Source organism: Setaria viridis, chromosome 3 (genome assembly GCF_005286985.2).
Source record: "Setaria viridis chromosome 3, Setaria_viridis_v4.0, whole genome shotgun sequence".
Classification (NCBI taxonomy): Eukaryota; Viridiplantae; Streptophyta; class Magnoliopsida; order Poales; family Poaceae; genus Setaria; species Setaria viridis.
In genome coordinates this window covers 33,899,763-34,043,941 of record NC_048265.2, presented here as the reverse complement: position 1 = coordinate 34,043,941, position 144,179 = coordinate 33,899,763, and the positions used below count along the sequence as shown (strand labels likewise).

At 45.4% G+C, this 144,179-nt stretch overlaps 3 protein-coding genes, 1 long non-coding RNA gene and 2 pseudogenes across 4 annotated transcripts; 3 read left to right on the top strand and 3 right to left on the bottom strand.

The window, feature by feature from the left end:
- The first annotated feature begins 21,361 nt into the window (after nt 1-21,361).
- On the top strand, nt 21,362-22,352 carry LOC117847010 (uncharacterized). The gene is made up of 2 exons (XR_004638516.2): nt 21,362-21,748; nt 21,888-22,352. It is a non-coding gene; the product is annotated as an uncharacterized lncRNA (long non-coding RNA).
- A 4,171-nt stretch (nt 22,353-26,523) lies between these two features.
- LOC117849254 (putative F-box/FBD/LRR-repeat protein At5g22610) lies at nt 26,524-27,222 on the bottom strand. Its single transcript, XM_034730820.1, has one exon. The coding sequence runs from the start codon at nt 27,220-27,222 to the stop codon at nt 26,524-26,526; it is 699 nt and encodes a 232-aa protein (XP_034586711.1).
- A 20,801-nt stretch (nt 27,223-48,023) lies between these two features.
- Nucleotides 48,024-49,015, bottom strand: LOC140222118 (uncharacterized; annotated as a pseudogene).
- Nucleotides 49,016-75,131: 26,116 nt separating this feature from the next.
- Nucleotides 75,132-87,130, top strand: LOC117848436 (uncharacterized). Its single transcript, XM_034729844.2, has 5 exons — nt 75,132-75,772; nt 78,807-78,843; nt 78,929-79,165; nt 79,281-79,328; nt 86,316-87,130. Exons 1-5 carry the CDS (start codon nt 75,471-75,473, stop codon nt 86,793-86,795), a joined length of 1,104 nt encoding a protein of 367 aa, XP_034585735.1. The 5' UTR covers nt 75,132-75,470; the 3' UTR covers nt 86,796-87,130.
- A 6,536-nt stretch (nt 87,131-93,666) lies between these two features.
- Nucleotides 93,667-108,924, top strand: LOC117847576 (oxysterol-binding protein-related protein 1D). Its single transcript, XM_034728798.2, has 8 exons — nt 93,667-94,314; nt 94,744-95,100; nt 96,012-96,096; nt 104,691-105,142; nt 106,018-106,173; nt 106,377-106,685; nt 107,756-108,100; nt 108,538-108,924. The coding sequence occupies exons 1-8, from the start codon at nt 93,919-93,921 to the stop codon at nt 108,700-108,702; spliced, it is 2,265 nt and encodes a 754-aa protein (XP_034584689.1). The 5' UTR covers nt 93,667-93,918; the 3' UTR covers nt 108,703-108,924.
- Nucleotides 108,925-119,151: 10,227 nt separating this feature from the next.
- On the bottom strand, nt 119,152-129,163 carry LOC140222241 (protein FAR1-RELATED SEQUENCE 5-like; annotated as a pseudogene).
- Between the last annotated feature and the right edge of the window lie 15,016 nt (nt 129,164-144,179).

Genomic DNA, 144,179 nt, shown 5'->3' with positions numbered 1-144,179 from the left:
CACCATAGTCCCGGCCTCTTGCCGTACTGTGACCGCACTTGCACCCACATGATGGACCATGGGAACAACGTTCCAAGGATAGCAGGAATATAAGCCATGCCCCAGTTTAATCAGGTACTAGGCTTCCCTATCCCATATTAGGTATGAGATTAAGACTTTCAAACACTAGATTACGAACGCCAACACATTTCGACCTTCGTAAATTCATTACTAGACATACGGGCAAACCACCACATTGGAACAATTCCCGGTCCTGTCCGTCATCCTTATAGTTGTAGCATGAGTAGAAAAACAACTCCTATAACTTGCGAGTGACAGGAAATCACTCGACTTTTATCGAGTCCTATTTAACACAGCAACTACATGACTTCAACAACTAGTGTTCAGATCAAGGTACTAAGTTCATGCATCTAAGGTTTCAATCAACTCCTATAAACGTAAATGCACAATCATAAGCATCAACATATTGCATAATTTAAAACAGGGAAGCATGCACCAGGGCTTGCCTTTAGGTTCAGAAAAAGTTAGCGGGTCTTCGGGGTCTTGATCTAGCTTGGGCTCAACTTCCGTGCGATGTAGCTCTTCGGCGGGTTCCTCTTCTGGCATAGGGTGGAGCTCGTAGGTTCCGTCGGCAATATTAGCTTCTACACGACATGCATATGCAGAAAGTTCAAATTTTTCATGCTTTCGTATGAAGGATGTAAGACATGACTTATTGCTGAAATGATAGTTGTATTTCGACTAGATTCACCTAAACAAGGTTCTAAACTTTCATTATCTTCATAAAGTAAGGTGTGTTCTGGTTTAAAACTCAGGGTTGACTTTGATGGTGATTTTGTACATATATAAGATTTAACAACTTAGACTTCACAAGAAAGGTTGGGGTCGCTTTTAGGGTTGTTCAGGGTTCATTTGGAAAGTCATTTATTTCTGAATGTTTTTATGTACCTCTTCCAAAAATTACCCATTAAGTTTACTAGGACTTAACATTTCCTTGTTCATCTAAACCAACTCCTCATCCAAAATTTGTTTTCAAAACTAAACAGTAACATCTGACACTGAGAAATTTACAGCACCTCACTCATGTCATCAATGAGTTACTGTAAAAATTTGGGATCCATTGGATTAGTACAAAAAGAGTTAAAATTACTTTATTAACCAAGGGCACCATGTACTTAACCATTTTTATCTCAAAACCTACAATGACTCTGAGGGTGAAACTTTAACAGTGGGGTGAAGGTGTGTTGCAGAGATTTTGGTGAATTTTTCATGATTTTTAGTGAAGTTGTGTCTTTTTCTTTTGACCGAGGGTATCTATGTTAAATTCTGAGGGTATCTGTATTAAATTCCGGGGACATCTCTGTGTTAAATCTGAGGATCCCGGTACAGTTATTCCTTAAGTCTAAGGGTCATATCATAAGTTTTCCCCGATCCGACTCTTTTAACTCGAATGAAATCAACAGAAACTTGGAAATTACATCTTAAATCGAGGAAAAATTAGAAAAATGTGAAATCACTTTGGTTAGAATCCTCGTTCTGAGTAGAATCCAATAAAGTAGGTTTTGCACCTTTTCCTATAGTTTTGCTATAGTTTTGGGTTTAAATCCTTGCAAATACTATTGAAATCACCGTCTAAGTGTCTTACCCTTGCATTGCATCTCGTGTAGAGTTGAACGTCGCTGACGGCACGTACGAGCTGCGCACGGTGCCCAAAGAAGGAGCAGTAGCTGAGCTGCCACCTGCAGGAGTCGAGCCTGAGCACGCCAAGGACCAATTCGCTACCGCCCCGCTTGAAGGCAAGCCCCGGAGCATAAACCAGTTTTTCTAAACTTGTGCATGCCTTCTGTTGTTAATGTTTGTGCATTTACATTTACAGGAGTCATTTGAAAACTCAAGTTGCATGATCTTAGGTTCCTCTGTTATGAATACTAGTATGACAGGATCTCATGTAGCTGCTTTGCTTAATTAGGACTTGGTAAAAGTCGAGTGATTTCCTGTCACTCGCGAGTTACAGGAGTTGCTTGTTTTCCTTCTGCAACAACTATAAGGACGATGGATGGGGCAGGGTCTTGTTGATTATTTTGGTGGTCGGTGGATTGCCTCGTCTGTCTAAATAAATTTGACTAAGGTCGAGATGTGCTAGTGTTCATGATCAAATGTTTGAACAATACTAATCTCATACCTAGTATGGGATGGGGAAGCCTAGTACCTGATTGAACCGGCAAGTGGCTTATACCCCTCCTGTCCTTGGAACGTAGTTCCCATGGTGCATCATGTGGGTGCAAGTGCGGTCACAGTACGGTAGAGACCGGGACTATGGAGCATTGCATGCCAAAGGCGGTTTGGACCTGACACGCACCTGGGAATTCATGGGGACGGCCGACAAGTGAAGCGACATTTCGTGTGCGCGGATGTCGTGAGATTAGGTTCACCATGCATGGTTAAGAAATTCGAATCGATTTATCTGCCTCTCACAGCTTGAGATTACTTGATCACTATGCTACACTGAGTAAGAAGAGAACATGTTGATGATGCTAATGCTGATGTTTTCTATTAATTGTTTTCATAACCATGCTTGTTCAGTATGAGTTGCAAATGTAGAATGGTTAATGAACTAGAACTCATGGCTAAAATGTTGAAAGTAAGGATCCACCTCTAGTTGCTTTTGGCAAAACAACCCTCTGGCCAAACAGACTGCATGTCTAGGTGTTGGTGGATTAGAACCACCTGTCAGTTAAGTCTTGTTGAGCGTAGTCACTCAGCCTTGTTGTGGCTTATCTTTTCAGGGTTTATTTTGGAAGAAGGTACCGCTTGGCCCTTCCAGCTCCCTTCGGGATGGACGGTTGAGTGGGCTCCCTCCTCGAACGGCAAGGATGGAGGTTACTGATGTCGTGACCGGCTTCGTCACGGTGTCGGGTGTTGACATTTAGTTACCGTTGTTTATTTCCACTGCTGAACACTTTGCAAAACTTGTGTTGAATTTCGAACTCTTTTGTTGTAATAAACTTATGCACTGGTTAAAAGAATGGACTGTTGTAATCTCTGCAACCGCTCACTCTTGGGTGAGTCCGCTTCGTGATCCTGTAGCGTGGTTTCATCGGAAAGAATCCGACGGACAACCGAATTGATTTGATTAAGGTACATGATCGGATGTTAAGCGACTTAAGTGTGCTTTAGCCAAGTTAATTTGGGCGGTTCCGCCACAGCTGGTATCAGAGCCAGGCAAGCGTGACAGAGAAAGTAACAGACCCTAAAATGTTTTTCTAAAATAAAACTGGCAAGAAATTAGTTTGAAAATCTCGTACGATCATTAAGGATGAGCTTAGTACGAGAAGCCCTAGGGGATTTTGGAGTTATTTTAGGCGGCTAGTATTATTGGTTATTTAAGCTAACTTCCAGCACTTTTGGCCACGTGTATCATACATGAGCAAGTTCTGCATCGCGAATATGCGAAGAGTGGTAGCTTCTATTCAAGCAGAGCCTATCATGACGGTTGTTTCGCCCACATGTTTCATACATGCGCAAGGTTCTGTATGTTAATCATACGAAGGGGTATACGACTCTATTCCATAGAGTCTATATCAGGTTGTTCGCCCACGTCTATTATACGTGCGCATGATCCCGCATCACGAGAATGTGAAGGGGTGTATGGTTCTATTCCACAGAACTTACATCAGGTTGTTGCGTTGTCCATGCAGCGTTAAACGCATGGGTGTTGTTCCTATAGTGGATGGTAATGTTTGGGGACGCTTTTGTGAGTGCTGGCACAAAAGGTTCAGTTGTGTTGAGGTTTTTCTGCAGGTACTCTAACTGCGCTTGTGTTAAGATAAGAGTAGTGTCCGACTACCTACTATAGTGAGAGACGTATGTGTTGCCTTGCCACCGGCACTAACATCGTAAGTTCCAAAGCTTTTTGGATGATTTCTTTCAAGTTGTGAGGGCGTGTTCAGTTTGCATGCATCTTAACCTAAGAACACAAACTAAAAGATGAGAAGAATCAACCTTCCCCATGCCTAAACCATTCACATAATGCTCACAACTTGTCAGCCTTCCCCTCTTAAGCAATCTGGTTGTGGGTTTTGTTTCTCCTCGGTTGTTTATTACCTCCAGAAACTTTGTATACGAGAGTTGTGCCCAATCTCTTGGTTAAGCTATTGGTAAAATGTGAGGAGTCTTCCCTCAGTAAGTTGGGTGATACACCAACAGTTTACAGCCTCAATCGGTTTCAGTTTCTGGTTGAGTAATAGTTGAAGTTGTACCTTCCCGACCCTCCAACTAGTCTGCTGTTGGGAACCACTTCGAGCAAGCTTTCGGATTATGTGACTAATGGAAAGATGAATCTTGCAGATGGCGCACCGCACCCGTTCCGGATCTATTCCCAGTGGCAGCGAGCAGAGGCAGGTGCCTCCACCGCCTCCGCCTCCGCCCACTCTAGAGGCGATCTTGGTTGCTCAAACTGAGCTGCTGAGGCACATCGCCCATGGGTAGCAGCAACAACCCTAGGGAGGAAGAGCTCATCAGCAACCTCATGTTGCTCATTATGAGGACTTTCTAGGAACACAGCCTCCTCTGTTCCACAAGATGGAGGACCCGCTCGACGTCGATGCCTGGATTCGTGCCATCGAATCAAAGTTCTCCCTCCTCACTGCCCATTGCCCGGATGAGAACAAGGCTCGGTTCGCCGCACAACAACTGTTTGGTTCTGCCCTCCTATGGTGGGATCACTACCACGCCATGCAGCCGGCCGACCACGTATTCAGCTAGGAGAAGTTCAAGACGGCGTTCAGGGGCCATCATATCCCCGAGGGCCTCCTGGAGCGTAAGCTCAATGAATTCCTGGCTCTCACCCAAGGAGGTCGCGATGTCCTGCAGTATGCACAGACCTTCAACGACCTCTGTCATTACGGAGGATATCATACGGACTCGGATCAGAAGAAGAAGGACCAGTTTCGCAGAGGATTGAGCCTGGAGCTCAAAGAGAGGTTGAACCCGATAAAGGTGGATACGTACAATGAGCTGGTCAACTTGGCCATCTCACAAGAGGATTGCATGATGGCTCTGTCAACCGAGAGAAAGAGGAAGGCCCTGATGCCATTACCCGGTGCTTCTGCCCCCAAGTTCAGAAAGGTTCCTTCTGCAACGCCCCGCAGGCCACACCAGTCGGGAAGATGGGTTGCTCGTCCGCCACCATCGGCAGCACCTCATTTCCCGGGATTTTAGCAGCCGGCACCGTGGTCGACCCTACCACCGCCGTCCCACCCTGCCAATGGAAACCACTGCTTCACTGTGGTCTTACGGGACACTTCGCCAAGGACTGCCCCAGAAACAAAGATCAGCGCCCAAGTTAGACCAATGCGATGATCAACAAGGGGAAGAAGCCCAAGGTGCAGATTCGCCAGGGTCGGCTGAACTTCACCAACGCAGCAGAGCTTCCCGAAGGAGCACCAGTGATGACAGGTACCTTTCTTATCCACAATAACTCAGCTTTGATTTTGTTTGACTGAGGAGCATCACATAGTTTTATTAGAAGACAAACTAGTGACAAATACGGGTTGAAAGAATGTCAAACAAAAGGGTCTTTTAAGATATCTACCCTAGGTGGGAAAATCACATCAGATGAGATGGATGTCAATGTGCCTATTAAGCTAGGTAAAACCCTCTTTAAGGAAAATCTCATCATCCTTGGTCTAGAAGGGATTGATGTTATCTTGGGTATGGATTGGGCGACTAGACACCAAGTCATGCTAGACGTCCCAGCCCGAACTGTCCATATTAAATCACCTCACCAGGGCAACTCTATTGTCCAATTGCCTCACCAAGAATGTGTAAATTCTTGTGCGTATCCAGCAGTTGAGACACGGCTAGAGGACATCCCTGTAGTCTGTGAGTATCCCGATGTGTTTCCTGATGACTTGCCAGGCATGCCGCCCGACCAAGATGTGGAGTTTTTTATAGAGTTGATCCCCGGCACAGCCCCTATTTCCAAGAGACCTTATAGAATGCCACTGGCAGAGCTGGCTGAGTTAAAAACCCAATTGCAGGAGTTATTGGAGAAAGGTTTCATACGCCCAAGTACTTCACCTTGGGGTTGTCCAGCCTTGTTTGTGAAAAAGAAGGATGAGAGTCTACGAATTTGTGTGGATTACCGACCCCTCAATGCGGTGACTATCAAGAATAAGTATCCTCTTCCCCGCATTGATGTCCTGTTTGATCAGTTGGCTTGAGCTAAAGTGTTCTCAAAGATTGATCTTCGCTCCTGTTACCATCAAATCAAGATTCAACCATGTGATATTCCCAAAACCACCTTCTCCACACGATATGGACTCTATGAGTACCTGGTTATGTCCTTTGGGCTCACTAATGCACCCGCTTATTTCATGTATCTCATGAATTCAGTGTTCATGCCCGAGTTGGACAAGTTCATTGTGGTATTCATTGATGGTATCTTGGTATACTCGAAGAACAAAGAAGAACATGCCGAGCATCTTCATGTGGTTCTTCAACGTTTGAGGGATCATCAACTTTATGCCAAGTTCTCAAAGTGCGAGTTCTGGTTAAAGAGTGTTAAATTCTTGGGACACACGATCTCTCGGGATGGTATCACAGTCAACCCTAGCAAGGTACAAGAGGTCCTAGACTAGAAGCCACCCACTTCGGTCCATCAGATCCGAAGTTTTCTTGGTCTAGCAGGCTACTATCGCCGATTCATTCCGGATTTCTCAAAAATAGCAAAGTCTATGACTGAGTTGTTAAAGAAAGGAGCCAACTTCATATGGAGTGATAAATGTGAAGATGTCTTCCACACCCTGAGAAGACTCTTGACTTCTGCCCCTATCTTAGTGCAACCTGCCACTACTAAGCCATTCGACGTGTATTGTGACGCCTCTGGCACTGGACTTGGATGTGTTCTTATGCAGGACAACCGAGTCATTGCTTATGCCTCACGAGCGTTACGACCTCATGAACTGAACTACCCTACACATGATCTTGAGTTGGCAGCAGTGATTCATGCTCTAAAAATGTGGAGACACTATTTGATGGGCACTCACTGCAATATCTACACCGATCACAAGAGCCTCAAGTACATCTTCACTCAAGCAGACCTTAATATGCGCCAAAGAAGACGGTTAGAGCTAATCAAGGATTATGAATTGGAAGTGCATTATCACCCCGGCAAAGCCAACGTAGTAGCAGATGCCCTCAGCTGCAAGGTCCATTGCAATTGTTTGTCGGCAACTAACTTCACAAAAACCCTATGTCATGAGATGGAAAAACTTAGATTGGAAATTATTTCCCATGGCACCCTCAGCCATGTTTTCATTGAATCTACCTTGGAAGACCAAATTGGGCTGGCACAATTAGAAGAAGAGGAAATAAAGCTAATTAAGGGGAAAGTTGCACAGAAGGATGAGGGGTATAAACATTTTCGACAAGATGAAAATGGAATAGTGTACTATGAGAACCGACTTGTTGTCCCATCTAACCCCAATCTTAAGAAGCAAATCCTGGATGAAGCACATCTCTCCAAGTTCTCAATTCATCCTGGCAGCAATAAGATGTATCATGGCCTCCGTCAAACTTTTTGGTGGAGTGGAATGAAACCAGAAATTGCGCGCTATGTCTCGTAATGCGACACGTGTTAATGTGTCAAGGCAAGTCACTTGAAGTTAGCAGGTACCTTGCAACCGCTACCTATTCCATCTTGGAAATGGGAGGACATAAGCATGGATTTCATTGTGGGATTACCCGTTACCTCTCAGCGCCATGATTCTATTTGGGTGATAGTGGATCACCTCACTAAGATGGCACACTTCCTGCTCGTTCACACTACCTATACAGCTCGGAAATATGCAGAGTTGTATCTGGACCGTATTGTCTCCTTACATGGTGTTCCGAAGATGATCATCTCCGATCGAGGTGCTCAGTTTGTGGCACATTTTTGGGAAAAACTGCAAACGTCTCTTGGCACCAAGCTAATTCGTAGCTCCACTTACCACCCTCAGACCGATGGTCAAACAGAAAGAGTGAATCAAATCCTAGAAGATATGCTACGAGCTTGTGTCATGCATTATGACAAAAACTGGGATAAGTGTCTGCCGTTAGTAGAGTTTTCTTAAAATAACAGCTACCAGGCTAGCTTAAAGATGGCACCATTCGAGGCCTTGTATGGTCAAAGGTGTCGGACACCCTTAAATTGGTCACAAGTTGGGGAAAGACAAACTTATGGTCCGGATCTAGTAGTAGAAGCCGAAGAGCAGGTTAAGGTGATTCAAGCCAATCTTAAGGCAGCCCAATCTTGACAAAAGAGCTATTCTAATAGAAGAAGATGACCCCTAAAGTTTGATATTGGTGATCATGTATACCTCCGAGTCTCCCCTACTAAAGGTGTACAACAGTTTGGGTTAAAGGGGAAATTGGCTCACCATTACATTGGTCCTTATGAGATTGTGGAAATATGCGGACCCGTTGCTTACCGGATCTGACTCCCCGAGCAGCTCTCAACTATTCACGACGTCTTCCATATCTCTCAACTGAAGAAATGTGTCCGAGTCCCGACCGAAGTCTTGGAGCAGGAACAACTTGAAATCGAACCTAACTTATCCTATGCGGAGTATCCAGCCAAAGTCCTCGATCGTAAGGAGAGGTACACCCGACGACAAGTGGTGAAGATGTATAAAATTCAGTGGAATAACCACACTGAAGATGAAGTGACATGGGAAATAGAGGAATATTTGAATAAACACTTTCACGGTTTTCTTTCCAGCCAAGGAGGTAAGACACACAAACCACACTAGTTGTCCTTGCACTCGAATCTCGGGACGAGATTCTTTTTAAGGGGGGTAGGCTGTAACAACCTAGGTGATTAAACGGATTTTTAATCTCAAGATAAGTCACTAGTGCTTAAAGAAGAGCTTTGGCAACTTTCAGGCAAGTGAAAGTACCCTTTTGCCCATCGCAAGCTTAAAACACTGCCCAAAACCGTAACTCGAATTTTCACTTGGGAACTTAACAATCTGTCCAACTAAAAGTTGGAGAACCAAGTTCCCACAGAAACTTTGTAAATTGGACCTTGGTCCAATTCACCTCCGAAGCTTCCCAAAACTGCAGCTCAAGTCAGCCCAGAATCCTGAAAACCAGCCAAAACTGCCTCTTTTCTCTATTCCCTGAAATCGGCGTTCCCCCAAACCTTGAAGCGTTGAATCTTCAAATCCACCGTGTTTTTGAACTCGGTCTTTTTACAAAGTTGGACCTTGGTCTGTGTTCTACAACTCTTGTAAAGGAAGTCGACGTGGCGCGGTTTGAAAATTGGGAGATCTAGAGGTTTGAAGTTGGGCCCGGCAAAGGATCTCGAGGATCCGTCGACCAGACAGTGCCAGAGCGCGCGTGCGCCGCGCTCTAGAGCGTCGCCGCCGCGTGGCGTGTCCTCACCGGTGAACACCGCCTCGCCCAATCACCGGCTCCGAGAAGATAGATCAGCGCGCCTCTTCCCCAGTCGCGCGTAGTAACACCCTGCTGGCCCTCTGCCCCATCTCGTCTCGCCCGAGGCCTCACTGGCCATGCCAGGCGCACTGCCTGCGGTCCCGCCGCGCGCCCCAACACCTTCCGGCCCACCCGTCACACCCCGACCACACTGCACACGCACGCGCCCCGCACCGTTGCTGCCTCCGCCAACCACCGCACAAGCAGTGATAGCACCTCTCCCCTCTCCACGAACGCCACACCGCCGAAGCTCACCGGCGCATGCCTTCGCCCAGTAACCAGCGTGACGCGACCACACGTGCGTGCAGACCTAGCAGATCCATGTGCCCAGCAAACCCGCTTTGCCCCAGCCCCCAAATCCTTGCTGCCCAACTAGGGCAAGATTGTGTCCGAGCTCGCCAATGGAGGCGCCGACCAATCGCCGCCGCGACAGAGCACTTTCTTCTCCCTCAATCTTATCCTTTCCCCCGCTCGAGCTCGTTTCCTTCCTCTGAACACTTCCGCGCATCTATAAAAAGGTACCGAAGCCTCTTACCAGAGTTCCCTTCACCACCACCGCCTTTGCCGCACTACCTGCTCTATTTTTCTCCACCGCACTCACTGTCACACTTGGAGCTGCCACTCCGGCCAGCCCCGTGCCGTGACTCCTTCACCGTTAGCTTCGCCTTAGTAGCCTAGAGCTCGCTGACCTGCTCAAGGAGCCTCTGAGGCCCCTGTCTTGCTGGATCGCCGCCGCCAGTTTCTGCGACGCCGACCCAAGCCGCCACTGTTCCTCGTTCCGCCTCCACTTGTTCTTCCCGACCCCAAGACCTCGTCAGTGGGACCATGGTGAGCTGCCGACCCCTTTCCAGCTCTCCCCAACCCTGATTCATCCACAAAAGTGACCGGACCTTGTCTGCCCCTCCCGAGTGCTGTCCACCTCGCCCGAGTGCTGTTCGCCTCGCCCGAGGGTTCGGTTGTGTCGTTTTCTTTTGACCGAGGGTATCTGTGTTAAATTTCGAGGGTATCTTTGTTAAATTCCAAGGATATCTGTGTTAAATTCCGAGGGTATCTCTATGTTAAATCTGAGGATCCCGGTACAGTTATTCCTTAAGTCTAAGGGTCAAATCGTAAGTTTTCCCCGATCCGACTCTTTTAACTCGAATGAAATCAATAGAAACTTGGAAATTACATCTTAAATCGAGGAAAAATCAGAAAAATGTGAAATCACTTTGGTTGGAATCCTCATTCTGAGTAGAATCCAATAAAGTGGGTTTCGCACCTTTTCCTGTAGTTTTGCTACAGTTTTGGGTTTAAATCCTTGCAAATACTCTTGAAATCACCGCCTAAGTGTCTTACCCTTGCATTGCATGTCCTGTAGAGTTGAATGTCGCTGACAGCACGTACGAGCTACGCCCGGTGCCCGAAGAAGGAGCAGTAGCATAGCTACCACCTGCAGGAGTTGAGCCTGAGCACGCCGAGGACCAGTTCGCTACCGTCCCGCTTGAAAGCAAGCCTCGGAGCATAACCCAGTTTTTCTAAACTTGTGCATTTACATTTACCGGAGTCATTTGAAAACTCTAGTTGCATGATCTTAGGTTCCTCTATTATGAATACTAGTCTGACTGTATCTCGAGTAGCTGCTTTGCTTAATTAGGACTCGGTAAAAGTCGAGTGATTTCCTATCACTCGCAAGTTATAGCAGTTGCTTGTTTTCCTTCTGCAACAACTATAAGGACAATGGACGGGGCAGGGTCTTGTGAATTGTTTTGGTGGTCGGTAGATTGCCACGTCTATCTAAATAAATTTGACTAAGGTCGAGATGTGCTAGTGTCCGTGATCAAGTGTTTGAACAGTACTAATCTCATACCTAGTATGGGATGGGGAAGCCTAGTACCTGATTGAACCGGCAAGTGGCTTATACCCCTGCTGTCCTTGGAACATAGTTCCCATGGTGCATCATGTGGGTGCAAGTGCGGTTAAAGTACTGTAGAGACCGAGACTGTGGAGCATTGCATGCCAAAGGCGGTTTGGACCTGACACACGCCTGGGAATTGATGGGGACGGCCGACAAGTGAAGCAACCTTTCATGGTGCGCGGATGTCATGAGATTAGGTTCACCATGCATGGTTAAGAAATTCGAATCGATTCGTCTGCCTCTCATAGCTTGAGCTTACTTGATCACTATGCTACACTGAGTAAGAAGAGGACATGTTGATGATGCTAATGCTGATGTTTTCTATTAATTGTTTTCATAACCATGCTTGTTCGGTATGAGTTGCAAATGTAGAATGGTTAATGAACTAGAACTCATGGCTAAAATGTTGAAAGTAAGGATCCACCACTAGTCGCTTTTGGCAAAACAACCCTCTGGCCAAACAGCCTGCATGTCTAGGTGTTGGTGGATTAGAACCACCCGTCGATTAAGTCTTGTTGAGCGTAGTCGCTCAGCCTTGTTGTTGCTCATCTTTTCAAGTTTTGTTTTGGAAGAAGGTACCGCTTGGCCCTCCCAGCTCCCTTCGGGATGGACGGTTGAGTGGGCTCCCTCGGACGGCAATGATGGAGGTTACTGATGTCGTGACCGGCTTCGTCATGGTGTCGGGCGTCGACGTTTAGTTACCATTGTTTATTTCCGCTGCTGAACACTTTGCAAAACTTGTGTTGAATTTGGAACTCTTTTGCTGTAATAAACTTATGCACTTGTTAAAAGAATGGACTGTTGTAATCTCTGCAACCGCTCACTCTCGGGTGAGTCCGCTTCGCGATCCTGTAGCGTGGTTTCATCGGAAAGAATTCAACGGACGACCAAATTTACATGATTAAGGTACATGATCGCATGTTAAGCGACTTAAATGTGCTTTAGCCAAGTTAATTTGGGTGGTTCCGCCACAGTATGGTGATGAGTTTGTAGGCAGGGACATGTTGTTGCTTGGCAAACAACTGGCATCTTTGACATCTGCGGACTAGTTCTGCTACATCTGCCAGTGCAGTTGGCCAATAAAATCCTGCTTTGAAAGCTTTGCCTACTATTGTTCTTGAGGATGCGTGATTCCCGCAGATTCCTTTATGTATTTCCTCCAAGATGTCCTTCTTATCTTCGCGAGTGACGCACTTCATGAGTACTCCTGATGATGCTACTCTTCTGTAGAGTTCGTCTGCGACTAGAACGTAGCTTTTTCCTCATCGTGAGACTTTTTTGCTTGCGTCTTGTCGGAAGGTAGCTTGTGTTCTTTAATGTTAGTCGATAACTGGTAGGTGCTGGATATATTTTTTCAGTTATAGATGGCTTGCGAAGTTCTTGAACAAAGATGCCTGCTGGGACTTCCGTGCATGTTGAACCCATTTTGGATAAAACGTCGGCAGCAACGTTGTTGTCGCAGACCACATGGTGAAACTCGAGGCCTGAGAACTTGTTCTCTAGTTTGCAGACTTCCCGGCAATATGCGTCTATATTTTCCTTATTGCGGTCTCACTTGTCATTGACTTGATTGATGACTATTAATGAATCACCATAGACTAGTAATCTTTTCATGCCTAGTGAAATTGCTAGGCGAAGACCGTGTAGAAGTGCTTCATACTCGGCTTCGTTATTTGATGCTTCCCAAAAGATTTGAAGAACATACTTGAGTTGTTCGCCTTTTGGGGATATTAAGAGTACTCCCGCACCGACTCCTTCAAGCTTGAGAGATCCGTCGAAGTACATGACCCAGTGTTCAGGGCGTTCTACCAATGTAGGCAATTGGTTTTCCCTCCACTCAGCCATGAAGTCAACTAGAGCTTGGGACTTAATTGTTGTTCTGGGTTGAAATTTTAAGGACAATGCTCTGAGTTCTACTGCCCATTTTGAGATTCTTCCCGTGGCATCCCGATTATGGAGGATCTCGCCAAGCGGGAAATCCGTAATGACGGATATGCTGTGTTCTTGGAAGTAGTGTCACAATTTCCGCGAAGTGAGTAGTATGGCATAGAGTAGCTTCTGGACCGGCGGGTACCGTGTCTTGGAGTCCAAGAGTACTTCACTGATGAAGTATACTGGTCTCTAGACTTTGTAGGCATGGCCTGGTTCAGATCAACATGAGTAGTTCCAGCGATGTACAAGAGCAAGTCCTCATTTGGTGTTGGAGCTGTGAGGATCGGTGGCTTTGACAGGAAGTCAGCTGTAACCGAGCCTTGTCCACCTCCTGTATCCATTGAAACTTGTCTTGTCCTTTAAGTAATTTGAAGAAAGGTAGACCCCATTCTCCAAGTCTTGATATGAATCTGTTTAGGGCCGCCATGCAGCCTCTGAGCTTCTGCACATCTTTTATTCCAGATGGGGCTTGCATATTAGTAATGGCAGAGATTTTCTCAGGATTTGCTTCGATGCCCCGATGACTGATGATGAACCCGAGTAGTTTCCCTGATGGTACACCAAAAATGCATTTGGTAGGATTGAGTTTCCATCGGAATGCTTGCAAGCTTGTGAAAGTTTCTTCCAAGTCTGCGATCAGATCAACTAAATTTCTAGTTTTGACTACTACATCGTCCACATAGGCTTCTACGTTGTGGTGTAGTTGTTTCTCAAAGCACATTTGAATTGCACGTTGATACATTGCACCTGCGTTCTTCAACCCGAAGGACATTGTCTTGTAGCAGAATGCTCCGAAAGGGGTGATGAACGCGGTCTTGGCTTGATCTTCTTCCTTGAGTGCTATCTAGTGATATATCGAGTAACAATCAAGGAAGCAGAGTAGTGCACATCCGGCTGTGGAGTCGACTACTTGGTTGATTCTAGGAAGCCCAAAGAGATCTTTGGGGCAATCTTTGTTGAGATCTATGTAGTCGACATACATCCTCCACTCGTTGTTGTTCTTATTTTGAACTAAAACTGGGTTGGCTAGCCAATCAGGGTGAAAAACTTCCTTTATAAACTCTGCCACAAGTAATTTAGCTAGTAACTTTCTTAATTGCATCTCTTCTATCTTGAGCGAATCTTCGTAATCGTTGTCTTTTTGGAGTAGTTTTAGAATCAACGTTGAGTGAACGCTTGATCAGTTGCTTGGGCACACCAGGCATGTTGGCCGGTTTCCACGCGAAGATGTCTCAGTTTGCCCGAAGGAAACTGATGAGCGTGTATTCCTATTTGGGATCGAGCCTTGTTCTGATCAGGGCTATTTTGGATGAGTCGCAAATCTCAAGGTCAATGGTTTTGAAATCCTTGTCATTTGTTGGCTTGACTTTAGTAGCTCCCGACTTATTTTCTGGAATTTCGAGTTTTGCAGGGGTAAGCTTTTTTGATGTGGTGAACACTTGTTGCATGGAGTTGGGAACTTGAGTAGTCGCGGCTATCTCAATAGCTTCCGTGTCGCATTCATATGATCGTCACAGGTCTCCACGAAGAGATAGTTCTCCTTTCGGTCCACGCATTTTCAGTAGCAAGTACATGTAGTGTGGGATGGCCATGAACTTGACCAGGGATGGTCTTCCAAGGATGGCATGGTAAGAAGTCTCAAAGTCAGCCACCTCGAACTTGATGTACTATGTGCGGTAATGCTGTTTGGTACCAAAAGTGACAGGTAAGACAACTTGTCCTAGTAGGATAGTTGCGTTGCCTGGGACGATTCCATAAAAGGGGGAATCCATTGGCGTAAGCATTTCAGTGATGTCGAGGCCCATCTTGCTTCAAGTTTTGGCAAAAATGACGTTGAGTCCACTGCCACCATCAATGAGTACTTTGGTTAGTCTTGAGCCAGCGACAAGTGGATCTAGTACCAGAGGAAAATACCCTGGTTCTAAGAAGTTGGTCCATTGATCCTTTCTGCTCAAAGTAATGGGTACCTCAGACCATTTGAGGGGTGTGGGGGTGGCTGGTTCGATAGCCATGATTTCTCTGAGTACTAATTTGTTGGATCGCTTGGAGGTAGTGCCTGGAATTCTGTAGAAAATGACATTGACAGTCTTAGACGCTGTCTGGAACTTCTCTTCGCCATCTTCAGTTTCATCCATCTTGCCCTTACCCTTGTCCTTATTGTTGTTATTGTTATTGTTGTTGGCGGGAGGTTCTGGCAACTTTTGCATAACCCTGCGAAGGCTGTAGCAGTCGATTGTAGCGTGCTTTCTGTGTGGGTGCCATGGACATTGTTTCTTGAGTAGTTCATTGAATGAAGGGTCATCATTTCATTTGTTTGGTCCTTTCTTGCTTGAGTTTGACATTGCTGCAACGGTATTGTCTGATTTGCGCTTGCGATTCTAATTGTCCGAGTAGTTATTTCGGTGATTGCTGTTGCAGTTTCTATCATGTTCTTGGTTGTTACCTTGGTTATTGTTGTCACATCCGCGATTGTGGTGTGAGTCAAACCTTTCGCACTCCTTATCTTCTTCGTCTGCCCATGACCAAGCCATAATTTTGAGTTCTTTGACATCCGCTGAACGGCGTCTGCCAAAATCTTGGAACATACATCGGTTCCAGAGACCATTTTGAAAACATTCAATCACATCTGCTTCTGAGATGTCGACAATTATAGCCTTTTTGTCAAAAAAACAGCGTAGGTAGCTGTGTAGGGATTCATCCTTTTGCTGCTTAACCTAAGCCAAGTCAATTCTATTGCTAGGGCGCTGCATAGCTCCCGCGTAGTTGCTTGTAAAAGCTTTCTTTAGATCAGACTATGAGTCGATGGAATTAGGCTTCAAAGATTCGAGCCAAGTTAGTTGCGCTGGTTCCATGCATACAGGAAAATGGATAACTTTTGTATCATCGCTTCTGCCTACAGCTTGGACTGCTAATGCATAGCAGCGGAGCCACTGAACTGGATCTTGTTTGCCACCATACTTAGTAACGCCCATTGGTTTGAATTTCACATTCACGATGGCGATTGTTGATTATATCCAGAGCATCACAATTGTGATTTAATGTTTCTTGAAGATTGCTGATGTGCGAGGGTTCTGGATTTGCTCTGCGGTGACGTGGACCTTCCGTGGAGGCTGTACGACTACCCTCAGCTGCATCTCTGTTTCGTCTTGGAGCTTCGAGTACGCTCCTATGTTGTCTTGGTTCTTCATGTGGTTGGTTTGAGAGTCTTACATTGTCTCTGCTATCATCATGGAGATTCAGGTTGCGAGGCATGGATGGAATTGGTGTTTCCTTGTCGAGGAGTTTGTATGCGTGTTCTGCCAAGTATAACAGGAGATCGTTGTATTTGTTTGGAGGCATTGAACGGGCGATAAGGTCGATAGAAGCGATAGCGGCAAGTGGCGTATTATGTTCTCGTGTTTGAACTACTTTGAATGCTTTGTCGAGGTTCACAATGGGAACTCTTGCGGCTAGAAGTCGACGACGTTCCGCTCTCTAAGGGTTTCTTGCTCTTCTTTGAGTTCTCTGGCTGCTAGTTTTGCCCTCTGGGGTGTGAGTTGATAATTCATCTTGGGAGACATTCTTCAATTTGGCATTCTCGATGAGGAGTTCTTTGATGTCGATCGCTAGTTCCTGTTCCATCGTGTAACGCCCGTAAAATTTACTAACTCAAATCACCCGCTAAAAATTTGTTTCAAACTTTTCCGACCGTTGAGCTCCCGAAAAATCGTTTCCTCCTCGGCGACCCCGCCGTCCCGGCACCCAACGTCGACGGTCATCTTTTTTCGTTCCCCGCAAATTTTGCCACGTGCCCATCAAATCTGTCGCGCGCGCCCGACCGCTCCCCGCAATTTTCGCCGATTCTCCCTTTCTTTTCTCTCTTCTTTTCCCCCTTTTTTTTCTTTTTCTCCTTTTCCTTTCTCCTTGTTCCTTCTTCCTTCTTCTTTCTTCCTCCTTCTTCTCCTCCTTCCTTCCTCCTCCGCCTCCCCTTTTTCCTCCTGGCCACGCCTGGCCCGCGCGCGGCCCCACCAGCACTAGGGCGCCCCGCACGCCGCGCCCGACCGCTAGCGCCAGGCCGCGCCACGCGCGCCGCGTCGGCCCCGCGCCCTCCTGCCGCACGCCACCCTAGCGCTGCGCCCACCAACCCTTGACCGAGCGCCGTCCTCCGCTCGCCGGCGTGCCTCCCCACATCGGTCGACGTCCCTATACTCCTCGTCGACCGAGCCGGCCCCCACCACGCCATCCACGAGGAACTATGCTCCGGCACGCCACCGGCCGGGGATTCCGGCCACCATTAACGCCTCTCGTCGTCGCCCGCCCCCTCCCGCCACCTATAAAAGGGACAAGGCCCGGCCACCCCTCGCCACCATCTCGCCCTCGCCTCCCAGCTCGCCACCCCCTGCCCCGCCTCCCCTGCGCGCCGCCGCCAGGAGCTCCACCGCCGCCTCCTTTGCCACGCCCGGCGTCCCCTCCTCCACCACCACCCACCCACGGTGAGGACCAAAATGGGATCCCCTCACTCTCCTATACCTCCCCCACCACACGGCTCACCGCCGGCGAGGCCCGGCCAGCCCCCCTCACACACACTGGTTTCCTCCCTCCCCACCTCCTGTACCGGACCAAGCAAGAAGAATTTCCCTTCAATTTCGATCTAACCTGCTAGTTTCCCCTATTTGCAAACCGACCCTTCCACCTCTCTCAAAGAAGTCTCGCAAATATGCCCTTCCACCTTTTAGAAATAATTACAAATAGGTCCCTCGTTCTCGCAGTTTAGTCCTAAACCTTGATTTAAGCCCCTAACACTCCTTTAACTCGTCATTTCATGCGCCAAACTTCCTCCAATTGATCCCAAATTCGACCACGGCCTCCTCCCATATACTTCCGCCGAGGCATATCCAAATTTCATGAAAATACTCACTCCTTACATTTTCCATTCGCATTCTCTGTTCGTAGCTCAACGGGTAAAATTTTATTTCTCTTTATTTAGTGTGTGCTCGTTTGTGTGTGCCATAGATCGCGGAGTACCCGAGGAGGAGCGCGAGGAGGATTTTGACCGTGAGCCCGAGCCCGAGGACCAGTACCGCGAGAAGGAACTCCCGGAAGGCTTTGAGAACCGCAAGTCCAATCTCACCCTTTGATGCATATTTATCCTAGTTTTTCAAACACAACCTATTGGCCTATTTTATAAATTGCATATTATTTTACCGCTGAAACATGGTTGGATAGCCACCCCTTGATTGTTATGATTATTCCTTGTCTGTCCTATAATTATCTCTAAATATGACTTGCTCTGTTTGGATGATAATTACTGCTAGAATGCTTAGGACCTTGTTACTCAATTCAATCATGACCACAATGTGATTTGGTAAAGAATAAATGTGTGAGTGTTTTAAGAAGGGAAGTTGGGTTTTTCGGAAGTAAAGAAAAGAAAGGCTTAGATGAGATGGATGGGTGTTCATGTGTGAAATGCCATTATGTTGGGCTCGTACCTTGGTGGTTGAGCAAGGTTGGGAGATATCCATCTTGTCATGGTTAAGGACCGAGTTGATGTATCATCTTGCCTAACCCAACCTTCGTGCAACCACTCGACCATTGTATGTGGCAACGGCTTAGCATAAATCCCACTAGCTAAACTGTCAGTCTTCAGGTGAGCTGTTGAGCAACGAGAGCCCATGGAAAAGGAGTAAGATCTTTGTGACTTAGGTCCCGGTTAAGACCTCGTGGTAGGTCGTTAACCCCTTGGTCGCTTCTGTGTGGACTAGTTAGGTTTAGCTAAGGTGGTTAATGGCTTTGTTACGATCTGCACCGGCACTAAGGTGATCGTGCTGCGGTGCCCTACTTGTGGGAAAAGTGTACAACCTCTGCAGAGTTAAAACCTATCCGGGTAGCCGTGTCCACGGCATTGGACAAGTTACGGCTTGGTCACATAACTAGCACTTGGAAATGGATGGTTTTATGGCGTGTGTTACATTTTGGAAGTGTCCGGCAGTTGTGCCGTGAGCCATGGCGGACGGGGAGTCCGATAGCAATAAAATTAGGATCCTTTGTGTAGGATCAACCCTATTCAATGTTTCGGTTACTAAAGGAAATGCTTGCGAAAACTCTTTTAAAAATGAACCCTTACATGTGTTGAAAATCTAGCTTTATTGCAAATGAACCTTAACCTCATCCTTGTTATATCCTGTGCATACTCTTGCTTGTATCCCCCTCCGTGGATGGGGTTGGACTTATTGAGTACTTTTGTACTCACCCTTGTTTTGTTGCTTCAGAGGAAGACCCGGACTACGTCACCGAGGATTTCGAGTAGGAGGTCGCTTTCGCACCCAACGTTGCCTGTGGTGTTGGCCTTTGCAAGATGCTTTCGCTGACGCTTAGTTCCGATTGCAGCCCGGAGTCCGACTGGACTGCAACTTGGATTTGTATCATTGTTGGTTTAGTTCTTCTTTGGGTGTGGCTTGCCCACCCGCTCCTTCGGGAGCTGTACGGTTTTTGAACCATCTGTTGAATAAATGTGTTATCAGCCTCCTGGGACTGATATTTGTATCACATTTAGTCTCTACTTATGTGGGGATGCTTCACATCGACTCGCAAAACAACAACAAAGAGTTCTCTATTTGGAGAGTAGCTTCCAGAGCTGGATGTTATGACTTCAGTGGAGCCATCTTCTTCACGGATCGGTGAAAGTGGAGTACCCTCTTGATATGGGAGGATATCCAAGTGTGCAACGAAGCGTGATCCGTTGTCTTGGACAAGGAATGATGGCTTCATGCCCAGCCAGTAGACGAATCTGCCTTGCGGTGTTGATGTGATTATCAGGCCCTACTGCGGACCTGATAAGGGGAGTTCTTCAAGAGAATTCGAGTCAGAGTCATGGTCCTCAATTGACTCTAATCCGAATTGGACTTTGGATAGAGCTTTTTGATGAACCGTGACCGCATTTCGGAGTCCGAGTGGAAATTGGCTTGGAGTTGTATCCGGTCCACATGATGGCTGAATTGCCTGCTCGTGCGGACTAGTCCGAGTTGTAGTTGAATCCGAGTTGTGGTCGAACCCAGTGTTGTTCAAATTGAAAAATTCAAATTTCTCGACGAAATCTTCCGCCTCATGTCGACGAGAATTTCCGTTGAGATGTTTCTTCTTCGGTTCTTCGATGATGCGGTGTTGGAAACCTCCAATGCCATCAGTGATGCAGAGCCAGGAGCCAAAAACAAACGTTGCGCCCGTTTCGAACACGAACGCAGGCTTAATGATGACTGAAGCCATCGATTTCACACGGAGAGTTTCGCCGACTATCCCTACCTAGCGCGCCAACTATGGGTGTTTTAACCCAGCAACCTATCAAGGGAGTATCCGAGATAGAGTTTTGGTTGGTGGGTGTCGCCAAAATCAAGGAGTCGATGGTGATGCAAGAACACGATTTAGACAAGTTCGAGCCGCTAGATTGTGTAATACCCAACATCATGTGTGTTCTATGCTTGTATTCGATTGAACCTGTTTTGAGGGGGTCCCTGCCCACCCTTATATATCAGGGGAGCAGGGTTACAGGGTAGCCTTCGGCACAAGTACTAGTTGGACATGGCTACAGAGTCCTACTCTAACTCGGTAGAGTAGTTTCCTTGTATTCCGACTAGTCCTTCAGGAGTTCCATGCAGTCTACATTGCCCTGTAGTGTATTCTTCATGTCCTGAAACATCTCAAGTACGTCCCCTTGAGTGAGTCCGTACAGACCTTCTGGTGAGTCCGGGGATGTATGGTCGATAGAATTAATAATATCGATAGCCATGTAGAAATTCATTTAACATATGATAAATAATAAATCAGTTTCAAAATTCTTGAAACTTCTATGAGACAACTTATATGTAGTCTATTACATATAAAAAATGTATTGGTGTATATAGGATAATTATTTTTGCGTGTTACTCACAAATGGTGCAATAAGTGCAATAAAACGAAAAAAGAGAACTAGGCACGGGCTGTTTTTCATCTCAGACACTAGGCCTGCATGGCCCAATTCTTTGTGACCGTCCATCTCCGATTCGACGGTTCGGATCGCGTTAGTGTAGTATAAAATTATCTCGCTGACCCCCCGAAACCCTATTTCCTCCTCCGTTCTTTGCCGCAGCGGCGGCGGCGGCGCTTCGCCCGCCCGCACGACCGCACCGCTCGCCACCACCCGTACTGGCAGCAGCCGCCTCGCTTGCCAGTGCGTACCACCTTCGGCTCCACGGAGGAGCTGGACCGGGGAACGACGGCGGATCCCTTCGCATCCAGCATGGGGATGACTGCTTGCGCCCCCGCGACGAGGCATTCGGAGGGCATCGCTAGTGGAGGCCGAGCCTTCTCCTCGACGGCGGCGCACGTTAGTGATTGCCTACTCCATGGATCTGCTGCCTGTTCGTCGAGTTCGAGTTCTGCCCCTCCGTCCTCGCCGAGGCCAGGAGGATCATCCAGGAGTCCAATGTAAGGTCACATCCCTCTTATTACCCTTCTCGTGTTCCATTCGAAATCAGTAGAGGAAAACCTAGCTAAGGTTTGCAGCTAACAAGCGTATTTGATTGCTTGCTTTCATCCCGCTGATCTCGTTTTTACCACATCCAAGATCGTTTCCCTCGTCGATGTCAGTCCAGCAAGGACACGGAAGGCCTCTGGATCTAATACTACCTCGTCCAGGTTTGCTCTCAACCCCCTGGACCCCTCACAACTACCTGTATTGCTTGATTGTTTGCTGTGGCCCTCAAGAATTTTGATGACACTGAACTGAAGAGACATATCTGTGCTGTGAAAAAAATGTTTCTGTGGCACATTCCCTGATGCCAAATGTGAAAAAATTGTTTCTGTGTGGTCGAAGATTGTGGTATCTAAGGAGTTCTAACAGTTTGTTGAGCTGCTAACATAATTTTGGAAGTGCCAGTTAGGTGGATCTTGTTTTGTACTCTGCATAAAGAATGGCAAAACAGTTATATTTTGCTTGGCATTTGTCCACTTGTAACTCTGTCAGACTGTGTACTTCTCTGAAGTTCTGAAAGATACTACAATGATATCATGTGAATCTTTTATCTGTTTCTATGGCTTTCTCTTGCAATGGTTTGCAGATCTATAGTTCTTGATTGATGTTCTAGCTATTAGTAGCAAGTCCAAATTTTATGAGGTACCTGTATTGATGAGGTATTGATCGGAAATCCGGTTCTGTTTTCCATGAAAAGCATGAGACTATGAGAAGAATGAGTAACTGGAGGAGCAGATGGTTGCTTTGTCCACTTCTTTCTTGTCCATGAAAGTACACTCACTATTTACACTCTTACTTCGAGATGTGCCTGAGTGTAATCAGTAGCCTATTTACAGGAAGACTTGCTCTTGCAGAGAATCGGAAACAGCCTTGTAATTATGTGTGGCGGGTGCAGAAGCAACAACGGTGATAGCGATGATGGTTGCTTTGTAATTTGGTGGAACCTCCACTATATGGTTAATTTCTATGTTTGACTATTATGTGATGCTAAGCACTAAACAATGCTGATTGCTTTGTAAATTGGTGGAACTTCTAATTTGTATGCTACCAATCAATGTGACCTGTACAATGTTGGGCATCTAATGCTGGAATGTGGATTTGGAATCCTAAAATTGCCTGAAATAAAATGATATTGATAATATTAGAACCTGTTACACTCGTGATGGTGTTGGAAGTTTCTCTATCGGTTGTCTAAATTAGCACAATGTCACCGTCAGGGAAATGAGATGTTTCTCTGACGGCCAACCGACAGAGTAAGGTCTTCTCTGATGGTTGATGACGTGAATATTTCCTGTTGAGGAACCGACAGAAAATTACCGTTGACAGGCAATTTTTATTTCTCAGTCATTTTATCCCTGTCGGGATTTGCCTATCGGTTGGCTGACAAAAATATATTTCTGACCGTTATGTACTATATCTCTAACGGTTTTAGGCACACAAGGTAATTTCCGTTTCCAGTAGTGTGTCGTGCAAGGGGTCATCTGAAAATAAAGAAAAAAATGTTAGCAGTCACGACATGCGTACATGAAAATCAATGTTAATGTTTGCACTCGGGCAAAGGGGGAATCTGACGTGGTTCTCAATATGCATGCATGTACATATAACATGTGTAAACATTACAGTTTTATAAGCTTACACTTCTGGGAATGCGCCATCAGTACTGGTTGGGAACCCATCTTCAGTATTGGTTTCGCAACCGGTACTAGTAGTTCGGTAATAAAGCGGGGCCTTTAGTACCGGTTGAAATAACGGTACTAAAGGGCTATTAAAAAATTAAAAAAAGAAATTCCTCCACCGCTGCCGCCACCGACCCTAGCCTCTCGCGGCCCCCACTGCTTCACCGCCCTCCGTCTAGCCCCACCGCCCGGCCCCACCACCGCTGCCCCCTCCGCCTCCGCCTGGCCCCGCCGGCTCCCGCCCGCCCGCCGCTGCTCCTCACTGCCGGTGAGGGGCGAGCGGAGGGGGGAGGGGAGGTAGAGGAGGAGAGGAAGCTGTACATGAGATAGAGAGAGAGAGGAGGGGGGAGACGGGAGGATAAGAAAGAGACAGAGGAGGTGAGCGGTCGATAGGGGAAGGATAAGGTGCGGACAGAGGTTTTAGTACCGGGTGGAGCTCCCACCCAGTACTAAAGGGGGTCAGCGGGGCTCCTCAGGGATTATCCGTTAGGCTCGGTACTGATACTCACATTAGTACCAGGTCAAAATGCAACCTTGGTTTTGAGTATGTAGACAAAGGGGTTAGCAGTTTCTCCATGGCTTCTCCATGTTATTTTCAAGGAAAAGTGACCTTTGGTGAATTAGTTTCTCTTTTGACCATGAGAAAGCCATGCTAAAATGATAAATATCAGTCCCTGATATAATGTCAGTGCAGATAGCACAGATCACATGATTCAAAATACATATCATGTCATTCCTTCAAGAAAATGGAGTCTCTCACAAAAGTTAAGAAACATAGAAGTTACCTCCGATGGAATACGCCAATCAAATTAAGGTCTTGTTTAGTTGCCCAATTTTGAGGTGTCAAAATTATTGTAGCAACGCTGTAGCGTTTCGTTTGTATTTGTGAATTATTGTCCAAATATTGACTAATTAGGCTCACAAGATTCGTCTCGCAAAGTACAACAAAACTATGCAATTAGTTTTTAATTTCGTCTACATTTAGTACTCCATGCATGTACCGCAAGTTTGATGTGATGGGGAATCTTCTTTTTGCATAGTGTCAAAGTTGGGATTTGGGGGTGAACTAAACAAGGGCTAAGGTTTCACATGCAAGAAGCTTATCCATGTCCTCAAGAAATCCTATGTATCCTTCAATTCCCTGCCAAAAAGCACAAAAAACCATTAATGCTGACAAGAAGATGAAATAAGCAAAAATATCGGTATTTTTGCTTGCAAATTTACCAAAGTTTCAGCTCTGCAGCTTGCCCCGAAATAAGGCCCAACTGGGTGCCCAAATTTCGGCCCTATTGATGAATTATAGAAATATGAATAACATAGAAACTGTGTTCATAAACACTTGTCTGCAGAAAAGCTATCACAGTTGTTAGCGGACAGCATTAGGAATTGCAGTGTGAAGTTTCTGTCATGTTGCTGTTCTTTTAAAAACTTATTGTCTTCGTTTTTTTCCCTTTTTTATGTAGGACCTATTAGTCAGCAGCAACCACAGTCAAACTGATTCTCATTGTCCCTGTTAAATTCGCACCATAGATTATAATCTACAAGACCTGCCAAACCATGGGCAGTATTGCAGGAGGCTGTAATGAGATGGGAAGGAAAAGGACGAAGAAGCGGTTGCATGGAAGCGTAGGAGGTGATGAGGACGGCTAATATTAATGCAGCTGGAGGCAGGTCAACAATATGTATGTAGAACCAACCGTGCGAGAGAACATGTATATTGATGTGCACTTAGGTGTTTTTGGATTCTTGAGCTAAAGTTTAGCTTCTGTTACATCGAATGTTCGGATGCTAATTAGGAGGACTAAACATGAGCTAATTATAAAACTAATTGCAGAAGCCTTGGGCTAATTCACGAGACGAATCTATTAAACCTAATTAATCCATTATTAGCAAATGGTTACCGTATGATCACCACATTGTCAAATTATGAATTAATTAGGCTTAATAGATTCTTCTCGCGAATTAGTCTCCATCTATGCAATTAATTTTGTAATTAGTCTATATTTAATACTCCTAATTAGTGTCAAATATTCGATTCGATGTGACAGGCTGGTAAAGGAACACCCGAAGACACGAGAAAAGGTGTTATTGTTTAAGGTTGTCAGTCATTATCTTTTTAGCATTTTTGTACGTGATTCTTTTAGGTGCTTCCACACAAAAAAGCGCCATTCTGTTTAACTTTGTGTAGGACATGAAGGTCTTATTGTTACTCCTTGCAACTATTTCAAGGTAACAACTCTTAAAAATATAAGGATATCAAAATAGTTTTGATGAAAATATCTAATATGATTAATTGCACGTATCAGATCCTATAATTCTGAATTTATTAAGTGCTACTGCATGCATTCTAAAAAATTGATGATATCTGTTTGAGAAACGGTGGAGAGCTGGGCACCATGGTCAGACGAATTAAGATATTCTTGTTACAGACAAAAGCTAAAAGAAATCTCTTTCGATTGCATTCTAGTGGATGAGCTTGGGTTCCAAAGCGAAATTCATGAGGATGATTTCTATGTTCTGAATACAGACACGGTTTTTTTTAAAGAAGAAACAACGTTGTGTTCAGTTCAGGTAAACAGCTGCAAGCATTCCAAACAATTCAAGGAATGCATAAGAGCGCTGTCACATAGGTACATGGGTTTTACTAAAGATGTGCCTGAATTTTGTCCATCTTGGTATTGAATTCAAATGTGTTATCAAAATTCATGAAGTTTTACCCTGGATTTTATTTTTATATGTAACTTTTAAAAACAACCAGTAATCTGTTATGTAATAAAACATACAAAACGTACCTTTTCAATTCCTATAGAAACAATCAGCTCACCGACGGTATCAAATCTCTGCATCAGCCACATGGAAGATATGAACATGGAAATCCAGGTCGAGTACATGATAGAAAGCGACCGGAGATGCCGCGCTGCCACAGCAAATTGGTGGTGGCCAGGATCATTGTTGCCTCCCCATTCAACCTTCTCCAGCTTTGGGGCGACAATGTTAGCCTCCTCAACACGAGAAACATAAATCTCTAGTAGCATTGGGGCTGTAACCTGCAGCTAGCCTTTATAAGAAGTAGAGTACACAAGACACTCGAGGGATTCAGAGCATATAGAAACACGGTAGGTGGCAACGAATCGGATGCCATCAAGGTAGAGCGTCCGAAGGCGTCGACACTGCGTGGAGACGACACGCCCCAGCTCGCCACCGTCCATGTAGGTGCTTGTTATCATCTGATCGGTCAGCGCCGTGAAGGAGCCGGTCGGTGGCGGCCGGAGAACGAAATTCATTCCCAAGCTGATATCGATCTCCGTAGCTCTCTCGCAGACTGGCAGCGCGAGCTCCTCCATAGTCCCTTCGACAGCTTTCGGCAGCTGCTGCCATGGCAGATGGATATAAATCCTGCCGGTGAGGCGCTGGGACGCGAAGCGCGTCCACGGAGCGACACGGTGGGCGGGGATATCGCATTTTCTCAAGTCGATCTTGAGGTGGTGTAGCGTAGGCGCTGAGTAGGAATTGAGGGCTGCATCGATGGCGTCGAGATGGGCCGAGGAGGTCGTCGTTGCAGGAGAAGAGCTGCCGCTCAGGTCGAGTTCGGACAAGTAGGTCCAGACGCGTCGCCAGCGGCGGGAGAGGACGCTGGTGCGCGCGGCGGCCGCGGTGGACCGGAGGGCGAGGAGGATGATGATCAGGAGCTCGTCAGGGAGGGCGCTGATGTGGTCATCCACGCCGCGCCTCTTGAAGGCGGGCGGCTCCATGGAAAGACAGAGGACGATTGCGAATCGAGAGGTTAGGGCTCGCGTTCACCAAGGGTGGTTGGACTAGGCTGCGGAATGGCGTGCGTCTCGGGATAGGCTAATTGGATCATGTCCTGGATAAATGCCATTAATAAGGATTTTATTTTGTCCCTGACATATCTATTTGCATGATGAGTTTAAGTTTGTGCTTCGATCATTGTTGACTGATGAGGGCTGCAGTAGCTGTACTTCCATCAGAGCTAGTTAGGCCAGTCTCAATGAAAGATTTCATAGGAATTTCATAAGCATTAAATTTTATACTATATCATCAATTTTGCTAATTTGACAAGGCTATCATGAGGAGAGAGAAGAGAGAGTTTCATTAGATATAAGAGGCGTTTCATCTTTATAATACTCATCCGACACAGTTATCAAGTTATCAGCTATGCATTGAGACAGGCACTCATGCATTTGGCCCGAAACCAAGGAACTTTGCTGAGTGAAATAGGTGCGGCAATGTTGGTTCCATATCAAAATATGGATATGATTGCATTTTGTTAGCCAAAAAAGCTAGCCACAATTTGAAGCGTCATTTTACTACACTGCATAAAGAAAACAAAAGGTGAACCTTGCACCAAGTTTGACTTGAACAGTTGAACCCACAAATTTCCGCCATCTCAGTATTATCCTACCCCATCTTGAAATTAGCAAAACTCATAAATTTTTAACCCTATCTCATCTAAGTCTCCTCCTGTTATAGACTTAAGCTCAGTCGATGCACTAGATTGTAGGAATTTCTGTTACTGTTAGCATCAATATATAAGGTAGTGGTGCTTCCTTCCTATATTTGAACACTCATTAATTAAACTAACATAAATTTTCAATAACTGCATTCCTTACAGTCCTTTGGACTTCTACCAATCTTCTCCTAAAAAGTAAAGGGTATAGTGCGATGTCACAATTGGACGTTCCAACATTAGAAAGCCAATGGCTTTGGCACCTCCCTGGAAAGCACGTTAAATTGGACCTGGATAGCACGTGCTTTGGATCCTTTCGACAACCTCCATGATCGCCAAAGAAACTGGAACGAATGGCACCGTAAGTTCTACTCTTTTAAGGGTTACCATGTTGCATCTAGACAGAAGCAACTTCAGAAATTCCTCCTCTTCAGTTGAACCAGTGAAAAAAGTAATTTCTATCTCTTCAAGTGAATCAAAGGTGACATCATCCAACGTGCAACTCTCTGGCAGAAGACAAGGACAACCCGAGGTAGTACAAGGGGCCATCTGAAAATAAAGAAAAAAATGTTAGCAGACACGACATGTGTACATGAAATTCAATGTTAATGTTTGCACTCGGGGAAGGGGGGCATCTAACCTAGTTCTGAATATGCATGCGTGTATATATAACATGTGTAAACATTAGAGTTTTAGAAGCTTAATTAGCGTACATTGATTCAACTATGAAGTCCATTTTAATATCCTGAAGTATGCCAGTGTCCACTTAACAGAACTTTGATTTGGTTTACTTAACCCATTTATATAGCAGTTCACTTTTCACCGTATCCTCTTAGTTGATCTTGTTTTTGACTATGTAGACAAAGGGGTTAGCAGTTTCTCCATGGCTTCTCCATAATATATTCGTGGAAAAAGTCACCTTAGGAAAATTAGTTTTATCCTTGCTAAAGTGATAGACATCAGTCAGTGAAGTACTGTCAGTGCACATAGCAGAGAGCACATGATTCAAAATACATATCATATCATTGCTCCGAGAAATTGGAGTTCCTCACAAAAGTTAAAAGCATAGAAGTTACCTCTGATGGAATACGCCAATCAAAAAATAATTTCAACTTCCTGATACAGCTACATCTCCTAAGCAGATGCAACATCATTGGTGCAAGAGCAGGTTGTTCTTAAATAAACGGATAATCAAGGTTTGACATGAAGGAATGAAGCTTGTCCATGTGCTTAACAAATATATTGTATCCTGCAATTCCCTGGCAAAAAACACAAAAAAATCATTAATGTGAAATGATAAGATGAAATCAGAAAAATATCGGTAGTTGCGCTTACAAATTAACCAAAGCTTCAGCTCTGCCGCTTAGCCTGAAATAAGGCACAAAATTCGGCTCTATTGATGAATTACAGAAATACGAATTATAAAAACAGTGTTCATAAACACTTGTCTGCATAACATCTATCACAGTTGTTAGGTGACATCATTAGGAATTGCAGCATGAAGTTTGTCACCTAACATTACCATAAAAATATCTTATACGATTAATTCGACATCCTATAATTTTAATTGTATTAAGGGATACTACATGCATTCTAAAAAATTGATGATATCTATTTGAGAACCGGTGGGAGAGCTGCGCACCATGGTCAGACGAATTAAGCGCGTGTTGGGACTGCTCCACTCCAATTTTTTTAGCTTCGCTTCCAAACCATCTTGCCAAACACCTCCAGGTCCAACAATTCCAACTTTAGAAAAAAGGTGAATCTAGCGGGCAACTTCCAGATTTTTCTAGAGCTCCTCAAAGGATGATCCAAAAATACAGATTTCATACCTTCTCTTCGAGTTGGGTAGAAATTACCCAATGCCACTAGTTACACATACCTCTTCGGCAAAAAAAACACCGCTACTGTTCCGCCCCCTCCCGACGCATCTGTTTCTACGCCGCCCCCTCCCCTCCGCCTCGTGAGGTTCATCTGTGCGCCGTCGCCGCCTTCTCCCCTCCCTCCGTCAGCAAAAAAACTGGCGGGATGGACGTCGATGATGATCCACAACTCCCCAATAATGAAGTTCCATTGAGTACTCCTCCGTCTGGATCGATTTTGACCCAAGCACATGCCACCCAAAGAGTCCTCGCCACCAACGCCACCACCCGTGCTGCTAGCTCCGCTGGCAAGAGCCCTTCCACCCGCCAGCGCGGCGGCCATGGGACAGCCTCAACACAACAGCCGACAATGGGCTCGACCATGGCGGCCTGCCCAGGGGTGGACGCGACCTGGCCGGCGGCAGCCCCTCTCTGGCCAGCCCAGCCGATGGTCTGGATGACCATCTGGCCAGCGGCCTGGCTAGGTGTGGTTGCGGCTTGGCTGGGATAGCCATGGCATGGCTGGGTGTGGTCGTGGCCTGGCTGGCCTCGAGCTTGGACTAGACAAAGCCAATATCAACCATGGTCGTGGCAAGAAGCGGTCAGGAAGAGACCGGGGCCAAGGACAGAGCAAGAAGGCCTCCAAGGCAGCCAAGAAGGATGAAGAAGAGGAGGTATGTTAATACTACATGATGTATGTTCATCTATTAACATAGATTTGCTATGCATATATGAATGTGGCATGAATGTTGTGATATTTGAACAATTGCTATTGTTCCAAATAGTTGAAAATATATATGTATATCATGGTCAGGGAGATATGATGGACTGGACCGACACATACACGTCGATCGTTTGTAACTTGTTTGTAGAACAAGTTAAGAAAGGCAACAGACCAAACACCCATTTGATGAGTTGGCCACCGCCCACTCGCTTGGAACTAGTATAATTATTATGGTGTGATTGATTTTGTAATATTATTTGATGTCACCTTGGAACATATTTAAGTGGTACAATTATATCTATGCTCTCCAATGCGTCAATCTTTATGGGAAAAATCACACGCAGAACTGTGGGAACTTCGTTTACTGTAGCAAAATTGTCACTGTAGGATGGTACTGTAGCACGTGCCCCTGTAGCGATCCGTACTGTAGCTCAGAAAAAAAGTCCCCCAACTAAGGGCAATAGAGACTATTCCACCAATTATTACGGGGGCTAGAGTTTACACCATTTACCAAACACACGTTCATATTTTCTTGTTCCCTGGAGTTGGTGGAGTGGAGGTAAAAAAGGTGGAGTTGGTGGAGTGGAGGTAAAAAAAGGTGGAATTAGTAGAGTGGAGCTGTTTTTTTAGAGGGAGCAGTTCCAAACAAACCCTAAGCTATTCTTTTTACTGATGAAAGCTAAAAGAAATCTCTTCGAATGCATTATAATAGATGAGCTTGGGTGGTAAAGGGAAATTCATGAGATAAGAGTTTTTTTCAGCAGAAACAATGTTGTTAAGTTCAGGTAAACAACAGCAAGCATTCAAAAACATTCAAGTAATGCATAAGAGCGTTGTCACGTAGGTACATGGGTTGTCAGTAAGATGTTCCTGAGCTTTGTTAAACTGGGTATTAAATTCAAATGCGTTTTCAAAATTGATAAAGTTTTCCCCCTGGCTTTAATATGTAACTTCGACAGACAACCAATATTCCATTATTCTGTTAAGAAATATGAAACATATATAAACGTACCTTTAGAATTCCTAGAGAAACTTCCAGCTCATTAACTGTATCGAATCTCTGCATCAGCCACGTGGAAGATATGAGCATGTTAAGCTAGGTCCACTACCGGAAAAATGACGTCTAGTATCGGTTCATAACCCCCTGACTTAGGGATACCAACCAGTACTAAAAGGTAACTTTTAGTACCAGTAAGAAACCAATCGGTACTAAAGGGCTTCCCACGCCACATGAGGAGGTGCACTCATTAGTACCAGACCAGTACTAAGTTTTTTTTCTTTTTTTTCTTATTTCTGTTCCTTTGTTGCTTTAGTCTATATTTGTATTTCGTATTTGTTTTCTTTACGTATACTAGTTCTTATACACTAATTTATGAAAAAATCTATTTATTGTTAATATAACATTTGAGATAATATTATAAATATTTATATATAGACATATTGTGAATACACATTTCGTATTTAATTGCTAATCTGAACCCGAGTCCGCTTTGTGCACCAAATTAGATCCTGAATTATGAAACTCCCCCGTAGGATTTGTGACCTCGTCCAGCAGAAATCCACATAGTTGATCTTGTATTGCCTTGAAAACTTCGGTGTCAAGGAGTTTTTCCTTCTTGTTCATCATCTGTGTCATTGGCAAATGAATTAGAAATACTTAATCTAAATTTTTTGAACAATTGAAACTGTTTTGAAGTATAAGCATACGAATTGAAATACTTAATCTAATTTTTCTAAGTATATATACATGAATTGGTTTTTGAAGTATAAGCATATGAATTGAAATACTTAATTTAATTTTTCTACACATATACACATGATTTGGTTTTTGAAGTACAAGCAAATTAATTTTGTATACATACGGTTATTTCTTGTTCGGTGATACGTTTCGGACCCACAAATTCGTGGATGAAGTCACAAACGTAGTATCCGCATAAATGAGTACCCTCTTGCTGTCTTACACACTATATATATGGAAAAAAGTTATGAAACAATTGTTGTGTTAAAGGAAGTGTCACGAGATGTGAAAATTCAACACATACCGGGAAATCTGTATGCAAATCGAGTTGCTCCTTGAAATCACCCTTGTGAGTTTGACGCAATTGAGTCCAGCATTTGTTCAGAGCGTTCATGATGTCATCAATTTTTCCTTTTGATTTCCTCAAAGAGTCCCAGACAATCACTAAGCTCTGATCAGGAATAATAATAATGAGTACCCAATGGTACCTATACATCCAAATTGAAGGTAGTTAGTATTATGTTTAAGTGCTAGTTCAGAAAAGAAAGAAATGGGAAAAACGCTCACTCGAAGTTCCACGGTAGTAATATGCGCCTCTTGTCCCGATGCTTGTCGAGGAACTTAAATATATTCTTCAAGGTCTGCTTTTGTTTATCCCTTAGATTATCCTGGAAAATAATTGAGGGGTCCATGAAGCTTACTTCATGGTATCCCATCCTGCAATAATATTGCATCTCTATCCTACACGATACAAAATCGAATAGGAGTTTAGATATCGCAAATTGACTAGAGTGAGGATTTTGAAGTTAGAGAAATATACTAAAGACTTACAGGACCCAGCAACTGATCAGTGACTTGTCTAGTGCTTCTTGATTGTATAGCTGGAACAGTTCCTCCAGGGGCATTTGTACGATGTCATCGCCATGGAAGTAATGTTCATGACTAATCCGAACTTCCATCACGGCATAACCATTTGATGCAGCCTGCATGTACCACTGGTGCAATTTGTACATCTTTGTTGGGAGATGGTTCACTAGTATCGGACGCACAAGCTCTTGACCATACTCATATTGCCATTTGTCAGGCACAGGGAGCGTTGGGATGTCATCCTTCCCTCGAAGTTGTGCTACTATCAAATTTGTATCTTTAGCGAATTCAACCAGGTTTTTGTCAAAGTCAGAAAGCACCACAAGAGGGGCAACCAATTGGTTGGATTGCTCTTCGAGTTGAGAAACAGATTTCCTACTTTTCTTTCTCTTATGAGTTGTCTGCTTTGTTATCTGCCTGTCGTAATCTAATAGAGGAGGTTTCTCTATCTTTTTCCTTTGCTCTGCCTCCATTCTTCTGATGAAATACCGAAGCTTACACTTATCCAGTGGTGGCTTCGGATTCTGTTTCTTCAACCATGCTTCTTTACAACCCTGTTGCCATTTTTCATGCTCAGCAGCCACTGCAGCCTTGCTCTCCTCATCTGTCATATCATAAGGTAATTTCTTAACTGGTGCCTTCTCCTTCTACTTCTTCTGCTTCTTCTTAGGAGGTGGAGGTGGAGGAGGAACTGAACGCTTCTTCGTTGGAGGGGGAGTTGGACTCATGCTTGGATCCCTTTCTACTACTGGACTGATGCTAGGAGACCTGTCTGGTAGTGGAGAGGGTGCCCTGGTAAATGGCGTAGGTGATCGTGCCCTTGAGCCTTGAGGAGATGCACCCAAGGTGGGGGGATTCGGCTGCGTAATCCTTATGTAGCGCTTGGGCCACTGAATTCAACCATGGATAGCTTCTCCTAGATTCTCTTCCCCGTCACCTCCAGGGATCTCCAGTTCCAGGTCCTCCCAACCGTCGGCCACTCGTTCCACCCCAACCTTGGCATAGCGAGCTTGAATCTCGACGTCATGTAGTGTTTAGCCTTGCGTCGGTTGCTCATCCACACCATAAGCAACCACTATGAGCTTGTTTCTCATGGGAGTAACAAGCTCACAAGGGGCTCTCCCTATGATGTCATCCATGGGGTGGCGTTCCTTAATGACCTCAGTGGATCCTCCAGCTGCGGCTTCCGTGGAAGCGACACTGCTTCAATGCTGAGTCGGGTTTATGTTGACATGTGGCCCTGATGCTGTAGCAGTTGTTTGTTGACTGGCATGTTTACTCAGAGCTATGGCCACACGCTTGTCTATTATTTCCTCTATTCTTGTCTTAGATGATGCTACTTGTTGTTGCAGCTCTCACAGCTGTCGTGCTTGGTCGACCTTGCTTCTCTGGTGACTTCTATATGATTCAATGTACTCACAAAAGGCATACTTCCACTGAATGAGTCCTTTGCCTCGGCATCATCCAGGGTGTTCGGGATTTCCAAGTGCTATTGTCAGCTCGTCCCTCTCTTGATCAGGCACGAAGGATCCATTGGCAGTTTTTTTTCATGAAGTCATCAAGTCTAGTAGCCGCTTCTCTTATTTCATTTCCGAAGACAATTGATCCATCTTTGAGATTGAGCCTGCCACCATGAGCATAAAACCAATTCTTTGCTCGCTCAGGCCATTCGAGGGTATATGGTACTATTCCCCTGGCAATTAGCTCATCTTGCATCCTTTGCCATTTCGTGGCTGCAGACTTGTAACCTCTTGTCCCAAGATGATGGAAGTATCACTTCTACTGGGCATTGCCAGTGCTAGTTTGAGTTGCTGGTGTTTTCTTGTATGTTTGAAACGCAATCGCACCCTTCTCCAAGCCCCATTCTTTCACTTTGGCTTCGTCTACATTTTTGAACGTGAAGTTTATTTTACTTGTTCCCATACCATAGCCTTCTCTCGGTCAGGTACGTAAAGGAGCGGGTTTATGCCAATCGGGACTTTGTCAGGTTTTTTCCAATACTGAAAGCTAATTGGGATGTTATCTCTGACAAGGAACCCAATCTGATTCACTAACTTTGTCTTAGCTTTGCCAGAAGTAATCGGTTCACCATCTTCAACAATTTCTGTGATGATGATATGGCCCTTGCCCTTCTTATTCTTGCCTCGTTTCTTTTGATGCCTTTTGCTCGATCCAGATGTTGGGATACGAGGTAGGCTACGCTAGCGTAAATCAAAATTTCTACCGCGTAAAACCAGGAAGAACTGCCGTATAAGGATCACGGGATTACCACTCAATGCACTACTGGTGCGGAAGATGTAGATATGCGTCGATGCAGTGAAGACGATCACGTAGTCGTACGTAGTCGATCAACGTAGTTGTACGTAGTCGATCACGTGAACACGTGCAGCAAGATCGCCTCCGGTACCGCGGCTCGTCGGCGGCTCGTCGGCGGCTCGTCCAAGTGCTGCAGGCGCACCACCTCCAAGGTATCCACACGTGCAGGGAGGAAGCGTCGCAAGCCGGACTGCTAGATCCGCGAGTTGCAACAGGCGAGGGCGTGGGAGGCGCGGCAGGTGTGTTTCGCCAAAAAGGTGTTAACCCTAGGGCGCCCCCACCCCTCTATTTATAGAGGTTCCTGACGGGCCTCTGGATCCGAGGCCCATTAGTACTTCTAAACCTAATCCAACTCGGATCAGATCCGAATTGGGCTTCCAACCCCTTAAGTGTGTGACCCTATGGGTTCGGATACGTATAGACATGGCCCGAGTACTCCTACTCGGCCCAATAGTCGGTAGCGGCCTCTAGCAAGACGTGCCAACTCCTATACGCACACGAAGATCATATCAGACGAACCATCACAACATAATATACATGCTATTCCCTTTGCCTCACGATATTTGGTCTAGCTTCAAGCCGACCGCTCTTTCTCGATCCTGTGATTCGGAATCCCTTTGTAGGTTAACTCTTAACCGTACGTAGCATGGCCATGCATTTTCGGATCCGATCACTCGAGGGGCCCAGAGATATCACTCTCAATCAGAGAGGGGCAAATCCCATCTTGATTGACCATGTCTCATAGCATGCTTCTTGACAAACCCGAAAGCTACCTTTATAACTACCCTGTTACGGCGTAGCGTTTGATAGCCCCTAAGTAGGTCGATCCACATCTAGAATACATGCGACAATCTCAGGTCTAAGGACAAAGCGTATATGTTGTTTAAAGAGAGAACTACTTCTCGTGTTGGGTCAGTCCTAGCACATGTCTCCACATGTGTCCACATTATTAGTTCAACATCTCCATGTCCATGACTTGTGAAACATAGTCATCAACTAATACATGTGCTAGTCTAATATTCATGTGTGTCCTCATGAACTCCGACTAGGGACAACTTTAGAATAACCATACAAGTAAAGAGTTTCACATACAATTCACATAATTGCAAATCAATTCAAGTAGCCTTCAATGGATATTCAGTGAACACAACATACAAATCATGGATACAAATGGAATATCATCATCTCTATGATTGCCTCTAGGGCATACCTCCAACAGTCTCCCACTTGCACTAGAGTCAATCTAGAAGGTACCTAATACCCATAGCTCTTACATGCGCATCATGCTTAGCCTGCGGGAGTGGTTTTGTCAACGGATCAGAAATGTTCAGATCCGTGTGTATTTTGTATATCTTGATCTCACCCCGGTTAACGAAGTCTCGAATGAGATGAAATCGCCGCATTACGTGTTTGTTCTTCTGGTGGTTCCTTGGCTCCTTTGCTTGCGCAATTGCCCCATTATTATCACAGTAGAGATTCAATGGGCTGGACGCATCCGGGAACACACCAAGCTCAATGAGGAAATTCCTTATCCAAACACCTTCCTTCGCGGCTTCCGAAGCCGCGATGTACTCGGCTTCTGTCGTAGAATCGGCCACCGTCTCCTGCTTGGAACTCTTCCAACTAACAGCACCACCATTTAGCGTGAATACAAATCCTGATTGTGACTTTGAATCATCTCTGTCGGTTTGGAAACTAGCATCGGTGTAACCTGTTACAACGAGCTCCTCCTCACCTCCATAAACGAGGAACATATCTTTAGTCCTTCTCAAGTACTTAAGAATGTTTTTCACCACTGTCCAGTGACTCTCACCTGGATCAGATTGGTGTCTGCTTGTCATACTTAGCGCATATGAAACATCTGGGCGAGTACTTATCATTGCATACATGATAGATCCAATAGCCGAGGCATATGGCACTCTACTCATGCGATCCCGCTCATCAGCAGTCGAAGGACACTTATTCTTGCTGAGATGTATGCCATGTGACATAGGCAAGAACCCTTTCTTTGCCTCTTCCATGCTGAACCGCTTCAACACTTTGTCAATGTAAGTATCTTGGCTTAAACCTATAAGCCTTCTTGATCTATCTCTATAGATCTTAATGCCCAGAATATATGCCGCTTCGCCTAAGTCCTTCATCGAAAAACTATTTTTCAGTGAAGTCTTTACGGACTCAAGCATAGGAATGTTATTTCCAATCAGTAATATGTCATCCACATATAAGATTAGAAATACTACAGAGCTCCCACTAACCTTCTTGTAAACACAAGACTCTTCTTCGTTCTTGGTGAAGTAAAACCCTTTGACCACTTCATCAAAACGAATGTTCCAACTCCTAGATGCTTGCTTCAATCCATAAATAGATCTCTGAAGCTTGCATACCTTTCCAGCATTTTTCGGATCGACAAAACCCTCGGGCTGTATCATATACACGTCCTCAGTTAGGTTTCCATTCAGGAAAGCTGTCTTGACATCCATCTGCCATATCTCATAATCGAAATATGCAGCTATAGCTAGAATAATCCGAATGGACTTAAGCATCACTACGGGCGAGAAGGTCTCGTCGTAGTCAACTCCTTGAACTTGTCAAAACCTTTTGCGACAAGTCGTGTTTTATAGATGTGAACATTTCCATCCATGTCCTTTTTCTTCTTATAGATCCACTTGCACTCTATGGCTTTAACACCATCAGGCGGGTCAACCAAGTTCCAAACTTGATTGTCTCCCATGGACTCTATTTCGGATTGCATGGCATTCTGCCATTTTTCGGAGTCTGGGTCCATCATTGCTTCTGCATATGTCGCAGGCTCATCACTGTCCAACAATAATATTTCCCGCATTTCGCGGAGCTTTGCCGACCTTCGTGGTTGTGGCGGTGCTTCTCTTGCCATGGGTATCTCAACTTGTTCTGCTACGTTAGCATCACTCATTGATTCTTGCCCAACCGGCTCATCTTGAACTTCTTCAAGATGCACTGTCTTTCCACTCTTTTCTCCTTTGAGAAACTCTTTCTATAGGAAAATCCCGTTCCGAGTGACAAACACTTTGCCTTCTGATCGGTTGTAGAAATAATATCTCAAAGTTTCCTTTGGATATCCCACGAAAATGCACTTATCCGACTTGGGTGTGATCTTGTCCGACTGAAGTCGCTTGACAAACACTTCACATCCCCAAATCTTGAGAAAAGACAAACTAGGAACCTTTCCAGTCCATATCTCATATGGTGTCTTAACTACGGATTTAGATGGTACCCTATTAAGTGTGAAAGCTGTTGTTTCTAGAGCGTATCCCCAAAATGACAACGGTAGGTCCGACTGGCTCATCATTGATCGAGCCATGTCTAACAAAGTTCGATTACGTCGCTCGGACACACCGTTTCTTTGAGGTGTTCCAGGCGGCGTAAGTTGTGGAACAATTCCGCAACTCTTTAGATGATTGCTAAACTCGTGGCTCAAATACTCGCCTCCACGATCAGATCGTAAGGCCTTAATTTTCTTGCCACGCTGATTTTCAACTTCATTCTGAAATTCCTTGAACTTTTCAAAGGTTTCAGACTTGTGCCTCATCAAGTAGACATAGCCATATGTACTAAAATCATCAGTGAAAGTTATGAAGTATTGGAATCCTCCTCTAGCTGTCGTGCTCATTGGTCCGCATACATCACTATGTACGAGTTCCAACAAGTCTACTGCTCTCTCAGGAAATCCTGTGAAAGGCGTCTTGGTCATCTTTCCTAGCAAGCAAGCCTCACATGTCTCGTATGATTCAAAATCAAACGAAGTTAGAAGTCCATCAGAATGGAGCTTCTTCATGCGCTTTTCACCTATATGACCCAAACGACAATGCCACAAGTAGGTAGGACTCAAATCATTAGGCCGAGGCCTTTTAGCACTTACATTACAGACAGGTGAACCATCAAGATTTAAAACAAATAATCCATTCACAATGGGTGCAAAAGCCATAAACATATTATTCTTAGAGATCACACAACCATTGTTTTCACTCGCAAATGAATAACCATCCTTCATCAAGCATGAAGGAGACAAAATGTTTCGACTTAAACTAGGAACAAAATAACAATTATTCAACTCCATAATAAATCCTGACGGGAGGTGGAGTTGCATCGTCCCGACGGTCAACGCAGTAACTCTTGCATTATTGCCCACGAGGAAATCAACTTCTCCTCTTTCCACGCTTCTACTTCTTATCATTCCCTGCATCGAATTGCAAATATGAGCAACCGATCCGGTATCAAATACCCAAGAATTAATAATTGTATCAGCGAGAAAAATGTTGTCTATAACATTAACAACAAGCGTACCTAAGGTAGAAGTACTCTTACTTCCGCCATTCTTCAAGGAAGCTAGGTACTGCTTGCAGTTTCTCTTCCAGTGACCAAGTTCATGACAGTAAAAGCACTCTTTGTCTGGAGTAGGTCCAGGTCCAGCTTTAACCTTGGGCGCTGGGTTTGGCTTGGACGTTCCAGCCTTGCCCTTCTTCTTCCAAGAATTACCCTTCTTCTTAAAGCTGGGCCTGTTCTGTATAGCCATCACATGGCTGGTACTAGCGCTTTTCTTGATGTCAGCCTCTGTTGTTTTAAGCATGCCACACAGCTCATTCAGACCCTTCTCCGTCCCATGCATATGGTAGTTCGAGATGAAGTTCCCATAGCTAGGCGGAAGAGACGAAAGAATGAAATCAGTGGCCAACTCTTGGCCCAGTGGGAAGCCTAGCTTCTCCAACCGTTGAGTGTAACCAACCATCTTGATTACGTGTGGTCCTACTGCTGCGCCTTCTACTAGCTTGCTCTCAACAAAGGCTTTAGACACATTGAACCTTTCAGTCCTGGCCTGTGTTTCGAACATGTCTCGAAGCGCCACGATCATATCGTGCGCCTCATGGTTTGTTTCGAACTGCATCTGCAGCTCGGGTTCCATGCAAGCAAGCTTAAGGCAGCTTACTTCGAGGTTAGCATCACATGCTTTCTTGTAAGCATTCTTAGCAGCAGCGGGTGCATCATCAGCAGGTTCTTCTAGTAGTGGGTTGTCTAGAACATCTTCCTTTTTCTCAGCCCTGAGAACAATTCTCAGGTTGCGGATCCAATCCGAGTAATTTGTTCCATTCAACTTGTCCTTCTCAAGGACCAAACGCAAAGCAAATGGTGTAGTGCTGCTAGGTGTCATTTAATCTACAACAAAGTAATGCAAAATACACTAAGACAAACGTATCCATGATAGAGCAAATCACATTAAACTATTTTAACAGAATCTACTCCCACTAAAATCAATATCCCTCTATTGAAACTTAGTGATTCAGGATCCACAACTAACAAGTCCACTAGTGAGCTTTAGCATCACTGCTAGCAAACAAGGTAGATCGGTAAGCAACTTTTGCTATCATATCACATATGACTCCTGTTGTTGGGTGACATCTCCATGTCTCGGCGCCCAACCGTTATGCCCCAAGGTCCTTAACCGTTAAGATGACCTCGTTAAGCAAGCCAACCCTTATGCGTGTAAGTGTCCGACACAAACCCGTCTAGTCAAGGAAAACTAGTGGTACCCTAATTTCATAGACCCACCACTAATTGTACAAGACATGGGACGGTGCAAGTTTTAGATGGGAGGGCATACTAACTTAAACTTTTGTGAGGGATCGTTCTACTTCTAACATCACAGCATGCAGAAAGTAAAACATAAACAGAATAGCATTCACACAGTTGTGACACAGTATGACCCGTTTTCATATGGTGATCTCCATCTCCATAGAACCTGTTCACCATGGTGATCTCCATCTCCATGTTCCATGTGCGCCATCCTCCTGGTGATGAGTCCTCCAAGAACTAGAACATGCTATTACACCTAATAGCTAGTAAAGAATCTAGTAATGAAGATTACATAGTTGCTTGGATCATCACAGATTGGTACGCAGACCATTAAATACAATAAAGTGACAACACATATGGCTCCTGCCATGTTGCCGTACGCGTGACACGCAGGTCACGAATGAGTTACACACATGCATCACATACACAAGGGGGCCATACTGATCACAAGATACATACATACATCCTGCAAAACAGAGTTAGGCGCCCTAACGTTCCAAACTTTGGAGGCCCGAAACTCCATCTTCCAAGCCGAATTTAGGAAATCTAATTTCGCCGAAAACAGCAAAGCTGTTGAATTTCATGTGTAACTTTTTCTGTAGATTAATTTTCATGTAAAATTCGCCCCGATCCGAGATCGTACCGAAAAGTTACGGCTGATTTACCGAAGCATACGCATACGGCAAAAATCCCGACCCCGGCAGTAGATCTCATCTACTATTGCACATCTAATGCGCCTGACGTATGACCCTAATCTCGATTCGACCAATCATATTGATCTTCGCTCACTGCAACTGGATTTACGTGTATCACTTAACTCCGATGGCGGAAACCGACCGGTAGGAGTATGTCGTTACACTACCATTGCAGCAAGGGCACGAAACCAGGACATAGATCAAACGGAAAACTCGCATATCTCCATATGCACACATCCCAAATCCAAAACTAAGCAGCTACGGCTCTGATACAACTGTTGGGGATACGAGGTAGGCTACACTAGCGCAATTCAAAAATTCTACCGCGTATAACCAGGAAGAACTGCCATAAAAGGATAACGGGATTACCACTCGACGCACTACTGGTGTGGAAGATGTAGATATACGTCGATGCAGTGAAGACGATCACGTAGTCGTACGTAGTCGATCAACGTAGTCGTACGTAGTCGATCACGTCCAGCAGCTCCTCAGCAGCTCGTCCACGTGCAGCAAGAACGCCTCCGGTACCGCAGCTCGTCGTGGCTCGTCGGCGGCTCGTCCAAGTGCTGCAGGCGCAACACCTCCAAGGTATCCACACGTGCAGGGAGGAAGCGTCGCAATCCGGACTGCTAGATCCGCGAGTTGCAACAGGTGAGGGCGTGGGAGGCGCGGCAGGTGTGTTTCGCCAAGAAGGTGTTAACCCTAGGGCGCCCCCACCCCTCTATTTATAGAGGTTCCTAACGGGCCTCTGGATCCGAGGCCCATTAGTACTTCTAAACCTAATCCAACTCGGATCAGATCCGAATTGGGCTTCCAACCCCTTAAGTGTGTGACCCTATGGGTTCGGATACGTATAGACATGGCCCGAGTACTCCTACTCGGCCCAATAGTCGGTAGCGGCCTCTAGCAAGACATGCCAACTCCTATACGCACACGAAGATCATATCAGACGAACCATCACAACATAATATACATGCTATTCCCTTTGCCTCACGATATTTGGTCTAGCTTCAAGCCGACCGCTCTTTCTCGATCCTGTGATTCGGAATCCCTTTGTAGGTTAACTCTTAACCGTACGTAGCATGGCCATGCATTTTCGGATCCGATCACTCGAGGGGCCCAGAGATATCACTCTCAATCAGAGAGGGGCAAATCCCATCTTGATTGACCATGTCTCATAGCATGCTTCTTGACAAACCCGAAAGCTACCTTTATAACTACCCTGTTACGGCGTAGCGTTTGATAGCCCCTAAGTAGGTCGATCCACATCTAGAATACATGCGACAATCTCAGGTCTAAGGACAAAGCGTATATGTTGTTTAAAGAGAGAACTACTTCTCGTGTTGGGTCAGTCCTAGCACATGTCTCCACATGTGTCCACATTATTAGTTCAACATCTCCATGTCCATGACTTGTGAAACATAGTCATCAACTAATACATGTGCTAGTCTAATATTCATGTGTGTCCTCATGAACTCCGACTAGGGACAACTTTAGAATAACCATACAAGTAAAGAGTTTCACATACAATTCACATAATTGCAAATCAATTCAAGTAGCCTTCAATGGATATTCAGTGAACACAACATACAAATCATGGATACAAATGGAATATCATCATCTCTATGATTGCCTCTAGGGCATACCTCCAACACCAGATGGCTGAAAAACGACAATTGAATGTTGCGTGATGATGTTTCTTTTGATAAGAAGAGAATTCAAATAATGTTTACATATAATACTTGTTATACCTCGCCTTGTTGCTCCACATTGCCTCCCTCGTCAATTGGTTGCTCCTCGATGCCATCACCAACCAAGTTGAGGTAGATGTCAGTCTGGCTGTGATCGATCTCTTCATTTGCTTGATTGCTACCTTCAGCAATTATCTGATATAGGAGCTCCTCTGCCGTTTGAGGGTCACGCTCGTGATCGTGCCATTGTAACTAGTATAATATAATAGGGTGACACAAAAAGAATGAAACACTTATAGAATTGGTTGAAATAAATAAATGAGTAAATAGAAAAATGAATAGAATGATGTCACTTATACAAAAAAGAGTAAAACACAACTAGAAAATGACAACAAAAATAGAATGAAACACTGCTAGCAAATGACAACAAAAACTGAATGAAACAATAATGATGTCACTTATACAACATTTATAGATAATTTCCAACACTCATACAAATTTCTAACATTATACAACATTTAAATAGAATGAAAAAAATAAATGGCATGATTTTCTGTAATATTCGATATTTTTCTAGCTATTTTCAACATTTTTGTACAACAATGACGTCACGACGGATTTGTCGGTAATTTCTAAGTATTTCAATTCATGGGAAAAATCAATCAAATAAATGGCATGATTTCAATTTCTAAGTATTTCAATTTTCTATAATTTCTAGCTTCACAAGTAGTGAACAAAATTTCTTGTTATTACAACCAAAAATTTCCACAGGCTCGGCACCATTTAATCCATAATCATGGGCAAATGCATAAATATATTCCTGAAAGAGAAGGGGATAGACGAAGTATTGTTGACGAGATTTCTATTTTTCTGAATACACCTCGAATTTTTCCATTTGTATTTCTACTTGAATCAGAGAAATCCAACAATTTTCTATAATTTCTAGCTATTCTCTACTACTATGGAAATAAAAAAATAAATGGCATGATTTCAATTTTTAAGTATTTCAATTTCTAAGTATTTCAATTTTCTATAATTTCTAGCTACTCCAATAATTTTCTATAATTTCTAGCTATTCTCTACTATTGTGGAAATAAAAAAAATAAATGGCATGATTCCAACACTTATACAAATTTCCTACAATTTTTCTACGGCATGATTTGCAACACTTATAAAAAAAGGAAAAATGACATCATGGCGGCCGCGGGCTTACATCAGCGCTAGTTTGCAGGGCGCGCGCGCTGTGGGCAGGATGGCGTATGTCGAGGGCGTGGGGCTGGGCAGCGTCGGTGGAGGCCGGCGGGGAGGCGGCCGGGGTAGGCGGCGGCCGACAGGGTGGCGGCGTCGGAGGCGGGGCAGCGGTGTTGGGGGCAGGGCGGGGCGGGCGTGGGACGGCGGCGTCGGGGGCGGGGTGGGGCGGCAGTGTCGGGCGGCGTTGACGGAGGTGTGGCGGCATCGGGTCGGGGCGGGGCGGCGCCGTCGGGGCCGGCCGGGACGTCGTCGCGCGGCGTCAGGGGCGGCGTCGGCATCGGGGGGCAACGACGGCAGCGGCAGACGGGGGCGGCGGCAGCGGAGAGGCAGCGGATCAGGAGGGCAGAGGCAGCGGAGAGCCGGAGAAGCAGCAAGTACTGAAAATGGCCAAGTGTTTACAAGAGCGGAGCACTGAGCGCCCCTTAACCCCCTCCCCCCTCTAGTACCGGTTCCAATTTACACCCGGTACTAGAGCCCCTCTAGTACCAGTTGTTGTTAAGCACCGGTACTAGAGGGGTTGCATGACCCTATTTCAATTTCCCGCCTATCTTTTTAATTTTTCTTTCTTTTACAATTGCTATTATACTAATTTATTGCATAGTAAATTAAATAACATTCATAAAATTGTAAAAACAATTTGGTAGCTTCATGTTTATTAGATATAAACTATAAAAATGCCGGATGCAGTCAAATCTCAAACATGGTAAAGTTATTAATTCTAACTTAGTAATAGGTTACAATAGATTATAATGGTCATAATACTTATATTAACTTTAAAATTTGAAAAAATAGATTTTTTGACCATGCAAAAATTTAGAAGAATAGTCCCTCTAGTGTTCTTAACATGTTTACCACGACTTAATCATATTTTTGTTTAATTGTACGTAAATTTATTTTTAATATTTAATGGTGCTTAAAAATTGAAATATTTAATATTTTAACCATGCAAAAATCAGTTCTTGTTTAATAGGGTGAGAGTTTTTTCAAATAGTATTGTTCAATCAACTTATTCGAATTGGAGGTACTACTGAATTGAAAGGACTGAGAATAAGGAAACATGACACCCATCTTCAAGCGTTACAGAAAATCTAATGTACAATCCCAAGCACACATACTGATGAAACACTTGATTAAGAATTCAAAAATTGTGATAGGAAACAAACAGCTATGAGGAAAATATGACATTTCCTTTTCCGATTGGTTCTCAAAGTCTTCTATATCTTCATCTTCATCTTCATGCACTATAAAAATGTCATTATCACTATCATCCACTTCCTCAGCTTCATCCAAGAGGTGGAATATAACAAGGAGTTTGGATGACTACACATGTGAGTGCAATTTGACATGGTACTTTAACAAGATGGATATTCAAAACAAAATTCATGAATAGCTGCTAATTTTAGCTTTTTATGAAATTTATGTTTTCATATTTTTTTGGTTTTCTACTTAATTTTCTACTTAATTAAAACAATGTTCACAAGAAAATTATTCTTTCACTGATGATTATTCTTTATCAGATATGTTTCACTAAAAATGAGTTCATGGTGAGGAAGCTATATAGGTGACAGGTTTATACAAAATATCTAATTTTGTGGTGCTCCAAACAAATATCTAAGTTTGTGCAAAATAGGAAAAAAGGAAAAAATTGATGTGACATGTGCATTTACCAGTAGCCAGACAAGTTAAATGAGACATGAGAATTATATTTGGAAAAATAAGATCTAACCATTCATAATTACATTAATTCCTTTGTTGCTAACCAAAAACACAACATAATTGTTGAAATACATTACGCATCATCATCTAATGGAACCTTAATAACCCTCCTCTTAACGAGCGTCCCTTGGTTGTGATCGCAGCGTAAGTATGGAGCATCCTCTTTAGCTAACAGGATGCTTGGGTCAACCTCAATTGAAAATAGAGGAAGATCATCGAACTGACCATAATCTTCTGAAATGTTAGTCTTGTCCTCTAACTCCAACGATTTTTCTTTTCTCTAGAAGAACAATGTGGCGCTTTGGCTGATCATCTAACCTATTAGCACCCTTCCTTATTGGTTTGCTTGCCATGTCCTTCACATAGAAAACTTGAGTCACGTCATTGGCTAGGATGAATGGTTCATCTATGCATCCAATCTTGTTGAGGTCCACTATGTCATCCCATAGTTGTCTGTCGTTACGCCTCCTCCAGTAAGTTTCACCCATTGACACCAAAACAGAGGGATTTTCAAAGGTCCATAGTCGAGTTCCCATATCTCCTCAATGACACCATAGTATCTATCTTTTTTTCCACTTTTTTTCCACTACTGTCTATTGCATCAATACGGACACCAGTATTTTGGTTTGTGCTCTTTTGGTCTTGGGCTCTGGTTTAAAATGTGTACCCATTTATCCTGTATCCTTGGAATGTCGATACTGACATAGATGGACCCTTAGCCAACCATGCTAGTTGTTCTTCAATGGTGTCATCACCCATCAGTTTATGCCGCAACCAAGTGCTGAAAGTTTCAATATGATGACGTGTAATCCAGGCCTCAGTCTTCCCTTAGTTTGAGGACCGTACATTAGCCATATGCTCCTCCATGTATGGAGCGACTAGGGATGATTGCTGCAGGACCGTGAAGTGTGCTTTATGTAATGTCTCCTCATCGATGTCCATCCGAGCGTTCCTCTCTAATGTGCCATTTCCCTTCAGTCTCCCCTCATAGCGTGATACAGGGACTCCAATCGAACTCATGTCGTCCATAAAGTCAACACAAAACTCAATTACCTCCTCTGTTCCATATCCCTTTGCGATGCTTCCTTCCGGACGGGCACGGTTACGAACATACTTTTTCAGAATTGCCATAAACCTCTCGAAAGGGAACATATTGTGTAGAAATATAGGACCAAGGACAAAATCTCTTCAACAAGGTGGACTACAAGCTGGGTGATGATATTAAAGAAGGAAGGTGGGAAGACCATCTCAAAACTGATAAGGCATTGCACCACATCATTCTACAACTTCCGTAGATTGTCTGGATGAATTGCCTTCATTGAAATCATGTTAAGGAATGCACATAGCTTCACGATTGCCATTCTCACATTCTCTGGAAGAATACCCCTCAGTGCAACATGCAGCAATTGTGTCATGAGAACATGGCAGTCATGGGCCTTTAGATTTATGAATTTCTTCTGTTTAAAATTTATTAATGCCTTTATATTCAAGGAGTAGCCTGATGGGACCGTGATACTATTCAAGCACTCAAACATACTTCCCTTCTCTTCCTTACTAAGAGTGTAACTGGCATTGGTGCAAGTAATGTCCATTATCTCTCTTTTCCGGATGTAGGGCATCTCATTGATTCATAAGTTTCAGGTCCCGACGTGCTTCAAATGTATCATTTGCCTTTCCATATACACCCAGGAAGCCACGCACGTTCACGCAAAGATTTTTCATCAGGTGCATCACATCAATTGCATTACGGACCTCAAGAACTTTCCAATAAGGTAGGTCCCAAAATATAGATTTCTTCTTCCACATGGGTGCATGTCCTTCCTCATCGTTCGGAACTGGTTGGCTACCAAAGCCCTTTCCAAAGACTACCCTCACATCCTTTATCATAGAAAATACAAGTTTACCATTATGGTGAAGGGGCTTAGTACCTTCTTCTTGCTTCCCTTCAAAATGCTTCCCTTTCTTTCTTAGAGCGTGCTTATTAGGAAGAAATCGACGATGGCCCGTATACACAACGTTCTTGCAGTGCTTCAAATACATGCTGCAAGTATCATCTAAACAGTGTGTGCAGGCTCGGAATCCCTTGTTTGACTATCCGGACAAATTACCAAGCGTTGGCCAATCATTGATGGTTACGAACAACAATGCTCATAGATTAAATGTCTTCTTTTTGTCCTCGTCCCACACACGTACACCTACTTCCTTCCATAACAGTGGAAGTTCATCAACCAACGGTCTTAGGTAAATGTCAATGTTGTTGCTAGGTTGCTTTGGGCCTTGGATAATTATCGACATCATAATGAATTTCCACTTCATGCAAAACCATGGAGAAAGGTTGAATATACATAAGGTCACAGGCCAAGTGCTATGACCACTACTGAACTCTCCAAATGGATTGAATCCATCCGTACTTAAACAAAACCGTATGTTCCTTGTATCCTTTTCAAACTCAGGAAAATCTCTATCAACTGTTCTCCACTGGGACCCATCAGCGGGGTGTCTGATCATTTCATCTTGCTTATGTTCTTCTTTGTGCCAACGCATCAACTTTGCATGTGACTTGTTCCTGAACAAGCGCTTCAACCGTGGTACTACATGAAAATACCACATTACCTTCGCAAAAACTTTATTCTTGATGGCCTCCTCCTCAACATCACCAGGGTCATCTTGCCTGATCTTATAATGCAGCGCTTTGCACACAGGACAAACCTCCAATTTCTCGTATTCCTTGCCCCGATAGAGGATACAATCATTAGGACATGCATGTATCATTTGTACCTCCAAACCCAGAGGGCAGACAACCTTTTTTTTGCTTCATACGTTGAGGACAGCAATTCGTTCCCCTCGGAAAGCATGTTCTTTATGATTTTCGTTAACTCATCAAAACCCTTGTCAGAAACTCCATTTCTTAATTGCAGCATTTCCAGTATCGTACCCAACTTTTTGTGCCTCTGTTTGCAATCTAGGTACAACAATTTCTTATGATTATCTAACATACGCTCGAATAGTTTTGACTCCTTCACATTCTCGTAGTCTTCCTTTGCATCTCGCAACACCTGACCTAGCTCATCTAGAGGACCTTCTACCTCACCCATCTCTTGTTCAGCCTCGCCCATTGGAGCATCTGCAAAGGCACCTCCTTGAATCCAGTCAGAAATGTTGTCATCTTCTTCTTCATCATCATCATCCATCATAACTCCTCTTTCTCCGTGCTTGGTTCAAACAATATAGTTTGCCATGAATCCAGAACTGTATACATGGGCGCGAATAGTCTTGATGGATGAGTAATCCCTCTCATTTTTACAATTTCTGCACAGACAACAAATAAAACCGGACGGTGGTTTGTTGGATTTTGCTTGATCGAGAAAACCACGCAAGCCATTAATGTACTCCATGGAACATTTTTCAGTGTTGTACATTCATTGCCGATCCATCTACAAAATATTACACATGGATTGGTTTTTCAACAATAAGAAAATGAATTAAAGTACTTAATCTAATTTTTCTTAGTATATACACATGGATTGGTTTTTGAGGTTTACTATCCATGTATCAATGGAGGATGAAGTTTGTAACCTTTAGAACATTTGAAAGATTGCAATCCCCAAGAAATGGTCACAAATCCGGCAGCACTTCCCCTATGGCGCTCTGGATAGGGTGAAGTTTGAGCTGTGGAAATTTGTAGTAAAAAATTTAAATACCTAGAGAATATAGAAAAATTCTTGAATTAGCGAGAAATGAACATTATTTCCTACAATTTTATAACATAATATATAAATAAAAAATTTCTCCATTTTAGCTTATTCTAAAAATGAGTAATTACGTACCTCTATTTGAAAAAAGTACTAAATTATGAAATTATTGCTCTAACCTCATATCAATTTCTTTGACTAGTACGAATCATAACATCCAAAAATTTGTAGCTTATTCTACAAATCACAAATATGAGCTCTAAATAACACATACATATAAATGAAAATTTTCCCATTGTACTTTATTCTAAAAATCACAAAATACTCTAGCTCTTAATCATAAAACTTAGTATACTAACTATGTATCAAGGGAGGATGAAGTTTAGAGCACTTGAATGAGTGAAATCCCCTAAATAACACATTCATTAAATGAAAATTTTCCCTATTGTACCATTCTAAAACTCACAAATTACTCTAGCTCTAAAACATAAAACATAGTATACTAACTATGAATCAAGGGAGGATGAAGTTTCTAACCTTTAGAACACTTGAATGAGTGAAATCCCCAAGAAATGGTCACAAATCCGGAAAAACCTCCCCCTATGGCGCCATGGACAGGGTGAAGCTCGAGCTGGAGGATCTGGCTCGGGCTGGAGGAAGAAGGAGGGTATTTATAGGAAGAAAATTACTACCAGTTAGGTTCACCAACCGATACTAAAGGGGTTCCCTCTAGTACCGGTTGGTGCCTCGATCCGGTACTATAGGGGGGGTGCCACACTAGTACCGGTTGATGGAAGCAACTGGTACTGGAGGGGTGCCCCCTTTAGTACCGGTTGATAAACAACCAGTACTAAAGGCTGCGTGGAGTATTAGTATCGGTTGCAACCACCAATCGGTACAAATGCTCACCCTTTACTACCGGTTGTTGCCCCCAAATGGTACTGAAGCGGTCCTCCTGGCGTGCTCAGATAGTATCCTTTGGAACCGGTACTAATGCTAACATTAGTACCGGTTTCAAACGCAACCGGTACCAAGGCTAGGGATGAGAGGTCAATTTTCTAATTGTGGTTGAGTGCATGATAGAAAGCGACCGGAGATGATGCATTGCCACAGGGAATTTGTGGTGGTCAGGATTATATCTGCCGAAATTGAATTTAACCTTCTCCAGCTTTGGGCTACAATGCAAGCCTCCGCAACACTAAGAACAGAAATCTCTTGTAGCATTGGGGCTGTAAGAGCAACTCCAAAATCTCCCTTAAAATTGCCCCAAAACCTTATTTAGGGGAAAAGGCAGAAAAACTTGACTCCAACAGCTCTCCCTTCTTATCCGCAAAAATCCATCGCCCCGCATCCCACCTCCCTCGCCCCGTATTTTTGCGCGCCGCTCCTCTTCCCCAATCGCCCCCTCCACCGGCTCCTTTCCCACACAATGAGTTGTTCCCGCGAATAAATTCGCCCGCACGCGCCTGTTTGTGGGAGGAGGCAAGCCGTGCGAGGTGTTGTCGGCGGCTGCAGCATTGGCAACAAGCCAGCATTGGCAGCGATGGCTGCTGCGGCGGTGGCGGCATGAGGAGCTTTCCGATGCAGTCAGGATGGGCGACTGCTCCCATCCGGCAGGGGCAATGCTGGAGCGGTCACCCTAGGTTGTGCCAGGGGCTTGCCGCCGGCAGACACAACCCCCAATGGCCTGGCCGCGACCGAGATTTGCAGAGTGCCAGGGTGAAGACCATGGCCTGGCCGGCGGTGGTGACTGGCGAGGTGGATAAGGTGTAGTACCACCCCGTCCTCCGATTGCTGCACCTGCCGTTGACGATTGGGATCTCCTTGCATTGATGATGGACCCCTGCAGCTGACGATTCAGATCCCCTTACATCAACGGTGGACCCTTGCAGCGATGACCCATCTGCACTTGTGAATGGTACGATTCCTGAGCACTTCATTCATGTACATAAAGTTCAGATGTTGGTTGAAAGTTATATCTTGATTTCGATAATCTGTTGTCACTGAGATGAGATGGATCGTTGGTTTTATTCAGTCCTGATCAACTGTTGGCCGTGTTACCATACACCCTGAACATGTCCACATAGTTGAATTGGACCTGTTTTGTGCTTCTAGTGTTTTTTCTGTAGTAGTACCACTTCAAAAATTGATGTGCATCTTGTTTGCCATGGTGTCGCCAACAGTTATCATGCCTCATATTTTCTGGAAAAGATTATATGCCTTCAAGATTATTTTTGGCATGGGTACAGGCCTAATTTGCAATGTTTGGTCTACTGATTCAGAGTAGCTAATGCACAAGCATCATAGACTGTCCTGTGATGGCACCAGGAGCTACTACTCTTACTGTTATCGTACTGCCATATTTCAGTAGAGGATGAGCTCTGATTGCCCTATATGATGTTCTGCAGAAGATTACACCAATTTTCTAATTCCTGGTGTCATTGTGGTTCTCTAATCTGATAGCCCCAACAAACTGTTGTCCTCTAACGAAAAAACAAGCACCGGTTGTTGTTATCTACTGCCACTATAGTAAAGCTTGGTGTTATATTTCCTTTATTTTCCAAAATAATTGGACCTTTGCCAATTGATCAAGTTAAAATAATATATCCAGCTCTGTTCATCAGCTTGATAGAATTACTACTACTCTATGTGTTCTGTCACAGGGTCATATCTGTTCATTGAACTTTGACAGAAAACTTATCAGTGATTAAATGCTTGCAGGAAATGGATATTTTTCCAACATGATGATGGATGAAACCAATCAAGGGGATTTTTATAATTATAGCAACACATATGCTGACCAATAGTCACAGGCAATTGAAGTCGGTGTAGGAGCCCCCTCCGCGAGGCCAAACAATAAGAGATCCAAGAATTTCAGGGACCACGAAGATGACGTTTTGGTTTCAGGGTGTCTGAATATAAGCTTGGATCCGGTCGTAGGCAAAGATAAAAAAGTGGCAAGTATTGGTCTCGTATCTATGAGTACTTCCATGAACACAAGACGTGCCCCTCAACGCGTACCATGAATTTTCTCATGCACCGGTGGGAAACCATATAAAAATGTATGAACAAGTTTTGTGGATGTCTAGCACGGATTGAGTTAAGACGTCAGAGTGATACTATAATGCAAGACAAGGTACTTACTCACTGTGCAATATCAGGATTTGTTTCGACTATTTTATTTTTATATATCATATATGAATATCCCTTAAATGTTGGTGTGTGCAGGTTGCAGAGGCATGTGCTTTGTACAAATCCAAACACGAACATTAGAAAGCATTTCAGTTCGTGCATTACTGGAATAAACTGAGAACACAACCAAAATAACTCACTAAAATTGGTAAAGTTGTTATCCTCAGATCGGTCAGCGCCGTGAAGGAGCCGGTTGGCTGCGGCCGGAGAACGAAATTAAATCCCAAGTTGATATTGATCTCCGTAGCTCTCTCACAGACTGGTAGAGCGAGCTCGAGCTCCTCCGTAGACCCTTGCTTAGCTCTCAGTCTCACCCAGTGCAGGCATGGAACACGGATATATATCCTGCCGGTGAGGCGCTGGGACGCGAAGCGCAGCCACACAGCAACACGGTGGGCGGAGACGACGCACTGGACTTTATCGCCGCTGCTCACGTCGATCTTGAGGCGGTGGAGGGCAGGCGCGGAGCAGGATCTGAGAGCCGCGTCGATGGAGTCGAGGAGGTTGCCGAAGAAGCAGGGCGGGAGAGGACCCTGTTGCGCGTGGCGGCCGCGGTGGACGCGAGGCGGAGGAGGATGGTGTGCAGGAGCGTGTCAGGGAGGCCGCTGATTTGGTCATCATCGGCGCCGCGGCGCGGGACGATAGGCGCCTCCATTGGACGGCTGCAGACGATTGCAAATCGAGCGGTTAGGGCTCGGGTTGTGGACAGCATCTTTATCTTAGGGCTCTCGTTTTGGGATAGGCTTCTCGGTTGTTGCCGATTGGTGTGCGTGGTCATATTGGAGTCCAACTTTGGCTCCACTTCCTTTTGCTGTATCTTCCCCTTTCTGTTCCGTCGGTTCGATTGTGGCTCTCTTTTCCAATTTACCCCCACCTGATATCTCTAGATAATGTACTTGGCCTTTGAAAAAAATATTTAATAACTATTTGAATCGCCAACTACACTATGGCAAACTCATAAATTTTAAATTCCTCATTTTTAAATATACCAATTCCAACGAAGATCCTGCTCACGCTCGTACTAAAAAAGGAGGAACCGAGAGAAAAAACCTTGGCCTGTACTCATACCCCTTGAATACAAAAATACACAAACCCATCATCACATCCCCTTCACCCACAGGTCACTAAAGGCCCCCTTCACCCACAGGTCACTGGAAGGCCCCAATTTTACAGTTGGTTGTTTTTCTCTCCCGCAACTTCTGCATCCAGTTCTGTGTGTGGGTCTCTCTCCGTCCCGCACTGGTTATTGCTGCCTCCATCCAATCAAGCATGATGCGCCGCCCAAGGATCCGGGCCCTCCATAGCCTAACATTTCCTTCGCTACCCAGATAAACAGTGCTCCTAAAAAGAGAAAACCTGGGGTCAGACACTCAGACCTGCAAAAAGGGCTCGGCGGGGCTTGTCTGCAAGGTGTGGGATCTTTCTAAGGGGTTTCCCATAAAAGGGTAGGACACAAAGGATGCCCGGCTGGATTCTAAACTCCTACAGGGGTTCTTTAGCAAAAGCTCCTTGCTGACTCGGTCAACCAAGATCTGGGCCGCTAGATCAGAGATTAGTGGTTCAGATTTAAAGAAACGAAGCGGTACGTCGGGATTTGATATCGACCACCCATAGTGGATCGGATGGCTGGCATTGTGCCACCTGGCTTGGGGTCATCGGTGACGAGGCTAGTGGCGGCGCTAGGTAGCACGTGGCGGCGGCTCGCCGGAGAAGTGCCTAGCGGGGGCTATGGGGCATTGTTCCATGTACAGTTTTGATCAGAAGAGAGGGGGGATGGCAAGCAGCTTACCAGGGTGGTCTCAACGGCGATTGAATGACGTAGGTGGCTCGCGATGGTGAGGGGCAGACGGAGCAAAGGTTTGCGTGTGGAGGGCGCACCTCCAATGGCCGGGGTATCTTTGTGGAGCACCTATACTGCTGTGCATGAGGAAGAGTTGCAGGAAGGCACTACTAGAAATATGAGCATTCATCCTTGACGTTAGTAGCAGACAGCTTTTCGTCCAGTATTAACGCGCGAAATTAGTACCGGGTAGAAATTTTCGGTCCTCGGAAACCTTTTAGTACCGGTGAATAACACTGCCCAGTACTAAATATCCATTTAGTACCAGTTGGTGTTATGACCTGGTACTAAAAGGCCTGGACCATTTAGTACCGGGCAATAACACCAGTACCTCATGGAGTACCATTTAGTAACGGTCAATAATACCAACTGGTACTAAATGGTGAAATGTCACCATTTAGTACCGGGCAGTGTTATCGACCAGTACTAAAGACTTCTTCACAGGTTACTTCAAAAGAAAAGCATATCTAACTCAATCACATGTTCTGTGTAGGTGAGATGGTAAGGAAGGTCCGCGCGAGGCCTGAGGTCGTGGGTTCGAATCCCACGGACCGTGCACGCGCATATTATTCGTGTGACTCGTGCTGCATTTAGTACCAGCCATTTTGACCGGTACTAAATAGCGTGGCATTTAGTATCGAACAACCAATACCAGTCAGGCGTCCGGTACTAAAGGGGCTTACTGACCAGTACTAAAGGTTGGTTCTCTAGTAGTGAGGGGTCAATGGTGCTCAACGGCGGTGGAGCGACTCATCGGGGTGGCTTCCGGCTCCAATTCCGCAGCGGGGAATTGGGTGGCCTGAGGTGGCTAAAAGGGCCGATAGGTGAGCTAGCACAGCCATTTATAGGCCATGGAGAGTTGAGGGCAACTAGGAATTTGGGTCGGCCATCACGGCCATGACGGGCGGGGAATGCGGCTTGACTTGCCGTTTCTCCTCGGATGACACACCAGGATGTGGTTGTGGGCTCGGGGAAGGGCGCGGAGAGGGTGGGAGCGGGTCTACATGACGGTGATTGCGCGCCGGGAGCACGGGGTGGCGAAGGAGGTCGGGGACGGCTCGAGGAAGAGGATGACAGGGTGGGGCCTATCTGTAAGTGAGACTAAAGGTAGTAGGCGCTACTGGGCCAGTGTTGTGGGTGTTGACGCTTGTTATTCCAACCTTTTTACTGCTATTTAAGTGGTGTTTCTGGACTAAATCTTATACTAACCCGCCACTTGGCACCTGAAATAACCTCATATTCGCATATGTGTTGTGTTTTGGACCATATGGTTAAATCACAAGAAATATGACATAAATGAAGGGTTTTTCTACAAGTTGGATTTGGGCCTGGACTTTGGATATTGGAAGCCCCAAACACAAAAATTGAACTGCAGGCCTGTAGGAGGATCTGAACTTGCATAGGCCATATATTCCTCATCTAAACTCCAATTAGGCTGAATTTACAAAGAAAATTGCATACCTCGGAAAGATCTACAACTTTCGTATGAAACGCTCGGGAATTGGAGGCCTGTAGGGGGCAGGCCGATTGGCCTAGAGTGGCCCAGGCCGATCGGCCTAGCCCTTTTCTAGGTCGGTTCAAGGTGCCTTTCGCCCCCACGGCAGGCGTATCCATCCACCAGAACTCGATGAAACCTAGGGCATTCATCAGAGGGAGCTGACGACTGTGGCAAGTCTTTGGAGTTGTCTAGGAGATGGCTTAGGCTAAGCCCTAGACTCCATGGCCTCCATGCACGGTTGTGCCATGGTGGAGTTCAAGAGCAGTAGTGGATCATTGATGGTATGTACTCGGAGGTGATGATCTAAATACATCTATTATGTGAGCAATGTTCTTCATGTCATCCAATCTGTAGCGACTCAATGCCTCCTTTTATGCTTTCTATCTATCGTGGATATATGCTTGTTCCTAGTCTAGTTCCAAATTAGACTATCTTGCATGCTTTATGTAATCATGGTGATTAGATCTAGTATGTTGATCCTTCTTGATAGCTAGACATGTTCACCTATGTTCGTGCCCTTAAACTGCCTACGCTGATAGGGGGATCGTGACGGGGTCTGCTTCCGTGTAGGGTGGGGGTTTTCGGGAGGTTAACTGGAGGGAGTAGTTTAAAGATTGCTTTGGATGAGATGCATGATGTGCTTGCTTATTCGCTAGAACTACAACTAGAAGATGATAGGCTCTTGCTGCTGTTGGTGGTGCTATATCGTATATCTGTGGATGTGATCTACCGTTATTCATGATATTAATCTTTACAACAAGTTTGCCTTCATATGCAATTGATGCTTCAAGTTAGGATTGATCTGTTAGATTAGATCGAAAACCCTAGTTAATGTTGCCGATCCACAGATTGATAAACCTTGGACGAATACTCTAAGGAAAAAGCTACGATGATCTGTGCACTTGCGGTTCACAAACTAGCGCGTTAACTGCTATCAACAAGCTTTCTAGCGTCATTGTCGGGGATCGGCAACTCGAACCCTTGGGCGATTTATCAAATTTTTGGATTAACCCAAATTTTTCTATTGCATATATCCTATTTTTCTTGTCCGTGTCTCTGAAAGTAGGTAAATACTGGACGTCGGATGATCGAATATGGACTTCATCAAGTCTCAATTCACTCCGATAAGATGATAACAACATCAAGCTTAGCTCATTAGCAGTAGATGCTAACTCTGTTAGTGGCCCAGCATCTGCTATTGAGTCCACACTCATAAAAACAATACAAATGATGATAAACAAGATATGTTGTTGTGTCAATTATTTTTAAGACTAATGTTTCTTGGAGATTTATTTGTTCAAGTAACATGTGTTGGAAGCAACCATGTCAAGCAAAGAGGAACAATTGGAAGGCCTCTCTACACAGAAGATGATGATTTGGAGGTGATCAAGATTGAAGGAAACAAGATTAGAAGCACCATGACACTACCAATTTTCTCCAGTGGGATGCTCAAGAGCTTCTAATTGAATGATGCAACCAAGGAAGAAAACTTGAAACAAAGCATAGGAGCCTCCTCTGATCCCGGCACCTTGGCTAAAGCAAGAATTATGGAGAAGATGCATCATTAACACCTTCTACTCACTGGTGCAGCAATGGTGATGACCTTGAAGCCAAAGGGTGCGTGATATAATGCCCTAAAGACAACAAGATCAAGATCATCATCTCCGGATTGATGCACAAGAAGCTATTGTTGTAATCAAGATTTTGCACAACCTCCGAAGAAAATAACATAATATTTTTAGATATTCAAAAGCCCCATGAAATCTACATTCCAACGGATCAAGCGGCAAGGCAATAGGATGTTCCTACAAGTGGTTATGGCCAAATCATCGAAGGTCGCGTATCCTGAAATCAGTTCTGGACAGCACATAGTATTGAAATAAAATGGGCATAACTCTCTCATTTGATACATTTTAGATGAATGACTACTCGTTGGAAAGGTAATTTTGCAAACCTTTCAATAGAGATATATTTTAGTATATGTTCTATTCTAGATGTAGGAAAAAATTCATGAAGAAGAGGCAGCAACAAGGTGATGAGAATAAGATGGAGGAGATGAAGATGATAACACTGAAGAGGAGCTTGGGCAATGCTTTTATCAAGTGTACATGATCAAACTCAGAAGCTTAGAACAAAATAAAAATATCCAGAGCATTGTCACATAAAGACACAAGCAGGATACATTCAACACATAGAGATGTTAGAAGCGAACCACGAAGGATTACAAGAGATGACATCAAGCTGCATGGACATTTTGAATTCCCACACAAAGGACCATGGCTTTGCATGAACATGAGCAAAGTGAGGAGTCTAGCTGTATGACTATAACTAAAGTGCTTTGAGGGAGGCAACTCATCTTTTCATTTATTATTTATATTAAGGTGACGGTCTATATTGTTCTCTTCAATTGAAACCATCATGTAACATTGTACCTTTGCTCTAACAAATTTTACAACATCATGTTGTATGCTTTAAACATATTGTCTGCTTTAAATAATTAGAGGGAGCACTTTGTTATTTGATCTTGGAAAACTTATAGAACTTTTTTGTGTGATATTAGTGTTTAGAATCTTTTTCTTTGTGTCTTTTTATAGAGAAATATGAAGTATGGCTGGTTAATTTAGGCTAATTTTTCTTTTGTTTTAGACCACCTTCATACCGTGTCATATCATTTTGTTCATCCACCCAATGTAGCATTGTATTTTTCATGTTGTTATCAAAATCTTTTTGCACCTAAACCTTCCTATCAACTCCACACACCATCCCACGAAAACCAAGAGCCAACAGAGACAAAAGTGTCCTAGGCCGATCGGCCTAGACCACACCAGGCCGATTGGCCTGGGTTGTTTTTGCCTTTGTTCTAACTTAAACTTTTACCAGAACCACCCTATGTAATCCCAAAACCTTTTACACAACATACTTACTCAAAGCCATCCTAAAACCATAGGTTTTGCTTTTCATCCAAAAATAAGCCCTTTGTTTTCTTTTTAAAAACCACCTTAGTTAGAATTTCTATGCCTGATTTCTCTCTTCAAAATTCTTGTTTCAAGCCAAAAATATAGGATATCTATGAACCTACCCTAAGCCTTGTGAGTTTGGTTGTTAGGGCTTTTTAATGAATGATTTTCTTGTTGACATTGCTTGACTTCTTATGAAGTGGCCAGCCTTGCTTTGTCATTATAAGCAATCCTTTTTGACTCAACTAAATTGCAGAACAACATTGATAGTCTTTTTGACCTTACTAACCCTTCTTTTTGCTAACCCTTTTTGCATATGCATTTGCATTTATTCCATCATTCATGTGTTAGCTTGGCTTTCTCCTAAAACTTAATGATGAATGCTTTCATATCTATGTTAATGCTTGCACGGCATTCTCCTTTTGCAATCTTGTGTAAACATGGTGTTTAGACTTGATTGCAGACAATCATCATTCAGTTTAATAAACCTTGCTAGCTCTCCATATTGTCTCTATATTGCATCGAATGGTTTATAAGCTTTGCAATGCGCTTTATGTTTCTTGTGCTGTAAAGAGTTATCAATCTTGGGATAAGTATGGTGTTCGACCTTGATTAATAATTTTTATGGCTATGAAAAAATCCAGCAACCTAGTTGTAAGCTTGGTGCTTAGAACTTGGTGTAAACATTGTCTTTGTTTATGTACCTTCATGTCATTTGCATGCACTTGCACTCACTAACACTCATTAGGCTTTTATTTTTCTTTTACTAAGTTAGCTATACCACAAGTTAAGATCTTAGGGATGTCTTCGCTTTGTTGGTAGTTGTTTCTACTACCGATGATCACCTCGGGAGTAGTTTGTGCACTTGAATTGTTTTGCAGGCACGATGAAAGGCTCTTATGAAAAGAAAAGAGAAGAGATTGAAGGACAATTAAGGCGCAAGTGTGAAAAAGCATGAAGACAAACTCCAGATGCGGAGCACCACGATTTCAAGAATCACAAGATGTTACATCTTCTTCATCCATGCCTAGCGCAAATGCTAAGCTTGGGGGAGAACTTGCTGGACGAAAATGGAAATACCGCATGGAGTATATTGATCACGATCGCCACAAGATGCTTATGGTCCTTCTTCCATGTTAAGCACAATGCTTAAGCATGGGGGAGGCTGCGCTACACTTCATTACAAGCATCGAAACGACAGTTAATTTTTCCTACACCTTCTCTTTTTCCATCTCTTTTATGATGCCTGTGTATATAAGCCTTCAATCATAGACTCGTTGCAACTTTTGTATATCTCTTGATAGTAATATAGTTACTAGAAGTACAACCTAGCTTTTGTTTTCAATAAATCATGATCACCATCATCTTGTGCTCACCATGTTGTTAATAATATTGGTATAATCTTGCATATGGAAAAATGATGAAGTTTGCCACTTTGTTTTACCTACACAATGTTGTATATGACTTGACTAATTGCTCTCTATTTAATGAACTTAAATTGATTAAACACCAGCTCTTTTAATTGTAAAGGTTAAATGACTAAATTATAGACCCACAAGCTCTAAGTTGCTCTTTGATTTAAGTTTTCTGATGACCTGATAACTTGATTTATTTTTATTTAAAATTAATTCATATGCTAGGATATACTCCGGGAGCCTTTCCCACGCCTTGGGGATAGACTCAGTTGATGTTTGCTGGAAACTCGAAATCCTTCCATGAAGGGCGTTGGTTTTGCCCGACGAAAAACTTTGCGAGGAATACCGCAGACCATTTATCCCACGTATTCACCTCCGTACGGCTCGCGTAGAACCATTGCTTCATCCTCCTGAGGAGAGAGAATAGGAATAGTCGAAGACAAATAGCATCTTCACTCACCCCTCTGATGGTGAAGGTGCTGCAGAGCTCCAGGAACTACTGCAGATGGGCACTCGCGTCCTTGTTGGCTTTCCCATAGAATGGGCTAACCTACACCATGGTAATGAGACCCGTCTTGATCTCGAAATTGACGTTCCCCGTGTCCACCTCAGGGCCTTTCAGCACCTGAGAGGCTGATGGAGTGGAGTACTCACGAAGAGTCTTCTGGACCATAGCGTTTGACGTAGATGGTGCAAAGAAAGCTGGTTCGGCTACCGAGAGAGTAACCTGAGGAGGAACAACATGAGGTCGTACCCTTCTCACAAGTGACTCTAGATTCTCAGTGAAATTAGTCGGCAAGTTGAAACCAGTTATACACTACATGTCTTCACATCAAAGATAGAGAAGACATATCAAGGTTAGCCTGCTTGAGTAAAGATCTACCAACTATGAATATAAACATATACAAAGTAAAAACTTTTAACCAATGCCTTCCTGGCAACGGCGCTAGAAATGTTTATTGGTATATTTAATGATCATGAATAAATCTATAAATGCACGGATATACCGTTGTAGCATTTCACCCAAGAGTATTTCCAAGGGTATCGTATTTCCCAAATGAAGGTGGGTAGGTCAAAAGAGTTTACTATGCATACGAGTATATCATAAGATGGATAGAGACAATACTCAAGATAGGGGTAAGATAATAATAGATAAGTAGTGTGACACACACAAGAATCATCTCAAGATAACTAAGCTAGGGAGAAGGACTAAGAGTTAGCTCTAGGTTCATATGTACTTCACACAGATCATACAAGCATAACATACATATACAGACCAGGCCTATGCACCCAAGAACACACAGGAAGACAGTACCCTACCGGTCTGCCAGCGTAGTTACTGCTAATTTACGAACTCTTACAGTGTACCCGAACATGGGGCATTACAAAGGACCAATAGGGCTATCAGCACCTGCAGCCTACCCCTAGCAATCCGTGGGGCAAACTCATATCCAATGAAGCTAAGCAATCCAAGCACCATGCTTGCATTGTTAACAACACTTCAACCATCCTGGTTATGATATCAATGGCTGAAGCCACCATGGGAATGGCCACTGAACCGAGGTCGTAGTATAGATCAACTAGCCTATACATGATATGTATGCACACAAGTTATAACACGTAGCAAGGTCTTTAAGCACACATGAGAGTATATAAGCCTATACTACGGTAGCAAGGATATACGACTAGCATACGAGCATATAAGCCTAACACATCAACATAGCAAGGGTACATAACCAGCTCATATAGATGACACGTGGGCAACACGTGGATGCCACGTCAACAAGTGGGGCCCACCAATCGATGGACCAATTGACCGTTGACACGCTGACTGTTGCTGATGTCACCCGAATCCACTGCTGACATCAGCAAGACACATGGTGCACTCTGGAGCTGCAACGTGTCACCCTATGGTATTATCTACTTTTCACCAATTAATTTAAATTCCAAAAATTTATTTAAACTTCAAAAATTCATAACTAATTCATTTGAACTCCGATAAGTATGAAACCAATTGCATTAGATTTGTAAAATCAAATCATTGCTAATTGTAACTAGTTTGGTGTTATTTGGCTCCTCTACTTGCTGTTCTTGGTGCTTTTGCCTTAGATGTATTGCCCGTTATTTATTTTTGCGTCGCATCTCGTGTATGATTGTAGACTTGTTTGAGACCCGAGCTGCGATGACAAAGAAGACCCTTCGACTTCGACTTCATCGACAAGGACTTCAACAGACAAATATGAGGTGTCATGTCACTCCCAATCATATAGATCTTATGCATGCTTAGCTGCTAGTCCTTTATTTATAATGCTTGGATGATGATTGATTGCATAGCCTATGATTCAAGCCATGCCTTGATAATTGTTTATCATGTTTCCCTTGTTACCTACTTGTGGACCAGCTACAGACCCCTAGCTAGTCCACTTTACTTATATCCATATACATACTTTTGAGCTATAGATGGGCATATGCCATGGATTTGGTAATGGGATTCCTTGTACACTCTCACGTGTGTTTTTGGTGAGTGTGACCCCTTGCCGTGTTTTGGCGGGAGAGAGCCGCGGTTGGTACTGAGGAGTGATTTGCTAGAAGAGAGCATTCTGGACTCTCTCCACCCCCCTGTGCCTGTGGTGGGTACCTTGTGTGACACTTTAGGAGCAGGAGGCATCCTGTATGCTGCGGGTGTTGTGGCACATACTTTGTGGAGTTGAGTGCTCACTCTCGGTCCTTAAGGACTGAGTCAGTTTAACCATGTTTCTTTGACTATATACGTACATATCGTTCACCTTGTTATGGGCGGGGTTCGGTCCGAGACTAGTGGTAGATAGTGCTCAGCTTGTAGGCAGATCGGTGTGATTGGTGTAAAAAGTTCGAGGCATTGACCTGCACCAACAAGATTGCGGTTTCACAGCTTCGAGGTCTTTGACCGACGATGGTGTGCCCTACAGTTGAAGATACTTCCAGACTCGAGGAAACATGAGAGTGCTAGGTAGGTGGGGTTTGGATGGTTGATCCCTGTTTAGGCTCCATCCGTGTGGGTAGAGATGTACAACCTGTGCAGAGTGTATAACCTATAGCTATAGTCTGTATCCACTAGTATGGACAGTCCTTTGATCTGTTACTCTGACTAAACTTTTACTACTCTTCTACCTCTCCCTTTTGAGATACGCCGGTGTTTGCCATTGAGGTGTGAGAGGAGGGAGCTCTCACATCGCCAAGTGTGTTTGGGTGTTGGATTCTTGGGTAAAGGATCTGGTGGTTTGTGACGACTTCCTTGATATGAGATGTTGACCTCGGAGATGGTATTGCTTTGATGCATCCTTGATTGTTGTTGCTGCCATAAACCTTTGCAACCATATATATGTTTATCCATGCATGTAGTATTATTTCCCCGTGATGAGGACATCACCATCAACGATGCATCCACGCCAACACAAGTACCAGTTTCTAGACCTATTACTCATGCCCGTCCTCGTCAACTTAATCATCAACTAAGTTCACTCCTGAGTTCCTGTCCATCATATGTAGACCATGGAGACGTGTGCACTTTTGTTTTGGTTACAAACCAGGGAGAAGACCGAAAGGGGAGGGAAAAGGATTCGCGCAAGCTGGATTCAGACTGCAGGACAGCACCAACTTATGATCGTCACCACGGTCGCATACGAACACGGATTGGGGCATTCAAGTACTTCATGAAATTCTTATGAAGTCTATTTTCATATGGATCTAGACTCAAGTCTATATCTATTCTAAGACGGCCGCAATGACCGAATTACTACCGAGAGATTTTCTGTCCAAAAGTGTTGCGTTATCTTATTTTGGCCCAATGGGCCGGGTATCAAGTCGGGTCCATTAGGGACGCGTCCTAGGGTTGGAGCACAACCCCAACACCCTGGTGGTCATCCTCCCACCTTCATATACCCCTTAGTCGCCACCAAGAACAGTTAGGTTTTGTTTAGATTAAGTTTAGCTTTTGCTACTTGCTTGTAAGCACACGTGCTGGATCAGCCGCCCGTCTTCTTATCTTCGGAACCCCATCATTATTAAGATTGAGTTTGAAATGTTCATTTTCATCTAGTAAATTCTGTACTTGTTATACTTGTTCTTGCTAGTTCTTCGATTGCTTGCAGGATGAGTGCCCTAGTGGTCGGGTGACGCACTCCACAAGATCGCAGCGGCCATTGAAGGTGGTGTATCAGTTGCTAAGGCGCAACGTCCTTGGAAGACTGTAGTCGGGCCATGAATGTCATCTCCATCCACCAATCGAGTTATCCCATGCCCTCTCATTGAAAGATCGCAAATCAACCCTAGCGGGTTCCTATCACCCCGACTTGCTGCTATTGGGAGTTGACATGGCCTACCCGCTTCTTGGGTAGACTTTGGCTTTTCAGGTTCAGCCGACTACGACTTGAAGGTGGATGAGAAGACTAGAGCATTGTCCCTCGCTCAAGTTGCCCGTTGGATATAGAGATCCACTCGCTTGATGCGCTGCGCTTCGTAAAGCTTTTTCTTATGTTTGATTCAATCCTGATGGACTTGTACCAGCACGTGCAAAGATGTTGTACAATATATGTATGTATTATCTTGATTTTTTCCGCTGCATTCACTTTTGTATGGAATTGTACTATCTGAGATAGGGATTGCACGTGATAGCTGCTTCCTGGACTATCATAGAGGTGCAAAGACTTGAATTCTCAAAAATGGGAATTCAGGTCGTTTCAGGGACGGTGGTGCTCCACGGGAGGGCAGCCATGGCAGGCTGACAGCTTAGACGACCGCGGGATTTCAAATCCCTGGCGGTCCGGTCGTCGGAGCTCATCATGGACGGCTCTGAGGCGGAGCTGGAGAGCTGAGGGAGGCATGCGCTGGAGGAATTGGGCGGAGGTAGCGTGTGGGCGGTGAATTTGGCCGACACCGTGGCTCGTCTCCGTGACGGCACAGGCGGATGCGCATGCCGTTGGAGCAGCACAGCGGTGGCACTGGGCGATGGCGGGGAGAGCCCGTCGGGGCCGCCAGATCTTGGCGGAGCCAGGCCGCGGCCGCCGGCGCCCCCCTCCCCCTCTCACAGCGTGAGTCTAGTGGGGCGGAGGTGGGGCCCATCGCAGCTCAGAAGTGCAATCGCCGATAGCCGGTAGCGCACGGGGGCATGACCCTCAGCCTCAACGCGCGGGTGGGCAGAGGCGGTGGCCGTGGCCGCATAGCTTACGGGCAGACACTCTAGTGGCGGCGGCGGCGGGCAGGAGAGAGGAGAGAGGGGGGAAGGAAGGGAGAAAGAGGAGAGAAAAGAGGTAAACAAGCTAACATGTGGAGCCCACTGCCATATGTCAGCCACGTCAGTAAAACTACCGATCAAAATCACCAAATGGCGAAATGTAAATGGTTTTGATAGTTGAATGGTCAAAGATTTCTGATTTTAGTATTCAATTGTCGAAACCAAACCGAGGTGATAGTTGAGTGGTCAAAAATGGACTTCATGATTTTTGAAAACACCGTTTGACCCTAAGTTGAATCCAACTTGAATTTTGAAAACTTAAAACTCTTTTTCATAGAATAACACTATAAGTTTTCAGCATGAATGCAACAAATATATTTTGTAACCTATATTTATTTAACTTGTATTTGGAAATTAATTTTATTTTCAAATAATTGCATGTACTCTCTATTAATTTCTAACAAAATTTATAAAATTTTAAAATCCTACTAAAAATTAAATCTAGAGTGTTACATATGCCGGACAGGCATGGATATATGTATCATATATTCATATACATGGTAGAAATGCCATTCTACGAAACCCAGCTGACTGAATGCTGACATGGTGCCGTGGGATAACACATAGGATGGTGGATAAAATTGAGCCAGTTGAGAAAATTTAAGACCTCCAACAGTCATTTTGATGGTTGAAGGATGAAATTAAACCTTGGTTAGTTTGAGGATGAAAATGGTTATTCCGCCTTCGTAAAAAGGCTTCAATTCCGATATCCGGAGATGGCGCGCAGCCACTACTTTCCGATCACAGCTTGAGTAGTAAGCAATGTGCCAGATCACCTCCTCGAGCTTGGGGGCGATGATGCGTGCGGTGCTATTGAAGCTGACAACTGACATTGTAGGAACCGAAAGCATTTAACCGGACTAACCTTGGTGCCTCGATCGTGAGCTGGCCCTTCACGATGACGGGAAGCTCGAGCCGCTTAGTAGTGCCTGCCACGTACGGCCAAACCCACTTTTATTTACGTTGAAATTCAAATAATTATATTCACACCTTACCTTCCCAAATTCCACCCATATCCAATGGATAATTAACTTTATATTTTGTATATATACATAACTAATTGATTAATCGTATCCTCCCGTCCACATTTCTGATGGATATATAATTTTCTACCCATACCCTTCCATTTGAAGTGGGTGTGGATTTTGGGAGAGAGTATGGATAGGCCTACGCTCAAGCGAGCTGGAGCATATCGAGAGGACTGCAACGCCTTCTGACCCGAGCGAGTAGCAACCCCTCCAGCGTGAGCTCCTGCAAGCACGGGCACCGCGTGGAGACGACACGTCCCGGATCGAGCTTCCCAAAGAAGTGTCAAGATGATGCTCATAACGCACGGCCGCGGACGCGCTGGAGGTCGACGCCCTCGACGTCGCTGCGGCCTGCGATGGCGGGCGGTTGCTGCTACGGCCAAGTCTGATGACCATGGCGTGATATCTATGGTTGGGCAGGTTCACGACAGCCACGACAGGGTTCCTCGGGTTCCTATATGTCTCCTAAAAGTTAAATAAGCAACTTATCTTTAAAGCTGATACAGTCCATGTACAATATTTTTTTAACATCTATCAACATTTTTTGACATTGACTAATATTTTTTATATACCAACATTTTCTTTAACTTTTTTACATTCACCAACATTATTGCTCAACAATTTTTACATGCACTAACTTTTTTGCGCTCACCAACAATTTTTTTTGCACTAACAAACATTTTTTTACATTTATTGACTTTTTTATGAAAAAAGTTAAGATGGTCCATCTAAAATGTTGAGATAGTTTGTTGGACCGTTGTGGCCCAATTATTAGGTTAGTCTGGGTTACATATATCTATCTTCCAGAAGATGGATGGGATTTCCCCGGGTAACGTCCCTTGCTTGGATCTACGAACTGGGCTGGCCTAGGAGCGTGTGCTGTTATTTACACGGTGGAGAGAAAGGGCTGGTGACGAGCCCAACTAGATCACGGCCTTTATTCGATTGTTTGTGGTCGCATTTAGTGGCCCATCAAACTTGAGGGGCATAGGGATAGGGCCATCAGACCTCTGTAGTGCCTTTTATTCCCAGCTTTCAATACGAGTAAACAAATTTGGTGGTAGGACGATTCACGATTGTGTCTATTTACTACTGTTTCGTATTTCGGTGGTTATGGTAAACATACAAGACGGAAACTGGACGTGCGGCGCCATGGGTCTGTTCGCTTCAGCTTATAAGCCGGCTGAAAAGCTGAAACGGCTGATTTGTTGTGAGAGGAAAACACCGTTTGATGGCTGATAAGCTGGCTAAATAAGCTGAAGCGAACAGGCCGTATGTCACCACGAGACGTTGCGAAATCCATTACCGCAGCAGCCATTAGCCACGACGCTGAACCGCTGGCCATGGCCTGTGGCCGACAAAGCGGCGGGTGCAGGCAGAGGCCGGCAGGGTAAAGCTCGGCCGCCAGTCCCCGTCCGGCGCTAAAGTCCTTGTTTACTTCACCCCCAATTTCTAACTTTAACACTACGTAAAAAGAAGATTCTCCATCACATTAAACTTGCGGTGCATGCATGGAGTACTAAATGTAGACGAAATTAAAAACTAATTGCACAGTTTTGTTGTACTTTGCGAGACAAATCTTTTGAGCCTAATTAGTCAATATTTGGTCAATAATTTACAAATACAAACGAAACACTACAGTGTGCTACAATACTATAACAGTAATTTGGCACTTATCAACTTTGACAACTAAACAATGCCAAATGCCAAAGAAAGGGAGGCGAGCGAGCGAGCGAAAGGGACGCGACACGCGCGCACGTGGAGCCTCTTTGCCGTCCGGAAAGCGCAGGCCGCCCGGGAGCGGCGAGCGAGTGACAGACAGGGACGGATGGACGCGCCCGTGGGGCGCCTCGTCCCTGCACGGGCGCGGATCCCCAAACGCCGCTGCGCTGCCTGCGCGCTGCCCCCCCTCCCTTTCTCCCTCGCTTTCCGGCGATTGGACACACCAAAAGCCGCCTCGCTCTGCCGTGCGTGTCGACCGACCGAGCAAGCACCAAGCAGAAGCAGCGTCCGCGCACCGATGCCGTTTCCGTGCGTGCGGGCGCTGCGTGGCCGTCGCCTTCTTCCTAGTAGTTCCCAATCTATTAATCAGGCGGCCATCATTGCCGGAACGTGACGGCACGCTTCCGCGCCACGCCTCCGCGGTGTAAAGCGGAGCGAGCGCCGCGCCTCGCCTCGCCTCGCCTAGCTGCCCTGCCCCGCCCGCGCGCGGCAGGACACCGCCGCCGCACGCGATCCCCCAGCCTTGGTTTCCTTTGCCGACGCCGAGCTCGCGCCCGGTGTGCACGGACAGGTGCGGCCCCTGCTCTGTTCGTCACTTCGGCAATGAAGACGTGGTGGGGCGTGGGTCTGGATCGTTGCTCGCATCGGGCGGCATGGCGGGGGGCCCCCGGATGAGGGTGCGGAGCCACGGGTTCCGGGTAGCGACGGGCAACAGTGCTCGGTTTGTTGGGGCTTGCCGCGGACGTGCAGCAGTTGAGATGCATGGGGCCGGTGTTCGCTCCGCACGCAACCACGACACTGATGGCCATTTGTCGAACACGTACGTACCATTTCTTTTGTCCATTATCCGTGCTCCATCCATTTTCTCCAATATACTTGCCTACTTCTTATCTGTTTCTGTTCTTCCAAACCCTCTAGATGATCAACACTGGCCGACTTGCGATCTGTGGCTGAACTGGCCGGAAATGCCGCCGCCCGTGCTGCAGACTGAACGTCGCGTTTCTGCAATTCTTCGGCGCAGCGGCCATGAGGCTGATGCATCATGTCGCTCTTCAAGGCGGATAGGATCGTAGAGGAGGGACCGGACCGGCCGGAAGACGTGTGGTCCATCCAGACTCCAGAGGCTCCGGTACACGTGCTAAATCATGGAACGTTGTTGAAGGTCGTCAGAGGGGTGCCCAACCAAGGTCGTACGGTGCGTGCACTCTGTGCACAGTGATTGCACTGCACCAAGCCTCTAGCTGAGGCAATGATGCCGGAACAGCCCACTACTGCTCGATCGAGATGCTATTTGCTTACGTGGCATGATATACGGCATCTCAGGTACCCGGATGGCCAAGGCAAATGAAAGCACGAAGGTACCTAAGGCCTTGTTTGGGAGGAGTTTAACCCCCTCAAATGGAGTGCTAAACTTTAGCATTGTGAGGTGTTTGGATGGGGGACTAAACTTTAGCATTTTGGTTGTCAAAAGATTCTTTTACCCTCATTTACCTCCTCTCCTTACCCCCCTTCCTCTTCCACCGGCCAGGCACTACATCTGCTCCTCCCCGAAGCGCGGTCGGACGCCGAAGTGGAGGCTGCGGGGCCGGCGGAGGCCGTGGGCCAGGCGAAGGCGGGGTCGGGCGGGGCTGGCCGGAGGCACCTGCCGAGCTGAGCCGTGGCAGCCGCCGCCGTATGCTCCTGCTAGGCTACGGCCGCCACCGCAGTAATCTTCCCACGCAGTGGCAGTGCCATGATTTGGGGTGATAGGCGAGCGAATCGAGCTTGAGCGGGGACGATGCGAGCGGCCACCTCCTCCCTCGGTGAGAACCCACATCACCGCCCTCTCCTCCCTCAGTTGCTCATCGCCGAAAGCATGTTGTGGCGCCACACCCGAAGGAGGCGGCGGCTTCGCGCCCATCTTGCTCCCGCACCCACCGCTCCCTACCGCTGCGCCCGCCGCCGCCGCCGCGGCGGGGCCGGGCACGCAAGAGCCGCTCGACTCGCGGGTCGGCAGCAGCAACAACAACAACTCAAGGAGCTTCTGCGTCGAGATCGGCAGCGTGAGCAACCACTGCGGGTGACAACCGCCGCACCTACTCGCTGGGCTCTTCAACTACCGCGTCGATAAGGAGGTCGAGGTCGTGGTGTCCCGCATCACTCGTCCCGCGATCTCGGCGGCGGCGGCCAAGTCAGCGGCCCAGCAGGCCACGCCGGTGACCCCCATCGAGGCACTGGCGGAGGCGGCGGGGTCCTGTGGGTGGCGGGCGGATGCGGCGTGGCGGCGGCGGCGCGGCGGAGCCTGGCGGAGGCACTGGCGGCAGGAGCTCGAGCGGAGGCGGCGCGGAGGAGAGAGACGGGAGAGGGGCAGGGGGAATTGGTCTAGGGGGACCACTTTTAGCCCATTTAGCACCCTTGGAGAGGCTAATGGATTATCGGGGGCTAAAGTTTAGCCCCCTATTTTAGCCCTCCTGTTTGGGAGGAAGGGGCTAAAGTCTAGCTAAAATGGGGGGGGCTAAAGTTTAGCCCCCCCCCCCTCCCAAACACCCCTAATTAAGGAATGACTTGACCTATAGAATTGCACTTTCACCATTGATCCTACGTTACGCACGCAGACAATACCGAGTTAACCCTCCTTGTTGTAATAGGACTGTGATTGCGAAAAAGAAATGAGAGGTTGCTTGCTGCTAAAAGAGTACTCCCTCCATCCTGAAATACAAAATATTTCATGACAGATTACTAGAAGTGTCAAAAGATGCATGTACCCTTGAGTTATATGTAGGGAGTTATGTTGTTTGTCTATTTTAATAGCAGTTGCAGATAATACGGAAACTATTCCGCCAATCAGCCACCCTTATTCCATCAATTCCGAGAAGAATTAAATGAGCAATCATCCAAATATGTGTACAATGCCTTATATTTGAGGACAAATTTTGAATGTTTTGATGCCTTGTATGCCTTGTATCCTAGGACGGAGGGAATACATTGGAGATACAGTAGCGTTTAGCAATATGAAGAAGAAACATCAAAAATAGAAATAAAGTGCAATAAATGCTCGTGTGCTTGTAATTGCATTTCATTCAATACATCACTTTACATGTGCAATGTTTGTACCTTGCTTGAGGATTTGAGAGCATCTGCAAGGTTCTTGTGAGAGAAAAAGAATAACTTCGTCATGCCCTTGGTTGTTTTGGCGGTTGATTTGCATAGATAATCATATTTGGTCTACATGGACTCCTCCCTCAAACTCTGATTGGATGTTAATGTTTGATTCAGTTCTAGAATCTTCTTAAGAGTGTTATTTTGTCAACCACAAAAACAAAAATCAACATTTTGTTTTTTGTTATGTTTACACATCCCTTTATTTTTCAGTTCAATGTACCAATTAGTTGACCTAAAATTTTGAACTTACTTGCAAACTGAGCAAGTACCATTTTCTAGTATGCACATGCATGTCCATAGCAAGGCGCATATGGTAACCTCATCAATCTCATGATGTACTACCTCAGCCTGTCAAAAGTGCTCATAATATTGGGGTGTATAATTGTACATGCGTCCCATGGTGAGTCTGCTTGCGTGTATGTGATCGTTTTTGTCTATACTATGTTGAAAAAAAGCAATTTCAAACATTAAGGTATACAATAGGATCTCTACAATTTTTATCTAAATGGTATAATAACTATAAATTAAAATAATTTTTTATGACATATCAAATGCAGCTTCAAAAATTAAGGTTGGCAAGGATTTTTGAGTGATTCGCTCATATTTTAACACTTACGAGTAGTTTGGCATAGTCCCATAAAAATATTTAGCATTTAGTTGACCTTGACTTGTAAATTTCATGTAAAAATTCTCAATCCATAATCTTTATATGAAGATTCAATATTATTTTAGAATTGGTACTTTTAGGTTTTAACCTCCATCTATTATATGCCAAATAGATCCCCGAACTAATTCAAATACCTAAACTTGTTAGTTGTATCACTCAAGGTCCAAATATCAATTGTTAGCATATGATTGGCTACGTGGTGTGATGATCATGTCATATTTCTTCGCCCTTTCGGATCAACTTGAAGCTCTCGCCTTGACTTCCTAGAGCGGGAGAGATGTGGAGGATGTTTAAGAGAACATTTGGGTCATGATATAAGATTTTTCTCGTTGGTTTTTCATGTAGGGCAATACCGTTATAAAGTTGGGTGACATAGATACCAAGTAGGCATATCAACAGTGAATGGGCATTGTTTGGATCTTGGGTTAACCACTTTGAAAATTTGGGGTTCTAAATCTAACCGATTCAAGGGTATATATACGACACACTCGATGATGCTCGTGTACCTGGTTCAAAAAAAGATGATGCTCGTGTATTTTACTCTCATTTAAATGATTGAATCCCATATCATCACGCTCTGCTGTAACTATAATAGCGCATTTTCTTTTTAACTCTTCCTTTTTAATCCCTTCAGTACATTTCATTAGCAATCATTGAAACGTCTCTGTCAAAAGATTCTTTAGCACCAATGTTCCTTTCAACTCTGATTTCTATGCATCTAGATTATTCATATGTTTGGATATACATACATCATGCCCCCAGCTTTTACGGCCGTTGAAAACGACGTCGATAACGATTATTTTTTTAATTGGCACTTTTCACTCCCGTCAGGCTCCAAAAGCTCCATGAATATTTGTACTGTCAAAAGAGATCCTCCGGTTTGAGTAGCGGTGGTTCTTGCTAAATAATGCTAAACATTTAATCTGGAAAGGTACGTTACTTCTCACTGGTACATGATCTGGAAAGGTACATCTGGAAACAGTGCTCACTGAAGGAATTTAATTCGAACGGAGTGGTGTGCTGGTTAGGACCTGTTCGCTTCAGCTTATTCAGCCGGCTTATCAGCCACCAAACAATATTTTTCTCTCATCACAAATCGGCCGTTTCAGCTTTTCAGCTGACTTATAAGCTGAAACGAACATGCCTCACATATATAGCTGAAAACTCAAACTTGTTAGTCTTTGACTAACACTTAATCTAAACACACTTTTGGTAAAATTGGATTTATATTTGAAAATACTTTGATATGACGTTGATTGCATGGTCATTAACATTATATTATATGATTTATCTCCAATATTATAGTATATAATTACATAGTCGATTCCATCCAGGTCCAATAGCACAGTTTCAACGTTAATCTTCCTTGATTTTTTTCATCTCCTCACACCGCATCCGACAACTACTCTCTCACGCTTGAGGTTGTTTGGCTTAATTTGAGGTTGTTTCGTAACCTTGCTCACCCATCTCCCGTGTGTCCCTCCCTGCTTTCATTTTGTCTTCTACGCATTTTCAGTTCCATCCCTACCAGTGCCCCCGTTGCTACTGGTCTCATCCCTACTATGCTAATCCAGCAATATCTTCACCCCTGCCTCATCCCTTCGCATTCCGTAGTCCACACTGCCCATGGCCATTTGTGTTCCTATTACCTTGCTGTCACATCCCCACATCCGTCTCCTTAGTCGAGCTCGTCTATCGCCAAGGCTCCAATTTAAGTTGAGAAACGCCACATCAAGAAATCTTTCTTTCCTGATATTTAATCTTGAAGCTCATCAATACTGGTGCATTCACATTGATCGACTAAGATAATTCTAGATTTTTTTTAGAGGTTTGGGTTGCAGGAGGCGTGTCTTATAAACATTCGTTAAGAGAGCTACCAATGACATGTGTACTTGTTCAAAAGGTCATATGGACTTCATCGCATTGCTTTCATATTTGATAACACATGCCAAATAGGCGGAAAAGGATGTATAAGTAATAGGTCCATAATATTTTCTTTCTCGTGGTGAACTTCAAACCAAAGCAGGTATAGTAACGGATCCTATCATGAACTGCTATAGAAAGCATATGTTCCTATCGAAATCATTTACTCTACTACTACTCCAAATCATTCAGTTGCTACTTCTAAAATTAGAACATTTACTCACTACTTAATCCCGAAAGGGTGCCTGACTGCCTGTACTGAAAATTTCTTTGCGTTACTGGATGTGCGATCTATCCAGGCTCCAGCTGTGGAAGACGCCGCCGCCGCCGCACCAGCAGCCGAGGTGAGCTCAGCTGCAGTGCAGCCAACCCGCCACCGTCCAAAACCAGAACCAATCGAGCGTGAAACGACTCGCCACTGCCTCAGCTTGACTCGAGGACCTCGCACGCCGCGCAGCCGGCACAGCTCGCTCGCCCGCTCCCATCCCCACTCCACCCCACCGTCTCACGAGTACCAAACCATCGAGCACGCGAAAAGGGAGGAAACCCACCCCGAGGAGGAGGAGGAGGAGGTGGAGGAGAGGGGAGCAAAAAACAAGAAGCTTTCGCTAGCTGGCCAGCTAGCTCCCCTCCCGATTCGAGCTAGAAAGGCAGCGAGCGAGCGAGCGAGCGAGCAAAGAGGAGCAGGAGAGGGGGAGATCGAGGAGGGAGGGTCGGGATGGGAGGGGTGACGTCGAGCGTGGCGGCGAAGATGGCCTTCTTCCCGCCGACGCCGCCGTCGTACGCGCTGGTGGAGGACGCCGGGGCCGGGGTCACCACGCTCAGCGGGCAGCCCCACCGGGAGAACGTCGAGGTCCTGCGCCTCCGCACGCGCAAGGGGAACACGCTGGCGGCGATGTACGTGCGTCACCCGGACGCCGCGTCCACCGTGCTCTACTCCCACGGCAACGCCGCCGACCTGGGACACCTCTACCAGCTCTTCCTGCACCTCTCCTTTAACCTCCGCGTCAACGTTCTTGGGTGAGCTCCGCCTTGCTTGCTATCCTATCCCCTTCTCGGTTTGGCGTGATCTGTGGATGCTCTTAGGCACGCGTCTCTTGGTTGCTGTGCTCTTGGACTACGGGATTGCTCGATTTGTCGCCGTATATGTGCGAAATCTCATGTTTTGGTGCCAAATTCTTTCCTTTTGCTCCCTAGTTTGTCTGGATTTTGCTAAATTTGGGATGAATTTGGTGCTTTTGGTATACCTGTCTCACTTGCCTTTCCTTTGTTCCCGTTAGTTGACTTCTCGTAATCTTGAGTTAGTATGCATAAATTTGGGGTTTTTTACGCTTTGGCGTAGGAATATTCATTTCCTTCTCCATAGGTTTCGAGCTTCCTTTCGCCGAATTGGGGACATACATGACGTGATATATGATGGTTCCGTGCCTCGAATTTTGGGTGTACTTTGTAAGTAAAGTTGATGCAAATTGGCTGTGCTTTCAGAATCTTCTTTTAGTATTTTGGGTTACTGATCTATGGGGGGGGGGGGGGGGGGGGGGGGGGGGGGGGGAAATGATATATTCCTTTGGGAGTTCAGTCTTCTTCCGCCTATTTCTTTTCTGGTTTTTTCTCTGATCTGTTCATTACATCATGGAATGAGCCACTATGCGGGGGGAAATGATATATTCCTTTGGGAGTTCAGTCTTCTTCCGCCTATTTCTTTTCTGGTTTTTTCTCTGATCTGTTCATTACATCATGGAATGAGCCACTATGCTGAAACTTCTGCGCCGCCAAGATCCTGCCTGGCTATTTTGGCGTTTGGTATCGCAGCTTTTCTTGAAGTGGAAAACAAATTCTTGCGCAGGGCAATCGGCCTGATATGATGATAGTTTCTGTGCTGCCAGCTTTTTTCGAATGTTTGCTATACTGCCAGTGTATTGCTGGATTTGGAATTCTTCAGTAGCCACTTTTTTTTCTTTAAAAAATAATTCTACAATTCTTGTTGTGGTTGACCAGTTGACCCTGTGCTTACTCCACTATTGGATTAGGAGCTGACTTAGGCCCTGTTTGGATCCACCTTAACTAAAGTTTAGCCAGCAAAAAATTAGAACTAAAGGTTAGCTGACTAAAGTAGTAGCTGGCTAAAGTTTAGCTAGATGTGTTTGGATCCCGGTACTTGCATATAGCTACAGTCAATTCTACCCTTCTCTCTCATCTCCTATCAATCTTCTCTCTCATCTCCTATCAATCTTCTCTCTCATCTCCTCTTCTTGCTCCACGCCTCCACGGCGCGTCTAGCTCCTGCCGGCGACCGCGCGCCTCCTTTTCCGCGTCCTCCTTCTCCCCCGCAGTTGCCTCCAGCTCCACCCGCTGGGTCAGCTCCTATGCCTCCGCCGCCGCATGCCGCGGCGCCGCCTCTGTGGCCTCCTTCTCCCCCGCAGCCGCGCCGCCACCGCCTCCAGCACCTCCACCTGCCTTCGGCGACTGGGCGGGCGGCGCGGAGGGGCTCAAACAGCGGGGGGTGGAGCAGGGCGGGTGGCACGGGAGAGGCTTGACCAGCGGAGGTGGGTTGGTCACGGCTGGCACCGGCGCCACGGCCGCCGCGGGAGCCACGGGCGATGGGGAGGGGCGGCGGCTCGTCGATGGGTGGCAATGGGGAGGGGATCGGGACGGAGACAGAGGAGTTAATGCTGCGTGGTAGTGGGTATTTTTGAGGAACCCTTAGGGGCATTTTGGACTTTGCTCACTTTTAGCAAGTTTTATATACTCTTGGCTGGCTAATGGCTAAAGCTCTTTTTGGGCTTGGGCTAAAGTTTAGCAACGTTTTAGCTGGACCCGTTTGGATCCAAAGTTGCTAATTTTAGCCAACTTAACTTTAGCAAAGGGATCCAAACAGGGCCTTATCCTATCCAAGGGGGAACACATTGATGGTCCTATGTTTTTGATATGAAATAAATGGTGTAGTTTCTCCTGGACAGCTTGATGTGCAAACTGATTATTGTAAATCAAAGGAAAATACTCATTTTTGTAGACTTGGCTCATTAGCTTTGCTAGTTCTTGTGTGGCGCATCACTATTACATATGCAGAGTTCTCTTTGCATATGATCTGTGCAGTAACTCCGAGGTGGAGCAAAATAGCTTCAACGCTGGTTTATAATTTATTCCTCTCTTTTAAGTGGTTGGAGCCTTCACTTTTCTGGTGGACTGCAAGAAGCCATGTTCTTGTTAGCACTAAACATTTCTTTTATATTCACCCTTCCTGCATTACAGATTCAATGTCTCTGCTTGGGGAGAGGTTTTGACGTTGCTAGATTGATCTCTTTTAAATAAAAAATAGACATTTCTGATGATTTTATCTTAGACTGCATATTCTGTCTGGAGGATTTTAAAATTATGCTGTGCTATAGACGGAATGGTAATGCCGATGATTGAGACCCATATACTAATTTCATGGCAAATCATTATCTGGATATGTTTCCATTATTGCTATCTTCTTGATGGTCTCTAAATAGATTCTGTTTATGCTGCATCTATCGCTGGATTCTTTTCCATTATGGGATGAGACTGTTGATAGAGTTTGTTTTGGCATGTTATGCCTTGGTAGTGCTTGATTGTCCATCAACATACTTCAATGGTGCTTCATTATATGATTATATCCTTTATGGGAAGTTCATCAATGAACTGTAATTCATATGTAAAGACCTTCAGGTTTTTCTGACTTCGGTGCCTCTGTTTATCACTAGATGAATCTATTTGAAGGAACTTGACTCAGTAATATATTCTTATAACCATTTCCTAAATCAAAAGGGCATGACAGAAACTCAGTCATAATGACTTATAGGTTGCAGAATTTAGGAAAATTAACAGTATTTTGGCATGCAAAGTTGGAACTCAAGCTATGAATATGTTTGCACGTCGATAACATGGGGAATTCCTTGGTTTTGAATTTTGGTTGAACATAAAGAACACAATTCCCATGTAATGTTTTACTGTATGAACAAACAGCATTTGCAACTTGTTACTTGGTTTTTTCTTGTAATCAGAGGCTAAGAGTAACTTTGAAACTATGCAGGTATGACTATTCAGGATATGGGCAATCATCAGGAAAGGTATGTTGAAGATAAGCAATGTTATTTTTCATAACAAAACCAAGTCAAATCTACTTTGCTAAGTGTTTCCCTCGTACGGTTTCAGCCGAGTGAACACAATACTTATGCTGATATAGAGGCAGCTTACAAGTGCCTCATAGAGAACTTTGGTGCCAAGGAAGAAGAAATAATTCTTTATGGACAATCTGTTGGGAGTGGGCCTACAGTAGATTTGGCGAGTCGATTGCCTCGGCTGCGAGCTGTCGTCCTGCATAGTCCTATATTGTCAGGGCTGAGGGTTATGTATCCTGTGAAACGTACATATTGGTTTGACATATACAAGGTTGTTATCATCTGCTACTCACCGCTTTCAATACTGAGTCACCTGAGCTATGTTTTCATGTGCTGTACTATCTCTATTTTATGCTGACAGTTCTCTATTATTCATTTGCTTCCAGAATATTGATAAAATCCCTCAAGTTACCTGTCCTGTGCTCATTATACATGTAAGTGTATCTCCAACTTATTTTTTTTCCCTGTCTGGAATTCAATTCGACTATCAATAGTAGATGTGAAGTTATAATAGTTACGCATGTGTGCTTCTCAATTGTGCTTTTTACAATATGAGAAAATTATTTCAATATGTGTTAAAAAGCAGAGATAAAACTTTAAATTTGGATTGCATAAGTTATTATTAGCCTGTGCATGAACTCGCATTACCACACGACAATTGGATAAGTTACTAGTGTTGAAGTATCTAAGTATATTGCACACGTTTCCTCAACATATTAAGCTTTTGGTGGATCTGGTTGCTGAATAAACTCAATGTTTAAGAATCCTTATATCTATTTAATTGCATTTGTTTTTGTCAGTTGAGACCCAATAATCTATTAGTCTCCTATTCGTTGCTCTGTTCTATGCCATGCAATTAAATGTTAGTACTTTCATACAAGACACTGCTTGTTACTTTGATCTATCACATGCTTTTAGTTTGCCAAACTGAATGCACTATTTACAAGAAGCAACCCAAATATTTAAAAGTAACACAGTTCTTACTTTTAAATGTTTGGGTTGCTTCTTGATAACTGGAGAAGTTGTGGCCAATGGCTAATAGATCAGTATATAAATCTAATCTACTTAAAGTCTCGTCACATACAAAGGTTGTGAAAGACAAGATAGTGGAACAAGTGCAAGTATTTGTTAAATTTTCTGTTTTCTTGAATATCTGATTGTTATGCTTGGCACCAAGATATTATGAGATAAGTAGATAACAATAACTGCACACTGGTCTAAAAATAATAATAACTGCACACTAAAAATGTTTGCTCTGTTTTGGAACTTCAATATTTCAATACGCTCAAATTCTATTTGTGCACCTATATGCCTGTGAGTTTTTTTTTCTGAAACAAATTTGTTGCACCGGTACACCCTTGAGATTTTTTTGGTCCCGCATTTAATTAAATACATCAACTGGCGGTCTTCTAGTGTTAATAGTGTAAGCAAATGCCCTAGGCTAACGTTGTTGACACAATACAGCAACTTGCATTCATCAAGTTGCATTTCTGTGTCTCTACTCGTCTGAAAATTGAGTTATGAATATGTTGCATTCCAGCTGTGCAGTTTGCGGAGTTGAAATAGTGTGATGTCTAACTAGGTATCTGAATCTTAGATCAAGTTGTTGGCCCAAAATACCTCGTTCTCATTAACTCCACCCACAAAGGAGTCCTTTAGATACATATAGGAGGCTAACCATAGTAGGTGGCTTGGACACTAAGCAAAGCATCCAGAAAGCATCAAAAGAGTATCTAAGTAGATAATACATATAGGTAGATAAACACCCAACACACGCACAAGACTTATTCTATCAATCTCCCCCTAAGTCTTGCGGGTCTTGAGCGGCAACTGGACCATCCCAATCCTAGAGCAGAGTTCTTGCAACTTGATTCTTCCAAGGGACTTGGTAAGAAGGTTGGCGAGTTGATCCTTTGTGTTGATGTAGTTCGCCATGACACTCCCTTCCTCCAAGCAGCCTCGGATGAAGTGGTACCTCACTCTGATGTGCTTGCTTCGCTCGTGGAAGACGAGATTCTTCGCCAGAGCCAGAGCAGACTTGCTGTCCACCCTAAGGTCCACTGCTTCAGCATCCTTGCCAAGAAGATTGCCGAGCAGCCGAGCGAGCCAGAGACCCTGAGTCGAAGCAGAAGAGGCAGCAATGTACTCGGCCTCGCAGCTGGATAGGGCCATCACCTGCTGCTTGACCGACTGCCAGCTGACGAGGCACTTGCCGAGGAAGAAGAACATCCCGCTTGTGCTCTTGCTGGTGTCGATGTCGCCGGCGTGGTCGCTTTCACTGTAGCCGATGAAGTGTGCCGCCCCGGGACACCTCGAGTAGTGGAGGCCGTAGTCGAGAGTCCCCGTAATGTAGCGGAGGATCCTCTTGACAGCCTGCAGGTGCTCCGTCGTCGGTCGTTGCATGAACCGACTGACGTAGCCCACGGAGAATGCCAAGTCCGGCCGCGTGTGGGCAAGGTAGCGAAGGCTCCCCACAAGCCACCGGTAGTGAGTAGCATCCACTTCCTCAGCCGTGCTGTTGCGGCTCAGCTTTAGCCTCTCCTCCATCGGTGTGAGCTGGGTTGCAGTCAGTGAGCCCACCCAGCTCAACAACGCGCTTGGCATAGGCGGTTTGTCGAAGTGTGATGCCGGAGTCGTCCTGGTGCACCTCGATACCCAGGTAGAAGGAGATAGGCCCCAGGTCACTCATCTGGAAGGCGGCCTTCATCTCCTCCTTGAAAGCTTCCACCTCCTCGTCCTTGGTGCCCGTGATCACCAGGTCATTGACGTAGACGCCCACCAGCAGAGCATTGCCTTTATTGCTCCGCCAGTAGACGGCCGCCTTGTGTGGGCTTTGCTCGAAGCTCATAATCTTCAAGGTGGAATCCACCTTGGCATTCCAAGCGCGAGGTGCCTGCCGCAAGCCGTAGAGGGCCTTGCGCAGGCGCAGCACCTTGTCCTTGCCGGGGATGACGAATCCCGTCGACTGGTGGACGTAGACTTCCTCCTTTAAGTCGCCGTTGAGGAACGCCGACTTGACATCCATGTGGTGGACACACACGCCAGCCTTCCTGGGCTGGCAGCGCGAGGAGCAGACGCACGGACTCCATCTGTGCAACAGGAGCGAAAGCGTCGTCAAAGTCCACTCCCTCCTGCTGCACAAACCTGCGCGCCACCAAGCGAGCTTTATGCTGGACAATGGCTCCAGCTTCATCTTTCTTTAGCTTGTACACCCACTTAAGGGTGATTGCGTGGTGACCGGGAGGAAGATCAGCTAGCTCCCAAGTCCGGTTCTTCTTAACAGTTTCCATCTCCAGCTTCATCGCGGCGCGCCATGCCGCGTGTCCCTTCGCCTCAGCGAAGGAGCGAGGCTCGCCATCGTCGTACGCGAGGTGCAACACCACCTCCAAGTCGTGAGGCATCAGCCCCGGCACCGGCTGGTCGTCGAGGATGTCCTTCACAGTGCGATACCTCAATGGCTCGCCGTCGTGGTACGCGTCGACGCGGTCCTCGTCGTGAGAGAGCAGAGTGACGAACTCCACTTTGCTGTGCTCATCTTGAGCCGGTGGTGGTGCAGGTGTGCCCGGAGAAGTAGCTGCCGGTGCAGGTGACGGAGAAGTAGCTGTCGTCTGTGGTGGTGTCAGTGGAGAGCTCATCGCAGCCGGAGTAGTACTCGTCGGGGTCGGTGGAGACTCGGGAACTGGAGTAGGCACGCTCGGCGAAGAAGAGCTGCCCACTCCCCCAGCTCCCTCGAAGTGGCCGTACTCGACGGTGAAGTCGTCGTATGTCAGAGTCGAGCCGTCATCCACCATCTTGCCCTACGCCCAACCTCGCCCTTCGTCGAACACAACGTCGCGCGCCGTGCACACGTGATGTGTCTCCAGGTCGAGGATGTGGTACGCCTTCATCCCCTCCGCGTAGCCGATGAACAACCTTAGGGTGCTCCTGTCATTGAGCTTGCCGACGTGGCCCAGCTCCTTGACGTATGCGAGGCAGCCGAAGACGCGAAGGTGGGCGACTGCCGGCTTGCGCCCATGCCAAGCCTTGTATGGTGTCATGCCGTCGAGAGCCTTGGCAGGTGAGCGGTTGAGGATGTAGACAGCCGTCAGCACCGCCTCTCCCCAGAAGATGATCGGCATCCCCCTCTGCTTGAGGAGGGCCCGAGCCATGGCCTCCACTGTCTGGTTGCGCCTCCCGACGATGCCGTTCTGCTGCGGGGTGTACGGCGCGTAGTGGCGCTGGATCTCCTCGTCGGCGCAGTACGACGCGAACTCAACAGCCGTGAACTCGCCGCCATTGTCGGTACGTAGCACGCACAGCTTGCGGCCACACTCGTTCTCCGCAGCAGCTTGAACGTGCTTGATGGCGTCCGCAGCAGCTCCCTTAGTGTTTAGGAGGACCACCCACATGTACCTAGAGACGTCGTCGACTAGTAGTAGGAAGTAGCGCCATCCTCCAGGTGTAGCTGGCGCCACCGACCCGCAGAGGTCGCCGTGCACGAGCTCGAGCCGCTCCTTGGCTCGGAAGCTCGCCCGGCGAAGGAAGGGGCGTCACCTTGCAGGTGTCGCAGAGGTGCTCCACGTGGTCAACGCACGACATGCCCCGCACCATCTCCTCAGTGTCGAGCCGCTTCAGGGCATCGAAGTGGAGGTGCCCAAAGCGCTCGTGCCACCGCCAAGCCTCGTCTTCGCGGCGAGCAGTAAGGCAGAGGGGCTGTGCCACCTCCGCGTAGAGGACGTAGAGGCGGTTGCTCCCTCTCGCCACCTTGGCGAGCAGGCGTTGTCGTCGATCCAAGATGCGAAGCACTCCGTCGTCGATCTCCACGCGCGAACCACTCTCATCCAGTTGCCCAAGGCTGATGATAGAGTTTCTCAGCGCGGGGATGTAGAAGACTCTGGTGAGGAGTCGGTGCTCTCCAGTCTTGGCGACGAGGATGACAAAGCCGATGCCCTTGATGTGCACGGCCGAAAAGTCACCGAACTTGATGGAGCCGTGTACGTCGACGTTCAGGTCGGAGTACTCCCTGAGTCATGTGGTGTGTGGCACCACTGTCGAGGAACCAGCCGTCGATCTTGTCATCGCCGGTACCGTCGCCGAGGAAGACGTGTGCGCGCGGCTCGTCGAGGTGGAGGAGAGCCGTCGTGGCCGATGCCGCTGAAAGTAGCTCGATGCTCCTATCAGCCAGGAACAGAGCTAGCTCCTCCTCCTCCACGCCCTGCGTGACGTGGGCCTGGCCGCGCCTCGGCTGACGATACTCCCTGGCCTAGTGGCCAGTCCTGCCACAGTTGTGGCACTTGTCGTCTCGCGCCGTGCTCGCGGCGGCACCGCCTTGGGCGCCTCCTCGCGCACCACCCTCGGCGCCTTCTCGCGCCCTGCCCGGCTTGCCGCGCCTGCGGCTACCTATCGAGGAAGAAGGCTCCCCCTTCTTCCGCTCCCTCTGGCCGACGATCCACTGCTCCTCAGTGAGGTGGAGCTTGCCACCGATGGTGACGGGCCTGCCAGACATCATCTCCTCGATCAGCGTCTCAATGGAGATGGCGAGCTGCGAGTACTTCTTTGGGACGACGCGTAGGAACTTCACCACGGCCTTCTCCTCGTTGATCTCGTCGTCGCCGAACCGCTCCAGCCGCTGCATCAGGCTGGAGAGGCGGAGGGCGAAGTCGTCGACGTCCTTGCCCGGCTCGAAAGCTAGACGATCCCACTCCTGCCAAAACTTCAGCAGAGTGGACTTGCAAGCGCGGTCGCTGCCGACTCGGGCCGCGGCGATAGCGTCCCAAGCAGCCTTGGCGGTCCTCTTGCTCGAGAGGTTCGCTGCCATCTCCATCGGGACCGCGGCGAGCAACGCCTCGAGCTCTCGCCGGTCCTCGTGCCTGTCAACGTCACTATACCGGACCGCATCCCACATGTCCCGCACCTAAAGCTTGGCCTTCATCACCGAGGGCCACTCCATATAGTTGGTCTTCGTCAACATCGGCCACTACGTGCTGCCGATGGACTCCCGGATGATGGTCTTCATGACCCTCGAGGGTCGGTGCCCGGAGTCGACATCGGAGTCGTGGACGGAGCTCCTCCTGCTCGAAGGACGCCCGCCGTCCGCGCCTCGACGCAGGTCTTGGACCCACCGGTGTACCCCCACGTCCCGCCGCCGGTCCTCGTCCTCCGACTCGTGACGATCGCCCTGCGCCTCGGCACCGACGCCCTGCACCGCGCGCCTCAACTCCATCTCGTCACGACGCTCCATCTTGCGCGTCACCTCCGCCTCCTCGCGCAGGCGGTAGGGTTTTGGGAGGGAGAGAGGTGGGTGCACGGGAGAGAGAAAGAATAGGCTCTAATACCAATTGTTGGCCCAAAATACCTCTTTTCTCATTAACTCCACCCACAAAGGAGTCCTTTAGATACATATAGGAGACTAACCATAGTAGGTGGCTTGAACACTAAGCAAAGCATCCAGAAAGCATCAAAAGAGTATCTAAGTAGATAATACATATAGGTAGATAAACACCCAACACACGCACAAGACTTATTCTCTCACAAGTAAGCAGAGCAAACAAGACACTCAATTGGAAGTCAAAATTGAAAATTTTGGTCTAAAAGCAGTACTTACATAGTGTGTCAGCTGGCATTAACTTGACAAAAATAAGAATCATTTAAAAAATGTTGTAAATTCCTTCTATCAGTAATCTGTTGATTGAATAAATTTTTCCTTTGTTGGAAAAAAACACAGTAGGCCATGAAAGTATCGTAGTCGTAAAAAACAGTTTAAAGGTGTAATCTACAGATTTCCTGATGTTAATAGCTTGGTCTACTTCTGTGTGCATTCTATATGGTAATATTTATATTTTTTTTCTTTTTTTCTCAAACACGAAGGAGAACTGCCTATCATTGTATTAATAGTAGAAGAAAGTAATAGTTATAAATGGATGTGCATGTAATCCAGGTGAAGTTATATGCGGATTAGAACTCATATCCACATAACCACATAGTATTTACTTATGGTATAGAACATGGTTTCTCAACCACATGAGCTATAACATTGAAACCAGATAGGTGAGACTTGAGGTGGGTGTAGCTCAGAGCATGGTAATTTGTTAAACAAGTCATAGTGCCTAATATGCATAGGCACATTGCCTTTATTTCCAGTTTGCAATCAACTGTGTCAAACCCTTGCAGCTCATGCCATTTGAATGGGCACATCTGATAATACAAACAATATTCATGTGTTCTGAGCTTGTGCGCCGAGCACACAAATAACTGGAGCTACTGTTGTGCACATGGATAGATGGGAACTTTACAGGGATTAGTTTGCAATGTACCCTTAATTGTGGCTGGATTTAGTGCATAACGTTTTCATATTAACCTGAACATTTCTTGGTTTGTTCAAATCTACTAGGCATGATATTTGCTTGGTTACTGGTGTTGATAACTCTTTTGCTGATATGTAGGGAACTGCTGATGAAGTGGTGGATTGGTCTCATGGTAAGCAACTATGGGAACTTTGCAAAGAGAAATATGAGCCCTTATGGCTCAGGGGAGGGAAGCACTGTGATTTGGAGCTCTTCCCAGAATACCTCAGGCACCTCAAGAAATTTGTCCACACAGTAGAGAAGTCACCATCCCATAGGCAAGCCTGGAGGGAAAGTGTGGATCGGATTGAACCATCGCGAAAGAGCACCGATTTCTTTGAACCCTCGCGAAAGAGCACTGACCGAAGGGAGAAATCAAGGTCAACCCGAGACAGGACGAGAAATACCGAGCACAGATATAGCAACGTCGAGAAGGTGGACAAGCTAAAGATCTCGTTCGATCAGTTTGAGAAATCCAGGAGAAGCGTCGACATCTTCGAGAGGCCAAAGAGGAACATAGAGCAGCTGGACTGCGGCCGGAAGAGCGTGGACAGATTGGACAGGATTTGGGCCAGTTAAAAAAAAATTCTAACATCTTATACAGGTTATACATGGGGGTGGGTTGTTTTGGGGATTTTTACTTCTGTATTTATCTGTGTTCACCCATGTGCTGGAAGGTGTGGCATAAGAGTTGGTTCGCCGACACAAAGAAAGGAGCGAAGACGAGCTAATCGCTGACGAGGGTTCTCTGTAGAACTCGTGATGGTTGTTTATGTGGTGGTAGAAGTGTATGTTCTTGTTCAACAAAATTGTTGTTCTGTTAAGGGTGTTAAAACTGAATGACATTTGGGATTAGACATGGCAGCATTGTGTATAATCTGTTGCTTTGTATCAATAATGTTTTCTTCTCTTTAGTTGAATTGAACTCACCTTTAATTTGTGCAGCTGCTTTTAGTGTTTGTCTTTTGTTTCAAGAAGGTTTTCCTGCTTTTACAGAAAGCATACTAAGGGGATGTTTGGATGTCAGGGGCTAAACCTTAGCCCTGTCACATCGGATGTTCGGATGCAAATTAGGAGGACTAAACATGAGCTAATTACAAAACTAATTGTAGTACCTCTAGGCTAAATCGCGAGGCGAATCTATTAAGTCTAATTAATCCATCATTAGCGAATGGTTATTGTAGCATCACATTGTTAAATCATGAACTAATTAGGCTTAATAGATTTGTCTCGCGATTTAGCCTAGGGGTTCTGTAATTAGTTTTGTTATTAGCCTATATTTAATACTCCTAGTGTCCAAACATCCGATGTGACAGGGGCTAAAGTTTAGCTCCCATCTGCCAAACACCCCCTAAGTTTGTTGCAGGTTTGCTGGGGATTTCAGCTTACAGTTATGGGCCACCTATTGCAAAATTATAATTAACTGACCATTACACCAACATCTAAGAACATCTTCTGAACATCAGCTGAACAGACGACCTATATCAGGTTTCCTAAATCTTTGCTATTATCACTTGTGTTCTTCAAGCATTCCTCCACCCAGTTCTTCGCCTTAGTTACTTGGTCGTCCATGCTCCTTCAATTACTTCCAAGCAATGTAACGCGCCATTTCTGCACATGTAGGGAAAAAAACTGTATAACAAGGTAGAACTTTAGGATTCTTTTTTAAATCTATCAACATCTTATTTCTTGTCTATGTTGCAATGCATAACATTTAGTGTTTCACATCTCGTGCTTCTTTTTCATATTAGTTGGAATCAACCTGATGGGACTGATATGAACCCACTAGGGTTGATTCCCGATCTTTGGATGAGAGGGTGTGGGATAATTTGATGGGTGGATGGAGATGACGTTTTACGACCCGACTACAACCATCTAAGGATGCTGCGCCTTAGCAACCGATACACCACCTCCAATGGTCGTCGCGATCTTGTGGAGCACGATCAACCAAACCACTAGGGTAATTCCTACAAGCAATCGAGAAACAAGCAAGAACAAGTAGAACAAGCAACTCAATTGCAAATATGGAGATGAAAACCAATCTGAAATCACCAAGTTGGGGTCCTGAATCGAGTAGAACAGATAGTCTAGTCGACTCACGCGTTTATAAGGAAGGAAGTAGCAACGGCTAAACTTTCAACAAAACAAAACCCAATCTGTTTGCGGCTGCTCTAATCCTTATTAATAGCAAGGAGGACGACCAGGGGGTACTGGTGTCGTGCTACAACCCTAGGACATGTCCTTATTGGACTCGACTTGATACAAGGCCTATCGACAAAAATAAGGCGACGCAACACCTTTGATAGAAAAATCTCTCAGTAGTAATTTGATCATTGCAACCATCTCAGAAAAGATAGGACATGAGTCTGGATCCATATGAGAATAGACTTCATAAGGATTCCAAGGAGTACTTGAACGCCCAAAACGGAGTCCGAATGAGGTCGTGGCGGCCATCGCAAGTTGGCACAATGCTGCAGTCCAAATCCAGCCCTAGAACGTGTTGGATTTGATCTCTTTCTTTACTTGGGCCAAAAGTGACGTGGTGGCCTAGTGGAGGACGTTGGGAATACTTGGACTTAGCCCCCAATCAACTTCTTTAGTCCTTCGTGCCTTCCATATGTGTTTAACACTCTTTTTGATCCGTATGTATTTCTAAAGATGACAATGAACACACGTCATGATGTAGCATCAATTTATCAAATATATCAAATACAATCATGATAAAAAAATTATTTCACCTTTGAATCAAAAGTTGCTAATGTGGTTGTATCCGAGCAGGTGATATTCTTATCAGGAGCCGGGCGGGAGGGCAACGGCGGGGCGGGTGGGTGGGACAGGGAGTAATGAGGGGTAGGGTATCCCAAGATACTTTAGTCCAGTTTTATGGATTAGAGGACTTAAGTTTTATTTGGCTGTTTGGGTGTTTAGGATTAAAAAGTGCAAATTTTAGTTCAAAAGATTTTAGTCTATAGTACTTTGTAGCTACAAATAACAAAATCGATGGTCAAAGCTTAACTTTGATATTTTGTACATTTTAGATGGACAAACTTTACACCGCTCGCTTTCGACCCAGCCGCCTAGCACTGCGTAGCATATAGGAGTGAACTTGGAAGAAAAAACTTCACGCCATTCTAGGCACATAAATTCGTAACGGCGATTTGGTGGGAGTTGGAAATTTAGCCGTTACGGAAACCTCTGGATTTCTCCCTGAAAAGCGTGGACAGGTCTCCTCTGCCCCTCCCACTTCCTACGCAGCCCGCTTTCTTCCACCTCGCTCAGAAACTGCAAAAATGTCCCAAAACCAGGAAGCCGCCTCCGGCCCCGCGGAATCCGGCGTCACCAGCGCCAGCGTCCAGCCCTCCTCTCTCTCCCCCTCGTCCGCCTCCTCCTCCACCTCCACGACCCCCAGCAGCAACAGCGACTCCTTCGAGGACGCCTTCGAGGCCATGGTGGACGAGGTCTTCTTCGACCCCGTGGAGGACGAGATCGAGGCGCGGATCGTGGCGCAGCTCTTCCGCGGCGCGAGCCCCGAGGTGCGCCGGCAGGTGGCCGCGCAGCAGGAGGCGCTGCGGGCCCAGAAGGAGGCGCTCCGGCGGCAGGTGGCGGAGAGCCGGGCGCAGGCGCGGCGGGCCCGGGAGTACACGCGCCTGCTGCGCGCCGACGTGTCCGGGTACACGGACGCGCAGATGGAGCGGTACCAGCGGGAGCTCCGCCGCCGCAGCAAGGAGCTCTTCGGCAAGTAGATAGATGGATAGATGCACGACGAGGTGCTGCTAGCTATGTGTAATAATCAGATCAGGTGCTGGATGTTCTTGGTCTTGTGTAAACAGTGTTTTCCTCTCACAACAAATAGCCGCTTCAGCTTATAAGCCGGCTGAAAAGCTGAAGCGGCTGATTTGTTGTGAGAGGAAAACACTGTTTGGTGGCTGATAAGCCGACTGAATAAGCTGAAGCGAACAGGTGTGTTGTAAAAATTAGTACTAGTAGCCAGTAGGTAGCTATGAATGTTCTTGCTGCATGTTGCATGGTCAGGAATTTGATTGAGGGGAGCAGGGTCACGTCGGATGTTCGAATGCTAATTAGGAGGATTAAACATGAGCTAATTATAAAATTAATTACATAGATGGAGTTTAATTCGCGAGACGAATCTATTAAGGCTAATTAATCCATCATTAGCAAATGGTTGTTGTAGTATCACATTGTCAAATCATGGAAAATCACGGAAGACTTAATAGATTCGTCTCGCGAATTAGACTCCATTTGTGCAATTAGTTTTGTAATTAAACTATATTTAATACTCCTAATTAGTATCAAACATTCGATGCGACAGGTGCTAAAATTTAGTGGGGTATCCAAACACCCTCTTAGTTTGTTTCCCAGCTAATTAGTCCGAACAGATTGTTTTGCTGTGCCTAATATTCCTGTTCACTGGGCCTCTTGATAGAAATACAAGATAAATATGAACAGGCAATAAGATGAAAGTGTGGTTCCAGGCTGTGTTCGGTTCCGTGGTATCTCTAAACTTCCAAACAGATGAATTAAATGGAGGATGGATTAATCTTAGGGGTGACTAGAGGGAACTAAAGGTCTAGAAGGGTACCCTGCTCCTTATTATTATCCCGTTCTTCACCCGCTCCTCATTTATTTTGTGCATCGATTAGAGATATTTTGATCTTTTGTTCACCTGTTTTGATGACCTGAATTCAAACAGGGCCGTCGACTTAGTTTCCGGTTTGCGATCCATTTCGTGGTTTCAGTGCGAAACTTATCTCCACCGATCTGTCAACAAGCGCACCGTGATGTTTCGTGATTTTAATGTGAAAAACTTGCATTCCCACCATGTTGAACTGATTCATGTAAAATTCTTGTTTTCTCCAAGGACGTCCTAGCTCATGTTCGTATTCATTACAGGTACGAGTAATAAATGTTTAGCCACACCGACGTAGCTTTATCTTTGGCTCCTATATTCCGTTCACAGATTTAAATAACAAATGCTCAGCCAAACTAAAGGCAAACCACAGCGACGTAGCTTTATCTTTGGCGCCTATATTCCGTTGTTTCAAAGATTTAAATAACATATGCTCAGTCAAACTAAAGGGAAATTGAAAATTTGCGGTCACTTTGAAATATTGTTGCAAGGTTGCAACTAAAAAGTAATAAAAATACCACTAGTACAGTCATACGAGTGGCATTCTTGATGACAAGTAAAATAATCGATGCCAATTTCATAATGCCAAAAAATGCAATGATCAAAGACATAAATTTTTTTGAACGAATATCAAAGACAAATTGGAGATGGTACGTATGGGTACAATGTACGTATAAAAAGGAGTGAATACAGTATAGTACTCCCTCCGTCCCGAATTACTGTTCGTTTTGACTTTCCTAGATACATAGCAAAAAGACATAAATATATATCTAGCTGCATATCAAAATGTGTGTATCTAAAAAAACCAAAACGAATTGTAATTTAGGACGGAGGGAGTATTTATCTAAACCAAAACATCCTATCCGTGTGTCTTTTCATACCCAATGTTCTCCTTTTTGTTCTGTTATAAGCAACTAGGGCCTTATGGTCTCTTTTGTTTTAGCTTGCTTATTGCTAGATTAGAAATGTACAATTCAAAGGTCAAACAAACACCTAAATCGCAATACAAGACTACAACGATCTAATCCTTATATTGTAACAATATATAGCAATGTGAGTTCCACTAGTTTTTAAAATCTATAATATGTTTTTTCACAATTTACATACATTAGTTGTGCCACCATATATAAGGTGAACCTTTCCGCGGATTGAGATTGCAACAATTGCTAATCTTATGGACGCTTCTAGCACTTTGCAATTGCACCCAATCTCCTATTCGAAAGTCGAAACACATGGATTCTACAACTAAGGGTGTGCTTGATTTCCTTTGCTGGAATGATTTCTACATGAACTTTGAAGGATTCTAATCTCTTGGGATTCTCTGAATCAATGATGTTTGAACAGAGGGCTAGAGTTCCAAAAAAAACAAAGGGCTAGAGGTGTCAAAATCCTTAAAGGTTGCATCCCCATATCTCAAATTCCATAGGAAACAAACATGAGTCTAAACCTCATGCTTTTACAAGTTCACCTGCTCGAGGTCTCTGTTGCTCTCTCTTCAACTCCTTCATTCGAAATTCTGTGGTATTTTCATATAAGCAATGCAAGTAAATCACCTCTATCATCTTTTTACTAATGAAACGACAATATATTATGTTTTTCATGTGCTTTAAATCTCACATTAAAGGAGAATCTCACATTAATGCACGGTTAATCGAAGAAAAAAAATACCCTTAGCATGGTGTATGGGCAATTGGGCAAGGCACACGCCAAGCGCATGGCTCAAAGAACGTCTATAGATCGTAACATAGGCTATATAAAAGTCTCTATCTTCGCTACTGATTGGTGGTAATCTTATTTTGACGAAAATTAGTGGTAGCCTCAAGAAGAGCCAAAGCGCTTATAGCTCGCTGACGGTTATGCACTTGTGCTCGAATTTACTGTGCTGAGCTCGAACTTGCATTGTTAAACACATGACAAGAGCGTTGAATGCAATGCAACATACGTGACGGAGTTTAGTTGAGCCTGTCGATCCTACCGGAGGTGGTCACTGACTCCCGGCTTTGTCTAAAGCCTGCCCGTTTAAAGCCCCCGTCCGGCCATCCGTCCGTCGATCCACCAACCGCCTCCGCCGCGCGCCACCGACGCCACCCGCCCCACGCCACGGGCACCCTCCCTTCCACGTGCCCCCTGCAGGGATCCCGGCACCTGCGCGGCCCCCGCGCAGCGGATCCCTCCTCCCCAACCCACTCACGCGCACCCACGTGTCCCGAACCACCTTACGTGGCTCATCCTGGACGGGACCACATCGATAGGCCATGCCGCTGCCGTCCACACGGAATCCCGCGGGACTCACGTCGGCCTCGCCCCCACTCCCTCCCCACTGGCCGCCCTACGCCCACCTCACAACGGCGCCCGCCTAGCCAATGGCAGGTCGGCTCCACGTACGCGATGGACCCACACGTCAGCGTGAAGGCAGCCGTCGCGGGGCATCGTGCCCGCTTTGCCTTTGGGCCCCACCCGCTGCTGCCGCTGTCTGGGCTGCTGCTGCTGCCGAGCTGCGCTGCTCAGCGACGTTAATGGATCGCCCACAAAAACAAAAGGGGCCAGCTCCGCCACTGACGCGTGGTCCCGTGGGCCCGACCCTACGCGCAAGGACCCCCTAACTGTGTCTCCGTCCGTCTCACTCCTCGCCGCCGTCGTTCCCAGCTGGACCCACCACACTCCCCCCTCGCTCTCACTGACATGTGGGCCCCTTTCCAGCGTGGACCCACTTGTCAGTTGCGCGAGTGGCGCTGCCCGCACCAAAAGCTACCCCACCACGAGAACCCATCCTCCTACCGCTCGCCTCGCCTCCCCTCCCCTCCCTCTCGCTGAGATAGCTTTGCTGGCCTCTCTCTGCTGCTGCTGCTGCTGCCGTCGCTATTATTAATCGCCATCAAAACACACTACCAACGCCGCGGCACTGGCCAGTACTCCCCCTACCACTACGCTGCTGCTGATGCCGCGGCGATCTCAATGCCCGAGCGAACCCTAGGCGCCGGAGGCGGGCGGCGCGGGGCGGTATCCTCCGCCTGAGCGGGGAGCGGGCCCCCGATCCGCATCGGCGGCGTCGCGATGAACCCGCTCTGCTGCATCGCACCGGTCTCGCTCGAGCACGCCGCGGACCACCTCCACCAGCAGCCACCGCGCATCCTCGCCGCCGCGCCGCCGCCGCCCCCGGCGCAGCCGGTGGCCCCGGCGGCGGTCGCGGGGGTGCTGCACAAGTGGGTCAACTACGGGAAAGGGTGGCGGTCGCGGTACTTCGTGCTCGAGGATGGGGTGCTCTCCTACTACAAGCTCCGCGGCGGCGGAGCGGGAGGCGGGAGCGGCGGCGCTGGGGAGGCGGCCGTGCCGTCGCCCGCCTTCGCGGCGGCGAGGGTGATCGGGGAGGGGGGCGCGCTGCGGCGGGCGCGGGAGGAGGCCGCGGCGGCGGGGAAGCGGTGGAAGCCATTCGGCGAGATACATCTCAAGGTACGGTGCGGTGGTGCGTCGGATGTGCAGCGGCTGGTTTTAGCATTAGCATTGCGTCGGATTGGGTCTGCTCTGCCCGGCCATGGGGTTGCGGCTGGGAGAAGTGAGCTTTTTGAATCTGCATTGCTCGGGTAATGATTGGGCGATGAATATTGTATTCGTAGAACTGCTGTGGGGTAGATGAGTTTGCTGTTAAAAGCAATTGAAGGCGATGGGCACTCTTTTTAGCTATCGTTTTGCCTTTTGCAATTGATGACATGTCATGGTAGGGAACCCTGGCCATAGATACGCTTGCGTCAATGCAGAAATTTTAGCCTAATGCGGGAATTGACCATAACTATGGAATTATCTGAATGATCCGGCACAATGCTGGAGCAAGCAAGACCACGATTTCTTAAGCTTATATGGATTTCCTTCTCTGGTGTTTAGGTTTCATCAATTCGTGCAAGCAAGTCTGATGATAAGAGGCTGTATATATTCAGTGGGACGAAGACATTACACTTGAGGTGTGAAACTGAGGAGGACAGGAACTCTTGGATAGATGCATTGCTGGCGGCGAAGGATCGTTTCCCGCGGTCGCTGACTAGTAATGATCTTGGTCCCATGGCGGACATTATGTTGTCCACCGAGAAGCTGAGGGTTCGGCTGCTGCAGGAGGGTCTGAGTGAAGCAGTGGTCAAGGAGTGTGAGGCTATTATGATGAGTGAGCTGCTGGAACTGCACAACCAGATAAAGTCTCAGCAGCAGCAGCATTCTATTTTGATAGACCGCCTCCGGCAATTGGAGGTTGTCTTCTATCTCTGGTTTGTTTACTTGATGATCTGATTATTCTTTTGTTGTTATTGTTGTTGTTTTGAATATTTTTTGTCGATGACTATTCAAAAACTACTAGTAGCAGGAAAATATCTCTATCCATCTTGGTGAAGTAAAAATATAAATAATGATTTGTAACTGAGCTTGATCTGAGTTGGGGATTAATATTACATGCTATCTTCTAATCAGCAGAGTACTAGCATTATTACCTTGCATAACTTTTTTTGTCTTATTGCTGCTAGCATGCTGTCATCATTGCTAGCTTCACTCTTCTTATTATTTGGTGCTGACAAGCGACAAGCATAATGAGATCAGCCAGTATCATATGCTGATATGCATGCAAGATGCAACATGTGCCTAGCATATTTTGCATGTAAAAGTTACAAACATTTTGTGAACACAAGCTATATGTGATCGAGGGATATAAGAATACTGTCCATAAATGGAATTCATTTGCATTTCCATTTTATTTACTGGAGAGCAAGTTGTGTTAAAATGTTTCTTTTTTTTTGTAATACTTGGTCTGCAGCAAAGTATGTTTATCTGTGTCTTAGTGTGACATACTTCCTCTGTTTCAAATTGTAGGTCGTTTTGGCTTTTCTAGGTTCATGGATATTATTATGCGTCTAGACATATACTATGTACGGGTGCATAGCAAAAAACTATGCACCTAGAAAAACCAAAACGACCTACAATTTGGAATGGAGGGAATAATTGATTTAGCATGTTTATTGGTGATAGAGCACATTTAAACCATATAAGTGCATCGCTGCAAACTTCCTTGAAGTTTTTTTTTGTTTAACTTATTCAAATGTTTTTTCCTTCTAAAGTGAAAGACTTTGACCATAACTTTAACGGTATGCATGGTTCATTTCTTGGTGCAGACAGAGAAAGTTGAGCTAGAGAGAACAGTTGTGCATGAGACTAAGGAGAGGGAAACACATGGTTATGCCAATGGCAGACAAAGTGGTTAGTAGTTTCATTACTCATGCTATATTAACATCGCTCATGATTTTTGCTAGCTCTTTGTTTTGCAACCTGTAACATCATCTTTCGATGACATTATTAACCTCCAGAACTTTTATGGTTGACATAGCTCTTACGGCATTTGGTGTAAAATACTTAAAACCTCTATTTGCTTCTTTATTATTCATTTGTAGCAAAATGGAAGGATTTAGCCTATGCAGCTTGACTTAGCTCCCCCACAGTTTATGTAAGCTGATCCGATAATGATAATAGTCATAGTTTCAATTGTTAAATTTATATAATTAGCCAAAGTTCCGCTAAAGAGCATGGTTAAACATCATTGTCTCTTTATTAGACATTAGTCAGGTTTGTACTGCGCAACCATTTTCGCTTTGTTTGCTCTCACCACCGAAGTACTTGTTGTACAACTGTAGCTGAATGCTCAATATTCAATATTTTTCTCAAGATGGTCTGTTCATATGTTCCAACTTTCAAAAACTGCTTCAGACAATTATCCTTCTGTAAAAATGTTTCCGTCAAATGCTTCTTCACTCTTCAGATTCTATTGCGATGAATGAAAAGAAAAAAAAGAATCTACATGTCATACCAATGTATTAAGAACTTGAGCAGTCTTGCGTGTTGGTCCCATTGTAGCTGTTCGATATTTGCTTTCCTTGTTTTATATATAAAGGCTTAAGTGCCACTGCAGTTGTATTTATATACAAGTATGTTCTGCTCTACATGTGCTAATGGCCTAATGTGTGCCATATGGGCATAGTTTTCTGTTTAGTCATCTAGTCTTGTATCTGGTATACATATTATCTTTTGTAAATAGCTAATCAGTGAAGATGGAAAGTTCGAGAACCAATACATCAATGCTGACTAGCTTATCTGCCCGTGCTTTTATTAATTAGACTGCTTGAGGTAATTAGCAAGGGAAATAGCTAGCGTCCTCCCCTCCACCCCCTCCCCCCCCCCCCCCCCCCCCCCCCCCCCCCCGCGCCCCTTGCCCTCCTCGGCACCCTTCCTCCCACCAGCCCCACGTCGTTGCCTACTCCTAGCATGGCAGCCACCCCTCCGGCTTGGTCCTCCCCCAGGCCAGCTCCTCCTTCCCAAGTGTCGGGAAGCTCCCCTCCTGCTCGTCGTCTGACAGTCAAGTCTGTGACGGCTTCTGGACGATCCAAGGTCCAGCTGTGGCTGGACGGTTCGCCTTCTTCGGTGGACTCCGACGGCCCCTTCTTATCCTTCAAGGAAGTGCTTATCAAGGGACCTTCTCTGGCGGCTGCTCACCGTCGCGCTGGAGACCTCGTTCCTTAGCTGATCTCGCCAGCCTCGTCCCTGCTAAACCCCTTTTCTCGCGTCGCGTTGGCCCCGTCGCTGGAGGCACTCCCGCCTCGTGTCGTGAGGGCCCGGTCGCAGGAGGTTCCATTTGCCAGGGTTCGCCGTGGACCGCCTCGCGTCGTGACGTGCAGGCTCCGTCACTAGAGGCGCTTCTGCCTCGCGTCATGAGAGCTCGGGCAAAGGAGGCTTCAGCTACTAGCGCTCGCCGTGGACCTGACTTTGAAGGGTGGTGGACGGTGGAGAGTTGGCGCTCTTGTCGCGTGCGCCTGCGTGTCTCTCACCAGCCTCGTCGTACAGTCCCTTCGGACCTCCAAGGTAGGTGTTTCAATTGTCTTTCACCGGAGCACCTGGCTGTTGGATGCCGCTCTCCGCCAAGGTGCTTCCATTGTCGGGTACTCGGCCACCGTTCTTACGACTGCGGACGACGGCCCTTGTCTCCACGTTCGGAACCAACCCTGGTTCGCAGGAAGGTCTGGAGGCTGGTGAGGTCCCTGGCGGTGACAACTTCTGTTCCCGTGAGCTCCATGGAGACCATACAAAAGGATGGAACTGCATCAGGTGCAACTAGACGGCGCCGACAGCGCTGTAGCCGTGGGCGACGCACCGAGGCTGAGGCTGGACAGTCATCTTCCCATGTGCCTGACCTCCCCCCCGAGGAGATGGTTGCCGGTGATGTCCCCAACTCGGCGACCAGCGAAGGGGAGCAAGCCCCGACAGTACTAGTTCGACGGATTCTTGACCATACAGTTTCAATGGCGCAGAGGGAGGAGGAACTCTCATGTGCCCTAGTGGTGACAGTGTTCGGGAACTCGCTGGATAATTCACCGGAATCCATCAAGACTACGATCGTCCAGTGTTTTGGGTTGGATGAAGAATTCGACTTTCTTCGTTTGGGCGCAGCCAGCTTCTTGATGATCTTGTCTAATGGAGATATTGCTACACGAGTCTACAATGGAGGGAGGCCGATCATTACTCAAGCCCATCGTCTGCACATAATGCGCTGGTCTCGTTTCCTTCACTCCACAGTGGCGGCGCTTCCTGTTCCAGTTGAGGTTGAACTTCGCGGCATCCCCACTCACGCCTGGGATGTGGAGACGGCAAAACAACTGCTCAATGAGTTCTGCTACGTTGGTGGGGTGCTCCCAGATGCGGCGGATCTGTTTTCCGTGTATTGGCATGGTGTGTTTCGCCGAGCTGCGTCCCCGAGAGCATGGAATTGGAAATCCTGGAACCTCCAGTGGCGGGAGCCAATCATCAGGAAGGAAAACGAAGCCTTGTCTATCTTGTGGAGGTTGCATGTTCGGTTCCTGGTCCGTTACCGCCGGCGGACGTCCCTCCACCCCTGCCTCCGGCTGACCACCAAGGGGGTCGCCGTCGTAGGCGACGGCGGTGGCGGCGAGGCTCGCCGGAGGGGCATCCGGTACAGACGATGCCCGGAATTCCCTCCAGGACGCGCTCCTCAGTGCATTCAAGGCTGGGGACAGGTCCACTCCACGAAGGGGCCACCGGGGTAGGAGAGGTTGCTGATGGGGCGTTGGCTGCGCCTTATCCCACGGCGTGCAGCGGTGACTGAGGCGTCGCCTCGCATACTGTCCCCTGTTTTGATCTCCCGGAGCGCCAGCTTGAGGGGATTCTCGAGGAAAGTGAACCCCAGGGGGATAAAGGAGCCACGGAGGAGTTAATAGTGCGTGCGGCCTCCCAAGCAGCCACCGGCAGGGCACCCGAGGGGACTTTGAAAGTTGTGCGAGTTATTGCGGCGGCTGTTGAAGACAAAGGGATTCATGAAGACAACGAGGACACGGGTGAAGCGCTATCTTTTGGGCCTCACCTTCTAGGGCCTTTTTCGGAACAAGGTGGGCTCCCAGGTGGGCCTGTTCTGCCTAGCAGGCCTTCAAAACCCCTGTTGCCCAAGGGGGACCTTCGATCCAGCAATGACCCAGTCCTAGAATGTTTCAGGGTTGGCGTTTCTCCACCGCTGCAAGCTGCTGTATGGGGTGGCGGTGCCCCTGCTCCCTCGGACGAGCACGAGGACTCACCAGCGCCCAATGCTCCCACGGCTGGCTGCGAGGCCCAGGTTGAGTCGCTCATGAGCGTGGTGGCACCCGCACCTCTTCCTGACGGCGGCGCCTCAATGGAGGACGAGCCGGCGGCGCCCCCCATCAGCGGCGCCCAGGTGGACCTGGGGTTTCCTGTGGCGCCCAAACCTTTCCCTGACGGCAGCATCCCCTTGAAGAATGGGCTGGCGGTGGCCCCCATCGGCAGCCCCCAAGTGGAGGTATTGGAGTGCCCTGCGGTGCCTCCGGTTCCTTCTCTGTCACCAGATGATGCCCCGGCCACACCGCAATTCCAGAACAGGGAGTCATCACCCACCCCTCTAAAGGTCTACTCTCGGCAGCGGCGAGGAGTCAGAATCGGGGATACACAAGCAACGGATGTAAATGCCCAGGGTAGCAGACCGCCTTCACCAATCTAGAAGCTTAACAAGGTATGCAAGCAGATCAAATCGCTTCTCCCCCTGCCAGTGATTCAGAAGCGCAGAAGGAAGTTGCCCCCGCCAGGGTCCTTGCCTCGGTGCAGCCGTCGGGTCGCTGGTGCCGGGCCTTGTTCACCAGGACCTTTGGTAACAGATGCTCAAAAGAGAGTGATGAGGCAACTGGGCTTTAGTGAAAAGGAAGTCATTGAGCCGGAAGCACAGGACAGATACTGTAAGCTCTACAATCCTCTGCTAGCTGATTCCCATGTTTATAGCCGCAATTTTTGGTTGGACCGTTGGGAGGGGGGGGGGGGGGGGACAGGTGCGACATGTTGATGTCATCACAGGCCTGTGAAACCTTGGGCTTACATCAGGTCGTATATATTGGTTAAAATGAATCCTGCTGCTATATTGATTTGTAATGCACGAAGCCTGAATCAGAAGGATCGTCGGAATTCTGTGAGGGAGGCCATTTTTTCCAGCAACGCCGATATTGTTTGTTTGCAGGAAACTAAGGTCGCCAATATGTCCCGGCGAATGGCACCAGAGGAGGTGTCCTGATTGCATGGAAGAGTAATGTGTGTCAGGCATTGGCTTCCAGGGTGGATTCATACTCGGCTTCTGTTTTATTCTCGGAACAGGAAGGCCGCAATTGGTGGTTCACTGGCATATATGGTCCACAAGGTGATGATGAGAAGATTTTATTCTTACAGGAGCTTAGAAATGTTCGAGCTCTATGCAATGGGCCTTGGCTGGTGGCTGGGGATTTCAACCTGATTTATCAGGCGGCTGACAAGAATAATGCAAATTTGGATAGGGCTATGATGGGGAGATTCAGACGCTTCCTGGATGATGCTCAGGTCATGGAGATTCCGCTTATGGGTTGTAAATATACTTGGTCGAATGAGAGAAGGTCCCCTACTCTGGTTAGATTAGACCGTGCTTTCTGCTGTTTGGGCTGGGAGAATATCTTCCCAGATTCTGTCCTGCAGAGTTCTACGGCTGGAGTTTCTGATCACTGCCCATTAATTCTTGGATTGAAGATCAGCAATAATGGGAAGCGTCGTTTCCACTTTGAGAGTTTCTGGGCTATAGTCCCGGGTTTTCCTGGAAGCTGTCAAACAGAATTGGGAGGCTCCAGTACCTTCAAATTGTGCTGTCGAGCGTCTTTTTCTGAAACTGCAGCGCCTTAGTAGGGGCCTCCAAAAGTGGGGACAGCGAAAGATTGGGAATATTAAAGTCCAACTTGGGATAGCTAAGGAGGTCCTCCACTGTCTGGAAATTGAGAGGGACTCTAGAGTCCTATCTGATAGAGAAGAATGGCTGCGCAGGAAACTCAAGCTCCACTGTCTTGGTTTGGCTTCACTGGAACGAACAATTGCCAGGCTTCGCTCTAGGATTCTATACCTCCAAGAGGGGGATGCTAATACTGCCTTCTTCCATCAGCAGGCTAGATTCCGAAAGAAGAAGAATTACATCCAAAGATTGCATGTTGGGGAACAGGTGGTAATATCACAGAAGGATAAGCAGGAAGCAGTGTTGGATTTCTATGAAAATATCCTTGGAAATGCAGTTGAGAGGGACTTTACAATTAACCTGGATGAAATAGGCATCCAGCACCATGATCTATCAAAATCTGGATGCGCCATTTTCTGAAGAAGTTTGGGCCACTATAAAGGATTTGCCTTTAGACAAGGCCCCCGGGCCGGATGGGTTTACTGGTCGATTTTACAAGACATGCTGGACTATCATCAAAGGAGACTTGTTGATGGCACTGGATGCTATTTATCGAGGCCATGTCTTCAAGTTCAGACTGCTCAACTCGGCCTTCATTACTCTGCTACCTAAGAAGTTAGATGCACTCGAGGTGAAAGACTTCCGGCCTATTAGCCTAATTCATAGTTTTGCTAAGTTGGTAACTAAGATATTGGCAAACCGTTTGGCTCCTTTTCTCCCTTCACTGATTTCTTCAAATCAGAGTGCTTTTGTCAGAGGGAGAAGTATTCATGATAACTTCATGCTAGTCCAACAGATGGTGAGGTGTATACATAAGAAAAAGGAAGCTCATATTCTACTTAAGTTGGACATCTCTAAGGCTTTCGATTCTGTCTCTTGGCCATTTCTATTGGAAGTCCTTCGCCATGTGGGTTTCGGACAGCGATGGTGTAATCTCATCTGTTTGATCCTTTCCACATCATCCACTCAGATTCTAGTGAATGGAGAACCAGGGGATTTCATATTCCATCACCGGGGCCTGAGACAGGGGGATCCTCTCTCCCCCATGCTGTTCCTGTTGGTAATGGATGTTTTGAATGCTATGGTCGAGTATGCATCTAGGGAGGCATTGCTGCGGCCTCTTGCTATCCAGCAAGCACGGCATCGGGTCTCCTTCTATGCTGATGATGCCGTTCTTTTCTTCAGACCTGACAGTTTAGACCTAAACACTATCAGACATCTTCTTGATCTGTTTGGTCATGCCTCAGGACTCCGAACCAATTTAACAAAAAGCTCAGTGTCACCAATCAACTGCTCTGATGAAGAATTAACTCTCACAGCGGCTGTTCTCTCCTGTTCTATCTAGGAATTTCCCTGTACCTACCTTGGTCTTCCACTCACTATTGGCAAACCGACCAAAGAGGTCTTTAGTGGATAAGGTGGCTAATTACCTCCCAGGTTGGAAAGCTTCCCTGTTGAACAGAGCCGGCCGACTAGTTTTGGTGAAGGTGGTTTTGACCGCTGCTCCCATTTACAATATGATAGCCATGGACCTCCCAAAATGGGTCTTCAAGGCGATAGACAAAAAAAGAAGGGGCTTTTTGTGGGAAGGACAGGAACAGGCCAATGGTGGTAATTGTTTGGTGGCATGGGAGAAGGTGCAACGGCCTCTAGAATATGGAGGTCTTGGAATCATTAACCTCGAGCTGCTTAGTTGCGCCTTAAGAGCCCGCTGGCTTTGGGCAGAGAAGACTGATCCTACCAGGCCTTGGACGGGTCTTTCAATTCAAGTCTCCAGAAACACTCGGGCTCTTTTTGATGTTGCCGTGGACGCAATACTTGGCAATGGGCAGGGTATCTTGTTTTGGACAGATTGCTGGTTGGATGGTCATACATTGGCAGAAGTTGCGCCCAATCTGTTCAGCGCTGTCCCTAAAAGATTGGCAAAAAGAAGAACTGTTGCGCAAGCACTACAGAACCGTCGTTGGGTAGGTGACATCAAGGGCGCTCTTACGGTTCAGGTGTTGTATGAGTACCTTCAGATTTGGGATGTTGTGGAAAGCACTGTTCTGCAGCAAGATTCTCCAGATCACTATAAATGGAAGTTGAGCCAATCGGGGACATATAGTAGCAAATCTGCATATGCAGCATTTTTTGAGGGATCTGTCAGGATTGGGCCTTGGAGGAGGATTTGGAAAAGCTGGGCTCCTCTGCGTTGTAAGTTTTTCATTTGGTTAGTGTTCCATAACAAGTGTTGGACCGCCGACCGCTTGGCTAAACGTGGCCTGCCTCATCCAGAGGCCTGTCCCTTTTGTGACCAAGCTCTGGAGACGATCCATCACTTACTGGTTGGCTGTGTTTTCTCCCGCCAGATTTGGGCTCTGATTCTCCAGCACCTGGGTCTCATAAATCTGGCCCCTGAATCTCCTGAGACCCGCTTCTTTGGCAGGTGGAGGAGAACTTTCGTGGCTGTTCAGAAGGATAGGCGCAAGGGCCTTAATTCTTTGATAATTTTGGTCGCATGGGAGATTTGGAAACACAGAAATGATTGTGTTTTTGAAAAGGTTAGGCCAACAATTCAGGAAGTCCTTAGGGCCATAAGCAATGAGGGAGGCCTATGGTGTATGGCAGGGGCTTCCAGGCTTCAAGAGCTACTGTCCAGGTCGCCACCCCTGGGTGCGTAGGCTCTGTACTTCTGGTCGCCTATTCATACTTCTAGTGCAGCCTTAGTTTTGTTCCTGCTGGGGTGTGTGAGTATGTGGGTGTGTGTTTTTGTACCTGGGTAGGGGCTACCCAAACCCTTTTGTTTTCTCCTACCTTAATGAAATGACACGCAGCTCTCCTGCGTAGTTCGAGAAAAAAAAGGTAATTAGCAAGCTTTAATTAAACAGTTATACAGTTTCTATAAAGTTTATATGCTTGGCTTTCATCTTCTTTAAAGCTTATCTCACGAGATATTTATCCTATTCTATGTTTTCCTTTATCTTAGATTATGTAGTCATGTGGCTTGTTTTGGTTTCCACTACATATGCCATACTATAGAATACTGTAATACAAATTATGTAATCCCGTAGGGTCCTCTAATACTGTTTGAGTGTTTTCAGCAGAAAAATAGTTCAGATGCTTCATCTATTGTTTTGTCTATATCTTTAGTAATTTGTGAGGCAGCAGTGAGTTAGATTGATAATTGGCTTATTTTTTTATTTGCATCATAACCTGTGCCTATAAGTATTTAAAATTCAAATAAAAAGAAAATTCTGACTTAATTTAGCTTATTAGGCTAAATGTGCTGGTTGTCCAATCTTAGTTACCTTATTAGGCTAAATTTGCATCATAACCTGTGCCCATAAGCATTGCTAGTTAACACACATTTGGCTTAAGTAACACATATTTGTATGGTTTGTTCCAGCTATATACACCTGGAATCCTGCATATTTTCCCTGTGTATGGAAACATGGAAGTTTGTTTGCGAAAATAAACAAGAAACTATTTTGGGTTTACTTAGTCTATTATGTCCGACACATTCTTACACTTTGAGCTTATATTTGACTGTTTACCAAATGTGCAGATTTCTATTCAGTTTTATCAGGAGGAAGTTCAAGTGAATCAGACCCTGACACTGCAAGTCAAGTGGCCGAAGTTGAAACTGAGGAAGATGAAGTAACATACTTCGATACAAGAGATTTTCTATCTGCAGAATCTTTACGAAGTGCTTCATGTCGAAGGAAGGAGCTTGTGGCAAATGGTTGCAATGGATCAGAATATGTTGGAGATTCTGTTACAAATACTGTCAAAACTACTAAATATCCCTTTGTGCTACGCAGAGATAAGCTACCAGAGCCAAAGGAAAAAGAGAAGCCTATAGGATTGTGGTCAATAATTAAAGAAAACATAGGGAAAGATCTCTCAGGTGTTTGTCTACCTGTTTATTTCAATGAGCCTCTCTCTTCTTTGCAAAAATGTTTTGAAGATTTGGAGTACTCTTACTTGGTTGACCATGCACTACAGTGGGGAAAACAGGTAGAGTACTAAGCCATTTCAACACTTCTGTAAAGGATTAATTATGTGGAAATTTGTTCTGGTGTTTCTTGATAGTTCTGTTTAATTTTGTGTAACATCTTCCATATATTTCTTCAACTACTTAATCAAACATTTTTGGGAGAAAAATCCTGATGTAGGCCAAACTGTAACTATTAGTGCGTGGGTGAGGCATTTCTTTTGGTAACTATAATTGTCTCTGGAAATCTCAGCCTAGGTGTTTTATGTGTGACATTTGACGTAATGAATTTGGTCCATGCAAAAAGACTTAACATTTAAGGCCTTGTTTGCTTGTCCAATCCTGGCCAACAAAGAACTTTAGTCCTGGATTGGGCTGAAATCCTAGCCAGTTTTGGTTAATCCAAACAGGTTATATAAGAGAGTTGAATAATTGTAGAAGCTAATGTTTAGCTCTAAATGTGTTTACTATTTTTACTTTTAGTGTTGCCCTATCATTCATTCTTTTGACCTGAGGTGTTGGCTTTGTTCAATACAGTTTCTATCAAGTGTTTCATCATAAATTTTCTGATATCATTAGAAACACGAACTTCTGCCAACATCTAATCATAGGAGAATTCAATATTGTATTATTCCACTTGCTGCTTGCTACATACTTTAGTGTCTGTTGCGGTGTGTGTCTTGTACTCTTTGGTTCACCTTCTTCTTAATGAAATGACACACAGCTCTCCTGTCTTGTTTGAGGAAAAAAAGCAAACCCCCCAGTATGGCATACAATATGCTTTTTTTAATGAAAAAATGTTACTCTTGTAGCCTTCACCTTAGCTTTAAGCACTATGCTTCTCTCCCTCAATACTTTATTTGTTGCAATATAACGATTCTTGGTAAATACAATGTAGGGTGATAGCTTGATGAGGATACTTCATGTAGCAGCGTTTGCAGTATCAGGTTATGCTTCAACTGAAGGCCGGCAATGCAAACCCTTCAATCCTCTACTTGGGGAAACATATGAAGCTGACTATCCGGATAAAGGAGTTCGCTTTTTCTCTGAAAAGGTTGCATAGCTGTTCCTGAAAATTATGAACTATTTCTGAGTAGTGTAATTCCTAGTTCCTGATATTGCGTTTGTTAGTACCATGCAAATTTTCTAGTAGTAGTAGTAACCTATAGTGCTCTCTGAAGTCTTTTGATTAAAAAAGTATTCTTAACATATATTGATTAAAAATACATTATTTTTACAAACTTATATTTATTTCAGGTCAGTCATCACCCAGTGGTTGTTGCATGCCACTGTGAAGGTAGAGGTTGGAGATTCTGGGGTGATTCCAATCTGAAAGGGAAGTTCTGGGGTCGGTCCATTCAGCTTGATCCGATAGGCGTTCTTACCCTCCAATTTGATGACGGAGAAACATTTCAGTGGAGTAAAGTGACTACTTCCATTTACAATATCATAATTGGCAAAATTTATTGTGATCACTATGGCACAATGCGTATCAATGGAAGTGGCCAGTACTCCTGTAAGCTTAAATTCAAAGAACAGTCAATAATTGATCGCAATCCACACCAGGTAGATTGGTAACTTCTACATAGAGTGAATTTACATCAAGCAAATATAGATTCTTGTGTGATATGAGCTGTTCAAAGGATCTTTTGCTTTATTTTTACATCGAAGTCCTACATTTATGATTTTTCCCAAAAAAACTGAAGATTCTAGAAGGAACACCATATATTTCTGCTTTATTTTGTTTAGGTTCTGCTATCTTCTGCCTAATATATGTTTGTTATTGCATGAAGTAGTTTGATATGTTAAAAAGAATACTGTATTGAAGGAGACAATACAGCTGCCACTGATCCTTGCTAGGAACGCACCATGTATTTTTCTTTATTTTTAAGTACTTTTATACTTTTGCTAATACCTGTCTGTTATTATATGGACTTATGGAGTAGTTTGATACATTAAAAATAGAGTACTGTGTAAAGGAGATTATACTGGTTTGCCTCAATTAAGATAATAGGTCCTGCTACTTCTACGCTGCTACAAAGCTATAACAATTTGTCTGAAATGATTCTCTTTCTTAAGCTGCATGCAGTTGAGGCTTTGTTTGGTTCCTTACCATACTTTACCACATAATTTTGCCAAAAGTTTGGCATTGCCACATTTATTGTTTTTGCCAGATTTGGCAAGAAGTTAACACCAGCCACATTCTTGCACTGAACTAAACACCAGCTGCAGTTGGCTAAACCTGTTGGCCTAAACTGTGGTGATGAACCAAACAAGCCTTGAGTGTTTTAAAATTGCAAAAAAGGAAAAAAAACCTCCAGGTTGCCCTTTAATATTTTGATATTTATAGAGAACTAGGTGATGTTTGCTGATTTATGAACCAGTTATGGAAGTTATATTTGCTGTTGCTTTCTGGACCCTTTGTTCGCTTTCTTCCATCTTAATGAAATGACATGCAGTTCTCCTGCGTCGTTCGAGGAAAAAAAAATTTGCTGTTGCTTACCTTGTTTCCCTGGGTTGAATTTCAGGGTAGGCTAATGTCATCATCAGTCTATTCTGCAGCTGTGTAAATACTTAAATGTATATTTGAACAAGCATAGGGTCTGATTTTTAAATTGTTCAAATCAATTTTGCAGGTGCATGGATTTGTGCAAGATAATAGAACAGGGGAAAAAGTAGCTATGCTAATTGGGAAATGGGATGAAACTATGTATTATGTGCTCGGGGATCCAAGTGCAAAACCCAAGGGGTATGACCCAATGTCAGAAGCGGTTCTTTTATGGGAGAGAGACAAGTCTCTTAATCAGACACGATACAACCTTTCTCCTTTTGCAATTTCTCTGAATGAATTGACACCTCACTTATTGAAGAAGTTGCCTCCTACTGATTCTCGTTTGAGGCCTGATCAAAGGCATCTGGAAAACGGTGAATATGAGATGGCAAATGCAGAGAAACTTAGGCTTGAACAACTGCAACGGCAGGTAACCAATAATTATATATGATTTGACCTGGTCTGTTTGTCATATATGTTTTCACTTGTGCTTTTTATTGCTCCATAGGCACCTGAAATTTCACATGCTGTCGTGTAGTGATAACAATTGACAGTTTCATACTATGTTCATCTCATAAATAAACTTAGGAATGCAATGTGGATCTGATGTTCATCTCTTAGTGAATCTTTTCTATCTGAATTGTATCAGTACTGATCGGCTTGGATTGATGAACTACAGTATTTCAGCAAATTAAAAATTGATGCAGTAGCAGATCTTTTAAGACTGAACACAGTTATAGTTCATTATCTCAGCACAACATGATGGCAGCGAATTAGTAAAACAACTGCAGCCAGCATTCAATTATTGGGGACAGAGTCAATTCTCTGTTCTTCACTTGGTGCACCTGTAACTGTTGCACTTTGCAGGCCCGGCGACTGCAAGAGAAAGGATGGAAACCAAGGTGGTTTAAGAAGGACGAGGATGACAGCTACCGCTATGTGGGTGGATACTGGGAAGCAAGGGAGAAGGGGAACTGGGACGGCATCCCGGACATCTTTGGCCAGAACAGTGTATCCCCAGGGTTGCCGTAGCTACCCCTACCCGGCTTGTGTTATACTAGTAGCATCAGGGTTCTATGCAGAGAATATTTTGCGAGCTACATATACATGGTGAAAGAATGTCAATATTCCGAATTTCCTTGGTCTAGATAACCAAAATGTAGTGCTGAACATATGATGAAATTAGAGTAGCATAAAAGCGGATCAAGTAGGTTTAGGTTCACTCTGAAATCCGTGTTATCTTGTGGTGGCGTATGTCCTTTTTCTATACACTAGTATGGAGGCGGTCGGGATGCGGAGGGTTGGTGCGAGGTGTTCAACCGTCGCAACTCGAAGCTCCGGCCTCGCCCGCAGCGGCGTCCACGACGGTCTTAGAGCGAAGTGTTTTAACTGCTTCTCCACAATGAATCGAAGTGTTTTAACTGCTGCTCCACAGTGCTTGACTTAGGTAAGTATATTGGTGTTGTCTAATAGAAGGTCTTGTGCATTCACTTAGGTAGTATATTGGTGTTGTCTAATAGAAGGTCTTATGCATTCACATGTAACTTTGAGATGACTTAACAAATAACTTTTAGATGACTTAACAAATAACTTTTTAAGCGGATTTTTAAGAAATTCTCACGTTAATCGGAGAAAAAAGAAAAATATCTAACCACCCATGTTTCTTTGTACGTTTTAGATGAAAACTGCCAATATGTCCATCACAAATATGGCAAGCCCTTGAACGGTTTAGATGAAAACTGCCAATATGTCCATCACAAATATGGCAAGAAGCCCTCTTGAGGAGTCCAAACGTGACCAACTAAATAAATCCATCACAAATATGGCAAGAACCCCTCTTGAGGAGTCCAAACGTGACCAACTAAATAAAAAACGGTCGTACACACCAGACTATGTACCTGTATTAGGACTCCATATCTCCATGCATGTAAGGAGAGATAATCTATAGGAGCTATTCTCATCTAAAAAACAACAAGATAATCTATAGGAGCTATTCTCATCACTAAAAAACAACGATTCTTTTGGTACCGATGACATAACTAAAGTCGCCGCCGCCACACCTGTCGTAGCTGAAACGGTCGGCGAGCTGCTGCCGGCCCATCACCCCCGCCATCGCCATCATTCGGGGACCTGTATTGCCTACTGACGAGGAGCCCTGTGTAAGGATCAATATGCCTAAGAGGGAGGTGAATTAGACTTCTACAAATTTTTGCAGAAATTAAAGCCGGTTCACCTCATGTGCCTAAAACCTTAGAAAGTGTGTCTATTCTACTCGCACAAAAATTTTGCAACCTAGTTCCAACCCTACACTAGCATGACAATTCTAGGAATTAAAATGCGGAAAGTAAATGCGGAATTTAAGTGCGGAAAGTAAAGAGAGGGTTAGAACATCGATTTTTTCCTGAGGTATCGAAGAATCAGCACTCTCCCTGGTCCTTGTTGGAGCACCCACGCAAGGGTATAGCTCCCCCTTGATCCACGCAAGGACCAAGTGCTCATTAGTGGTAATCCATTCTCCACTCCGGATTGGCGGATTCCAAATTGAGCACAACACTTCTTGAGGCTTCTCATAAGACACCTCCTTAAGAGCTCACCAAGAACACCATGACCAAGCCATCTAGTGTAACAACCTAGTCTAATTAAACCATGTTTAAATCTTAAATAAAGTCATTAGAGCATAAAGAAGAACTTTGGCAGTAGAGCAGGCAGGTAAAAAGACACTTGTGCCCCTCACAAGCTAAACTGCTGTTTAAACAGTAACTTAAATTTTTGCTTATGAACTTAAAAATCTGTCCAACTAAGAGTTGTAGAACTCAACCTTCCCAATAACTTTTATTTTTGGTGTTTTATTTGAATCCAAGTAGAAGACCTTCAAAAACTCAAAATTTGAATATGTGTCAATTTAAGAAAAATAGTTGAAATCTCAACTTTGGGGCTCTTTATTTCGAAATTTATAATATAAACTGAAGCTGAGCTCTCTACCAAAGTTTTAGAGATTCGAGACCTTAATAACTTTGAATAAAGAAGTAAGTTCTAAATCTGCACAGAAGGCCTTCAAAACCCAGGTCAAAGTCAGCTAGTTCGGTCAACCCAGCCTCAATCAACAATCCAGGCTGTCTGGAAAACAGCTCAACCAGGCATTTTGGCGTGGGTTTATCTCTCAATAGTTGAACAGAACATCAGAAAAACCCTTTATAAGAGTTTGAGAACTAAGCTTTTACAACAACTTTGTAAATTGGATCCTGGTCAAATTCGCATCAGAATCTTTTCAAATTTTAGGCTCCAATCAGCCAAAGACCCAAAAATTGGCCAAACCGCCGTTTCTCTCCAAGTCTAGAAAACCGGCGTTCCTCCAAACTTTGCAGCTTTGTATCTCTGAATCTACCGTGAATTTGAACTTGGTTCAATTATAAAAGTTGAACTTTGGTCTGAGGACTACAACTTTTGTAAAGGAAGTTAATATTGTGCGGTTCAAGAATCGGAGGATCTTGCGCTTGGAAATCGGCCCGGAGAGGGATCCCACAAATCCCTCGGCCCAGAGCGCGCCAGGGCACGTGCACTGCACGCTTTAGAGCGCCGCCACCGCGTGGCGCGACTTCACCAGCGGAGCTACTGCGCTCGATCTCCGGCCCAGCAGGTCGACGCCTCGCGTGCCCCGCTTCCAGTAAGCGCCGGGGTCGCCCTATCGTCCTACATCAGCCCGCCTCGCCTGAGGGCACGCCCCGCGCTGCCCTGTCGAGCGTGCGCCCCCGCGCCCGCCTGCCAGAGTGCCACCGCCTCCGCCAACCGCCACCCCTGCCATGACGCCTCGGACCAAGCCTTGCCAACCCGACGCCCCAACAAAGCCGTCGCTCCCGCGCACGCTCGCTTCGCTTCGCATGCCTGCCGCACCTCGCCTGTTGCGCCGACTGCGCCAATGGAGCCGCCGCTATTAATGGCCACGGCAGCATGCGCCCCGCTCCCCTCCAGCCCATCGGCCAGCCACGAGCTCCGACGTCTATATAAACCCCGTCGGCACCACCGTGCTCCCCTTCGCCTCTCTCCGCTCCAGTTGTCCCTCGCCCAGAACCTCACCCCGCTCGCCAAGCTTCGCCGCCGCAAGCTTCTCTGCTCCGCGCTCACACACCGCCGAGCTCGCTCGTCGTGGAGCCTCCACCTCCGCTCGACCCCGCACCTCGCCGACACCACCCGCCACTTCGCCTCCCCCTCGCGCAGCTCCAGAGCTCGTTCGTTGCCCGCGAAGAGTGACGCCGCCGCCGGAACACCGCCGGACTTCGCCGCCACCTGAAGCTCCCCGCCCTTGCACCGTTCCGCCCCGACCGGGCCTTCCCGTCACCCCCAACTGCTTCAAACCGGCCCAAGGTGAGCCCGTAAGCCTCCTCGGCCACTTATCGTCCCAAGGCCGCCGGCGAGTTGCCGAAATTTCGGCCGGCCGCCGCCACCGCGCACCCAGGGACCCGATTGCGGTTTAGAAACTCGAATAAGGGGCTTTAGTGCAAAGATCAGGGACCCCTACATAAATAAAGTATAGACCTAGGGGCCGTAAGTTTGCCTCGGTTTTTCTTTTATAATCGGCAGAAAATGTAGTTAACTTTAGAAATTCACCAAAACTCATAAAAAATTTAGAAAAATGTCAAACTAATTTTGCTAGACTCAGTATAAAGTGTAGTTTTTAATAAAAATAATTTTGGCATATGTCTCTGCTAAGATTAATGTTATATAATTTAATCCTTGTTTAAGATAATTAAATCATAACAAATCACAGAAAGATATTAAAAAGGTAAATCCAACTCTCAAGTGCTTGTTTAAGAGAATGGAAGCTTATAAAAATCATTTGGAGCCTATCTTAGATGGTTAAATATCTATTTTAGTTTTATCATGGAAATCTAAGGTTGCTCTTGTCTCTTTGCACAATAATTAAACCAGAGATGATAAAAATGTGAAACCAATTAGAATAAGTCAATGGTATAGTGTAGTTTGTAGGAAAAATATGGAACCTGATCAGAAACAGAAAGGAAAACCATTTTCCTTTTTAGGGAAGAATAAATAGGGTAAATGTATGGAAAAAGATGCCCTTCACTAAAAATTATCAAAAATTCATCAAAGGCCCTATATCACCCCTATAATGCATTGTTAAAATTTTATGACCAATTTCGTTATGGCTTCTGTTTTAAAATTTTTTAAGTATATGCTACCTTAAGGTAATAAAGTATTTCTAATTCCTTTTATGCACCTCCAATGGACCTCAAATTTATGCAGTAGCTTATCTATGATAAGATTAAGTTCCTGTCAAATTTGTGGCTTCATAGCTTGCTGTTTGAGGATGGAAATAAAATTGGGAAGATGAACCTAGCTAAATGTAAGAATATCTCGAATTATGATAAAGGTAATTTTTAGAAGAGGTACAAAAGAACATTCAGAAATAGGATAACTTTCCAATCTAAAGTTTAATAAAGTTAAGTACATAAATGTACACAATCATCATCAAATCAACCCTAGGTTTTGTACCACAACCCACCTTCCTTATGCAGACAAAGAAGGTGTGGAACCTTGTTTAAGTGAATGTGGCCCTAATATAACTTCTTCTTCAGTACTAATTCGTGTTTTGCATTCTATGAGAAAGCTTGGGAATTCAACTTGATGCATTGCATTTCGTGTAGAGCTGAACCTCGCTGACGGGATATACGAGCTTCACCCAGCGCCAGAAGAAGGAGCCGTAGCTGATCTGCAGCCAGTCGGAGTCGAGCCCGTACCGGAGCAAGCCGAAGACCAGTTCGCTAACTCATCACGTGAAGGCAAGCTCCGGAGCATGATTTCCTATCTTTAAATACTTGCAATACAATTGATTGCTTTGATTGCGCATTTACGTTCTAGGAGTTGATTGAAACCGTAGATACATGAATATAGTACCCTTGATCTGAACACTAGTATGTTAAGTCGAGTAGTTGCAATGCTTAATAGGACTCGGTAAAAGTCGAGTGATTTCCTATCACTCGTGAGTTATAGGAGTTGATTGCTTTACTTATGTTGCAACTATAAGGACGATGGACGGGGTCGGGCTTATGTTCGGTACTTGGTGGTTTGCCCCGTCTGTCTACATGAAATTAAACTAAGGTCAAGATGTGATAGTGTTCGTGATCAAGTGTTTGAAAGTACTAATCTCAGCTCGTACCTAGTATGGGATGGGGAAGCCTAGTACTTGATTGAAGCAGGACGTGAGCGGATCATTCCACTATCTCTGGAATGGAGTTCCCTTACGGCCGCATGTGGTGACAAGTGCAGTCATAGAACGGTAGAGGCCGGGTCTATGGAGCCTTGTACCAAAGGAAGTGGGCCCAACACGGGTCTGGGAATTGATGGGGATGGCTGACAAGTGAAGCGGCTCTTCGCGGTGCGCGGATGTCATGAGATTAGATTTGCCATGCATGGTTAAAAAATTCGAATCGATTCGTCTACCTCTCACGGTTTGGGACTACTTGATCGCTATTCTACACTGAGTAAGAATGAAAGATGATGATGATAAAAATTTGTTACCTGTAATTAATTATTTAGAAACTATGCTTGTTTAGTATAGTTGCTAACTTAGATTGGTAAATGAACGTATAACTTGTGGCTAAAATATTGAAAGTTAGGACCTACACTAGTTGCTTTTGGCAAAAACAAACCCCTCTAGCCAAAAAGTTTGCATGTCTAGGTGTTGGTAGAGTAGTACCACCGGTCGGTTAAGTCTTGTTGAGTGTAGTCGCTCAGCCTTATTGTGGCACATCTTTTCAGGTGATGTTGACGCCTCTAAGCTCACTGCAAGTGGCACTTGGCCTCCCCAGCTTCCTTCTGGTTGGACGGTTGAGTGGAATCCCTCCTCGGACGGTGAGGATCGGGATCACTGATGTCATGATCGGCTTCGTCATGATATCCTGCAATGACGTTAGCTTCCGCCTATTTATTTCTGTTGCCTGAACTCTGCAAACAATGTTTTAATTTTGAACTTGATGTTGTAATAATTTGATGCACTTATTTAATCTGGATAGACTATTGTAATCTCTGGAACCACTCACCTTCGTGTGAGCTATGCTTTCTCGATCTTGTATTAAGTGGTTTATCGGATGAAATCCGACGGACCACCGAGTTAACTTGATTAAAGTACATGATCACGTGTTAGGCGACTTAAGTGTGGTTTGGCTAAGTTAATTTGGGCGGTTTCACCATAGTTAGTATCAGAGCGTGAAAGCATGACAGAGAAAACAATAGAACCTAAACACCTTTTCTAAATAAAACTTGCAAGAAATTTATTTGAAATTCCGTACAGTCGTTAAGGATAAACTTAGTGCGAGAAACCCTAGGCGAACTTTGGGTTATTTAAGGTGGCTATTAGTTATTGGTTATTTTACTGACTCCAAGCACCTTCGCCCACATGTATTATACATGCGCAGGGTTCCGCATCACGAGCATGCGAGGGGTGATAGGAATTCTATTCCAACGAACTTATCATCGCGGTTGTTTTCGCCCACATCTATCACACGTGTGCAAGGTTCCGTATGACGATTCATGCGAAGGGTGGTATGGTTCAATTCCAACGAGCCTATCATCACAGTTGTTCGCCCACGTCTATGATACATGCGCATGATTCCGCATCACGAGTATGCGAAGGGTTATATGGTTCTATTCAAAGGGACCTATTTCCACGGTTGTTGCGCTATCCATGCAGCGTTAAACGTATGGGTGCCGTTTCTATAGTGAACGGTAATGAATGAGGACACTTTCGTGAGTGTTAGCACGAAAGGTTCAAGTTCTATTGTGTTTTCTGCAGGTACACTAACCGCGTTCGCGTAGGAAGCGATATTAGAAATCCGACTAGTTATTATAGGGAGAGACGTAATTGATGCTTGCCACCGGCACCAACCACGTAAGTCCAAAACTTTTTGCAATTGTTTTGGTTGAGAGGATGATGTAGGTCATGCATGCATCATGAACTAAAATTCATGAAACCAAAAAGCTAAATCATCCCCGCATATGTGTTTAATGTTTATCCCGCGTTAAGGATTTTCTAGCTGCCCTTTTCAGCATGTTGCCTTGTAAAAATCTTTTGGGTTGTTTTCATGTGTTATCTCCAGAAACTTTATATGATAATTTTGTGTAAAAAAATTTAATCAATCTGATGGTGAAATTTGGTAACTTTTGCCCAAGGAAATTGTAAGCTATGATCAATGTTGTAACTCCTTGTTACTAAAATACCCAGTTTATGCACCTGTTGGAGTTTTACTTTTTTGACTTCCTTAAGGACATTCTCTGCTAGGCACTGCTTAAGAAAAGTTGTGGGGCACTGAATGGAGAACCTTTTGGTAAAATTTCAGATTATTTGGATCTCTAGTTTGGGAGTTATGCTCAGTTTACTGCTGCACTGTCTCTGAAATTGCAGCATGTACCACCTGTTAAAAACCTGAGTATATCACCCTGTTAGGATCTGTTTTCACTCCACCTCTGAATACCAAACTTGTTACCACGTATATGAAGAAAATGCTGGTAAAATTTGAGAATTTTGGATGAATTCTTGTTGAGTTATGAGCTTTTCTCTAACATACCAGAATCTGTTACTCATTTCAAGTTTTGATCTCATGTCTCTTTTATCGATCTTTGGTTCCAGATGGCCGCTCCTGGGCATGTGGTTTGCGGCGCGGATGGAACCTCCCACTGCACGTGCCTAAACTTCGAGGGTTTTCCCGCTATCTTGTGGGATACCTTGAGGTGGTTTGGGTACCAGTCGCCGCCCCTTTATGCAGGACATGAGTACCAGGAGCATGGGGTTCAAAGGTGTAGCGTGCGTGTGATCGTACCTCTGCCCCTAGAGCTCATCCAGAGAGGTATACGGATCTCTGACATGGAGACTCGGATCACCGAGCTGGAGGAGGAGGTGACAGATATGGAGCACGACATGCAGGTACTCGCACAGGAGAAGTTGGATGTTGAGATGGAGCTAGCTGTTGCCAATGCGCACTTGGATGAGCACCATGCCGAGTTAAATGCAATCCATGCACTTGAGCAGCAGGGGGAGAATGACCCGATGGAGGAGGAGGAGGAGGAGGAGGAGGAGGAGGAAGACCTCGAGGAGGTTGAGGGTGTCTCGAGCATGGACTTCAAGGGCGTTCAGTCTCCGCTCCGAGTTTGTGACGCTCCTTCTCCGGCACAAAGCGCTTCCTCCGTGGGCAACTTAGATGACTTCTAGGTGTTTGTCATATCAAGTCGGTCTTTTGTTGTTACTCCTCGGCAACCTATATTTTGGATGGTGATGTAATAGGTTAGCCTCGAGTTGAGAACTTTTCTTGTATCGAAATCTTGTCACAAGCCCGGACTTGACTTGTCATGAAGTAATCTTAATGATAGTAATATTGGCAGATTTCAGTCGCTTCACTGCCTGCCAAGAGAGATGGAATGAACCACCACAAGAGGTATTTATAGGCCAAGGAAAGAAACTAGCCGTTGCTGTTCACGAGCACAGAAAACGACAGCATCGATTGATTTGGTGACAGCCCAAAGGGGTCACCGTATGAATCGGTGCAAGCAGCAAGCACACTTAGCAACGGTAACTGACACAACCACCGAGTCATTCAGTGCTCAGTCACTATTACCACCGTAACAGTTTGTGCGGCCTTATTTCCCATCAAAAACTACCCGAGCCGATTTTGAGCCGTTCGCGAGCCGAGTCGATTGCACCGACTCATTCGGTGGGGCAACTAGGCAACCATCGAATCAGTGGAGACAGTCCCTCACGGTTAGTTCTAGATGCATCGACTAATCCACTGGCACATTACTATGCCCACCGTTCCATCTGGTGGTTCAATTTAGCATACTGCGCATCCTGTGGTCACCGACACATACGGTGACACACCAGTGACACATCCCAGTTGTCATCGAATCAATCGGTGGCATCAACTTCTGCTATTTAAGTGTTTGAAACTCGTCCAATTCACCTTCTTTGAGTTCCACCGCTTCTTCTTCACATCCCAAAGCTTCAAATGGGCTACCTAGTGCCTAGTTTCACAAGTGTGCATCCACTCAACTCAAGGACTCATCTAGGTCAAGCTACTACTCTTCGCCCCCCTTTATAGTACGACCAAAGGAAAATAAAAGACCTATACTAATCCAAGTGTCTCTCAACGCCAAACGACACTTGGAACTAGCTTATCCTTAGTTTTCACGCTAGTCTTTTGAACCGACACATTTTCAATCTCATGATGGGGGCAAAGAATACCATGAAAGCCCATCATTGCACTAATTTATTGTTTGCCACTGCAAAACACGCGTTAGTCACAATGATCATATTGTCATTAATCGCCGAAATTGAATTAGGGGCCTAGATGCTCCTTCAATCTCCCCTTATTTGGTGATTGATGACAACACTTCCTCAAATAAGATATAAGAGAGAAATTGTGAGGCACAACAAACTTGAAGTGCATGAACTTGTTTGAGATAAGATAAAGGGGTTAGTCAAGTTCATGCAAATCAAGTCCAACAACGTGTATGATAAAGAACATAAGATAAAACAAATACGCAAACAATGCGTGACATGGCATAAGATAAACGAAGTAAGTGCAAGCACATGTCACACAATGGTAGCAAGGAAATATATACAAAGTGCACGAATGTAAACATGATGCAGGAGAAGCACGACAAAAGATCCAAAAGCCTATGCTACCAAAAGCTCCCCCTAACGCTCATCTCTTGCTCTCTTCGCCTTTGGCGTCAAGCACCAAAAGGACTAAGCATCAGAAGTTGGTGAGGGTGTGCAGGTGGGTCCTTGGGAGCAACTGAAGTGGAGACAACAACCTCTGTGGTAACCTGAGCAGTAACAACTATTGAATCTGTCAAAGCTGAGGTACCAAGAGTGGTGGTGATCTGTCCAGCTGCTGTTGCATGCTCAACCTCCTGAACTGGTGAGGAGCTAGAAACTGGAGGTGGAGCGAAAACTGCTGGAGGGTATGTCAGAGTCGTAGTGGCAAGTGGAGGTGTGGTCATCCCTGTCAGCTCACTGTAAGAGAACCCAAGAGACCGTGAAATTGTCGAGGATCCAAGAGGCGCAAGAGCTGACTTTGTAGCTGATGCTGTCAAGTACTAAGCGGAGAACTCGCCGAGCATCACGGACCCTGGAGTAGCAAAACTCATCGAAATATATGGTAGAGGTGAAAACTTTGATGGTCTCAGCTATGAACCACCGGGAGATGGCATAGGCCGTAGAGGTGAGTACGGTGGTGGTCAAGCTGGGGTCTGTAGGGGCAACTAAAGACCTTGTGAAGTAGGCAACAACTGTGGTGAGGGTCTCTGTGCAAGAGGGGCACCAAGAGGAGGAATGTTTGGAGGAGGTGTCACCCTGAGCCTGTCACAAAGAAACTAAAACCTATGCTCTCTCTGCTGCTGACTATGCTCGAACTGCTCAAACATGCGAGTCTGCTGCTGCTGTATGGCCCTGATGGCCTCGAGGTGATCCTACTACTGCTGGGTCTGGCGAGTGTGAAGAGCAAAGAACATCTGTGACATCTGACTAATCGACTGTGACAGAGCCCGAACATCAGGCGAGATCTGAGGTGCCTCTGTAGCTGGTGGAGGCTGAGTAGGAGGAGCTCGTGCCTCTGTAGCTGGAACAGATTGAGAGCTGGAGCCACCTGCCTCGTGGTCATGAGGTCTGCTAGGGAGAGGTATATCTGGTATGTAGTCCTCGTTGGAGGAGTCATCTGACACGTACTCGATCTGCAGAAAACCCTCCAAGCCTGACTGGTGCTCAGTTGAATGGAGGTCGGTGCCCTTTGCGGCTGCCTACATCCTCTGCTCCTCTTTCCAACCCTATTGTACACTCATGGTAGCTCAGTGACCTCGTCACCTATCACTCGCCTTGGCGGGTCTGTACGCCGGAAAGGAGGCATGAGACCTGCGCAAGGTGTCGAATTGTGGGCCAGCCTCAGGACCCGCACGAGCAAGAATATAGCTCAAGAAGTGTGCGTACGGGAGTCTCTTGCCCACCTTCATGCCATCTGCAATTGTATCCTCAATCTCGCACAACAGAAAGTCCACTATGTCAAAGTCCTGTCTGTGCAGAATGTAACTCAGAACCCACTGCTACAGCACGGAGATAGCCTCACAGTAGCCAGAATGGGGAAGTATCATCCACCCCAAGATCTCAAGTATAGCATGAGCAATCGGTGTGAGGTCAGATGGTTGTTGTGGTGAGGCGTGACTGAACAACTATCTAAAGCAGATACTAACCATCTCGGAGCTCAATGGCACAATACGAGTACCCTGCCTCTACCTAGGAGGTCTGACAAGAGGGTGACATAGCTTGTGAAGTCTGTCACCGTGAAGCTCAACTCGAAGGTCTCGAGTTATGTCCTCCTTGTACAAAGTATATGCCTCCTCCTCATACATGTAACAAATGCGGTCCCTAGTGGGTGATATCCACACTGTAGCATAGAAGATCTCCATCCAGTCTATCACATAGCGGCCAGGTAACTCAAGTAGGTTGACAAGGCCAGGTAGATAGCTGAAGTAGCCTCTGAGCTGCTCCTCTGTAAGCCCAATATTAGGTGCCACTCGACTAAGAATAATTTGCTTGTGGTCATAGGGATGAACTTGGAGAGAGTAGAAGGCTCTGTGAAAGATCCACTGTAGCTCAGTATAGAAAGGTCCCTCAATCTCTCTCACATGGGAATCAGTCCTCACGGTCCTCGGGGCACCTGTACTGCTGAACAAGGTGACCGGACACCCTCCTGATCGCACCAACAGTTGGTAGCCTCTGAACTGGCTCGAGCTTGGACTCACTACTCGACTGCTCATCCTCAGACTGCTCCTCCTCCTACTACTGCTGCTACTGCAACTCCTATAATCTCTACTGCCTCTGAGTTAGCTGTGGCCTCGGTGGTGGCTCCTCTCAGCCCCGCTTCCTTCCACGGTGAGCGGAAGAAGCAGGCGGCTCCTGAGCAGGTGTAGCTGTAGGCTATGTACGTGCGCGACCAGAATGGCACAACACGGGTTGTGGAAACTCTGCCTCATGAGCTGCTGGTGAGTCTGGAGTTGCTGATGAACCTGTTCCATCCACGATCCTGAAAGCTGCAGCTGCACAACCTATCTCAACTACATCTGCTGCATGTGCTGCTGCAACAGCTCTGTCCCAATGATCAGCACCCCCACGTCCGACCTTCTTCTTCTTCTGTGTAATCACCTTACCTTTCCCTTTGGCCTCTACTGGGATACGGGGAGGGTGGTGCTGATCGTCACCACCACCTGCACTGCCACTACCTCCTTGTACGTCTGCTATCATGATCAATCACAAGAAACCCACTGACAGAACACAAGTTGTAATAAACTCCCCCTGTCACTGCCAACAGTAAAGACAAACTGAACCTAGTCGAGGCTTGGCCTCAATGTCTGTGCTATGAGCCCGAGGCTTGGCCTCAAGCTAACTACAACTGAGTCTGCTCAAGTGCCCATACTGTCCACTGTCATAGCCCAAAGAACACACCTACACATGCATAGGAATAGGGAGAATAAGAGATTTAATAAGCATTTAACTAGAGAAAGAATCCTATGAATAGCATGAATAGGTTAAGAGCTTGGAAAGTGGTTATCCTATGATAGGTATGGCATGGATGACCTAGAAAGTGCTCTAGGGTGTAGCACATAGATGAAATAGAGCAATGTACACTAAAAATAGTGATAGCAGCCCTAGAGCATGGATATGATAGAGGTATTTGAATGAAGGGACCATATCATGTGGAAACCAAGCAACGTGTGGAAACTTGGAAACTAGCAATCAGGGGCCGTAGGATTCTAATCCAACGGATCCGGTGAGAGGTGGGCATTTTTTACACTTAAACCCCCCCACTGCTGGACCTTTTTCCCAAAAAAAACACCCTGCCCCGTTTGTGGTTGCCCGTGCGCCGCCTGATTCCATCGCGCGGAGTCACGAGTGCGCCGTCGGGGGAATCCGCCGCTGCCCCATGGACGGCGCCGCCCCTTCCCCCTCCGGCCTCCTACCCTCACGAGCCACCGTCGTCCCTGCCCCCGCCCCCACCCTCCCTACCCCCACCGGAAAGGAACCCGCCTCCATCCTCGCCGGCCACCGTCGCCCCTATCCCCGCCGGAAAGGAACCCGCCTCCACCCTCGCCGACCACCGTCGCCCCTGCCCCCACCGGAAAGGAACCCACCTCCACCTCCGTCATGAGCCAGCCGCCGAGGGTCACTGCCCGGATCTGCGGCCGGCGCGCCCCTGACTCCGGCCATGGTATGGCCATGGTAGGGCAGTAATTATTATCTGTAGATTCAATGGGAAGTGAAAAGGGTGTAGTACTGATGAATTACAGTCTGCAGAATGCAAATGCAATTGTGTTGTCATTGTCTTCTGATGCTTCTAAATTTGTGTGGATCGTTACAGATGGAGTAGCAAACGTCATTGAATCACTCAGTCCATCTGTCATTGAGGCAATGAATGGTGTAATAGGAGATGAGGCAAGGAAGAGAAGCTGGATGCTGTCAACAGGATGAGAAGCCTTGTCACAACCCGATCAAGGATGAGAAAGCTGGATGCTGTCACCAGGCTGCTGGCCCTCTGGTCGCTGCCCTCGATGAAGGATTGATTTGGAATAGATGTTGTGCCGTGATCTTGCTAGTGAATCTTGTTGTGCTTGTGCAGGGAGAGATTTTGCAGTTCTGTAAGCCAATAGAATGTAGCTGTCTAGTTCTTGTGCAGGTACTTGTAATTGTGAAAATGCAACTGTAAAATGGTACCATTTGGTACAATGTTATATGGATCAATGGATGCTTGTGCTGATAATGTATGTTTTGCCTTGTGGTTGTGCTGAAAATTTGTACCTACAGCTATGCACTTGCCAATGTCCAGGACACCACTGGATAAACAATGTATGTTGTGCTTGTGCTTGAATGGAGTCATGCTGCAGGGTGAGAGGAGTATTATCAGTTCAAGGGCAGTGCTTAGCTGAAACATGGCAATTATTTTCAATAAAATCTAGACATGATGTGTGTTCAGTCTCCTGTAAAATCTTGGCATTGTGTACCAAGGAAATCAATTTCATGGGCCTCTGCCATTGCTAAGGGGGCAAGCTTGCCAAGTATAACAAAACAAAGCAGAAATTTAGGTACAAATAACTCAATATCATGATGCAGCAGACCGCAAATCCTCTTCATCTACAGAAGTATATTGATGGTGATTGGAACTTTAAAGCAATTGCTTCAGTTTGAGATTCAGGTACAGAATTATTGAATGTCTGGGCAAAGAAAGTAACAAGTACAGCCATCTCACTTTCAATAAATTGAACATCAAGGAGCTCACTGCTCACTCATATCTAAACCTGATCCCTACTTGTTTGGCCATATCAACATTGTTTGGGCAAGTGCGTGCGTCATGATCCCCTACTTGCTTACATTTTCCACACTTCCATTTACTTTTACCCTTGCTTGCAACCTTCATCTCCTTGCTCTTCTTAATTCTTTTGCATCTCCCTTTGGACTTGATATCATTTGGTGGATGTATATCGACTTGATTTGGAATTTTACTACCAAGAAAAGATTCATACTCATCCTGTTTATTAACGATCGTAGCAGGCGTGATCTTTTGAAGTGGTTCTACTAGGTTGGATAAACTAGAAAATAAAAAGTCCACCCCTTGTTCAGAGTTCTTGGCCATCTGGATGAGATCTTCAAACCGGTTCCGTGAATCTGAAATCTTTTTCCGCATTGCCACCTCCATAGGATCTTCAGGCTTTTCATCTAGCAGGTTACCTTCTTCATCAAAGAATAGTTCCCTGTAAAATTGAATATCTGATCAAGACTATTGTACAAAACAGCCATAGAAAAAAATCATACAATACAAACCTTTTACATCTTTTCTCCCATCTCTTCATAATATAAATTGATGGCACCTCATTTTGCTTCTCGGCTCTAAGCACTTGTATTATATGACGGCACGGGATGCCATAGGACTCGTATAATTTACAGGAGCACCTACCAAACATGTCTGACTTGTTCAACTGAACCACTGGCTCTTTTCCAGATAGACTGCTGATGGTGACAATTTTTATATATTCACACTCTGTAATGCCCTGAATAATGCAATGGTCTCTTGCAGCTACGACTTGTTCCTGAAATTTACTGAACACTTCATATGTATATATCACACTACATTGCTTCTCCATGGCCCATGGTGTCATCATTTTAGGAGTCCTGTGAAGACTTGCATTGTCGGCCTTTAACTCCTCTTGGCGCTGACACTCCAAAGCTGTGTCAAACCTCAGCCAAAACTCAACAAAGGTCAATTTTCGATGAATGAAACGATTAAAAAAAGAATTTGCACTCTCCGATCGTGACGTAGTCCTAAGGATTCCTGCTAGAGGTATGTCCATAAAGTATGCCAGAATCCATGATTGACGCATGGCAAACTTTGTGGAAAACCAATCATTTCCCATGAGTCCAAAATCTGTTATGATAGAATTCCACTGTGACTCAAAATCATCTGCAGTCTTGGAGCCCCAAACACACATGTGTAGTCTATCCCAGAACTATTCATCCTCTCTTATAGAGGGCCCGACCTTCTCAGGTACCTTTTCCATAATATGCCACATGCAAAGTCTGTGAGTTGTATCCGGTAGAATCTGAGCAATAGCAGCCTTCATGCTCGCATCTTCATCTGTTTTGATTAGATGAGGTGGTACTCCACGCATAGCCTTCAGAAATGTGTTAAACAACCATTCATATGACTCGATCTTTTCATTTGCCAAGAATGCTGCCCCTAGGAAAACACTTTGCAAGTGATGATTGACTCCAGTAAATGGCACAAAAATCATGTTATACTGGTTAGTGGTGTATGTTGAATCTACAGAAACCACATCACCAAAAACACTATAGTTTTTCCTGCATAAGGCATCTGCCCAAAACACACGAACAAGTCGTCCTTGTTCGTCCACCATAAAGTCATAAAAGAAGGCATGATTTACTTCCTTCTTTCGCTCAAGTTGTGCCACAAACATTTGTGCATCTGCATCTTTGATTTTGCTCCTGAGGTCACGGTAATAGTTTTGCAAATCTCTCAGCGTGCACCCAACATTCTGAAACCCACCCTCACTGACATGGAGAAGTCTATATGCCTGTGAGGTGCCAATGCTAGCCTTGTGACAACTGAACAAGGTACTCTTTTCCCTCTCACTAACATTACGGTTGGATCTTAGCAAATGCCTCTTATCTGGTGACACAAAACCATGGTTGTGCTCCTCAACCATTGAAGCTATCCGATACTTCTTATCATTGCCAAGCTTGACAACAATATGTGCCTCACAACCACATCTGGTTTCCATCACATTATGTGTCTTTCTCTTTTTTCCGGATTCGTCAATAATATTTTTTATGTTCTCCTTTCTGTACCCTTCCCTTGAACAATAATACCGCTTGAATAATATATCACCATTTTGTTTCTTGTGCTGACCAACACGAACAGAGAAACCAGCTTCATGTGCATACAATTTGTAAATTTTCTCCACATCTGTAAGTGTATCAAACATCATTCCAACCACAGGCTTCAAATGATCCATGGCGGCAGCCTCAAAACTTCTTCCTGTAAGTCCCACGGTGGCGGGATCAATGGCGATGGCTTCAGAGAGGGGGTCGTTCCCTATCCATGACTATTGCAGCTCTTGCTGCTGTTGGCTGTCACCGTCGTTCTGCATCGTTGCTCCGTCCGAGTACGTTCTCTGCCAATTAGATTGACAGAACTTGCAATCAAACGAAAAGGAAATCGGGCCACGAAAACGAAAACAAACAGAAAGGTCACGAAAAGGAACTCACACACGCTGGAGCTGCGCAGGACCTCGCAGATGGCCGGGTGCACGCAAAAACAAACTCGGCGAGCACACCAAGCCGGGCAATGGCCACAGTCGCTCTCCACCACGTCCACGTCAAAGCCCAGGCACTGCTGCTGCTCTCCCACGCGTGCGTCCCTGCAACGCGAGCCACGACGAGTGTGCTCATTGGTCACACGATTGAACTGCTACCATGTGCATCGGACACAGGCAGATGAACATTAACGTACCGATGGTTGGGATGGTGAAGGGGTGCCAGTACGGTGCTTGTCTTGATGATCTTCTGGACGTCCTCCAGGAGGATATGGTCTTGATGATCTTCTGGACGTACGTCCTCCAGGAGGATCTTGGCCAAGGCCGGCGAGTGGTATTCCTCGTTCCGGCGACTCGCACTCCTAGCGGAAGGTTCTGGTGGGCACACGGGCCGGCAGCGGAAGGTTCTGGCACTCGTTTGGGGATCACGCCGGGGGCGGCGCACGGCGGGCGGAAGGTCTGGCGGCGCGCGGCTCGCTCAATCACGATGACGTGCAGCCGCCTGGCGTACGTGCAGCGCTTCGCTAGGGTATTTTTTTTGGAAAAAAGGGCCGGCAGTGGGGGGGTTTAAGTGTAAAAAATACCCACCTCTCACCGGATCCGTTGGATTAGAATCCTACGGCCCTGATTGCTAGTTTCCAAGTTTCCACACGTTGCTTGGTTTCCACATGATATGGTGCCTTGAATGAAATAGTGGCACATTGATCTCTAGTCCATAGATTACTTAACAAAACATGATGATCATGGCATTTGCAGATTTGCTAGAGAGACAATGGGTATACCTAGAGAACAACAAAGAGCCACCAAAAACACATAGAGATTTTTCAACCACGCCCTTCATTGGTGAACAAGGGAGACACGGGTGAGATCGTGATTTTGAGCAAAAAACAATTAAAGTGACGAATGTGCTCACTAGATGAAGAAGATGGAGCACCTGCACCCGAGAAAATAGCCCGACGGCGATGAGAGCGGTCGGCAACGGTGAAAGAGCACCCGGCGGTGGAGAGGCAACTAAACCCTAGGCTAGGGTTGCATTCGAGCAATTTGTGGTGGCGCGATGTAGAGAGGTGCGGGTGGTGGCGAATCGACGGTGTGCGTGGCCGGAGAGGCGTGGGAGGCGAGGGTGGCGGCGAATCGCTGAGAGAGAGTGGCGGCAGCGGCGTACGGGTGCGCGGGGGTGAAAACTGGCTAGGTCAACGGCGCGAAAGTGGCGGGTGGTGGTCAAAGGAGATCGACGGCTGAGATTGGAGAGTTTGAATGGACGACCGAGATCTTGCGGTTACTATAACCATCGACTCATTTGCTAGTAACAGATACAAGCCAGTGAATGGATCGGCGGGTGCAGTTACCACAAATGAAAGCTGCAGGCACCGATTGATTTGGTGCAATCATTGATGACATGCCGTATATGTCAATGACAACAGTGACTCTACTTAACAAAATTGTAGGCGCCGATTGATTCGTTGACTTCTTTTAGGCCTTCACCGTATGAATCGTTGACCATTCATTCCAGTTGTTGTTCGTCTGTGAGGACCGACTGGTTCGGTGACCAAAGAGAAAAGCACCGGTGATTGCGTCGATCACAGAGACTTGCAGATTTTCATGGAATTTTTGCGGAGTTTTCTTAATCCAAGCCCAAGGTTCCAGAAGAAAAGCAAATAAACACTTCTTGGACAGGAGCAAGCGAACCTCTCTCAAACCCACAATTTTTCAAATATTTTTCAATATATGCCATAAGGCTAGCTAGGATTTTGCAATTGAAAACCAATTTCGAAGATATAGGAGGGTAGCACACACCTAGGGGTCTCAAGAATTGTCAAAGACAAGTAAAGCTCCCCCTAAATGCCTACCACAACCAAATGCCAACAAATGACGAAAACAGCCATGCATATGCATGCAAATGCAAGATAAGAAATTTAATATGGAATTTAAATCTATCTTGTCACATTTGATCCCCTTGCAAGCTTGTTCATGACAAGCCTCTCCCGAGTCTAGAGCAACCCAATAACCATCAGCTCTAACCATTCCTATCTCATCACTATCTTGCAAGGGTTAGACAAGCACCTATTGCATATTACATACGATACAAATGCAATGCAAGCACACAACACTAGGGTACTTGTTAGAAAACTTAGTGAAGTCAAGGATATTAAGCTCATTCCTCAACTTACAAAACCTCGCTTCATCTAATGGCTTAGTGAAGATGTCCGCCAATTGCTCTTCCGTCCTTACACCTTCTAGCATGATATCATTATTAGCAACATGATCTCTAAGGAAGTGATGGCGAACATCAATGTGCTTTGTGCGGGAGTGTTGGACCGTGCTGTTAGCAAGCTTAACTGCACTCTCATTGTCACACAACAAAGGTACCTTCTCTAGAACTACACCATAGTCTAGGAGGGTTTGTTTCATGTAAAGGATTTGAGCACAACAAGAACTGGCGGCTATATACTCGACTTTGACGGTTGAGAGAGCAACACTATTTTGCTTTTTGGAGGACCAAGACACTAGTGATCTACCAAACAATTGACACCCTCCGGAGGTGCTTTTCCTATCAACCTTGCAATCCGCATAATCCGAATCAATAGCCAACGAGTTGAAATCTAGCTCCTTTGGGATACCATAGGCCAATGCTTGGTGTGAGCTTGAGGTACCTAAGGATTCTTTTCATGGCAACTAGGTGAACCTCCTTAGGATTGGCTTGGAATCTAGCGCGCGCACACACACAGACACTAAACATGATGTCGGGCCTAGATGCAATAAGGTACAACAAACTACATATCATAGAACGGTAGAGAGTTTGGTCAACCGGTTTACCTCCCTCATCCATGTCGAGATGCCCATTAGTAGCCATTGGGGTCTTGATAGGCTTACAATCATCCATCTTGAAGCGCTTGAGAAGGCCTTTGGTGTATTTTTCTTGAGAGATGAAAGTCCCTTTTTCAAGTTGCTTGATTTGAAACCCAAGGAAGAATATAAGCTCACCAATTATAGACATCTCAAACTCCTTTGACATCATATCACCGAACTCTTTGCAAAAGTCTTCATTTGTTGAGCCAAAGATAGTAGCATCAACATAGACTTGAAAAATAAAGAGGTCATCATTGATCTTCTTGGTGAATAGTGTGGTGTCAACTTTCCCAATCACAAATTGTTTCTCAAGTAGGAAGTCCCTAAGGTACTCACACCATGATCTTGGTGCTTGTTTGAGTCCATAGAGAGCCTTAGACAACATATAAACATGATTGGGGTATCTTGTGTCCTCGAAGTTCGGTGGTTGCTCAACATAGACTAGCTCATTGATGTATCCATTTAAGAAAGCAATTTTCACATCCATTTGATAAAGCTTCATGTTGTGACTTGAAGCATATGAGATGAGAATGCGAATGGCCTCTAGTCTTGCAACATGTGCAAAGGTCTCTCCAAAATCAATGCCTTCAACTTGAGATAATCCCTTTGCCACAAGCCTTGCCTTGTTTCTCACTACATTGCCTTGATCATCTTGCTTGTTTCTAAAAACCCATTTGGTTCCAATCACTCTTGCATCCTTTGGTCTTTCTTCTAGTTGCCATACTTCATTGCGGGTGAAGTTGTTGAGTTCTTCATGCATTGCATTCACCCAATCTAGATCATTGAGAGCATCTTCAACCTTGGTTGGTTCAAAGTTTGAATGAAAGGATCTAGGATGTCAACTAGAGGCGGGGGGGGGGGGGGGGGGGGGGGGGGGGGGGGGGTGAATAGTCGAACCTGAAAATTTTCACAACTTTGAACAAGTTTATCAGCAACTTTCGGAGTTTTCGGAGATTGTTCCGGAAATTTTGCAACTTACAGAATTTCCGGAGAAATCTATGGATTCTCCAAAGAAACAAGAATTTGAACTATGACCTTATGAAAGACTTTCTCAAATGTAAGTCACCGAAGATAGGTTAAGCAACATGATATTCTAGGCCTTTGGCACAAGATAGAATAGCTGGAAACTTGCTAGAAAAGTAGATCGAGTACAAACCCTAGAATTTTGTTCTATGCTTGAATATAAACAAATTTAAGAACAACAAGCATAAGAGTCACAAGGATTTATTTACCAGAGTTCAGCTTCACACCTTGAAGCCTACGTCTTCATTGAGGACCCATGAAGGGTGGGATTTTCACACCGAAGCCACTTTTCTCACTCTAGCGACCCCAAAGATCAAGCTAGAGTCACTTACTCAATCGTTAGGGTAATACAAACTTCCCGTAGGCAGCCACAACCTTGGATGCTTCATGGGCAACGCCTAGCCGGCTAGGAGCTTGAAGCTCCAAGAGTAACAAACGTGAAATCACCAGCTTGATGAAGAACAAGGTGCTCAAGAGATGGAAAATCAGCTCACTAGAACTCTTCTTTGCTCTCCCTTGAATCCCTCCTTAAATCCCCCCACCAAATCTTCACCTAAATGCCAAGAGAGGAGTAAAGGAGGGCTTTGAATGTTTCTAAATAGCTCAGGTTGAAGTTAGGTCGAGAGAGAGACTGTGGGAGGGGGTGAGGGGGTATTTATACCCCTTCACTCTAAAACTAGCCGTTGGGGGTTAAGTTTTGGAAAACTCCCGAACTTTCTCCGGAAACTCCAAAACCTTTGTATTTTTTGGAACATTCTTCGGAAACACAGCAACTTCCGAAATCTTCTAGAACATCTTCTAAAAACTCTAGAACTTCCAAAAAAATCCGGAACTATCTCTAGAATACTCCGGAGTTCTCTAGTTAGCACCATTCTAGGTATCCCCATGTGATATGCAGGTGCAAAGGTGTCTCTCATAGGTTGGTTAGGTCATCTTGAGCACCTTTTTCAATGTAAAGATCAGAAATCACGCATCCCTCTTAATAGTGCGGCATTCCTATACTCAAATTCAAACCAAAAATATATTTATCCTTCAAGGTATGCCCTTTATCTATTCATTTCCTTTTTGAGGGGTCAATTGTAAGTGCTCCATGTCCATCATTCCTTTTAAACCTGCTTATGCACTTGAAAGTTCATTAGACACTTAAGCTCACATCATTAATCCACTAAAACCCACTTAGGGTGCCAAGATACTCTTCATTGAAACAAATGAAGCATGCTCACAATAATTTGAACATTGCTTGGATCTTGTCATGTTTCCTCTTGATGGACTCCCAATGATTAGATCTTGCGGATGAGCTTGAATTCTTGGATTTTGTCTTCTAGGTTCAACCACTTGGGGAGCTTATGGAGCATCAACATCTTGAGGTTGAGCCTCAACTTGAGCTTGCGGTACATGAGTATCTACATGAGGAAGAGGTGAGTCTTCCACTTGATCTTGATCAACTTGCTCATCACCAATAACTTGAGGCTATTTGTGGGAAGAAGATGGTTGATCAATCACTTGAACATCATCTTCATCATCTTCTTCCTTTGGCTTGATGACTCCAATAGGCATTTTCTTCATAGCCTCCCTCAATGGTTCACCACCTACATCATCACAAGGATCAAGTGCTCCTTGGGAGCCATTATTCATCGAACTCCACATCATATGTTTCTTCAACTAAGCAGGTGGTATTGTTGAATACTCTATATGCTTTGGACTTCAATGAGTAACCAAGAACAAAACCAATATCACAATGTTTTTGAAACTTCCCTAGGTGTTGACACTTTTTGTAGATGTAGCATTTGCAACCAAACACCCGAAAATAAGATATGTTTGGCTTTCTCCCAGTGAGCAATTCATAGGGGGTCTTCATCAATAGCTGGTAAGGAAAGAGACGGTTAGATGCATAGCAAGCGATGTTGATGGCTTCGGCCCAAAACTTCTCATGAGTATCATATTCATCCAACATTGTTCTTGCTAAGGTGATCAAGGTACGGTTCTTTCTTTCCACTACGACATTTTGTTGAGGAGTGTAAGTTGAGGATAATTCATGTTTGATCCCAATCTCATGACAATAGTCTTCTATATTAGTGTTGTCAAACTCCTTCCCATTGTCACTTCCAATCTTTACCAAGGTCCTATTTGAGCTCTTTTGGCAAACTTCTTAAATGTGTTGGCTACTTCGGTCTTGTCTTGAAGAAAGAAAATCCATGTGTATCTTGAGTAGTCATCTACCACCACTAAACAATTGAGATTGCCACCAATGCTAACATATGTTGTAGGTCCAAATAAGTCCATGTGAAGCAACTCTAGAGGTCTTGTTGTTGACACATAAGTTTGGTTGGATGAGTGTTTGCTACTTGTGCCCGCTTGACAAGTACTACAAAGTTTGTCCTTCTCAAACACTATGTCCTTCAACCCAATTACCAAATCCTTCTTCAAGAGCTTCTTGAGAGTACCCATGCCAACATGTGCAAGTCTTCTGTGCCATAGCCAACCCTTGGATGTCTTGGTGAATAAGCATGTAGTCAAATTAGCTTCCTTTGAAGAGAAGTCCAGAAGATAGAGATTGTGATATCTAAAGCCTTTGAATATGATGTCATTATTATACTTCCTTGTCACTTCCATACCCTCATTGGTGAATGTTACTTTGAAACTACGATCACATAATTGAGCCACGGATAATAAGTTGAAGTTCAAAGACTCTACCAAGAGAACATTTGAGAGTATATGATCTTGAGAGACAATATTGCCAACACCTTCAACCTTGCCACATTCATTGTCACCAAATGTAATCTTTTCATGCCCTTGTGTGTCCTCACTTATTGTGGTGAATTTCCAAGAATCATCGTCATATGTTGAGTGCATCCACTATCAACTACCCAATGGTGTCCTCCGGTCTTGTAGTTCACCTACATCCACAACACAATTAAACTTGGGGTTTAGCCACCCAAACTTGGTTGGAAGCTTGAGTGGAAGGGGTAGAAACATTAATGGTGGGGATCATGAGAGCTAGTGATAAGTGACTTGGGCACCCAAATTTTCTTAGGCCTAGCCTTATCCCTTGTACCAGAGAATCTTGCCACAACTTGCCCATCGGTGGTTCTTGACAACCCATAGTAAGCATTTAAAGCTCTAGGCCTAAGTTGCTCTTTCAACTTGGGAGGGGGTGGACTCTTGCAATCAATAGCAAAGTGACTATCTTGCCTACACTCGGTACAATATGAAATATTGGGAGCTTTAGGTCTACTCTTGTGGGCTTGCATGAGCTTGGGTGAAGGAAAACCAAGTCCTTTGTTGTTGAAGTTGATAGCTTTGATGTCCATCATCTCATCATATAAGCAACGGCCATTGCTGAGAGTCACATACCCAGACTTGAGATCAATCAACTGTTGCTTGAGATCCTTGATCTCCCTCATAGCAAGTTCATTTTCTTTCATAAGCTCATCATTCACACTAGATGTCTTCAAATCACAAGATTTCACTTCCATACTCTTGCCCTTGCATGCTTCACAACTTGATGGTTTCATTGGGGGATTAACCAATTCACAATGTGTGGAGGAATCAACCTTCTCAATCAAGTCATCACAAGAGGTAGAGCAATCAACCTTCACAAACTTTGGTTCATTGAATTTGTCATTTGTCATAGCATCAAAGGTAAGCTCAATATTCTTGTTGGTAGTTGTGAGTTCTTGAAATCCCTTCTTCAACTTGGTGTAATCTTTATTAAGATCATTATGAATACCCTTTAACTCAGCATTCTTCTTTTCAAGCTCTAGGCACTTAGCTTCATGCTCATTGTATTTGGTAACAAGATTCTTCTTATCTAGCTTGAGCTTGTCAACCTTTTCATTTGACTTGATGATGATCTTAGTGTAGTCTTTGAGCAAGCTAGCAAGTACTTCATATGATGGAGGAGTGTACCCATTGTCACTATCGCTAGCATCACTATATCTAGGATCATCCTTGGGTTTCCTCACCTTGTTATCGCCCTTTTCCATAAGGCATATGTGAGAGCTTGAAGTAGAGAAGAGTGAAGGTGGTGGAGGTAGAGATTCCTTGATAGCCAACCCGGCAATGCCTTCATTGTCACTATCACTTGAAGAAGAATCATCTTCGGATGTGTCATCAGTGGTGACCCATTCTCCAAGATAAGCTTTGCCTTCTTCTTCTCCTTCTTTTGTGGCTTCCTCTTCTTGTCATGTTTCTTGTTCTTGTGAGGCTTCTTCTTATGCTTCTTCTCATCATCATCACTATCCTCATCCTTAGGTTTGTTCTTGTTCTTGTATTTTCTCTTGTCGGGAAGAGGACATTGATGAGCCAAGTGACCAAGTTCACTACAATTGAAGCATGGCATATTCTTGATGGATCTTGTTGTCACTTGTAAAGAACTTCTTCTTCTTATAGTCAAAGACTCCTTTTTTGTCAAGCTTTTTAAGCATCTTGGATGTTCTTCTCACAAGAAGAGCAATATCAACTTCTTCATCATCACTATCAACTTCATCATCTTGCTTCCTTTTTGATATGAGCTTCCTTTTGTTTAGTTGCCTTGAGCACAATATCATCTTTCTTGGAGGAAGAAGCACCATCTTGATTTGTATAGCCTATGTACAACTCATGGACATTAATCTTCCCCAATATCTTGGCAATCGTGTACTTGTCAAGGTCAACTTGATGAAAGTAGGTGACAATGCTGGAATACTTTTCCTTAGGGAGGATGCTAATCGAAGAAAAAAGAAAAACATCTGACCACCTATGTTTCTTTGAACGGTTTAGATGAAAACTGCAAATATTTCCATCACAAATATGGAAAGAAGCCCTCTTGAGGAGTCCAAATGTGACCAACTAAATCAAAAAAATGGTCGTACACACCAGACTATGTAGTACGAATCAACCTGTATTAAGACTCCATACCTCCATGTATGTAAGGAGAGATAATCTATAGGAGCTATTCTCATCATCTAAAAAATAACGATTCTTCTGGTACTGATGGCATAACTAAAGTCACCGCCACCGCACCTGTCATAGCTGAAACGGCCGACGAGCTGCTGCTGGTCTGTTACCCCCACCATCGCCATCATTTTGGGACCTATATTGCATGACCGAGGAGGAGCCCTGTGAAAGGATTAAGATGCCTAAGAGGGGGGGGTTGAATTAGGCTTCTACAAATTTTTGCGGAAATTAAAGCCTATCATCAAGCCTATTCATCCCATGTGCCTAAAACCTTAGAAAGTGTGTCTATTCTACTCACACAAAAGTTTTGTAATCTAGTTCCAACCCTACACTAGCATGGAAATTCTAGGAATTGAAATGCGGAAAGTAAATGCGGAATTTAAGTGTGGAAATTTAAGAGAGGGTTAGAACGCCGATTTTTTTCCCGAGGTATCGAAGAGTTGGCACTCTCCCCTAGTCCTCATTGGAGCACCCGCGCAAGGGTATAGCTCCCCCTTGATCCACACAAGGACCAAGTGCTCACTAGTATTAATTCATTCTCCACTCTGGATTGGTGGATTCCAAACTGAGAACAACACTTCTTGGGGCTTCTCACAAGACACCTCCTTGAGAGCTCACCAAGAACAGCACCACCAACCCGTCTAGGTGATGCTGATCACCAAGAGTACCAAGCGAAGACTCTCACTTGACCTACACAAGCCAAAGAGATGGATGGATGCACACCTCTCCAAGCACTAATGATATCTTTAATCTTCAATTAAGAACTTCTCAAATCACTTCTAGTGCTCAACTTGCCCTTGACCTCAAATATATCCTATCAGCTTCACTGAGGCCAAGGCAAGAAACTAGCCATTGATGTTCACGTGCATAAAAAACAGCAACATCGATTGATTTGGTGACAGCCCAAAGGGGTCACCGTATGAATCGGTGCAAGTGGCAAGTACACTTAGCAACGGTCACTGACACAGCCACCGACTCATTCAGTGCTCAGTCACTGTTACCATCGTAATAGTCTGTGTAGCCTTATTTCCCATCAAAATCTACCTGAGCCGATTTTGAGCTGATCGTGAGCCGAGCCGATTGCACCGACTCATTTGGTGGGGCATCCGGGCACCCACCGAATCAATCGGTGGAAGCAGTCGGTCACGGTTAGTTCTAGATGCATCGATTGATCCGTTGGCATGTTGTAGTGCCCACCGTACCATCTGGTGGTTCAGTTTAGCATACTGCACATCCCGCACATGATTTACCTTGTTCATCTTCTTATGGGCAAGCTTCAAAATTATGTGACTAATGGGAGAAGTTCACTTTTGCAGATGGTGCATAGAACATGCTAGAATTTCATAGGATTTGCACCAAGTGGTAGCAAGCAGAGGCAGACACCACCACCACCTCCCCTGCCTACCATGGAGGCTATCCTTGCTGCCCAAACGGAGCTGCTTCGCCATATTGTTTAGGGCCAGCAGCAGCAGCAACCGCCACACGGTGGGAGAGCTCACCAACCCCACGTGGCTAGCTTTGAGGATTTCCTCGGCACTCAGCCCCCTCTGTTTCACAAGACGGAGGAGCCGCTCGACGCTGACTCTTGGATTCGCACAATTGAGTCCAAACTCACGCTCCTCACCTCACCTTGACCCGATGAGAACAAGGTGAAGTTTGCAGCACAGCAACTGTGAGGATTAGCATGGCTATGGTGGGATCACTACCACGCCATGCTTCTCGTTGACCACGTGGTTACGTGGGTGGAATTCAAGACCTCCTTCAAGAGGCATCATATTTCTGAAGGTCTTCTTGAAAGGAAGCTGAATGAATTCCTCACACTCACCAGGGCAACCGCAGTGTGCTCCAGTATGCACAAGCCTTCAATGACTTGTGCCAATACGTGGGTTATCACGCAGATACTGACGAGAAGAAGTAGGACAGATTCCGAAGAGGCCTCAGTCTCAAGCATAAAGAAAGGCTGAACCTGGTAAAAGTGGACACTTTCCACGAGCTGGTTAGTCTAGCTATTTCTCAGGAGGATTGCATCGTAGCCCTCAAGGCCAAGAAGAGAAAAGCGCCGATGCCTCTCCCAGTGCCCCAGCGCCAAAGTTCTGGCTGATTTCCCCGAAAGCTCTATAGAGGACTCCACAGCAAGGCCGATGGGTGATCCGACCACCACAGCAGCAGGAAGCTCCTCGCTTCCCCGGTTTTCAGCAGCAAGGCCTAAGGCCAAATGCTTTGCCGCCACTCCGTCCTGGCTATGGAAATCGCTGTTTCACTTGTGGGAGCCCAAACCACTTCACCAAAGATTGTCCCCAGAACAAGGCCCAGAGTCAAGGACCGAGCTCAAACAAGAATAAAGGCAAGAGGCCAAAGGTTCAGGTCAGGCAGGGAAACTCACCTTCACCAGTTTCGCGGACCTTCTAGAGGGCGCACTAGTCATGATGGGCACTTTTTCTGTCCACAACCAGTCTGCCATTATATTATTTGATTCTGGTGCATTGCATAGCTTTATCAGGCCAAAGTTTAGTGGTAAATGTGATTTGGGTTTCTATCACACCAAAGGAGCTTACATTATCTCAAACCCTGGTGGTAAAATTGCTTCACACCAAATAACATGTGGAGTACCCATCAAGTTAGGTGGAAAATTTTTCAAAACCACCCTTATTATCTTGGGTTTTGAGGGCATCGATATAATTCTGGGAATGGATTGGATGACTCGGCACAAAGTCACCCTAGACATGGCAGCACGGGTCATCCAAATAAACTCACCTACCCTCGGACCTTCAACACTGCACTTGCCAGCCTGAGAGTGCATAAATTCTTGTGCCTTCCCAGCCATTGAGTCCCGGATAGAGGATATTCCCTGGTGTGCGAGTATCCCGATGTGTTTCCGGATAACTGGCCAAGCATGCCCCCAGATAGAGATATCGAGTTTGCCATAGAGCTGCAGTCACGCATAGCACCGATATCCAAGAGGCCATACTAGATGCCACCTGCAGAGCTGGCAGAATTAAAGACCTAGTTGCACAAATTGTTAGAGAAAGGTTCCATTCACCCAAGCACGTCACCTTGGGGCTGCCCAACTTTGTTTGTGAAGAAAAAGGACGATAGTCTGCGAATGTGCGTGGACTATCGAATCCTCAATGCGGTAACTATCAAAAACAAGTACCCTTTACCCCGCATTGATGTTCTCTTTGATCAGCTAGCCGGAGCCAGAGTGTTTTCCAAGATTGATCTCCACTCTGGTCATCATCAAATCAAGATCCATCCATGCGACATTCTAAGACCACTTTCTCTATGCGATATGGATTGTATGAGTACTTGGTCATGTCCTTCGGGCTTACAAATGCTCCAGCCTATTTCATGTACCTCATGAATTCAGTTTTCATACCCGAGCTTGACAAGTTTGTCGTGGTCTTCATCGACGACATTCTCGTGTACTCCAAGAATGAGGAGGAACATGCTGAACACCTCCGCATTGTCCTTCAACAACTAAGAGAACACCAGTTGTATGCCAAATTCTCCAAGTGCGAATTCTGGCTGGACAGTGTGAAATTCTTAGAACATACCATATCCAGCGAAGGCATAGCAGTTGACCCAAGCAAGGTACAGGAAGTGATGGATTGGAAGCCACCCACTTCGGTTCATCAAATTCAAAGCTTCCTTGGTCTAGCAGGCTACTATCAATGATTCATTCCTGACTTCTCCAAGATAGCTAAGCCTATATGACCGAACTATTGAAAAAAGGAGTCAAATTTATGTGGAGTGAAAAATGTGAAGAAGCCTTCCACACGTTGAGAAGACTTGCTGACCTCTGCACCAGTTTTAGCACAGCCCGACACTGCCAAGCCGTTTGACGTCTATTGTGATGCTTCTGGCACTGGACTTGGATGTGTTCTTATGCAAGACAACCGAGTCATTGCCTACACTTCACATGCGTTATGGCCACACAAGCAGAATTACCCGACTCACGACCTGGAGCTAGCAGCGGTAATACATGCTCTAAATATGTGGAGACATTATCTTATGGGCACTCATTGTAACATCTATACCGACCATAAGAGCCTTAAGTACATCTTCACCCAAGCTGATTTGAACATGCCCCAAAGAAGATGGTTGAAGTTGATTAAGGATTATGATTTAGAGGTGCATTATCATCTAGGAAAAGCCAATGTAGTTGTCAATGCTCTTATCCACTTGCAACTATCTCTCCGCAGACAAGTTCACCGAGACCTTGTGTTCCGAGATGAGGAAGCTGAATTTGGAGATTATTCCTCACGGCACATCGAGCCACATAGCTAGCGAACCCACCTTGGATGACCAAATCATCTTGGCACCGTTGGAGGACAAGGAGATAAAGCTCATCAAGAAGAAGTTGGCATAGAAAGATGAGGGATACAAGCATTTCCGACAGGATTGGAAGGGAGTAGTATGGTACGAGGACCGACTAGTTGTTCCCGCCAATCCCGATCTCAGAAAGAAAATTTTGGATGAAGCACACCTTTCTAAATTCTCTATTCACCCTGGTAGCACCAAAATGTACCACGACCTCTGACAAAATTTCTAGTGGTCTGGGATGAAGCTAGAGATTGCTCAGTATGTGTCGGAATGTGATACATGTCAGAGAGTGAAAGCAAGCCACTTGAAGGTAGAAGGTACACTTCAACCGCTACCCATAACCTCATGGAAATGGGAAGATATCAGCATGGACTTCATCGTTGAGTTACCCAACACTTCCTGAAAGCATTTTTCCATATGGGTCATCGTGGACAGACTTACCAAGATGGCACACTTTCTCCCTGTTCACACGACCTACTTAGGCCAGAAGTATGCTGACCTATATTTGGATTGCATTGTTTCCCTACATGGAGTGCCCAAGATGATCATCTCCGATCGAGGTGCTCAGTTTGTAGCACGTTTTTAGGAGCAGTTTCATGCTGCACTTGGCACCAAGTTGATCTGCAGTTCCACCTACCACCCTCAGATAGATGGGCAAACTGAGAGGGTAAATCAAATCTTAGAGGATATGCTATGAGCTTGTGTCACTCATTATTACAAGAACTGGGACAAGTGCCTAACGTTAGTTGAGTTCTCGTACAACAACAGCTACCAGGCTAGCATAAAGATGGCACCATTTGAAGCCTTGTATGGTTGCAGGTGTCGAACTCCGCTAAGTTGGTCCCAAGCAGGAGAAAGAACCGTATATGGACCAGATTTGGTAACTGACGTGGAAGAGAAGGTAAGAGTGATTCACGAAAACCCTAAGGCCGCACAATCAAGATAGAAGAGCTACTTCAATAAGAGGAGGAAGCCTTTGCAATTTGCTATTGGAGACCATGTATACCTTCAAGTTTTACCAACCAAAGGTGTACATAGGTTCGGAGTAAAAGGGAAGTTAGCTCCTCGCTACATCGGTCCGTATGAAATCACGAAGATCTGTGGACCAGTTGCCTACTTGATAAAGCTTCCACCAAAACTCTCCGCTATCCACGGCGTCTTTCATGTGTCTCAACTAAAGAAGTGTGTTCGAGTCCTAGTTGAAATTATTGAGCACGAAGATGTATGGATCGAACCCAACCTCTTTTACGTGGAGTATCCAGTTAAGATTCTTGATCGTAAGGAGACGCGAACCTGAAGACAAGCAGTAAAGATGTTCAAAATTCAGTAGAGTAACCACACCGAACATGAAGCTACATGGAAAACATAGGAGTATCTTAATCAACACTTCCGCGGTTTTCTTTTCGACCAGGGAGATACGTACACAGCTACACCCATCTCACTTCACTTGAATCTCGGGGCAAGATTCCTTTTAAGGGGGTAGGATGTAACAACCCTAGCCAAATTAGCCTTTCTTAAGCTTGGATAGGATGGTTAGGCACTGATCTAGCACGTGAAAGGTCAAAATTACCCTTATTTTGGGGTTAATTTAAAATTCAAAATTTTATATAACAACTTTTATTTTTGCCAATATAAGAGTGGTAAAACTTTTCAAAACAAACAACTTTGATTATTTGAGCTTTTGTTACTTTGGAGAGGAAGAAGTTCAAAACCTAGAATCAAAATCAGTAGCAAGTCAAAGTCACTTCAAAACTCCAAGTGCTGAAAACAGTGAAAATCCTCATCTTGGCAGCTTTGTTTCTCACAAATTTGTATATGAACTCGAGTCAAACCCTTTAGAAAAGTTTGAGTGCTACAAGTCTACTACAACTTCAATTAATTGACCTGGGTCGAAAACTCACCAGAACCTTTCCAAAACTTGAGTCAAAGTCAGCCAAAACAATCAACTCAGCCCAAATCGTGAAAATCAGCTAAGTCTAAATTTTAGGCGTTCCACCAAACTTTGAAGCCTTGTATCTTAAAATCTAGCTTGATTTTGGACCCAACCCTTTTGTAGAATTTGAAGCCTGACCTGTGAACAATAAATCATAGAAAGGACAAATTTCAAGTTTAGTTGAAAAATTTCAAACAAACCCTGCCCAAACATCACCCCTTCACCCACGTCGCACCCCTTTCACTAGAGCACGTACTGCGTGCTCTAGGACGTCGCCGTCGCATGGCCCAGCACCACCGGTGAGCTCCGCTCGCTCTATCATCGGCACAATGGGACAAAACGACGTGCCGCCGTGCCCAATAGCCTCGCGAGCTGATCCTATCCTCTGGCCGTGATCTCCTCTGCCCAACCCGCCGCCTTGCTTGCCCCTCCGCGCACGCCAGCTCTCCGCCGCGTCGCGCTCCTTCACCGGCTGGTTTTGTCCAGGGTCCTTCACGTTAGTTTTCAGGGCTTATCTGTGATTGTTCGACATGTCTAGGGTCCCTGCGTAAAACTGCAACTGCCTTTCTGATTTAAGTTTTGAATAAATGAGCTGAACTTTGAAAATGCCTAACTAATTGTAGAAAACTCAAAAAAATGCCAGACCACTTTTGTTAGAATCAGTGAGTTGTGAAGTTTCCTAGAAAAAATGTTCTCACACATGTCGCTGTTAAAAGTAATGCTCTATGATTTAAATCTTGTTTAAGCCATTAAATGCATAGTAAATCATAGAAAAATAGTAAAATAGCAAAACCACTTCTGATAGGTTTGTTTTAGTAAGCTGGTGCTAGGAAAAATAATGGTTACTGCAGGAGACTGAGTGAAATATGGTTAACTTTTTGTACAAATTTAAATGAAGGAAAAAATATGGAAATGGGGGTCCTTCACCAAAAATCCTGACAAATTCACCAAATACGCTGTTGCACCTATGTAACTCACTGTTAAAATTTCAGCAACAAACTCTCTGTGTAAAGCAAGTTAAAAATAGTTAAGTGCTTGCTACCTTAGGATAATGAAATAATTTTGGTGTTTTTTAATAATCAAATGGACTCCAAATTTCTGCAGTAGCTTAGAAATGGTAGTGAGAAGTCTCTATAAAAGTTTCACACCCATATCCAATCATATGCCATTGAAATGAATTATGGAAGTTAAAGCTAATGAAAAGAAATAGAGACAAATTAAGTAATAATAAGGGTAAAATGGTAATTTCAGAAGAGGTACAGAAAAACATTCAAAAACAGGATAACTTTCCAAATGAACCTTGAGCAACCCTAGAGTGACCCTACCTTTCTTTGTGAAGTCTAAGTTGTAAAACCTTATATGTGTACACAATCACCATCAAAGTCGACCCCGAGTTTTATACCACAACATACCTTACTTCATGAAGATAATGAAAGTTTAAAACCTTATTTAGGTGAATGTGGTCGAAATGCAATTTACACTTCTATACCTAATATTAAAGAGAGGATGTTTCTTTCAATCCTTCAACCGTCGTGGTAATTTTGCAAAAACATCCCTCCAATTTTGTGAAATCAACCCGCAGTCCAAATGCTAACAGATTGGGGCTCGGATGGAAAAAAGAGGGAAGGGTGGTGGTTAAGGGGAAAAGGCTTCTCCTTTCTCCACAACAGAGCCGCAGGAGGGGATTGGGCGCAGGCGGCAGCCGGAGCAGGGTGCCCCGCCACTACCCCGCGCGGCCTCGGCGGCAAGGTCAGCCGAGCGCTTGGTGGCGGGCCTCGGCCTCGGCCCCGGCCGCCCGCTCCACCGCCCACCGCGGCGCCGCCCCCTCCGCCACCCCCCCTCATGAGCCTCTTGAAATCCAGTGGAACTGGAACGGGCGGAGCCCACTGCACCATGGCGCTGCTCGCCGCCTCCCGCGCCACCTCCGTCTGCTCCACCCCCACCGCCTCACCACCACCTCCCCATCCTCTCCCCATCCGGACCCTGAAACCGCCACCCCAGAGTGGTCCCCCGTTCGAGCTCCGCCGGACAAGCAGTTCGCGGCGTGGGTCACGTGCCTCGTCAATGGTCTACCTCCACGCCGTCCGGTCCCTCTCCCGCCAGACGAAGGCCTCCAGTGTTGTCCCAAACACCTTCCTGCTCAACCTCGTCATCAAGGCCTACACGCGGTGCGTGGAGGTGGACGACACGCTCAAGGTGTTCCGTGAAATGCCACTGTGTGGCTGCGAGCCAAACGAGTTCACCTATGGCTACATTGTCAAGGCCATGTTTCAGAAAGGCTGGGCAGACAAGGGCATGGTGTATTTTGCAGAGATGAGGGAGAAGGGATTTGTGCCATCCGGAGGCATGTACATGATCGTTGTGTCGGCGTTGGCATTGGAATGGAGGTTCGAGGTATTGAGGCGGGTGCTGCTGGATATGTTGGATTGCAAGAGGAAGCCGGATATGATCACATACAGGACACTTCTGGAGGAGATGTGCTGGGCTGGGCAAACTGAGCAGGCGTTTGAGGTGCTGGAGGAGCTGAAATGGAGGAAGCGAGGGCTGGGACCAGAGGATGTACTCAGAATTGCTTGATGGGTTGCATTGGATTTCCCAGCCTCATAAGGACAACCGAACTGTCCATGACAAGGGTCTTGATGATTGAAATGACGTGTTGTGGTGATAATACTCCTCCAGAATCAATGAATCATATGCAAGGTAACCTGCTGATAACAGCCTTTTTCATCATATTGCGTCTGAACCAAGTTAAAACCACTGGTTCATCCTGTGGGGTGTGCACTGCAGGCTTCTTGCCATCCTGTTGTGAACTGCAACTTTTGTTTTAAAAAAAAGTGAACTGCAACTGTTGCTGCTTGTCCGCATCCTGTTGATGCTTATTTTTCTTGTTGCAATTGTGTACTGATGATTTAAAACTTCAAGTATTGCTCAAAACATTTACAATTCGAGAGCATAAATGCTTTTATGACTGACCCTTATTACTAGAAACTAGATGCTGCTTTTATTTTTGTCATTATAACATAGTTCATCTAACATCTCAGGGATACATTGTTCTGAATCGGCCGTGGGCATTTGTTCAGTGGCTCCAGAAGGCAGACATAAAGGAAGAGTAAGTTTACTGTAAGTTTAGTTGATAATCAGTGATCATTCTCCAGACTCAATAGTTCAATTAACTTTATACTATGTGCAGGTATATCTTGATGGCAGAGCCTGATCATATTATTGTCAAGCCTATCCCAAACTTGTCAAGGGATGGTCGCGCAGCAGCTTTCCCTTTCCTCTATGTTGAGCCGGAGAAAAATGAGAAAGTGTTGCGTAAGTTCTTCCCTGAGGACGAGGGGCCAATGAATAAGATTGATCCTATAGGAAATTCTCCTGTGATAATTGAGAAGGTGAGATTTTTTTTCTACTAAGCATCTACTCAGATTTCCGTAACTAATAGTTTCTCCCTGATTTACTAGGAATCTCTTGCAAGGATTGTGTAGGAATACGAGGTAGGCTACACTAGCGCAAATCAAAATTTCTACCGCGTATAACCAGGAAGAACTGCCGTATAAGG

Excerpts from the sequence above, each read along its gene's own strand:
- LOC117849254 (XM_034730820.1), bottom strand. The coding sequence starts at position 27,222 with ATGGAGCCGCCCGCCTTCAAGAGGCGCGGCGTGGATGACCACATCAGC.
- LOC117848436 (XM_034729844.2), top strand. The coding sequence starts at position 75,471 with ATGGGAGGGGTGACGTCGAGCGTGGCGGCGAAGATGGCCTTCTTCCCG. Across the intron at positions 78,844-78,928 it reads ATGGGCAATCATCAGGAAAG|CCGAGTGAACACAATACTTA; the intron begins GTATGTTGAAGA and ends GTACGGTTTCAG. Across the intron at positions 79,329-86,315 it reads GTCCTGTGCTCATTATACAT|GGAACTGCTGATGAAGTGGT; the intron begins GTAAGTGTATCT and ends GCTGATATGTAG.
- LOC117847576 (XM_034728798.2), top strand. The coding sequence starts at position 93,919 with ATGAACCCGCTCTGCTGCATCGCACCGGTCTCGCTCGAGCACGCCGCG. Across the intron at positions 94,315-94,743 it reads TCGGCGAGATACATCTCAAG|GTTTCATCAATTCGTGCAAG; the intron begins GTACGGTGCGGT and ends TCTGGTGTTTAG. Across the intron at positions 106,174-106,376 it reads TTCGCTTTTTCTCTGAAAAG|GTCAGTCATCACCCAGTGGT; the intron begins GTTGCATAGCTG and ends TATTTATTTCAG.